The 122,959-nt window shown below is 43.3% G+C and overlaps 5 protein-coding genes across 6 annotated transcripts; 4 read left to right on the forward strand and 1 right to left on the reverse strand.

Annotated features, from left to right (window-relative positions):
• Positions 1-21,253: 21,253 nt before the first annotated feature.
• HILPDA (hypoxia inducible lipid droplet associated) lies at positions 21,254-23,353 on the forward strand. The gene is given in 3 exon segments (XM_079931473.1): positions 21,254-21,391; positions 22,467-22,682; positions 22,685-23,353. Coding segments are annotated over 2 exon segments (189 nt in total). The 5' UTR covers positions 21,254-21,391; positions 22,467-22,534; the 3' UTR covers positions 22,726-23,353.
• GARIN1A (golgi associated RAB2 interactor 1A) lies at positions 21,273-42,044 on the forward strand. Its single transcript, XM_079931472.1, is given in 6 exon segments — positions 21,273-21,391; positions 33,412-33,596; positions 34,550-34,796; positions 36,359-36,406; positions 36,408-36,481; positions 41,180-42,044. Coding segments are annotated over 5 exon segments (732 nt in total). The 5' UTR covers positions 21,273-21,391; positions 33,412-33,432; the 3' UTR covers positions 41,379-42,044.
• Positions 42,045-60,042: 17,998 nt separating this feature from the next.
• Positions 60,043-80,525, forward strand: GARIN1B (golgi associated RAB2 interactor 1B; the record flags this gene model as incomplete). The annotated part of the gene is given in 9 exon segments (XM_079931951.1): positions 60,043-60,977; positions 62,082-62,266; positions 63,230-63,482; positions 73,506-73,627; positions 79,160-79,224; positions 79,227-79,294; positions 79,296-79,329; positions 79,332-79,355; positions 80,419-80,525. Coding segments are annotated over 9 exon segments (1,107 nt in total). The 5' UTR covers positions 60,043-60,728.
• A 7,099-nt stretch (positions 80,526-87,624) lies between these two features.
• Positions 87,625-114,765, forward strand: CALU (calumenin). Of its 2 annotated transcripts, none has more exons than XM_079932019.1 (7): positions 87,625-87,703; positions 97,042-97,273; positions 101,843-102,036; positions 105,961-106,127; positions 106,792-106,852; positions 111,715-111,914; positions 113,592-114,765. In XM_079932019.1, the coding sequence occupies exons 2-7, from the start codon at positions 97,053-97,055 to the stop codon at positions 113,694-113,696; spliced, it is 948 nt and encodes a 315-aa protein (XP_079788145.1). In that variant the 5' UTR covers positions 87,625-87,703; positions 97,042-97,052; the 3' UTR covers positions 113,697-114,765. The 2 variants fall into 2 exon arrangements, with proteins under 2 accessions (XP_079788145.1, XP_079788146.1); XM_079932020.1 differs by lacking the exon at positions 101,843-102,036 and adding an exon at positions 102,110-102,303.
• Positions 114,766-117,519: 2,754 nt separating this feature from the next.
• Positions 117,520-120,709, reverse strand: OPN1SW (opsin 1, short wave sensitive; the record flags this gene model as incomplete). The annotated part of the gene is given in 7 exon segments (XM_079931782.1): positions 117,520-117,773; positions 118,766-119,005; positions 119,416-119,566; positions 119,874-120,042; positions 120,343-120,409; positions 120,411-120,688; positions 120,691-120,709. Coding segments are annotated over 7 exon segments (1,077 nt in total). The 3' UTR covers positions 117,520-117,620.
• Positions 120,710-122,959: the final 2,250 nt, after the last annotated feature.

The raw sequence follows: 122,959 nt of genomic DNA on the forward strand, positions 1-122,959 counted from the left end.
AATGTGCCTTTTATTGGACAGCACTTCATCCCAAAGAGTGGGGATTTCACACAAAAGGAAAATATATTTGAGCAGGTGGGTTTTGTATGGCCGCCCAAATCACAGAGTAGACGACAGCATGTTTCCCACCAGCCACTTCAGTTTCCCTCCTGGATAAAATGTAAGTGAGCAGGACCCTATGGGGCCTTCCCAGAACAGGACTCCCCCTCTTTCCCCCCACGTCCTCTGCCTGCCTTTCGTCTGTAGAAAAACTAGTCAAAGAATAAATTTAATCAGATAGGTGAGAAAATGCAGAAAGAAAGAAAAACTGTCAAGCAAGACAAAGAAAGTCAAGGACCTTTAGTTCCTGCTCAAGGGCAATAGGTAATATTCTGAGCCAGGTCCTTTGAGCTGTTTTGCAGATACTGAAACTTCTTTGTGGAAGAAGTTAACTGTATGCCACCCACAAGAACATAGACCCCAGACCGGCTGGAACCAGAAGGTTGAAGATATCCACTCCCACCAACCCATCAGAGGACTGTCCATGAGCTGATCACACACACCACAATCCTCCTCCCTCACACTGTCTTTAAAAACCTTTCCCTGAAAACCTTCGGGGACTTCAGGTCTTTTAAGCACTAGCGAGCGGCCCTGGATTCCTTGCTTGGTGCCCTGCAATAAACGCTGCACTTTCCTACACCACCAACCAGGGTCAGTAGATTGGCTTTACTGCACGTGGGCAAGCGAACCTAAGTATGGTTCGGTTACAAAAACAGTCCTAATTAAAGGCATCTAGGAACTAGGAAGCTAGAGTGCTTCCTAAAACTCCTAAAACGACCAATCCTCCCATCTGCCACTCCCCACCCCTACCCACCCCCCCCCCCCCCCGTCCTCCGCCCCACACAAGGTCTCAGCCCAGTCCCCCAGAGCCACAAGCCAAGAGGCAACGTAGATGTCTCCATGTTGGCTTCCTACAATCAGTCTATTATTTGTTGTATTTTGCTTGCGGGATCTGAGTTCCCCAGCCAGGGACTGAAGCCGGGCCAGGGCAGTGAAAGCCTGGAATCCTAACCACTAGGCCAACAGAGAACTTGATATTTGGTTTTTTAATCATAGAGTATAGATTCTTCCCCTCCCATTTGTCCTTGTAACTTACCATTGTCTAATCTAGAGTTGCTTTCTGGAGGCACGAAAAATCTCAGCTGAGTCTGAAAAGATAAATAAGAGTTCATCAGATAAAGGAAGAATAGGTCATTTCAAGTATTGAGACGAGCACAGGCAAGGCTCAGAGGCTTCCCAGGACATGTTCTGTGGAATAATATGTGGCTCTGTGTAAAGGAATCTAGGTCCCGGCTGAGGCACTATGGCATAAGAGCGTAGCACATGAACTCATGGGCTATACCGCCTGGATTTGCATTCCAGCTCTATTACTTATTAGCAAGTTACTTAAGTTCTTTGTGCCTCATCTATAAAATAGAATCATAGTAATAATACCCAGCTCCTGTTGTTGTTGGGATGATTAAATAAGTTGATATATGGAGAGAACTTAGAACAGTGATGGTGCATAGTAGGTGCTTCATAAATGTTAGATGTTACTATTCCCAATTCATATGTAAGCTTTGGAGCAGCCCATCTTTTTCTTTCACCATTCAACCCAAGTACACCCTATACAAGAAACTCTTTGATTAATCTGAAATGCCTATCTGTTGCATACTACCCAAATGCACTTCATTTCTGGATATCAACATTTTAACAAACTCATTCTCTAACACTATCCTGGGGAATTGGTCACATCAATAGAGAAGGAAGTTTACTACAGGAAATCAAGGAGCTGTCTTGTGACACAATGACTCAGTTATACATTCAACATTCTGACAGCAAGTACTTATTGAGCACTTATTATGTGCCAGGCATCATGTTTCACATGCCTTCCCCTAGAGCCCCACACAGGAGAATTAGGTGGAGGGTGATTGATTTAAGAGTCTCAGAAAGATCAACCTTTGTCTCCAATCTTTCTCCTCCTAACTGCTTGAAAGATTTAGACTGATTTCACTTCTTCAAACCCTTCTTAAGGTGATGCATTCTGGTGGGTCAAAGTTCTAGGCTACCTAGAGAGGTCATACATTAGATATTTAATAGCAGTGAGAAGACCACTATCTGAATAACTCATTTTCTGGAGCAAATGGATCCATAAAGGGCTTTGGTGGGGCTGTGAACACTGGAAATCACGTGTTTGTCAATTTGTGCATTTTTCCCTAGGAGTTCTATGTCAGAAAACATAAGAATTAGATAATAGGACAATCTTCCCAATACAAAACACCTAAAACATAGCAAAGATTCTTTTACATGCATAGCAGAGCTTGAAGAAAAAAAAAGGGGGGGAATCTATAGGGGCAAAAGACAAACAAACATACAAAGCAAAGAACAAAACATGTGCTGTTGTAGGTGTTGTCAGTGAAGCTGTGGCTGTCCTGAGCGTGCTGACCAATCCTGATAACCGAAACCTGGAGTACAGCAGGGCCCTCAAGGCTATGCTTTCCAGGAAGGGTGGGCCAGGAGAAATCTGGCCACCAGCAAAGGGAGGGGTCAGTGATAGGTGTTTGTCTCTACCTGCATTCTTGACTTGAATAAACAGTTTCCAGTGAGACTTTGCGCTTCCGGTGAATTTGAGAGTAAAATGTATACTACACGTGGTCTGGGAAGACACAAGAGGGAACATTAACAAAAATTGGAAATGGATTGGTGGTTCTTTGAAGGAGCTTTGTATAAAGCTTCTCTGGAGGAGTTCCCCCTCACCCCAGGCTACATAGGATTCCCACACAAAAAGTTTGGACAAGTAGAGCTCAAATTAAAAAAAAAAAAAAAAAAGCTAGGGAATTCCCTGGAGGCCCAATGGTTAGGACTACGAGCTCAGGGTTCAATCCCTGGTTGGGGAACTAAGATCCTGCACAAGCTGCAAGGCGTGGCCAAAGAAAAACAAAAAAAATCTAAAAAAACATAGAAAAAATCTCTATGAACAAATGTCAGCAGACCCAATAAATAGCTGCATAAGAGGCTTTCCAGCTCTGATAATAGAATTATTAGGTACAGAGTAAAAAAAAAACAAAACTTTTTTTTAATGTTTAAGAAAACTAAGAAGAAACTGAAAACATGAGAAAAGGACCATATGCTACCAAAAAAAGATGGAGGTTTGAAAAACAAATCAAATTGAACATCTAAAAATGAAAGCCATAATAGTCACAATTAAAAACTAAATGGGCAAGTTAAACAGAAGATTTAGATAGAATGGAAGACAAAATTGGTGAACTAAAAAAAAAAAAAAATCTAAAAAATTACACAGAATGTAGTAGAGAGAGACAGAAATATGGAAAATAAGGAAAAATTAAGGGACATGATGATCAGAATGAGTAGGACTAATATTCATCGAATTGGCATTCTATAAGGAGAAAATGGAATAAAAAGAGGCCAAGAGGGCTTCCCTGGTGGCGCAGTGGTTGAGAGTCCGCCTGCCGATGCAGGGGACACGGGTTCGTGCCCCGGTCCGGGAAGATCCCACATGCCGCGGAGCGGCTGGGCCCGTGAGCCATGGCTGCTGAGCCTGCGCGTCCGGAGCCTGTGCTCCACAACGGGAGAGGCCACAACAGTGAGAGGCCCACGTACCACAAAAAAAAAAAAAAAAAAAAGTGTTGACAAGAATATGGAGAAACCCTTATACATTGCTAGTGGGGTTGTAAAATGATGCAGCCACTTTGGAAAACAGTTTGGCAGTTCCAGGAAATAGTAAATATAGAGTTACCACTCCTAGTTATACACTCAAGAGAATTGAAAACATATGTCCATATAAAAACCTGTACATAATATTCCTATCAGCATCATTCATAACAGCCAAAGAGTGGAAATAACCCAAATGTCTATCAACTGATGAATGAATGAGCAAAATGTTGTATATCCATAAAATCGAATATTATTTGGACATTAAAAGAAATGAAATTCTAATTTTTAAAAATTGTGAATCACTATATTGTACACCTGTAACTTATATAATATTGTACATCAACTATACTTCAGTTAAAAAAAGATATGAAATTCTGATACATGCTATAGCATGGATGAACCTTGAAGACATTATGCTAAATAAAAGAAGCCAGACACAAAAGATAACCAACTGCAGGATTCATTCTTATGAAATATCCAGAATAATATTCCTTTGAATAGAATTTTTAAATTACACCTTTGCAAATCTATGTACCTATACATCTATATCTATAGATATCTATATATCCATAGATATCTAGGTTTTGGGGGAAGGTTGCACAAGAGACTGTTGAAAGTGGTTGCCTTTGGAGATGGGAGATTCATGGATAGAGCATAGAGATGGGTTGGAAACCTTGTTTTTATTATTGAGGTACAACAACATACAATTAAATTCACCCTTTTAAAGTATACATTTGCTGGGTCATATAGTAACTCTTTTTTTTAAATTTTTATTTTGTATTGGAGTATAGTTAAAAATGTTGTCTTAGTTTCAGATGTACAGCAACTGTGTTTAATTTCTTGAGGAACTAGCAAACTTTTTTCCAAAGAAGCAACATCACTTACATTCCCACCAGCAGTTTATGAAGGTTCCTATTTCTCCAAATCCTTGTCAACACTTGCTATCCTCTTTTTTATTTTGTTTTGTTTTGTTTTGTTTTGTTATTGCCTGTGGGTCTGAAGGTCTATGAGAAGTGGCATAAATCTTGCTTTTATTTTATTTGTATTATAGGGTCTGTGATCTTTGTGTAGGGGTCACAAGGTTAGAAAAAAATTTGCTCTCTGTTCACCCTTTAGAATTAGGAAATCAGCCTTATCCACACTAAAAATTTCCCCAGGGCTATTTTTAATATTTCAAAAACCCTGATATAGGACTTCCCTGGTGGTACAGTGGTTAAGAATCCGTCTGCCAATGCAGGTGACACATGTTTGATCCCTGGTCCGGGAAGATCCCACATGCCATGGAGCAACTAAGCCTATGTGCCACAACTACTGAGCCTGCGTGCCACAACTACTGAGCCTGTGTGCCACAACTACTGAAGCCCACACGCCTAGAGCCCGTGCTCTGCAACAAGAGAAGCCACCACAATGAGAAGCCCACACACCGCAACGAAGAGTAGCCCCCGCTGGCCGCAACTAGAGAAAGCCCGCGGGCAGCAACAAAGACCCAAAGCAGCCAAAAATAAATAAATAAAATAAATAAAAATTTTTTTTAATTTAAAAAAAAGAGAAAAGAAAGTGCTTTGACAACTAACAGTCCTCTGCATATGTAAGGGATGATTACAATTCATTAATTTTCCAAACATGTATTGTTGTGCTCTTCAGTGGAACAAGTAATTTAAATTTCTGCCCTCAAAGAACTTATAATTCAAGATTTTACTTGATTTAAAGTTACTTTTCTCAACAAGACAGTGCAGGAAGGGATACGAGGCCACGTGTATAATTGAGGCTATCTGAGTTTAGTGTGGAAAACTCAAATCTCATTTGATCAAGTGTGGCAGTGGGAGTTGAATCAGGGTATTAGATCCCTGGGGGTAGAATGGGGCAGGCACCCTGTCTTGTTCATTGCTGCATCCCCAGCATCCAGTACAGTCTCAGGCACATAACATAAAGATAATAATAACAAAATATAACTAACATCAGTTGAGCACATCAGTGCCAAACACTGTACCAAATGCTTTGTCTGCATAAATTTCATTTATTCTTCAAAATGTGGGACTTCCCTGGCGGTCCAGTGCTTAAGACTCCGTACTCCCAACACAGGGGGCACAGGTTCAATCCCTGGTTGGGGAACTAAGTTCCCACATGCCACGTGGTGCAGCCTAAAAAAAAAGAAAAACAAAAAAAAACAGTCTTATTGGAGTAGGCAGCATTAATCCCACTGAGAGAAAACGGAGCCTCAGAAAGATTAAGGAGCTTGTCCAACGTCACCTAGTCACTGAGTAGTGGAGCTGAGTTTCAACTCACGTCCAGTTTTCCTGGAGGCCACTGCTCTTAACCCTGAAACACCCACATGAGAAATCCAGTCCTGTTGTATCTCTTCGTGGAGGCACAGTGAGGACAGCAGGCTGGTGGAGCTTGGCGGTACTCACCTCCGAGATGCCCCACCAGCTCCCCCAGCTCTGATTCTACTGCCCCGAGCTACCATCTGTCACGTTTTGGATCCCCAAATGGACTTCCATACAGAGCAAAGAAAGCACTCCTCACTGTGATTTAATAAATGGAAATCAATCAATAAGTATTTTTATGTCAATTTCATGTGAGTTTTACTAATATTGAGTTATAATAACTAACTTTATATTTTAAGTTAATGTTCTAAAATTTTATTAATGATATAAGTGAGCTATATATAAATTTAAGTGATAAACCTTAAAGAAAATCAGAGCTTTATCAACTAAAAGTATGCCTATACTATTAAACTTCTAGATCTATAAGTTGAATAACTGGGGTAGGAGGGAGGTAGAGTCCTAAAGGCAAGTAGTTTAGTCTCCAAAATGCTTCACCCAATGCTTATTCGTAGTGACATTTAATAAATTGTTGTTGAATAAATGTGTGTAAAAAGGAGGAAATAATCATAAACAAAATTAAAAGCAAATAGATGGGGAAATATTTTCATAAATACAATAAGAAAGGGCTCAATATATGAAGAAGGGCTCAAATATATCAAGAACTTGGAAAACTGATACAAAAAATATGAAATCTTTAATAGAAAAATGAAAACACCAAATAAATGAAGAATGAACGAATGGTTGGCTTGGAGCTACCGGAGAGATGCCTCTCCTGGAAGTCAGCACCTTAATTTTGCAAGAGAGCGTTGGGGACCATATGACGACAAGCAGACTTCAGGAATGTGAGAAGAGGGAAGTAATCAGAAAATGCATGGAGTTTAGCAGGGGAGCTGGGTTAGACCTCTTTCAGACAAGCCAGAGAGAGCAGGAGAGGGGTTGCTCTGGGGACTGACTGGGTGATCAGATGTCCCAAGTTGGAGAAAGCAGCCAGAAAAATCAGAGATATTTGGAAGCAGGAATGTGGCTTTACTGGGAAGGGGTTGGAGGGTGAGCTCACCCTCTGGGGACGAAATTCAACTCTAGCAGGTGGACAGCAGTCTTTGGGAGAGTGCTTGGGGAGGGGCAGGGCCAGCTCTGTCCTGCCCTGACAGGTCACAGGAGCCCAGCCTTGGGAGCAGGGTGAGTCGGAACCTGGGCTCTGATGATAGTAGCAACATGTCTGGCATGTGAAAATGTCTTTTCCTTGTGAGAAACCGGGTGAAGTGATGTGACTCAGGGGCTTAGCAAGTGCAGGACTGGTTACCGGGCTTGCTTCCAGGCCCTAGTCTTGTCCCCAGATCCTGGAATGACTTTGACTTCATGCCCTTCCCATTAGGGGTCTCATAACTGAGAACTCATCCCCAGGAGATGAGGGTGACTTTCACAGTGCACACCCTTTGTGGGAAAGGGGCTGTTCAGGTGTGCTGGCCTCTGGAGCTTGGGGGACTTCCCTCCTTTCCTGGCTTGGAAGAAGTAAGGGAGCTTCAGGCAGCCCATGTCCACTATTTATCAGGTGATTCACTAATCCAACTAAAGAACCTCAACTTCCTGCAGTGATGAGCCCAGCACATAGTTTCAGGTACACATATCACCAATAGTCACATGTCCCTTGACTAAGTGACCTGCACAAGGAGGCTGTGACAGCTACATGCCCAGGCACTCCGGGCATCAGGAGTCACACCGACAATGAGAACATCCACAGGCTTGGAGCCACTGACAGTGCAGAGGTTCCTAGTGTGCACACGCTTGCCCTGAAGCACACACACCCATCTTGGTGTACACACTCAGAGCCCCCTGAGCTCTACATCTCCCTACACACCAAGCTCATTCTTTTGGGTAGCCCCCATTTTGAGGAAGTCCCAAAGCTGCTTGGTTCTTTTGCTGTGAAAGGAGATTCTCCACAACCCTCTACTCTTCTTTCTTCTTGACTTCTCCCTGTTTAGCAGAGAGAGAAGAGGCAGGGGACAGCTATGAATTCATTCCAGAAGGCTGAGAATGGGAGGCTGCCAGGACCTCATAAAAGCACTGAGTTATAGAATCTAATCAGCTGGAAGGAACATTACAGAGCTCGGTCCATTTGTTTTACTGGTGAGGACCCTGAGGCTGAAAGGAGAAAGAGACTGGCCCATTGCTCTGGGCTGGGAAGGGCTGAGCCTGAGTTTGGTGACGTGCGTGCGTGGGACGGGCAGAGAGGGTACAGGTTCAGTCTAGCTAAAGGGTTTGGTGAGCTCAGGGGGCTTACTGATCTTCAGTGCTTGCACGTGATAGGAGACTGATCAACTGATAACCACTGAGCATCTGGTTTGCACAAGGTGTAGACTAAGGAGATAATACATCTTTAAGTCTTAAAATAACTCTTCCTCTCAAAGTGATTACAATCTAACAGTGGAGAGAAGTGAATAAGCAAAATGTTTGTGATAATTTTTAGGAACAGTACAAGAGGTTCTCTAGACAGAACATGCTTATCAATTGAGAGGCATAAACAGTGAATGCTACGACATCAGGAAGCAATACTTGAATATGCAAAAGAACCACTGGTGGTGGTCTGGGGAGGTTTCCAGGGCCAAAGAAGAGAGCTGGGAGCCTAAGATACTGAGTAGTTTTAGTTGCCTTTCCGGATCCGTCAGGCCAGTCGGTTGGTGGGGGCAGGCTCAGGAGGGACCGGGCCATCCTGGTTGAGGGGAATGGAGGGGCAGATTCTGGCTGGACAGTGTTTCCCCACGGCAGCTTCTGCCCTTCTTGGCTGGGATAAGAGGCGGCAGGGCAGCCTGCATCTTCACTAGCCGACTTGGAACAGAGCCAAGGAGTTAGTCAGCTGGCAGCAGAAATGGCTGGGCATCTGTGTCTGGGGGAAAGGTGCCAGCCAGCCAGGAAGAGGAAGAATGCGCCCATGTGTGCACATATATGTCAATACAGGGCATGTGTGTGTAGCCACACCCAGAAGAGGGGGAAGTGTTATTGTAACTGAATGAAAACAGCACAGAAATCAGGAGAACCCCATTGCCTCCCAAGTTCTCTATCCCAACGGCCAGCTCCCTGATAAGATGGAAGGACACCTGCCACCCCCTGTGGCTCCCGCTGCCACTTGCCAGGTGGCATGAAGCTCACTCCATGCCTGGCTTGGTCACAGCTGGCCTGGGCTCCCCTGCTCTCAGAGAGCCCACCTTGATCACAAGACAAGAGGACAGGAGGGGGAAAGACTTCGTCTTAACGCTTAATAATTTTATGATTCCATGAAGGAAGGAGAGAGCAGAGTGTCAACACACAGATTTATCCCAAACTCTTGGATGGACATAATTTGGTAGATAGCACAGAAAGAGAAAACACTTTTAAATACATGTTTTGAGTGAGTTTCCCCTTTGATGCTTACTACCTACAGAAGAGAAGACTAGACCGTCCACAAGCTTTTACTGAGATGAGGAAACAGGGTTTCTTCACCCCAAATCCTTCCTAAGCTTTTTCATTAACATTTTTTCAAAACATTCATTGATTTTTTTCTTATTATTATACAATATATGCTTATAGTAGAAAATTGGAAACTATAGGAAACTATGAAATGAATCCATAATCTACCATCCACCCACTTTAAGAACTTCCACAGGCCCTCAACATGCCTATCATATGATGCCCCCATCACATTAAAATACACCCACATCCCACATTGATGGTTATCGAGATGAGTTGAAATTGTCTAGTTGAGATAATGTCATATTTTGGAGACTTTTGATTAAATGTTTTTTCATTTTAATTTTGCCTTTACTTAATTTTTTTTTTTTTTTTTTTTTCCGGTACGTGGGCCTCTCACCGCTGTGGCCTCTCCCATTGTGGAGCACAGGCTCCGGACGCGTAGGCCCAGCGGCCATGGCTCACGGGCCCAGCCGCTCCGCGGCACGTGGGATCTTCCCGGACTGGGGCATGAACCCGCGTCCCCTGCATCGGCAGGCAGACTCCCAACCACTGCGCCACCAGGGAAGCCCCTCTGGAGAGTTTTTATCATAAATGGGTGTTGAATTTTGTCAAAGGCTTTTTCTGCATCTATTGAGATGATCATATGGTTTTTATTCTTCATTTTGTTAATATGGTGTATCACATTGATTGATTTGCGTATATTGAAGAATTCTTGCATCCCTGGGATAAATCCCACTTGATCATGGTGTATGATCCTTTTAATGTGCTGTTGGATTCTGTTTGCTAGTATTTTGTTGAGGATTTTTGCATCTATGTTCATCAGTGATATTGGTCTGTAATTTTCTTTTTTTGTAGTATCTTTGTCTGGTTTTGGTATCAGGGTGATGGTGGCCTCGTAGAATGAGTTTGGGAGTGTTCTCTCCTCTGCAATTTTTTGGAAGAGTTTAAGAAGGATGGGTGTTAGCTCTTCTCTAAATGTTTGATAGAATTCACCTGTGAAGCCATATGGTCCTGCACTTTTGTTTGTTGGAAGATTTTTAATCACAGTTTCAATTTCATTACTTGTGATTGGTCTGTTCATATTTTCTATTTCTTCCTGGTTCAGTCTTGGAAGGTTATACCTTTCTAAGAATTTGTCCATTTCTTCCAAGTTGTCCATTTTATTGGCATAGAGTTGCTTGTAGTAGTCTTTTATGATGCTTTGTATTTCTGCAGTGTCCATTGTACCTTCTCCGTTTTCATTTCTAATTTTGTTGATTTGAGTCCTCTCCCTCTTTTCAGTTATTTATTTATTTATTTATTGGCTACATTGGATCTTCGTTGCTGTGTGCGGGCTTTCTTTAGTTGTGGCGAGCGTGGGCTACTCCTTGTTGCGGTGTGCAGGCTTCTCATTACGGTGGCTTCTCTTTGCTGTGGAGCACAGGCTCTAGGCACACAGGCTGCAGTAGTTGTGGCTCGCGGGCTCTAGAGCACAGGCTCAGTAGTTGTGGTGCACAGGCTTAGCTGCTCTGTGGCATGTGGGATCTTCCTGGACCAGGGATCGAACCCATGTCCCCTGCATCGGCAGGCGGATTCTTAAACACTGCGCCACCAGGGAAGTCCCTAAAGTCTATTTTACCTGATATGAATATTGCTACTCCAGTTTTCCTTTGATTTTCATTTGCATGGAATAACTTTTTCCATCCCCTCACTTTCAGTGTGTATGTGTCCCTAGGTATGAAGTGGGTCTCTTGTAGACAGTATATATATTGGTCTTGTTTTTGTATTCATTCAGCAAGCCTGTGTCTTTTGGTTGGAGCATTTAATCCATTCACATTTAAGGTAATTATTGATATGTATGTTCCTATTACCATTTTCTTAATTGTTTTGGGTTTGTATTTTTAGGTCCTTTTCTTCTCTTGTGTTTCCCACTTAGAGAAGTTCCTTTAGCATTTGTTGTAGAGCTGGTTTGGTGGTGCTGAATTCTCTTAGCTTTCACTTATCTGTAAAGCTTTTGATTTCTCCATCAAATCTGAATGAGGGGCTTCCCTGTTGGCGCAGTGGTTGAGTCTGCCTGCCGATGCAGGGGACACGGGTTCATGCCCCAGTCCGGGAAGATCCCACATGCTGCAGAGCAGCTGGGCCTGTAAGCCATGGCTGCTGGGCCTGCGCATCTGGAGCCTGTGCTCCGCAACGGGAGAGGCCACAACAGTGAGAGGCCCGCGTACCGCAAAAAAAAAATCTGAATGAGATACTTGCCAGGTAGAGTAATCTTGGTTGTAGGTTCTTCCCTTTCATCACCTTAAATATATCGTGCCACTCCCTTCTGGCTTGAAGAGTTTCTGCTGAGAAATCAGCTGTTAAGCTTATGGGAGTTCCCTTGTATGTTATTTGTCGTTTTTCCCTTGTTGCTTTTAATAATTTTTCTTTGTCTTTAATTTTTGTCAACTTGATTACTATGTATCTCGGCATATTTCTCCTCAGTTTTATCCTGCCTGGGACTCTCGGCGCTTCCTGGACTTGAGTGGCTATTTCCCTTCCCATGTTAGGGAAGTTTTTGACTATAATCTCTTCAAATATTTTCTCAGGTCCTTTCCCTCTCTTCTGCTTCTGGGACCCCTATAATGCGAATGTTTTTGCGTTTAGTGTTGTCCTAGAGGTCTCTTAGGCTGTCTTCATTTCTTTCATTCTTTTTTCTTTATTCTGTTCCGCAGCAGTGAATTCCACCATTCTGTGTTCCAGGTCACTTATCCATTCTTCTGCCTCAGTTATTCTGCTGTTGATTCTTTCTAGTGTATTTTTCATTTCAGTTATTGTATTGTTCATCTCTGTTTGTTTGTTCTTTAATTCTTCTAGTTCTTTTTTAAACATTTCTTGCATCTTCTCGATCTTTGCCTCCATTCTTTTTCTGAGGTCCTGGATCATCTTCACTATCATTATTCTGAATTCTTTTTCTGGAAGGTTGCCTATCTCCACTTCATTTAGTTGTTTTTCTGGGGTTTTATCATGTTCCTTCATCTGGTAAATAGTTCTCTGCCTTTTCATTTTGTCTATCTTTCTGTGAATGTGGTTTTCGTTCCACAGGCTGCAGGACTGTAGTTCTTCTTGCTTCTGCTGTCTGCCCTCTGGTAGATGAGGCTATCTAAGAGCTTGTGCAAGCTTCCTTGCACAAGGAAGGGAGGGACTGGTGGTGGGTAGAGCTGGGTGTTGCTCTGGTGGGCAGAGTTCAGTAAAACTTTAATCTGCTTGTCTGCTGATGGGTGGGGCTGAGTTCCCTCCCTGTTGGTTGTTTGGCTTGAGGCGATCTGACACTGGAGGCTACAGACTCTTTGGTGGGGCTAATGGCAGACTCCAGGAGGGCTCACGCCAAGGAGTACTTCTGTGAGGTTCTGCTCCCAGTGTCCTTGCCCCACAGTGAGCCACAGCCACCCCCCAGCCTCTGCAGGAGGCCCTCCAACACTAGCTGGTAGGTCTGGTTCAGTCTCCAATGGGGTCACTGCTCCTTCCCCCGGGTCCCGATGCACACACCACTTTGTGTGTGCCCTCCAAGAATGGAGTCTCTGTTTCCCCTAGCCCTGTCAAAATCTTGCAATCAAATCCCACTAGCCTTCAAAGTCTGATTCTCTGGGAATTCCTCCTCCTGTTGCCGGACCCCCAGGTTGGGAAGCCTGATGTGGGGCTCAGAACCTTCACTCCAGTGTGTGGACTTCTGTGGTATAATTGTTCTCCAGTTTGTGAGTCACCCATCCAGTGGTTATGGCATTTGATTTTATTGTGATTGCACCCCTCCTACTGTCTCATCGTGGCTTCTCCTTTGTCTTTGGATGTGGGGTATCTTTTTTGGTGAGTTCCAGTGTCTTCCTGTCAATGATTGTTCAGCAGTTAGTTGTGATTCTGGTGCTCTCACAAGAGGGAGTGAGCTCATGTCCTTCTACTCCACCATCTTGAACCAATTTTCACATCTGAAATATTTTTGAGAGTTGTTGTAAAGTCTATAGGCCGCAGGCACTGTGCCTGTTGTGACTAATGGATACAAGGCCCTGCTTAGTGAAAAATACTGTTAGTGTTAATATTTAAGAGTATATCCTATCAGTCTCTCAATATATATAAATTTTTCACTGTTAACTTATATGGCCCATATAGTTTTACTTATTTGTTTGTTTATTTATTTATTTTTTGGGCAGTGTTGGGTCTTCATTGTTCTGTGCAGGCTTTCTCTAGTTGGGGCAAGCAGGGGCTACTCTACCTTGCAGTGTGCAGGCTTCTCACTGCAGTGGCTTCTCTTGTTGCGAAGCATGGGCTCTAGGTGCGCAGGCTTAAGTAGTTGTGGCACGTGGGCTCAGTAGTTGTGGCGCACAGGCTTAGCTGCTCCGCGGTATGTGCGATCTTGCCACACCAGGGATTGAACCAGCATCCCTGCATTGCCAGGTGGATTCTTAACCACTGCACCACCAGGGAAGTCCTATAGTTTTATTCATTTATTTATTTAATAAATTCTATTTATTATTTATTTATTTATTTTTGGCTGCATTGGGTCTTCATTGCTGTGCGCAGGCTTTCTCTAGTTGTGGCAAGTGGGGGCTACTCTTCGTTGTAGTGCGCAGGCTTCTCACTGTGGTGGCTTCTCTTGTTGCGGAGCACAGGCTCTAGGCATGCGGGCTTCAGTAGTTGTGGCTCACGGGCTCAGTAGTTGCAGCTCATGGGCTTCAGAGTGCAGGCTCAGTAGTTGTGCGCTTGGGCTTAGTTGCTCCGTGGCATGTGGGATCTTCCCAGACCAGGGCTTGAACTCGCATCCCCTGCATTGACAGGTGGATTCTTAACCGCTGCGCCACCAGGGAAGGCCTGTAGTCTCTCTCTCTCTCTCTCTGTCTCTCTCTGTCTCTCTGTCTCTCTCTCCCTCCCTCCCGCCCTCCCTCCCTCTCTCTCTCTCTCTCTCTCTCTCTCTCTCCCACATACACACACACTATGCAGGCTGCAGCCTCTGAGTGCAGGTTCTAGAACCACAAACCTGTGAGGCAGAAAGACGTAGAGATAGCTCATTTCCCTTAGTCCTGCATTTCACAGAAGAGGAAACTGAGGCCTGGTGAAGTGACTTGCCCCAGGTCAGTGGGTAGTTAGTGCCAGAAGCTGACTCCGAATTGAGATCCCTGGCCTAGATAGGGGTGAAGAAGCCACTGTTTGCCTCGGGTGCCCTCTGCCCATGCTTTAGGGCTGGCTCTCCCCTCCATGGGCACCCTGCTCTGGTGCTCTGCACTGCCATAGCCCTCCCATGTCCTCCCACTTCCCACAGCTCCCGGGGCTCTTGCCCTGATTTCCCCATCCAAACTCACTCGGCTGTTTTCCCCTCATTGCGTATGTGTCATTGTCACAATGCTGCATAAGCAATTAATTTACAAAATGTTAGTAAGTTAAAATTTTTCTTCTAATGGTGTAAATAACAGTTGCATATGGGAGAAAATTTGAGGAAAAAAAGAAATAAGAAGCCCGTAACCATATCACCCAGAAATGATCATTGTTAACATGTTGTTGCAAAATAAATACAAATAAATAGAACCAATCATTGAGCAGCCGTTCTTTTTTTTAAAATGTCAAATATCTGATATACAAAAATTATTATTCATTCATTCATTCAATATTTATTGAACACCTACTATATGCCAGACACTGCTCTGGGTTTAGGTATATATTAACTGACAAAATAGTCCAAGTCCTTGTCCTCAAGGAGCTACCTTCTAGTGAGGGAAGATAGACAATTAACTAGGAAATATAAAATAGGTTTGGTGGTGTTGAGTACTATGAAGAATAAATGAAGCAGAGTCAGGGAGATGGAGAGGGTGAGGAGTGTTGTTTTGTGTAGGATGATTAGGAAGCCCTCTCTGAGAAATGACATTTGACGGGGTCCAGAAGGGAGGGAGAGAGTGAGTCCATGCATTCAACAGATATACATCAAATGATGTTTTAGACACTGAGTATACAGCAGAAAATAAGACAGACTTTCCACCCTGGGCCATGGTCCTTCTCTTTACTGCAAGACACCTGCTCTATTCTACCCAATGGCTTGAAGACTGTATTGTTCAGGAAGGGAAGGTTGAAGAAAAGCCACGCTTAACATTTTAATACAGACTTCAAAGGTCTAAAATTAATCAGTATCTACCTTCCTCTTATAGAAGACATGCTCAACTTTCTCTGCTCACCAGTTCTATCTTAAACCTTTACCATTTTTTTTTTTGTTAGTTCATCTTGCTGGTTTTATTTTGCCAAAGTAATCATTATCATTGAAAATGGTTTTAGGGGGCTTCCCTGGTGGCACAGTGGTTGAGAGTCCACCTGCCGATGCAGGGGATGCGGGTTCGTGCCCCGGTCCGGGAGGATCCCACAAGCCGCGGAGCGTCTAGGCCCGTGAGCCATGGCCGCTGAGCCTGTGTGTCCAGAGCCTGTGCTCCGCAACGGGAGAGGGAGAGGCCACAACAGTGAGAGGCCCGTGTATTGCAAAAAAAAAAAAAAAAAAAAGGTTTTAAATAGTCATTATTTGTTTAGATTTATTCATATGTTTTCTAAATGACTACTCACATTTTCTTGCATCTATTTCCTTCTAATGTTCAGTTTTCTTCTTAGATACATGCTTCAAAAGTTTCCCTAATAAGGGTCTATAGCGAATTCCCTGGTGGTCCAGTGGTTAGGACTCTGCGTTTCCCTGTGAAGGCGCGAACTAAGATCCCACAAGATGTGTGGCGTGCCCAAAATAAATAAATAAATAAATACATAAAATTTAAAGGCTCTATAATGGTTAATTCTGTTTTTGTTTGGCATCTGAAGATATCTTTTTTTGGGGGGTATGCGGGCCTCTCACTGTTGTGTCCTCTCCCGTTGCGGAGCACAGGCTCCGGACGCGCAGGCTTAGCGGCCATGGCTCACGGGCCCAGCCACTTCGCGGCATGTGGGATCTTCCCGGACCGGGGCACGAACCCGTGTCCCCTGCATTGACAGGCGGACTCTCAACCACTGCGCCACCAGGGAAGCCCTGAAGATATCTTTTTAAATAATTTTATACAATTTAAAAGTTACTTTCTGAGAATAGATACATGCATATGTATGGCTGAGTCCCTTTGCTGTGCCCCTGAAACTATCACAACATTGTTAATAGGCTATACTCCAATATAAAATAAAAAGCTAAAAAAAAAGGTACTTTCCATTTACAGTTATTGCAAAATATTGACTATATTCCCCGTATTGTACAATACGTCCTTGAGCCTGTCTTACACCCAACAGTTTGTACCTCCCACTCCCCCACCCCTATACTGCACACACACCCCCACCACTGGTAACCACTAGTTTGTTCTCTGTATCTGAGTCTGTGAAGATGTCTTTAATTTGTCCTTCTTTTTAAAGAATAACACCTATTATTCAGATATAATTCACATGCCAAAATTCACCATTTTAAAGTGTGCAATTCAGTGGTTTACAGAGTTGTGCAACCATCACCATTGTCTAATTTTAGAACATTTTCATCATCCCCAAAAAGCTGTCACTCCCCATTCCCCTCTCCCTCCAGTCCCTGGCAACCACTAACCTACTTTCTGTTTCTATGGACTTGCCTATTCTGGACATTTCCTGTATATGGAATCATGCAATACGTGCCCTTTTGTGTCTGACTTCTTCACGTAGCATAACATTTTCAAGGTTCCTCCATATTGTAGCATGTATGAATACTTCATTTTTATGGCTAAGTAATATTCCATTGTATCCCATTTTATTTACCCATTCATCAGTTGATGTACATTTGGGTTGCTTCCATTTTTTAACTATTATGAATAATGCTGCTATGGACACTTGTGTACAGGTTTTTGTGTAAACCCATGTCTTCAATTCTCTTGGGTATATACTTAGCAGTGGAATTGATGGCTCATACAGTAACTCTATGTTTAACTTTTTGAGGATCCGTCAAATTGTTTTCAGCAGCAGCTGCACCATTTTACATTCCCAAGAGCAACGTATAAGCGTCCCATTTTCTCCACATCCTCATCAACACTTGTAATTTTATTTTCTGCCATCCTAGTGGGTAGGAGGTGGTATCTCATTTTGTACATCCTACCTTGTGAGTTTAACACAAACTGTAGCATATACACTTGCTTTATCCATTGAATTTTGTGGAAATCATTTTCATATGTGCAAAACTACTTATTCTTTTCTGCTGGCTTCATGGTAACCCATTGTATGAATATGCAATTCTGCTACTGGTCATAGACTTAACCAGTCCCCTACTGATAAGCTCGCTGTTCTATTTTTTCCCCCCAATCTTTTGTTATTACAGAAAGTTCTGCAATGGCTGCCTCATATTCTATTCTTCACATGCAGGAGTTGCCTGCAATGATCATTCCTAGAAGTGGAATTCTAGATTAAAGGGCATGTGCATTCTTTTATTTTTATAGGTATTGCCAAATTGATTTCCATAGAGAGTGTACCAATTTATACTCATCAGCAATGTGGACACATGTTCTTTAAATGGACCCAGGATCATAAGATCAAATTTCTGAGGCTAATGTATTCTTAGTATGTACTCCTGTGTTAGCCAACTATTGAATCACTTCTTTTGAGGGGCTTGGGGATAAGGATACACCTCACATGGAGCTTTCCTTGGTTAGCAGTTTCCAAGGAGGAGGTAGACCCTGAAGCGGGTTTGCCTTGGAGCTCTATCCACCCTTCTTTGGTGGAACAGTGGGGACTCCCTGAAGATGCTGGGCAAGATAATCATTTGTTCATTTATTCCTTTTATCAACAGATATTTATTGAAAGTCTCCAACATGGTGCTAGGTGCTAGGATGGAATGAAAACAAAATCAGACCAGATACTCCTTGCAGTGACTCAGGTTCTTGAAGGGTAGCAGACATTAACACAACTAAGAGTAAGGTAACAAACAGTGAGTGAAATGTGTATCTTGCTACTTGAGCCTGTAGCAAGGGTCTGAGGGTCAGCAAAGTGTTCCCAGAGGAAACATGTTTGAATTGAGATATGAAGGATGAATAAGAGACTAGCTAGAGGGAAGTCTCTTTTTCTTTTGGTGGAAAAAGCATGGTTAACACATAAAGAAAGGAGGTAATAATACCTACCTCATAGGGTTGTTATGAAAATTAACTTAAATAATTTATGTGCTGTATTTAGCAAAATGCTTAGCATGTCTGTTTCTAGGAGAATGCTTATTTTGTTTCCACTATTCCATTCAGTCATGAGGAATAGTAAAATTCCAGATCCCCAAGCAAAGCACTGCCACCCTAACTATGTTCTTACTTCATTTTTCTCAACCAGCCAGTTCTCTCTCTTCCTCCATTTTTGGGCTCCCAAGCACTGCAGTACATCTATAACAGTCCACCTTAGAAGCTAATGAGATTAATAACTACCACTTATCTTGCCCTAATCTACACTAAGTACTTTACATCCATTATTTAAGCTAATCTTCATAACAATCTTAGTAGGTAAGAACTATTACTACTCCCATTTTATAAATGAAGAAACCGAGGCAAGAAGAGCCCAAGGACAATACTTAGCAAGTTGCAGAGCAGGGTTCAAACTCAAGTCTGACTAATTTCTAACCACTACCCTACCATGACTTGGGTTGCTAGTTATCTTTCTTAGGTCTTGTTTACCCAACCAGGTGACAAGCGTATTTTAGGATAAGAACCCGCCTTTATACATTTTAGTAAAGAAAGAGCTAATATTTATTAATCATCTACTATGTGACACATACTTTACATGCATTATTTCAAATCCTCACAACAACTCTGTTTTATATATTATTTCCCCCATTTTACAGATTAGGAGACTAAGGCTCAAAGGGATTAATTAACTTGGCCAAGGTGGTGGAGACAGGACAAGAATCTTGATATAGGTACCTACCCAGAGATGATGGTCAGTAGCATTTGTAGTTGATAGATGGGAAAGCACTGGGCTATATTCATCCAAATTCTGGTTGTTTCCATCTGGCGTGATGTTTAGACCATGGCAGTGAATATGGGGTAGGGAATTGTTGGAGAGGTGCCCATCTCTTCCTTTGAGTTATGTGAAAATAAAATTTTAGAGCTCCCAATAAGTAGAGCCCAAAGGGTTACTGTGGAATTCCTGTTTTCACTCACTGAACATAGTCTACTGTGAGCAAAGTCCCTCACTGGGAGTTTTGCAGTAGAGGATACAGATAATTTTAACACATACACAATGTTTTCTATGTGCCACGCACCATTCTCAGTGCTTTATGTCGATTAATTCATTTAATTTCCAGGTGAGGACTGTTATTATCCCATATAACAACTGAAGAAACTAAACTACCTAAAGGTTAAAGGTTTCGCCCAAGGCCTCTAACTAGCAAGGGTGGGGGACACCGGGTAATGTGATTTCAGAGCTGGAGCCTCTCCTAAATAACAGTACAAGAGGAGAGCCACTGAGTCCAGCGAAAAAAGGAGACGAAACTCTAGTACAATGAAGTGCCAAAAATTCCTTTGGGCTGAGTAGAAAAGTTAATTTCAAAGTGCCTGCCTGCCTGCACGTCTCCATCTGCAACGTTCTCCCTTCCTGGCAGGCTTTCCAGCCCCTCCTCCTCTGACAGCGGACTGAGCCAGGAAAGTAGGTTAAAGGTCGCAGCTGGGATTTGGCTCTTCCTGACTCGTTTAGTCCCTTTTCCGCAGAGCACGCGGAGCCCGCAGAGACGAGGGAGCTCCTGGATTGTCACTCGTCCAGTCCAGGCACGCGGTACCGACAGTCCTAGCACTCAGTGGACCTGCTAGAGTCACCAGCCCCCGAGCTTTGGCCCTCTCCCCTCCTCCTCCCCAGGAGGAAGGCAATGAAACCACCGACAGCCTTCCGCGTGGACGTTCCTCCCCAGGGGCCTCCCCACTCCCAGCGTGTCCCCAGCACTCTATTTCCCGAGATCCGCCATTGGGTGCTCTCACGACAGAACATCGACATTTCTTGGGCTGGGAGGGTGGTGCTTAATATGACTTCCCAGCACCCAAATGGGCATAAAGTTGGACTGTGACCTCCTAGCTCTTTGGTTCAATCGCAAAGCATCCTCAAACTTCATTTAGTGGCCACATTTTAGACGAGGAAACTGAGACTCTGCGTGCAAAGGGACTCACTCAGCCACACGCAATTAAGCGCAGACACCAGGACCAGGTGAGTGTTTCACATTTTCTTAATGTGACAAACTCATAGAAAACGGAATTTATGTTGTAAAAAGTTCTCACCATTCCAGAGATATCAATGGCAAATTAAACCTCAGGACTTGGAGGCTGAGGGGGTGGCGTCTGGAATCCTGGTACCTCTAGGAAATGAAACAAAGTCAGCTTTTCAGTCCCTGGAATGGAGAAAACTGGGAGCAGAGGGTAGGGTGGGGGTCTGAGGCCCTCTGACAATCTGTACTTTGTTGAAATCTCTGAAGAACCCATCCCCCCGCCGCCCGGACTTCATCCCATGCAATATGCGGGCCCTTGGATTGGGGCGTCTCAGGTGTATTTTCCACCGACTTGGTATGAGGGAAAAATGAGCTTTCTGATTCCTTCAAAAGTTTCCTGCAGCACGAAAAGGCAGTCGAGGTTAACTCACACGCCTTGTCCCATTGCCCACCTCAATGACTCAGAGCCGCAGGACGTACGTTTCTCGAAACAGCCCAGACCACAAGCGCAAGGAACCGCCCCGGACCCCAGACCGCCCTCGCCGTGGGGCGGGGCGACGGTCTTGCGTGAGTCAGGGCTCCAGTGCGCGTGCGCGGGCTTTGGGCCGCACCGCGGCTATAAGTGCGTGGTGTGCATCCTGTTCCGCGCTTTGCTGCGGGCTGAGCTTTTGTCTTCGGAGAGGCTTTTGGGTTGTCATCTTGCGCTGCTGGTTGGCCGACTTTCCTTCCGACTCCGCACTACCAGATATTACAGCGAGCGGGCCACTCACGGCCCTTCCTCCTGGAGGTGAGCGGCCCTGTGGGCTTCCTGGCTGCCCGCCCCCATCCCCTAGGCTGCTTGCGCCGCGCGCCTGCTGGCAATCCCCGCCTGGGACTACGCTGCCGGGAGCGTCCCCCATCGCTTCGCCGCCACCCAGGGCCCCACTCAGCCGCCCAGCCCTGCTTTCTTGCTAGCGTTGGGTTAGGCCCCCATGCCGTGCCCTCCCAGAGCACCCTTAGCATCTCCTCACTGTCACAGCCCTTGGCGGGTTGTTGTAGTAACTGCCTGTTTTCTTGCCTGTCGCCCCTGGACTGTAAGGCGCGTGAGGGCCGGGTTCGTGTCTGCAGGGCCTCCTCCGGTGGCCTTAGTACCTTCCAAGGTGCCTCACACGTTGTGAGTATTCAAGGTGTACTTGTTAAGTAGGTGAACTTGATAGATCTGACTCCCTTAGAATTATTCTGACTTTCAAAAAGTTTATGGTTGGGCTTCCCTGGTGGCGCAGTGGTTGAGAGTCTGCCTGCTGATGCAGGGGACACGGGTTCGTGCCCCGGTCCGGGAGGATCCCACATAATGCCGAGCGGCTGGGCCTGTGAGCCATGGCCGCTGAGCCTGCGCGTCCGGAGCCTGTGCTCCGCAACGGGAGAAGCCACAACAGTGAGAGGCCCGCTACCGCAAAAAAAAAAAAAAAAAAGTTTATGGTTAACTCGAACCTGACTGAGGTGTGAGGGAGACTTCAAGGCAGGTTGCTTTTGCTTTCTCAAGGGCATCTTCTTATATTCCCACCTCCGCCCACCCTCACCAAAACCTTGCTTCAGGAAGGTTTCTGGTCCGTGGACTGTGGAACAGGGATTGTGCATACCCGACAGGAAAAGTAAAAGTTTTTTACTTTAAGGGAAGTAAAAGTCTTAAGGAATGCTCTTGAATTAGTCCAAGAGGCTAGACTAGTTACCCAGCCATGGAGTTTACAGTGTAAATATACTTGGAGATTCTGCTGTGGTCCTTGTCCCCCTGGCTGGCTGAGCTTCCTGCTTCGCTCCAGGGTCAAGGTCAGAGGCACGCATATCCCAAAAGGCTGGAGATTAACCTCGCTCTCTTTCCTCAGGATCCAGAGGCCTTCCAGAAGCAGAAGGCAGCTCTACTGCTCTACAGAGGAGTGGGATCCTTTGAGCCATGAAGCATATGTTGAACCTCTATCTCCTAGGTGTGGTGCTGACCCTGCTCTCCATCTTCGTTAGACTGATGGAGTCCCTGGGGGTCTTACTGGAGAGCCCATCTCCTGGGAGCTCCTGGACCACCAGAGGTCAACTAGCCAACACAGAGTCCCCAACAGCCTTCCAGACCATCCATCCAGAGGGGTGTGATAAGACCTCCCTCCACCAGCTGTAACCTTGGAACACTGGCCTAAATACGTCCAGCTGTACCAGTTCCTGGGTAGGCAAGCTCAGCATCAGTGCTATCAGGGAACTAACTCTTACCAGGCCCTTGAAGGGCCTCTCCACCTGCATACTCGTTGCTCTGGATAAAGCCTATTTAATACACAGATGTGAGTGGGTCGCCTGTGGCTGTGGAATGGAGTCATCTCACTCTTCTCCCCAGTCCGCCATATGCTTTGCTGTCCTTGGCAGCATGGCTCTGTCTTCTCTTCGATGGGGACTTGTGCTGCAACTTCAGCTGTTGGGAGATCGTGTTATTTTCAACCCTAGTTTCTAAGCATCTGCTAAGAGTTCCTTTGGGCTTGGGTGTCTTATGGTCAGTTTATTTGGTGTTCAGTTTCTCTTCCATGAGAGCTCCTCTCTGTGCAGATAACAGTTGAAGAGGTGTGTGGGTTGGCTATAGGAAGGGGGAAGGTGGAGTATTCTATGTCCCGTTCTCATTGTTTTACATTTTTAAGTCATTCCTCCAACATAGCGTGTACGTATGTGTGTATTGGTCTGAAGAGGGCAGTGGGATGACAGCGCCTGCTCAGGACGTGGGCATTTTGGCCACCGTGTGGCATAAATAAATTTTTCTAATGAAATAAAGTTGAATGTATATTTCTACAATTTGTCTTGTTGACTTCTGCCCTTGAAATTAGTGGTAGGGAAGGGTCTTAATTCGCAGATCTGAGGTTTCACATCTTAAAACTTTGGAACAGGAAAGTACATAAAACGCTTTGTTTAAAATATAAAGTAGGGATTTCCCTGGTTGTCCAGTGGTTAAGGCTCTGTGCTCCCAGTGCAGGGATCGTGGGTTCGATCCCTGGTCGGGGAACTAAGGTCCCACATGCCTCATGGTGTGGCCAAAAAAAACCAAAAAACCAAATCAAACCAAAAAAATACAAGGTAAATAAACCTCTGAACTTGGAGGCCGGCGTGCTTGGGTCTGCCCTGTATTAACCAGTTTTCTGAGCCTAGGCCAAGGCCATTATAGTTCTCTCTTGACTCTGTCCATATCTAAAGAAAAAGAAAAATGATCATTTCTTCCAGCCCCTCACCTTCAGTCTCTGGAGAAAAGAAGACTACCAGTCCAGCAGGCCATGGCTTTTTTGTCTACGTTCTTATCCACCAGACTGACTACTCAGTTCCGATTGTTCTCTAGGTCAGCTGGTAAAATGTGTGGACCTCACAGATGATTGTTGCTGCTCTCCCAGACCTAGCAACTTGGCCTTTCCATAAAAATAGAGGTCTTTTTTTTTTTTCCTTCAATTCACCCCTCCTCCATCCCCACCCCATGTTGAAGCACATTCCCTCCTCTGCCTGTGGTAATTTACACACTCGTGTTGGTGTACACATCATTTTGTTTACGGTGAGTTTGATTTACTTTTGCCAAAGGGTAAGAATGGTGCATGGTGTCCTCTGCTAAGTCAGTTTTACTTCCTGAGTGTTCTTAAGCTTAAGTGCCACTACCCTAGAAACCAGTGGTTTGGGCATCATTTATTGCACTATGGTAGTCATTAGAGCTGTTTACAAATATTTCCAGCTTCCCACATTCTGGGCACATGATAAGATTGTACTCCCTGGTCTTTTGTGGTTGGCTGGGCTTACGTGCCTTATGTTGTAACAGAGTACTCTCAAAAATATAGTTGGCTTTTTATCTCTGATTTCAGGCAGTGTCATGTGACAGTAGCTGCCCTTTTCTAGACATATTTCTTAAATTTGATGTCTTTTCTCATTCTCGTGCCTCCCCAATTACTTTGGGGCATTTTGATCTTTTCAGTTGGAGAGCTGCACCTGAAGTCTCTTCCCCAAGCAGTTTAGCTTAATTGAAATGGTTTACTGGGTGCCACAGCCTTAATGAGGTCTTGGCTCTAAAACAATTTAAACTGCTCAGAGGTTTTAAAAAAGATATGATGGCCATACCGTTGTTTTGATCTTTCTTATGAGTAGGGTAAGCAACTGTCCCTGTGCCTGGCAGGGTTGCAGTACTTTCAGTGTTAAAACTCGGACAGTTCTGGGCAAACCCGGACGGTTGGTCACCCTCCCTACAAAGCTGAGTTTGAATTGTCGCTAGAGTTTGAATTGTCATAGGAGGGACTTTTGTCACTCCAAACATTTCTCCATTTTATCTATTCCCACTTAGGGTTGAGAAGCAGTTGCTTCTGTGAACCAGTATGATTTCCGTAGTCTCTCTGGATCCCTATGGCTACTTGTAAGCTGGCCAGTTCTCTTCTGAACTCATCCTGCAGTGCTTTGTCAATGCAACCGATTGTATACAATTCCTGCTGCTAAAATTCTGTTATCTGATGCTTTCTCCTAGTTTATTAGGTAGATTATTAAAGTATGACTTCTAAGTTACTGCAGGCAACAGTTTTACCAAATACTTTGCTACTATATGACATGGGTTGCCATCCTTCCAGCCTCCAATAAGATTTCTCTGCTGCCCTCCACATGTTATTGTCATACATATTAGGGTTTTTGTTTTTGTTTTTTTTGTAGTATGCAACACCCCCCTCTAGATTCCAATCTCCGCATCAGTCAGGACAAATTAGGTTATGCTGCAACAACAACCCTGAAATCTTCGCAGCTTCAAACAGAACAATTGCCTAAGGATGCCCTACCTGGGGGCTAGTCAAGAAATATTCCCTTCCCTCAGGGTAAGGGGCTTTCATCACATCTGCAGAGTGGAACATCACAATCGCTAGGCTGCTGTGTCTCCCACTTGTCCCCTCTCTCCTTACTGCATTTATCCTGTCCCTGTTCCACCAATGTACATTAGATGTGTAGCACATGGCTTGCCTTTTTAGTTTATAGTTCTCTAGCTCACGCCACATCTGAAACTGGTATAGGAACTACTGTGCATCACTCAGATTCTTTAATTTGAACTTGACGTTGTGACTATAGGGAACTCTTGGGTTGTTTCCTTTGGTGGGGGGGAACATATAGTGAATATATTCCACCTGCCGAGGAATAGTGAGCTGGGAGATAATACTGACTAGCAGGGTCATTAGTAGTCCTCATTAATGTTCCCCCAATATTTCTACCCTTGTCTTCCAAGCACATGATAGAATCGTACTTCCTGACATCCTTGTGGTTGGATGGGGCTGTGTAATTAGTTCCAGCCAATGAGCTGTGAGTAGAAGTGACTTGTGTCATTTCTAGGTTGGAGCGTTTAAGCACAGGTTCTAAAACCTCCAAAGCCCTCTTTTTCCTTCTGCCACAGTGACCAGCAATGCTCCAAATGGAACTGTTCATTAGTGTAGGTCCTGGAGTGAGGATGCCACGGAGTAGAGCTCTCAACTGGTTCCTGATGACCATGTAGTGTACATGAGAAAAAAACCTTTGTTGTCTTAAGCTACTGTGACGTAGGGTTTTTTGCTAACTTTGCCTATCCTGACTGATACATTGCTTACAGCCCCTACTGGGTGCCAGGCATTGACTAAGATCTCATCACTACCTACCTCAGATAACATACACAAGATGAAAGGGGGGATGCATATAAACAAATAATATTTCATGGTTTTATTATAGAATAATGTGTATAGGACAGTGGCTATGTAAAGTTATTTACGGCAGGAGATGGATGTTAAGGAAAAGCTTCTTAGAGGATCTGAATTTTATTTTATTTAATTTTTAATCTTTTTATTTTGGCCAAACCATGTGGCTTGCAGGATTTTAATTCCCTGACCAGGGACTGAATCTGGCCCACGGCAGTGAAAGCGCCGAGTCCCAGCCACTGGACTGCCAGGGAATTCCCAGAGGATCTGAATTTTTAAAAATGAATCGGCTATCAAGTTAGGAAAAAGATTCCCAGTAGAGCAAACAGTGTGAGGAAGGGCATGGAGATGAAACTAAGCACAACATATTTAGAAAACTGCATGTATTTAAATATTTTAAAATATATATTAATTATTAGCTTGAAACCTTAACTCTAGTGCTATCTCGTGGAATGGAAGGAAAGGAAGGAAATACTTCAAGTGTATGCTGTGTGATGCTTTCTGGGTTTGAAGGGCTGCACTGCTAAAGCTTAAGGTAGGTATCAGAAGATTAAGGACTGGAAGATATGATCTAGTTTAGCACTGTCCAGTAAAGATATAACGCAAGCCACATATATTATTTAAAATTGTCTAGTGGTCGTCACATTGAAAAGAAAAATAGGAAAAGGTATTTTAAACAAATTTTAGTTAACCCAATATATTAAAAATATTTCAATATGTAATCAACATAAAAAGTTATTAATGAGATGTCTTACATTCTTTTATTTTTGTACTAAGTGTGTATTTGTACTGGTGAGTATTTTATACTTACAACACTTCTGCATTTCAATTAGCCACATTTCAAGTGCTCAGTAATCACATGTGGCTAGTGGCTAGTGTATTGGATGGCGTCTTTTCATTTTACTACAGAGGAAACGGAAGGAAACTAAATGACTTAGACAATATCACTGAATTAATTGGTGGTCCATATTTCCAGTATGCAGCTCTTTTGTCTACAGCACGATTTTTTTTTCTTTTTCAAGGATTCCTCAAAATTCAGTACAGCAAAATAGGTCAACAGTGAGCTTTTTCACCCCTGAGGTAATTCTTATGTGGGCACGTGTGAGATTTTGTTTCTAAGCAAACTTCCTGTAACAAAATTAAAATTATAAAATGGCTATAACTTACAATGTTTATTTTACATGCTGCTTTGCTCATAGAATATCAGTAATGCCAACAAACTTGATTTGCTTTACAGTGCAAACATGCCAACTTAACTCATAATTCATCACTTGAGTGCTGTCTTTATTACTGTTTCTTTATTTTTTTATTACCCTTTTCTCCTAGACCTTGTCCGTACACATCAGGCATATCTATACTGTAAAAGTATGAGGTCAATTTGGACTCCTTTTCCCCTTTTGCTTAATATGAAATGCAGAATTAAATAATTGATAAAAGCAGGTGGTTTTATGTAATCTGAGGAATTCCAAATTGGAGAACATTATATTCATAAGACTTATTAGAATTAGAATATTTATGTAAGAAGGGGTAGGAAAAGTTAAATGCACTATATTGGCATAAATATGTAGAAACATTGTCTAAAAGGATAAACGAGAGATGACAGCAATGGCTTCATTTTGGGAGAAAGATGGGAACTGAGCCAATGACAGGGGTGGGAAGGAGACTTTTTGTCTCCCTTTTGATACTTTTTGATGTTTGTATTGTGAATGTGTTACTTGTTCAAAATTTTATTTTTAAAAATGCCTATAATCAATCTTTTCCTTTTATAATGTCTATTTTAAAAAGCCTTCTGGACTTTTTTAAAATAAATTTATTTATTCCTTTTATTTTTGGCTGCGTTGGGTCTTCGTTGCTGCACGTGGGCTTTCTCTAGTTGCAGTGAGCGGGGGCTACTCTTCGTTGTGGTGCACGTGCTTCTCACTGCAGTGACTTCTCTTGTTGCGGAGCACAGGCTCTAGGCGCGTGGGCTTCAGTAGTTGTGGCACGCGGGCTCAGTAGTTGTGGCTTGTGGGCTCTAGAACGCAGGCTCAGTAGTCGTGGCACACGGGCTTAGTTGCTCTGCGGCATGTGGGATCTTCCCGGATGAGGGATCGAACCCCTGACCCCTGCATTGGCAGGCGGATTCTTAAGCACTGCGCCACCAGGGAAGTCCCGGCCTTCTGGAATTTCGATTGGGATTTTATTGAATCTACAGATCAATTTGGGGTGAATTGTCATCTTAATATTGAATCTTCCGGTTCATGAACATGATATATCTCTCCTTCTGTGGTGTTGATAAGGAATTTTGTGTCTATGTTCACAAGTAATGCTGGTCTGAGGTCTGTTGCTTTCTTTTCTTGCATTGTCTTTATCTGGTTTTGGTAATGCTGGATTCATAAAACAAGTTGAGAACTATTTCCTACTCTGTTTCCTGAGTTTGTATTACATTGACATTATTCCTTAAATGTTTGATAGGCTCCTCCAGTGAAGCTCTGTGGGCCTAGAGTTTTATTTGTGGTGCGATAACAAATTCAGTATCTTTGATGGATGCATATATTTGATTTTTCCTAAATCAGTTTTTTAAAAGTCAGTCAAAGGGGCTTCCCTGGTGGCGCAGTGGTTAAGAATCCACCCTGCCAATGCAGGAGACACGGGTTCGAGCCCTGGTCCGGGAAGATCCCACATGCCACGGAGCAACTAAGCCCGTGCTCCACAACTACTGAGCCTGCGCTCCAGAGCCCATGAATCACAGCTACTGAGCCCACGCACCACATCTACTGAAGCCCACGCACTCTGGAGCCCATGCTCCGCAACAAGAGAAGCCACCACAATGAGAAGCCTGTGCACTGCAATGAAGAGTAGCCCCTGCTAGCCGCAACTAGAGAAAGCCTGCGTGCAGCAACAAAGACCCAACACAGCCAAAAAATAATAAATAAAAATAAATTTAAAAAATATAATAAATAAATAAAAGTCAAAGTTTTTTCTAAGTCAGGTTTAGTAATTTCTATGTGATGCCATTTGTATAGCATATCTAAATTGCCAAATTTTTTTTTTTTTTTGCGGTACACAGGCCTTTCACTGTTGTGGCCTCTCCCGTTGCGGAACGCAGGCTCAGCAGCCATGGCTCACGGGCCCAGCCGCTCCGCTGCATGTGGGATCTTCCCGGACCGGGTCACGAACCCGTGACCCCTGCATCGGCAGGCGGACTCTCAACCACTGCGCCACCAGGGAAGCCCTATATTATTAAATTTTTAACAATGGCTGTGTTTAACAACTGGCTCGTTAAAATTCCTGAAGATTTAACAGTTGGTTCTCATGGTCTTTTTTGTGATGCTCCAGCATACACTGTATCACACTTCCTCATTTGCTCACAGTTTCCAAATAAATAAACCTCTTTGGTTTGTTAATAGCCTGGTGTTAAAAAAAAAAGAAAAAAAACAAAAAAGAAAATTATCCCATGAGATGGGGGAGGGAAGATTGGGCTGAACTGCGGGCCCCATCCTGAGCTCTCCTGGCCCAGTGAGGGCCTGACATCAGGCGAACAGGTCACATTTACAGAGAAAATTTTTGTGAGAGGCTTCGCCCTGAGTGGGGAGGATTGAAGGCTGTGGGTTTCCCGATAGCCTCCCTTGCTGCTGTGCAGCTCGCAGTCTGGCCATAATCTTGGGAGAATTGTTTTCCTTGTGTGTGGGGAGATTGACTGAAAATTGGAGCAGGCTGGACTTCCCTGGTGGCGCAGTGGTTGAGAGTCTGCCTGCCGATGCAGGGGATATGGGTTCGTGCCCTGGTCTGGGAAGACCCCACATGCCGTGGAGCAGCTAGGCCCGTGAACCATGGCCGCTGAGCCTGCGCGTCCGGAGCCTGTGCTTCGCAACGGGAGAGGCCACAACAGTGAGAGGCCCGTGTACCGCAAAAAAAAACAAAAACAAAATGGAGCAGGCTACATTATTGCTAGTTTGTAGTGAGTAGGAAAGGGGAGAAAAACACCCTGCTCACTCCCCAGTCCTTCCTTGCCTCTTCTTTTTTTTCCCCTTTCCTGTTGTTACCCGTCACATTCCCTGATGTCATTCCTGCCATTGTGAGCCGACAGGCCCTTGCCAGCCTGGGGGACAGCCAGTAAGTCAGGAGGGGAGGTGGAGATGTGGAGGTGGGGGAGTGGTGGTCACACCAACACCGTGGAGCTGGGCTGGGTCTGAGTGGAGCCCCAGGGATGTTCCCCAGCCCATCCTTCCCAAGAACCAATGAGTAAAATTAGGAGCCTCCCACCTGAGGTCATGGAACCAGGCCCTGGAGTGGAACTTGGGGTGGAAGACGGCCTTCTCTGTCAACTGATTCATTCTCCAGAATTCAACTTGTTCTCTGACTCGGTGGTGTTTGAAAGCAACTTTATCCAGGTACCCTTGTGCAGCTCAGGGCCAGCTCTCCTTGCCTTTCCAAACCTGTTCCCGGGGATTGGTCCAAAGATATCAAGGCCTTTGAAAGCCCTGGGGAGGAGGAAGAAGCCAGGAAAGCCAGAGAAACGAGAGGGTCTGGGTCCCAAGTTCACCTCAGTTTGTGCCCACAGCATCACGGGACTCCCTGCAGGTCAAATGCTTTCGGGAAATAGAGTTACACCTGCAGAAGGAGACAGCAGAACCCACTCTCCAGGCAGGTTCATAGGCACCCTCCCGGGGCCGCTAGTCCACGCTGGCTGATTAGAGGGGATGAAAGCAGCTGTAGGAATCCGTGCTCTGAAACCCAACCTTCTTTCTGGGATATTATTATACAAATACGCTTGCATGAGACCAAGGTCCCTGGATAAATTAGCCTTGCCCAGATTCCACCATCCCCCAGAAGAGTAGTAATATGACCTATGGAAGTGAGTGTTTGTGGCCTGGGAAGCATGGAGACACCAGGAGTGCAGGGCGGTCATTTCAATCCGTGTGACATCTCACCAAGGTGCTTACCCGCTTCCCTCCAGTGGTCTGGCTGGGGACCACCTGTGCTCCGTTGCAGGTATGGCATAACCAGTCAGCAAGCTGTGTGAGAGGCAAGAGATGCAAAGAGAGATCAGATAGTGTCCCTGGACAAGAAGCTTGTGAATTGGTAGGTTTAAAGGACATAGTATAAAATGGTAGCTGTTAAGAAAGCTCGGCGTCAGAGGGTTTGGACTAGCCGAACCCCAGAGCATGCGCAGAGCACTCCTTCAACCTGGGCAGTTGTGGAAGGCTTCCCAGAAGGCGGGGTCGTAAGCTGTGCTTTCAGGTCTTGCTGAGACTTCGGTAGAAGAGCAGGGAGAGGACCTTCCAGGCGAGAGGGACTTCAAGTTCCTGGGTGAAGGCAGGAGGCTGGAATGCACGGGAGGGTCTGCAGTCAGGAATCCATGCGGTGGAGTTGAATTCACAGAGCAGCGAGCTACTCTCTGACGAGGTCCCCCAAAGGTTCATGGCTCCAGGTGCCCTCTGGTCCCTGCACCGCCCCAGGGAGCTGCAGAGCTGGGCGATCAGCTGGCAGCATGGGGGGCGTGGGGGGGGGGGCGTGCTCATGCCTAACACACACTCAGAGGAGAGTTAGCAGTATCGTGGGAAATCCAGACTCAAGATATCAAATTCTAGTCATGTCCTTGGGTGTGAGATTATGGCGGCAGGTTTATTCTCCTAATATGTTCTCTTTGGCCTAGTATTAAAACTGTTTAGATTCTCTGGATGGACGCTAGGTGACTCAGGCAGCAAGAGACTCAGACTGTGCCAGGGAGGGGGAAAGACTGCCTGTGAAGCTGGCCCTCGGCAGAGCTAAAAGCGGCCTTGAACATATGCTGTTCCCTCCCTTCCCTCCCCTCAGCATCACCGTCACTGACGTCACCGCCAAGAAACCTCACCCGCAAACATTTACTTATTACTCTCAGTGTGTGTGGCCCTCTGTGTTTTGTAGCGCATATGAATTTCATTCCACAACATGGGCTCCAAGAAATGTTCCTTTTTTTTTTTTTCAAAAATCAAAATTCACTTTTCTTGGGGCACCATCTACTCAGGCTTGTGGGAACTAACATTTCAGTCATTCCTGGGGCTTTCGCCTGGTCCCCAGTTCCACCACGGGCTGTGAATGGCCCCGATGGTCTTACAAAGCCTAGGATATCGGGAGAAGGCCCTCTGGTCTTGGGAACGCAGGGGTCGCTCCTCAGGTGTTCCTTACCCTGGTCCCTGTGGTTCCTTAGATGCCACAGACCTGGTGCTTCTCTGCCCGCCCTGGAGAGTGAGGTAGGGGTGTCTTAGCTGAGACACTGTGCCCCAGTGCCAGGCATCCATCTCCCTGTCCTGCCACAGCCCCGAGTGCTGCAAGAGAACAGGTCCTTATCACACTCAAGACCCAGCAACAAGCCCGGCACTCCCTCGTCTTGGGAGAAGCTCCCCAAACCTCCCTCAAGGTGGGCTGCCTGGGTCTTCTCCGTTCAACAGCTCTTTCCTCACTCTCCTCCCCTTCTGGAACTTTCTTCTCACAATGTCCCTTCCAGACCATTAGAAACCTGTGCTGGAGCTTCCCTGGTGGCGCAGTGGATAGGAGTCTGCCTGCCAATGCAGGGAACACGGGTCCGATCCCTGCTCCGGAAAGATCCTCCATGCCGCGGAGCAACTGGGTCCATGCTCCACAACTGCCGAGCCTGTGCTCTGGAGCCCATACGCCACAACTCCTGAAGCCCGCGCGCCTAGAGCCCGTGCTCCGCAACAAGAGAAGCCACCGCAGTGAGAAGCCCGCACACCACAACGAAGAGTAGGCCCCACTCGCCTCGCCGCAACTAGACAAAGCCCGCATGCAGCAACGGGGACACAACACAGCCAATAAATGAATGAATGAAGAAAGAGAGAGAGAAAGGAAGGAAGGAAGGAAGGAAGGAACCTGTGCTGGCTTCTTACTAGTGCATCCTTTTAAAATTAGTAATGCAAAGGACTCTAAGAAGGGCAGCACAGCGTTCCTGTCGCCCATGAACTTAAGTCTCTCTGGGGAGACCCACAGGAAGGATAGATTCAGGTCATGACCCAGTCCAGTGTGCCACACACCTGCAAGAAGCACAGGTGCTCTAAGCCTGTCGCCAAGTTGAAGAGCCGTTTTCTAGCATCTGTAACCTTCCACCCCTGTCTTCTGCTTCTCTCTGACCCATGTGCCTGGGGCTGATTTCTAGGTCACTAAAGCCGGGAACTGGATGGATGTCTGTGACGGGTCTACCACTGTGATCCTCGGGGTGACCTCCTCGGTGCCCTCCTTGCCACTCCCCAACGTCCTCCTGATGGCCAATGTCACCTGGCCCCAGGGTCAGTTTTCCACCTGTAGCACACCTGATAGTGCCCCAGTCATCACCCTCAGCAGGTAAAGAAGGGCTTGAGGGAGGGGCCGGAAGGGGCAGGATGAATGACTGCGTTGTTTTGCAGCTGGACTTTACTTATTTATTTTTTTATTTTGTGGCCTTTGTGTTTGTTTGTTTTTTTTAGCAACATAATTTTCTTTTTTTAATTGGAGTAAAATTGCTTTACAATGTTGTGTTAGTTTTTGCTGGACTTTAGCTGAGAAGAAAGAACAGTGTTCTTTAGCTGATGAACTATATAGACTTCATTCATTCATTTGACAAGTATTTACTTAGTATCTATGTGTACCAAGCACTGTGTTTGGTGCTGTGGTAGAGCACCAATCCCTGTCTCGGCCTAGTTTTTGAGAATCTTAGCTTCCTTTTGCTTATTTTTTTTTTGTCAATATTGACTTAGAGGTTTTCAAAAAGAAAGGTGAGTGATATGATAGTCAAATAGGATTATGAGGTGTTGAGATTGAAAAAAAAATACTGGATGTATAGGAGACCTCTGTCCATTTTCTTAATCTTTCAGCACAGTTAATCAGGATCTAGGGAGGAGGAGATCTGAAAATAGAGCCAGAAAACCTTAGTTCCATTTCCTACTTAAGAAGATCTAAACTTGGGTAAATCACTTAGCTTCTCTGAGCCACAGTTTCAAATTCTGTAAAACGGAATTACTACTACTTATCTTTCCTTCATCAAAGGGTTGTTGTGAGGACTAAACGAGATATTATACATCGACTCTCAGCCATTGTTATTGGTGTGGGCAGATTCTTTAATAACTAAGGCCCTGGAAATCAGAGAAGGGTCGGTCTTAGTGATCATTCCCACTCTCAGACCATGAGCTTTCTCCCTTGGGTGTCCCCCAAGCGGAGGTCAGCACCTAGTGAGGTTGACCCAAGCTCTAGGAAGGCACCAGCTTGGTTGATTAAAATCACTGATGCCTCTGCCATGGGAATTTCCTGATTGTGTCCAGGATTCTCCCACTGAAGTACGTGGAGCTACGAATCTGCGACCGGCTCCAACGCATCCTGAGGGTTAGGACAGTGACTGAAAAGATCTTCTACCTGAGGCTCCACGAAAAACACCCAGAGGCTGTGTTTCAATTCTGGATCCGCTTGGTGAAAATTCTGCGGAGAGGTCTGTCTATCACCACAAAAGACCCGAGAATCCAATTCTCTCACTGCCTGGTGCCCAAGTTGCCCTGCAGCTCCACCGAAACAGTAAGTTTCACCAAGATCCCGCCAAGAGATCTGTAGGGTCAGCTGGGAATCGGAAACATATCACCTCCCGAGAATTGATGGGTATTACAGTCTAGTGTTGTGTGGGGATGAGCAGACTTCTTTTTCAAGGGTCAATGATACGCACACACCAAATTGAGGTCTACAGACATAAAAAGTAAATTAATTTTGTTTTCCAAAAAAAGAGCTATAAAGTACTTCATTCACTTAAAAATTATTTGCTGTTTTTTGCTGGGGTTTTTTTTTTTTTTTTCAGTGTTATAAAGGAATAATGCTCACTGAAGAAAATCAGAAAATTACAGAAAAATCACCCCTACTTCTTTTCAGCCCCAAGCAATCACTTGGAACATTTTGGCATATTTCCTTCTATTCTTTCATCTTAATTTTTAATTTATATATTTGAGGACATTAAATATATATACATTTCTGAATGTTGCTTTTTTTCCAATTTAGATTATATCATAAGCATTTTCCCATTTCTTTTAGAAGCCCTTTATATACATCATTTTGGTAATTTCATGCTATTCAGTTGTATGAATGGGTTAAAATTTACTTCACCATTCCCCTAATATCATTCATTCAGAGTTATTTCATTCAGAGTTGTTTAACATTCAGAGTTGTTTCTGACTTTTCATTATTGTAACTGATGCTACAACAAGCATTTATGTATCGTCCACATTTCTGATTGTTTTCTCAGAATTGATTTTTAGAAGCAGAATTCAAAGGGTACAGACATTTTTAAGGCTCTTGATACATACTGCCAGATTATTTCCAGAAAGTTCCTACCAAATTATACTCTCTCCAATAATAGGAGTGACTGTGTCACTGTATCCTTATCACAATTGAGAAGTATAAATTTTAATTTTCTAGTATGATAGGCTGAAAAAAAGTGAATTCTCTGATTTTTCAGTGAATCTGAACACTGACCTTTTTTTTTTGCATCGGCTCTTGTGTTCTTTGGCCATTTTTCTCTTGGCAACTTTGCATTTTTCTAAATTGATTTGTAAACCAGAGCTTTTTATATATCAGGATTTTTAAGCCTTTAATCTCAAGTTTTTGCAAATATTTCCCCTAAGGATTTGCTTTTCCCTTTTAGTTTATTTAAGGATTTCTTTTCTTTTCTTTTGACCCATAGAAGGCTTTCCCAGTACCTGCTTAGGGTAGAAGGTCAGGAAGGAAAAGTTTGATAGATTGGATAACCTTAAACCTTCAGATTTCAGGATGGAAACACTTTCCTCATCTCATGTAAGTGGCATACTTTAGGCACTCTATCATTGACTTTGAAAGTCAGCTCTGCTGCTCTGGTTCACAAGGTTCAGAGCCTGTGCTCTGGGCAGATAGCCACAGCAGCCCATCAGGGAGAGGAGGCGATCCTGCTAGGGCCCCATTTTTGGTCTCATGATTCGAGGGCTTGATGTTGAAGGAGCAGGTTTCCAGGACTAGGCTGGCAGACACAAGTGAGTTCCTTCAAGGTTATGGCCCGAGGAAGCCAAGGGCTATCAGGGAGCAGACCTGGCCATCTGACTGCACATTTCTCCATGCAGTCTGGAAGCGGCCTCCTGTCATCCTGCCAGTCCAGTGAAAGCTCCATGAAAGCTCTTGGCAGCCGAGCAGACCAGTGACTGTTTCTCGAATCTCTCAGGAAGGTCCCAGCTCACAGCATACAGGTGGGTCCTCTGTGCAGGCAACGCCGGCATCCCTTCCCGCAGCACAGAGCCATGGTGCGGGGAGGGGTGGGGGGCGGGGGGCGGGGGCAGGGCGGTGCTCAGTGACACCCTCTGCCCACCCATCTCAGTTCCTTCTCTTCACTTTAGACCTTTGCATGTGACGTGTCCCCTTAATTTTATTATAAGCCTGTCCTTGGGAACAGGGTCAGTGGCTGATTGATCTTAATAGTCCCTAGGTAAACCCTAGTGTTTTCATATGGAATGTGTTCAGTAAAAGGAGTGAGGGATGAATAAATTAATAAAGCAGGCTCATGGAGTTATATATTGACTATCTCCAGTCCCAACTCGCAAGGGTCCCTTGGGTAAGACAATCCCAAGGCCTCCTTGCCTCACTTGTCTATTCTGTAAAATGGACAGAATAGACGTTAACCCACATGGGAGACCACTGCTGGCTCCGAAGTTTTACTAATCTACTAAGTCATTGCGTTAGATTCTTTCTGTACCAAGAGATAGAAAACCAAAGCAAGATTGTTCAGTCGATACATTGAAGAAGCACAACTTGTAGGGTATCATCAAAATGCAAAATTTTTTCCTTTCCTTTATAATTTTTTCAGCGGGAGAAGTTGTCTTCTTGCCCCTGGATAGAAGCTGGTCTCTGAGCAGGTCCCATAGCATATATGGGCTCCCTCTTAGAATATAAAAGAGTTCTTTGGTCCCTTTAAACTGCAAAAGCAGCATCAGTTGTGAAATTAAAACATCCAGTGCAAAAAAAAAAAAAAAAAAAATCCAGTGCCTGAAAATTATCAAAACTCTAAAGTGATCACATCACCCCCTTCAGTCAGCTTGGCCTCATATTAAGATGGCCCTTCATGTGGGGACTGGACCTTCGCTCCTCTCCTTCTGTTTCCTGATTTTAAAGCTGGCTTTTTCTCTTAGGAGCTTTCTTGGGTTCCTTGAAGTCCTCACCCCAATGCAAGGCCCCCCGCTCAGGCCCTGGCTCTGCAGGCGTCCATGCACTCAGGCCCTAGCTGTCAGAGTCCCCTCACCTTTAAGGGAGTCCTTGCAGGTAGTGTCTACAGTGGCTCGAGGCGGGCTCTTTCTCTCCGGTACAGTTGACATCTTGTCCTCAGGAAATGTCCTCTCAGACTTTGACCAGCTACTGGAGGGAGGACTGTGCCTCCTAGACACAGAAGCAACTCCTCTTCACTCTGTCATCAAAGAAACCTGCTCTCCCGGTTCTGCCACCCTCCATTGTTTCCTGGGTGGGAGTTGTGCCCCGCCACCTACTGGGTCTCCCAGACCCCAGGGGCCACTGCTCAAGGTCTCTGGGTGTTCCCAGGAAGCCTCTGTGGTTCAGCTGGAGGGGAACGAAGGAGGAGCTCTGTACAAAGGACTCTCCACACCTCCTCTCTCTCAGTGCTTTCATAGCCTTGCTCTGGGGCAGGGTCCCAGCTGTGGTCATGCTGGGTCAGTTCTCCCAGGTCATGGTGCGCCTTTATATGTACTTTCCAGTCTTTTTTTTTTTTTTTTTTTTTTCAACCTCAAGATAGTATTCTTGAATTCTAATGTAAAATTTTCCTCTTTGGGTACTCCTACTATTTGTATGTTGGATCATCTTTGCGTATCTAATTACCTGCCACTTTCTCTTTTTTATTCTTGAAACTCTCCTGCTTCTTCCTTTCTGTTTCTCTTAAGGCATTATCTGCTTCGTTTGTTTTTGGGTTCTTTCTGGCTTTAGGCTTCATTTAGGAAGTAATTTTTATTTCTTTAGAAATGTCTTGGGCTTCCCTGGTGGCGCAGTGGTTGAGAGTTCGCCTACCGATGCCGGGGACGCGGGTTCGTGCCCCGGTCCGGGAAGATCCCACATGCCGCGGAACGGCTGGGCCCGTGAGCCATGGCCGCTGAGCCTGCGCGTCCGGAGCCTGTGCTCCGCAACGGGAGAGGCCACAACAGTGAGAGGCCCGCATACCGCCAAAAAAAAAAAAAAGAAATGTCTAATTCTTTTCTCAGTTTTATCACCACATTTGTAAATCTTTTATTTATATTTTGTATTTTTATTTTTTAGGCTGCACCACGCAGCTTGTGGGATCTTAGTTCCCCAACCAGGGATTGAAGCCGGCCCTCGACAGTGAGAGCACAGAGTCCTGAACACTGGCCCACCAGGGAATTCCTATAAATCTTTAAAATTCTGACTTAGTTGTTCTTTCATATGTTCTGTCCTTGTCTTAACTTCTTTTAGCTCATTTTGAAATGCTGGGTTGCACTTTTCATTTGTTTTGCAGGCACATCTTTTTAGTGGCATTCATTGTCTGTAAGGATTTATGATGCTTCATAGCCTCTTTTCTTTTTTTTTTTTTTAATTTTTGGCCACCTTGGGCAGCATGCAGGATCTTAGTTCCCAACCAGGGATCGAACCCGCATCCTGCTGCATTGGCAGGCAGAGTCTTAACCACTGGACCGCTGGGGAAGTCCCAACCTTTCTTCCTTATATAATTTTGTGTTGCCTTGGATTATGATCTCTGATGTAAACGTTTTTCCTGAACCTTTGCGGGAGAGGGGCTGGTCAAGGCAGCTTTCTGGTTTGGGCTCCCGAGCTCCCTCTTGTGTCATTTTTGTGAAGTGTTTATGGCCTTGTATTTTTTACGATTCCAGGGCTGTGTTCCTCTCTCCTATCTTTCCCTGGCCTTTCTCTTTTCTTTGCTTTTATTGTTCCTGTCCTACTCAATTTGGATTCCATTTCCAGTGGTTTTTCCTTGTTTGAGGACGCGTCCTGCAAGGGAGAGTGTTCTGGTGGTTTTGAGAGTTCTTAAGGCACATACTTCACCAGCCTCTTCAGACTGTACCATGGACCCCTTGCACTTACTTCCAGTTTCCTTCTTCTCAAATTGGCTGGCTGCACTTTCCACTGAGAAGCTGTGGGAGATATAGGAGCTCTCCTGTCTACAGGCACATCAGATGCCCTGTTGCTTCTCTCTGCTTCCTCTCACACAGATACTGACACCCTGTGGGCCCTGGAGCTGTCTGTAGCTATAATATTTTATCTGAGCTTTTCTCAAACAGGCCTTTTTCTGTGGGACTCATGTTGGCCTAAATTGGAGGGGCAAGGGTTAACCCCAAAGAGCCACTGTAAGTTTGATTCCATATCAGAGATATTACTGGCTCAGGAGAAAAAAAAAATTTTTTTTAACGTAAGTTTTATTTATTTATTTATTTTTGCCTGTATTGGGTCTTCGTTGCTGTGCACGGGTTTCTCTAGTTGTGGAGAGCAGGGGTTACTCTTCGCTGCAGTGCATGGGCTTCTCATTGCAGTGGCTTCTCTTGTTGCCGAGCACGGGGTCTAGGCATGCGGCCTTCAGTAGTTGTGGCACACGGGCTCGGTAGTTGTGGCTCGTGGGCTCTAGAGCACAGGCTCAGTAGTTGTGGCACACGGGCTTAGTTGCTCCGCGGCATGTGGGATCTTCCCAGACCAGCGCTCGAACCCGTGCCCCCTGCATCGTCAGGCGGACTCTCAACCACTGCGCCACCAGGGAAGCCCCAAAAGTTTTTATATTAGTTTCTCAGCTTGGAAGTTCTTGTACCATATATCATTTCAAACCTCAAACCAGTATTGGGACAGTCCCAAAGATAAGAATTTCCAGCAGAGACTTTTGTTTTGACCCAGAATCCAAGTTGATATAGATGAGCTTGTGGCACTGGATGGATTTCTTTCTGGTGTCCCAGATTTCTTTCTGGTGCCGAGAAGGTGGCTTTGAAAGTCCTGGACTTATGTAAATACCTCAGTTAATACCCTACCTAGCTCGGGCCCAAGACTTTATCTCCTGTGTCACGTGGCCATAAAAACCCAAGGCCTGGGTCACCAAGACTGGCCAGTCCCTCAGGCAGCCCCACTTTAGCTCATACTTCACTGATCTTTAATTTTGGTCCCTGGGATTTTTACTTTACTTTTTGTGAGTTTGACAATGCATTTAAAATTGTGTAGATTGTATTTTATCCAGCATTTCTAGGTGTTTTGTGGCAAAGACATTTTTAGATATTAGGCCATATTGCCAGTCTCTGGCTAAATAACCCTAAAATTAATTTCATTGGAAAAAACAAAACCTCACTGTACTTATTTCTGAATAGTAAGTGTGAGTGATTTTTATTTTCTTTTGGGTGCTTTTTTATAGGTTTTTTTTTCATTTAAAATAAGCATGTATTTCACTTAAAATCAAAATTTTAAAAAATTTTAGCCCAGTGTGTGTTTTTCTAGACACACAAGTGGTTGTGATTATTTTTTCAGTTGTTATTGTTTTGGAGAACTGTCTGAGGTTTTCTTTGCACTTATGCTGATAGCTGGCAGACTATAGTGGGCATCAGGCAGGTCCCAGTGGGTTCAGGTCTTGCCTTTGACTCATAACATGTTACATTCTCAACACATGAAAGCAAGGCTTAAGATTTGAAGGGGTATCTGTTCCACTTCAGCAGAGATGCCTTCTCTCCAGCCTCCCTCCCGCTTGGCTTTCTCTGCTCAAGTTGCTTGTAGGTACCTCATGCCATAAATACGTGTTGTCACTGCCCATCATTTCCATATTTAGATCTAGGTTCAAGGCACTCATGCTGGAAAAGACGTAATTTTAAAAGTTTCAAAATTAGATTCTTAACAATGGTTTCTTTTTCTTCTATTGCTTTCAATGACCCCAATATCCTGGGCTACTCCAGAAACACCGATACCACCACTGAAATAGACAATTTCAACTGCTCTGACAAGACACCCTCTCCAGTGGCATCCCCTGTCAATTCGAATATACCCATGAGAGCCACTTTGAACCACAGTCTCTGGGAGCAAGAGAATCCAGTGGAGCACTTCCTGCAGGCTCCTGTAGCCGGTTCCCTAGGAGAGAACTTCCTGGGACCCTAACACCTAACCAAGACAGGGTCATCTTCCCAGGCTTCATTCAGTCCACTTGCTACAACCTTCTATAATGCTCTTTTCCTATTGTGGCCCAGAAGACCATGGGAAAGGTAAGATGGTGTTTATAACAAGGTGCTTCGGTACTTCCACCAATAAACCTCCAAGTGAGTCCCTAATTGTTATAGGTTGTGCTATGGGGGGTGGAGGTGGGGAGGGGCTGGAGAAGGACTAATTAGGAGCAATAGCTCGCTCCTTGGGAAATAAATGGAAAAAACATTCTATTAGCTCAGTTGAAACTCCCAAATAGCCAAGCAAAGCCAAGAAAGCCAGTCCGGAGGAAAGGACCTGGGGAGCAATCCAACTTCCTCTTACAAAGGGATAGGGGGAAACAGAGACAGGGCTGCTACAAGCCCAAAGTGAAAGAGTCCTGAGAATGATGGCGATCAACTAGGAGATGTTTTTGTGTTGCCCCACTTACCTCAAACAAGAACGTGAGTCTTCCTGCCCCATTCCCTGTGTTAAGGTAAAGCTATGAAAGGTCATCCTGGCCATGCAAACTTTGGTTGCTAATGAAGATGGGGCTTCTGTCAAGGAAGATGGTGACCCCCCATCACTGGAAGTCCTAATTGATTGACTCTTCCTACCCAGGACCTAATGAAACCCAAGTGGAAGACACAGTGTCTGTGTATATCAGGGATAGAACAGGACCCTTGACCAACCTCTGGACAAATGGGGAATACTGACTTGAGGAATACTACCACAGCATTCAGTAGGCATTTATCCAGCTCCTGCTAGGTGCCAGACACTGCACCAGTTGCTGGGTATATTAGAGAGAACAAGACAGATGGATATGATACTTGCCTGTAGGGAGCATATGGGAGAGATACTGAGCCCTGTTTTGGAGACACAGGAAAGCCATTTAGGTTGACATGATGTTTGAGCCACCTGGTCTGCAAATCAAGGCTGGAGGACCTGCTTCCCTATAGTTCACACGTGGGTAATACAGTGATGGAAGGAGAAGGAACACGACTGCCCGCCCCTCGTGCACGCTCAGTTGGGCTGAGTGGTAAATCCTAGCTAGACTGGGTCAGAAAAGACTGAGCTGAGAGGATGCCTAGTGTTTGTTGATTTCTTCCTGCCTCCAATAAAAATTAAAACAACAAATTTCCTTTCAGCATGTTACAATCAAACAAGCTGAGCATTGTTGGTGCTGGTGAGGGACATCTAGAAGCAGAACTTAGAAAAGACTAATGTGAAGGGTGACCACCCTTCCCAATTTATGCCTGTTGTTCTAGTATCATTATTAATGTGTACGCATTCCACTCTCAAAAGTATCCCTAATATGATATGTTTACAAACATTCAGGTGATCTCCATCCTCATTTCTATTGCCTTGGTTTAAGCCTCCATCAACTCTCACCTAGATTATTGTGGTAACCCCAACTGATCTCCCAGATCTGTCATCATTGTAACAATAATAGCTAATTTCATTAGAAACTTACTATATGCCAAACACTATGCTAAGACTTTACAAAGAACACTTAAGCGACACACTCATTAGGATGTAGATAATCTATGATCACATTTTACAGATGATGAACCCGAGCCACAGAAAGGTTCAAGAACTTGCTTAAGGTCATATAGGGAGCGAGTAGCAGAACCGGGACCTGAACCCAGTCCGTCTAACTCTGAAGTTCATACTCTTATGAATTCGATTTTCTCCCAATCCATTTCCTATCTATACTTCTAAAAAGCCATCTTTCTGAAACATAAATCCATCACTTCACTCTTGATAAAAGCAAGGGTATCCCTTGCTTTTTGTATCCCTTTGATAAACAATGGCCAAGCCTCTCTCTCCAGCCTCTCCACTGGCCACTGCTGCCCTTGAACCTCATGCTTCTACCATGCCAGATTTCTTGTGATTTCTGTAATACACCATGTGTTTAGATAGTGCAAGGATGTGGCACATCCTTCACTCTATTCAAATACCTGTCCTTGCATTTTCTACCTGTTGCTCTCATGATACTTGTCCTTACTGAGGGAGTTGTTCTATGCTACCATTGTGCCCTGCGTGTATCCAGTTTACAGCATTTCTCACACTACTGTAGTTGCTTGCCTGTCTGTTTCCTTGGTGGGACTATGAGAAGAGATACCATTTTATATTAAAGTTTTCTGATTGCCAGTAAGAGCAGCTGACTCTAATTTAAAGCAAAAGGAATTTATTGGAAAAATATGAGTTGGCTCACGGCCTCAAAGGGACAGCTGAAAAGTCAGTCTTGGAATGCACTGACACCAGAACACCTCTGGGGATTCAGGTAAGGATGGCTAATTGAACATTTCATCAAATGCTGCAGCAGGCTGGGTGGTTTCCCCAAAGGAAATTGGGGGCTGTTAGAAAAGAACAATTAGGGGAATGGATGTCTCATGGCTGATAATAACAAATGTCTACCACAGTCTGACTTTGTGTTCAGAGAGGCACTCTGCCATGGCCTCAAGCATCTCTGTATATCCTTGCTGAGGAAGCCAGATTTCAAGGCCTAGCTGTCCTCTGACCTTGAGCCATTTGTGTAGCTAGTCACATAGGCAGTTAAATAGATCAAGGTGACTAACACATGACTACCTTACGATGACTTGCTCTTGGGGAAGGACACTGGTTTGGTTACTGTTGAGTTACTGTTTGCTGAGCCCTTAGACCTGGGTTCCTCAGCTGCGGTGTAATCCACTGCAGGCATAGCCCTCACCTGGGCCCATCATGTTGCCCTGTGGGGATCGGGGGCCTGGCACTGCCATGCTGATGCTCCTGCTGTTTGCTGTGCTGTTATAACAGACTGTCTTGCTTTGGTCCATTGACTCCTTTTTTTTTTTTTTGGCTGCATTGGGTCTTTGTTGCTGTGCATGGGCTTTCTCTAGTTGTGGCGAGCGGGGGCTACTCTTCGTTGCGGTGCACAGGCTTCTCATTGCGGTGGTTTCTCTTGTTGTGGAGCACGGGCTCTAGGTGAGCAGGCTTCAGTAGTTGCAGCACGCGGACTCGGTAATTGTGGCACGCGGGCCCTAGAGCCGCAGGCTTCAGAGTTGTGGCACGTGGGCTCAGTAATTGTGGCATACAGGCTTGGTTGCTGTGCAGCATGTGGGATCTTCCCGGACCAGGGATCGAACCCTTGTCCCGTGCATTAGAAGGGGATTCTTTTTTTTTTTTTTTTTTTTGCGGTACACTGGCCTCTCACTGTTGTGGCCTCTCCCGTTGCGGAGCACAGGCTCCGGAGGCGCAGGCTCAGCGGCCATGGCTCACGGGCCCAGCCGCTCCGCGGCATGTGGGATCTTTCCGGACCGGGGCACGAACCCGTGTCCCCTGCATTGGCAGGCGGACTCTCAACCACTGCGCCACCAGGGAAGCCCTAGAAGGGGATTCTTAACCACTTCGCCACCAGGGAGTCCCGATCTATTGACTCTTGCTGTCTACTTTGGGCAACTTTGAGCTTTTGGTAAGTCCATCTGATTGCTTCCTTAGTCGTTTTCTTTGGAGTCATTTCTTTGTTTCTCCTTGCCATCCTCTGTGAGACCTGGGTTCTTCTCTGATACTGTCAAAACCCCTCGTATACACTCTTATTCTATAATTATTTTCAGTATTAAAAATAATCTTCAACAAACATAATGCCTGTGTTTGGGGTCGGGCGGGGGAATCTCTCTTTATAGGGAAAACACAAAGCCTCCTCAATTACTGCATCCATTTCCAAATTTGGGTTCACTGGGCAATGTCTATTCTTCCCCTGGTTTGTTTCTATCTTGCCTTTATATGCCAAAAATTCTATATCAAATGGTAAATTGAAATGCTCCAAATACACCCTATGTATAATAATGAGAGAAGGAATAACATAAATTATATATTTCACCACAAAGAAAGAAATACAGGTGGAAGTTCTTGTTTCTGCATCTTGGTAACCAGGCAGTAGCTAGTATTTATGACCTTCCATTTCAGGTACATCTCGCTTTAACGAGCACCTCAGCCGGTCGGGATTCTTCTCTTAGTAGGGAGACCACAAAAACTTAATTCCTGAAAAACCTAAGCCCTCGTTGTCTTGCTGTGTAGGGTCACGTGCTCTTCTGTTAACTGAGCAGGTGCTGTAAAGAGGCATTTCAAGGAACATCTGGGTTCCACTCCTACTCCTTGCTGCCCGTATCGTGTAGAAGCAACACTTTTTGCCTTTGATAGTGAGTCAGTGCTCTCAAACAACTCCAGAACCCCCTTTTATACATAATCGCCATGTTCCCCTAATGGCAAGAGGAGCCCAAAATAGCAGCATCAGGCTCAGTTTTCAATCAGTGGAATGATTTTTGTGCCTCTGGTGCAATCATTTCCATCCTTAGGTATAAAAATCTCCAAACTTTGGACCTGCAACTTAACGAACATTTTCCATACAGCTCTTTCTTTGGAAACTTCCGCAGGATGCACTCCATTAAAATGCCTCAGAAGGAGGAAAACATGGACCCAGGAAAGGGTTGGGTTCAATGTAGGAGAGAAGTGAAGGAAATCCAAGATGTCGATGAAGGGAGAGCCTGGAATGACAGCAGAGCAGTTGGTTCTTATTGGAACTAAATGTGCCTAAGTGTGTCTCCACAGAGGTCACACTGGTGGAATACCTGATGTGCTTGAATGTAATGAGAGGAGGTTTACACATATGGCAGAGTTTAGGGGTATATTAAGAATAGTATATAAAACCAAGCAACCAAAACGATGCTATAATTATTAACTCCAAGAAGAAAAATTGTACTGAAAAGAAATATAATTCAAGTATATGCTTTGTCTGTGACTATTCATAATACTATGTACATTTAGATAGAATATAGATTTAATCAAAGATAGCAAGAGCTGTATTTGGAGGATGGGTGAAAGGCAATTGTGTGGAGGTTGGGGGGAAGGTGTGGGAGAGGAGGGAGGTGATAAAGAGGACATCTTCATCTTTTATAGTTGGAAATCAGTAGCTAATACCCCAAAACTGAAAAATCAAGAAGTAACAATGTAAGTGTGTTTTTGAGAGATCCGAGGATAACTATTCAAAGAAATATCTAAAAGAGTTTATTTATTTCTGAGAAATGAATGAGGCAATGGAGGGTATGTGGACAAGTGACTGCTTTTTTTTTTTTGGCTGTGTGACATGTGGGACCTTAGTTCCCCCACCAGGGTTCGAAACCACACCCCTGCAGTGGAAGCATGGAGTCTTAACCACTGGACTGCCAAGGAAGTCCTGTGACTGCTGTTTTTGATAACAGGCCTTGATTTGACTTTGTATACCATGTTCATGTAAAATGCTGATGAAAATAATTTTAAAATGAAGATCAAATAGAAATTATGCAGGAGAAACATGCATCTTGCTATGCAGTTTATGAACAGAAGTATTGGCTGTACAGCTGAGGCCCCTCTGTCACCCTCCTCAGTTCATCAGTTAGGTCCTCAGTTCCTTGAACCCCAGAGGTGAGAATTATTATCCTGAATTTGCTGCTTATAATTTACAATTTAAAAAACATTTATATATATATATATATATATATATATATATATATATATATATATATATATCTCCTTCTAGAAGCCTCCCTGCCCTTTTGTAATACCTCTAATCCTCCCTCCCCTTGAGCGTAGGCTGGATTTAGTGACTTGCTTCTAATGAATAGCAAGTCACTTTCAAGGTTGGATTATAAGTCTGTATGTCCATTTTGCTGGCATTCTCTCTCTGGCTGTTCGCATGTGCTTGCTCCAATAGGGAAGACCACCTGGCCAGGAAACAAGGGTGGCCTCCAACTAGCAGCCAGCAAGGAATTGAGGCCCTCAATTGAGGCCCTCAGGCCAACAGATGGTAAAAAATCGGATCCTGTCAACATCACGGGATGAGCTTGGGAGTGGATCTTGCTCTCCTTGAACTGTAGTGTGACGGTGATCCTGGCCAATACTTTGATTACAGTCTCATGAGAGACCCTGGGCCAACACCTCCATTGCAGCCTCATAAGAGATCCGGAAGCAGAGACCCCAACGAAGCCATGCCTGGATTCCTGTCCCATAGAAGCTGTGAGATAATAAATGTGTGTTTTGGGGATAAACATGAAGTTTTGGGAGTAACCTATTATGCAGCAATAGATAACAGATAGGTATGTATATCTCTATATATCATTAGGTATCTCTATATCTGTCTATATATTATATCTGTATATCTATCTACCTACCTACCTACTTACCTACCACCTACCTATCTCTGAGTGGTTTGTAGGTGGTTTTACCCACGTGCATGTTTCAGATAGGGATAAAATGTTTACACAGATGATGTTATATTCTGTATGTTCCTCTGAAACAGTTTTCTTACTCAACATTGAATCTGAGGCATTCCATTTTGACTGACAGACTACACAGTAGCCTTTTGGGTCCCCTCACTGGTGTTAACTCAGAGTCCCCATGGTCCCTGAATGTTCGTGCATTTCCCTTTTACGAGGGCACGTTATCCTTGTCAGTGGCCTAAAGTCTTTTTGGGGATGCCCAGGAGAAAGATTCCTAGTAGGTGCTCTATGGTGTTTATAACAGGGTCCTCGGTTCAGGGTTCCGGCCTTCCCTTCATTTGAGGAGCTCTGGGTCTGAGTATTGACTGAGGCTTGAGAAGTGGTAAGCAGCCGTGATTCTGTAACCCTATTCCTCAGAGCTAGCTATCATCATTCTTTTGACGATGCAAATGACCTTAGTCACTGCCTATCAATTTTATTCCTAGAGACCTTAAGTCAGCCCTGACGTTTTTAGTTGTCAACAACCAAGTCTCACTAGTTCAGGCATAAAATGAACATTGCACAGGCTATCCAATAGCTGACACACTCTCCAGAAAGGTAAGAGAGAAATGGCTTGAAGGCTTATGCAGCCAGGACAAAGAATGATGGCCCAACCACAGCAGGACTGTTCCAACAAAGACCCCACTCCCCACTATTGCACATACACTACAGCTCCCACCAGTGACCCTGGGCCAGGAGTCTTCTCAAATCAGACACTTCTACTGCCACCTGGCCCAGAAAACGAGACTCTGTGCAGTGCTGGCTTCCTTATAGTCTCACTCCCAAGCAAGTGAGTCTGCTTGGGAGAACCCAGGTTGCAGGATGTACCTGAGCTGAAACAGAGTCTGGCTAAGTAAGGTCTGGCTTCCTCCCAGGCGAAGTAAAACTCACAAAGTGTAAATCCCCAAATAGAAGTACCAGCAGCCAGAAGCCATGAAAAATGTCCCCAAAGCACCCTTAATTAATTAACTACAGACCCAGATCTCAAAAGGTCAAACCATTCTCAGCTCTGATTACCAAGCCTGACTATGCTTCTGCTCCTTGAGCGCTCCCCAGAATCCTCTTTTCCCCACTGAGCTCTCCACTGGAGCCCATTTACTGGCTTGCAGAGAGCCTATTAAACATTCTAATGCTTTCTCAAAACCTTGGAGATGTACAAGTATTCACGGTCTTCTCAAAGGACAGAGTTGGATGAGGACAGGTACATGATGGATGAGTCAGTATTCTTGCCTCCCAGAGCCTTTGAGTTCCTCTTTCTACATCGTATCAAGGAATTTCTGGCCTCTCACTGTTCTTTTTTTTTTTTTTATGGGGGATTTTTACACTGAAAGGACATTTGCCATCACTTGTATATTTTACACATTTTTTTAATTTTTGAATTTTATTTTATTTTCTTATACAGCAGGTTCTCACTAGTTATCTCTGATTGTTCTTTAATGTGAACTGGGTTGAATGCAAGCTCACTTTAACCAACACAGGAAACTATGAGAAACATACAGAGCTGTGAGAAATAGCACAATCAGTACATAATCTCTGGGAAGAGCACCCATATCAATAAAATCAGTCCTATCTAAAATCATGTTCTCCCTCTTTGATGGAGTGCCTTAAACTTTATTCTAATAGATATTCCCAGACTTTACAGATACAAATTGTCAAATTTCTACAATATGTTTTCCTGGGTAAATACTTTCTCTTCCCTACATTTATTTCTACACTTATCTACCCAACACCCACTGGACATCATGGAATCGAATTCCGGTTATCAGCCTCCTAACACTGAGGGGAATTTTTAGCGTCCTGCTGCAAGAAGGGAAAGGCTTCCTCTCACAAGGGATAGGCAGTGGGAAATTTCCAGAAGGATTTGAGGATTTGGGTCTTCCAAATCTTGTCAGCTATTCCTGTTCCAGTCGTTAGAGATTCACTCTGTTTCATTGTGCCTCTCTTTTACATAAAAGACTGGATTGAAGCTGTGACTTCGGCAGTCTTCAAAATTCAGCCCGAAGAACCAGATTCTGAGTTCTTTGAAGCTTTTTTCTCTTTCTTTGAGTTATTCAGTGTCATCAGAAGCACCCATTGTACCCCAGTGTCCTGGAAGTCTTCATACCCTTTATATTGTCCTAAGGCAGCAGCCACCTCGTTCTCCAGATGCCCTCAGCCAACAAATGGTCCTCATTATCAACAACTTATAATTTAATTAGCTGTGGGCCACTGACAGGTAACTTCCCCTCCCACAATATTGCTGGAATCTTGCTGCATTCTATTCCATCTTGTTAGGGTAATCAACTCCCTGGGGGCCTATAACCTGCAATCCACTCTCTAGTACCAATTTCGGTATCAGAGTCCTTTAGCTGCAAGCAATAGGAACTACTCTATCTTCGGCAGAAAAAGCTTGGGTTTTGTACCCCCCACCCCATGCCATTGGAGGCTGACTCACAGAATCAGAGACAGTTGGAGAAACAGGCTTAGAAAATGCAGACCCAGAGCAGCACCAAGGATGGAGGACTTGGATTTAATGTACACTTTGTTTGGGACACTGTCACTGGCTTTAATGGCTCCGCCATGTTTTCTGTCCTTGTGGTTTTCCATTTAACATTCAATGACCCAGGAACCTAGCTTTGGCCTTGTACCTACCTGTGCCAGTTACCTTCCCTTTTCTCTCCAAACCCACTCTCTCCCTTCTCCACCCTCTCCATGCCCCAGAACGCCTATGGTTCCTGCCTGTTGTACAAGTTGATCTGTATAGCCTACATCAAAGGGCCCATTGCCTGTGGTCTCGAGGTCCGTTTGGCCAGTGGGAAGTCCAGGTAGGAGATCAGAGGGAGAGGGGAGGATGGGGTCAAGACAATTATTCCCTCCCTTGTAGTAGCATAAGGCTGGCTGTGTGTCCCTCAACAGAAGGAAACTGCTCCTCTCATGGCAGCCTCTTCCAGTCAACTATCTCTTTCTGGTTCCAGTTATTATTCCCTCCCCTCACCCTTCAGGTCCATTATGGACTTAGCTAACTGGATGCTCCCTCCTGAATTTTATATCTTGAGCAAGGATGTCACTTATCCCCACAAACGAAGGTGTGGCAGTGGGGGCAGCATCCTGACCAGGTACTGCTGGCTATGTGACAGGGGCGGGGCATCCATCCAGCTTATTGCTCCTCTTTTGATTCCTGACAAGAACCCAAAATCCCCCGAGTCTGGTTCCCTTAACTTTCAGCTGTTGTCAAGGCCTCCCAATAGTCTTCCAAACAATTCTCTTTGGCTTAGGTTGGCCTGTCATTTCCTGTGTCTACAACCATGAAGTCTAATTGATGTGCCGCTATCCCCAGAAAAGTGGATGCTATGTAAACATGGCAACCACAGGTGTCTTATTCATTTGTGTTTCCTCCAGTGCCTGGTTCCTGCCTGGTACCCAGTTAAAGGTTGTTAAGTAAATCCATTTCTGCCACAGGCAGCTCTGGCTGCCCCATGTTGTTCCTCCCCGCAAACGAGGGAAGAAACTACAGCCTTTGCTGAATGAACTTAGTGAAATTGACTTCCCAGAGACTATTTCTTAGATGAAAATAACACAACATAAGGGATTGGCAAAGCTTTTAATGGCCAATAAACACATGATTTAAAAGGGAAAAGGGATAAAACATTGTTATCCAGAGTCATTTAGAGCCTACCAGGACACGACATTTGCAAAAAACAATCCCCCAAACAATGTAAGAATGCATCTTAAAGTTTCTGAAATGGAATTCAGAGAAAAGAGGAAATGTCCTCAAGGAATAATACCAAGATGGACCCACTTAAAATGTGTGATGGAAGTGAGATGAAATCTTCACAAATGCCGTCGTAAGTCTCAAGAGAAATAATCAACAGCGGGTCTATTAAGACTCTAGTGGTATTGATGAGACAGCAGGTAGGGGAAGCAGAGAACCTGGGGACAGTGAATATGTAGAAATGAGAGGTCCTGACCTGCATCCTGGGGCCACCAAGGGATCCACTAATGAACTCTCAGAACCACAGGCTATTGATTTAGAAAACAAAACATGTCTCATCTTCAGCAAGAATCCTGTCGGTCAGTTTAGCCAGAATCCTCCTTACCCCTGATGCTTCCTCTTAGTAATTTTCCGTCCACTTCTCCTCACCCTGCTCCTTGGCTATAAATTGCCACCTATCCATCTTGCATTCAGAGTTGAGCCCGATCTCTCTCCCCAGCTGCAAAATTCCATTGCGGTGGTCCCTCCACCTGTTGTGTTAGTCCCCCCACCCCTCTTGTCCCAAATAAAGTCTTCCTTATCTTGCTTAAAAAAAAAAAAAAGCCCACAAGGGGTCAATCTTGAGAAATCCAAGACTATGGCTTCAAAAGAAAAACAACCACTGAGAATGGTGAAGCTTCATAAAATGAGCATTTTAAATGAAAATCTAGGGGCTTCCCTGGTGGCGCAGTGGTTAAGAAATCCGCCTGCCAGTGCAGGGGACATGGGTTCAATCCCTGCTCTGGGAAGATCCCACATGCTGCGGAGCACCTACGCCACAACTACTGAGCCTGTGCTCTAGAGCCGGTGAGCCACAACTACTGAGCCCGCGTGCCACAACTACTGGAGCTTGCGTGCCTAGAGCCCACGCTCTGCAACAGGAGAAGCCACTGTAATGAGAAGCCCTCGCACCACAATGAAGAGTAGCCCCTGCTCGCCACTAGAGAAAGTCCGCGCGAAGCAACGAAGACCCAATGTAGCCAAAAGTAAATAAATAAATGAACTTATATATTTAAAAAGTTACCAATGGCAATTTAAAAAAATAATAAATGAAAACCTAGAATTATTAAATCTAGAATTATTATCTAGCTCACTTTCAGGAGCTATAACTTGAATGGAAACAACCAGAAATACAACAATCTAGAAATACAACAATCTAGAAATACAACAATCTAGAAATACACCGAGAGAGGATTGTTCAGGTTTTTGAATCTGTCTCTGATTCCTGCCTGACTTAGGATAAATCAACTCATTTCCCCATTGGAGAGATACGTTTTTTTATTATGCCCCCAAGCAAAACCCTGTTTTTGAATGTTAATAGTTGCAACAATAATCGGGAACACACCATGTGTCCATGACAAACAAAGAAGTAGTCATAATTTATTCTAAGTTGGTCTTATAGCCCCCTAAAGTCTCCACGCTGCCTTGCACAAAGAACGAAAGGAATTTCTGTCATATCTATCCCTCCCCTCACCACCATTCAAGGGCCATGCCTAGTTGCAAGAAGAATGTGGCAACTAGTGGTATCGGATCATCACACACGCGCACTCGGGACATTCCATTTGTAAACGCTTTGAATTTTTCAAATTGTCTCCACTTCTACAATCTAATGTAATTTTCCCAATTGTGTGAGATAGCTGTTATTTTGAACTATACCTTACAGGTGAGAAAAGTAAAGCCCAGAACAGCTTGGCAGGAACTTTGGGCAGCTTGTGAGTCTCAAAGTCCAGAGGGCAGTAGGGCCAATGGCCTCTGGGCCTCTTCTCATAAGTGTCAGTCCCTCTTGCGCCCATTTCTGTCAGCCGTCATCACTGAGACCTTTGGTTGCAGGCTCAGCCCAGCCTAGTTGCTAAACCAGGGGCCCAGCCCAACCCCAAGACCCGGATTCTTAACGATGTAGCAGAGCGAATGACTGGCGCCAGGTGGCGCCACACTACAGGCGGGACCCCAGTGGATTGGATCTGCACCTCCCAGCCCCCTGGCTGAGTAGGCTAACCCCAGGTACTTTATTAACTTCAGAATAACGCCACAGCACCTGATCGACCATTTGGGACCTCACTTGTCAAACTATAGTGGGCTTTTACTGTTTTTCAGAAGCCAGTTCAATACACCTTCAAGGGTATTTTTTTTTTGTAACTACTGCGTTCTGAGTACAGGTCTCTGATTAGCTTTCATTCTGACTTCTAAGAGTCATACACAAGCATTTACATATTAGAATATATATTTTTATTATAGTTTTTCCTTTTATATGACAGTTGAGCTAGCACATCGATTTTGAAAACCTATATGTGTATATATTTATATTTATATATGGTATAATCACTGTATTTTATTTCAGAACAGCAGAAGAGGTGTTACAAAATATTTGCCATGAAAAGGGGACTTGGGTCGGACAAGGTTGAGGACCATCATATGGGAGTATTGACCTTCTCCTGGATATTTCCTGGTTGACTTGATGATACTTGAACAGACAACTTTAAGCCTACTTTGCTGTCTCCACTTTCTCCTGCTCTCACCTCACCCTGGGGCTGCTCCTTTGCTCTGCTGGTCCCACACCTCCGTAGCTCTCAGGGAAGCAAGTCCCTGACAGCATCACTCGTGCCCTGGTGCAATCCCATGAGTGCCATTGCTCCCTCCTAGGCTCTCTCCTGCCCTTTCCCACCCCCTCAGCTACATCCTGCCTGTTCTGCCCTCACTCCAACTCACTTCTCATCTCCAATCTCTTCTGGACTGTCCCTCCAGGTGAGATCTTGGGCTTGCTATCTCTCCTGATGGCCCTTTAAATGTCCTTTTCTCTAGTTGGAGATGCATCCTGTTCTCATGGAATAATCTTTGTCAATTCAGCCTGGAGATCTGAAAAACGGTGAGCCCAGCTGAGCTTTTCTGCCTCTGCAGAGGCAGTGCTCTGATCAATAAGGGCTTCTACTCTTGAAGATTTTTCTTACTGTTGTTTTCCCTGAGCTGATTACTCATCCCTCTGGCTGCCTGTCTCCTTTTGGGGGTGGTGGGTAATTTGTGAGAACACACACAATTATATTAACTTGCTTTCTTTATTATCAGGCCATACCTGGGTTTTCTGTTTTCCCTATCCTTTGGCCACCACGTAACCTCTTTCCTGGTTAGAGTGTCACTAGTTAAAATTTTGCTGTTAAAAAAAAATATGTATTTACTGTGGATGTCAGAGGGAGTAATTCTGTGACATGCTTCTTTGCAGAGTCTGCTGATAATCCACCAATATCCTTCATCCTTAAATAATAAATAATAGAACTCTACAGTTCTACATGGGCTCATGGCCACCCAGCTAAAAGCTACATTTCCCAGCTTCCCTTGTATCTGGGTGTGGCCATGTGACAGAATTCCAACCAATGGGATGTGAGCAAAAGTGATTATGCCATTTCCAGGCCATGCCCTTAAAAGGAAAGAGTGTACACTCCCCTTCCCCTTTCCCCTTCTCACTGGCCAGGATGCAAACATAATGGCAGGAGCCAGAGCAACCACCTTGGAACCCACCTGTTGAAAATAGCAGAGATACTCTTACCAGCTATGGACTGCTTACCTTTGGACCACTATGTAAGAGAGAATCCAAATTCTGTTTTGTTTAACTCACTGTATTTTGGGGGCTTTTGACTACCTAGATTATACTCTAAGTAATACAGCTTCATGTTACTACCTTTACCCAGGAGCCTGTACTTCCTTATTACTTGTACTTATTTGTGTTTTCTTATTTCAAATTTTATGTTTTATGTATTCCTTTTTTTAAAAAATTTATTTATTTATTTATTATCTTCAGCTGCGTTGGGTCTTTGCTGCGCATGGGGTTTCTCTAGTTGTGGTGAGTGGGGGCTACTCTTCGTTGCGGTGCACGGCTTCTCATTGTGGTGGCTTCTCTTGTTGTGGAGCACGGGCTCTAGGTGCATGGGCTTCATTAGTTGCGGCATGTGGGCTCAGTAGTTGTGGCGCACGGGCTTAGTTGCTCCGCGGCATGTGGGATCTTCCTGGACCAGGGCTCAAACCCATGTCCCCTGCATTGGCAGGCGGATGCTTAACCACTGTGCCACCAGGGAAGCCCTATGTCTTCCTTTTTAAAACTTAAGGTGTTAGCTAGTGGTTCGTCTAATTTTTCTTTTTCAAAGAACCAGCTTATGGCTTTATTTATTCTAGTGAACTTAGAGTTTTAAGATTATTTTTGCTACCTTGACACTTGAATTAATTTCTAGCCATTTATGGAATTGTTGGGTCACATCCTTTCCTCCTCAACACTCTTTCTACATTGTTCCATTGTCTTATGCCATCTAAAATTGCTGAAAAGAAATCTGAGGTCAGTCTCATTTTGTTCTTCTTGGTAGATTGTCTGCTTCTTCCGTCTCGATGTTTGTAGTAGGAGGCTTTTATCTCTGACATTTAGGAACTTCAGAAGAGCTATTCTGAGCTCAGTGGTTTCTTTACTCGATTTACCTGGAATATAGGAAATCCTGTTCATTTGCCAAATTGAGTCTTTTTGTTTCAGAAATGGCTTTTCTTTTATGCTTTTGACTATTTTTTCAATTCCATTTGTTCCCTCTTCATCAGGACTCTAGCTGTATGTTGGGTCAATATAAACATCTCAAATAGCTGTCATTTTCTTTCTAATCATTTCATCTCTTCACCTTTCTTTATTGTGTTCTGTGTGATATTCTCAAACCTGTTATCCATGGCATTCTGACTCAGTTTTCTGCCATATCAACTCTACTTCTTGTGGCTTCTATTGTGACTTTCAGATATTTACTGGGTTTTTCTTCTGTTTTTTCCCTTACCTTTTCAAGTCTTCTTTTCATCTAATTTTGGTATCTCTGAATTTTTGTTCCATAGGGTCCCATATTGTATTCAGTTTCCTTTAGAGTGCAGAGAAGATACTTTTCAAAGAATTTATTCTATTTTCTGAAATCATTTTTCTTCTGTTATGTATTCTTTATATGTATTTCTACTGACATTCTTTAGGAGAGGATAGTAATATCTTACATAGATCCCATGGTAGCTCTTTACTAAGAAATAGTGACTACTACCTGAATCCATCTGCCCTTGAAATATAACTTCTTTTTATTTTTTTTTATTTTTTTTTATAACTTCTTTTTAAAAATTAATTAATTAGTTTATTTTTTTGGCTGTGTTGGGTGTTAGTTGTGGCATGCGGGCTCTTCATTGCGGTACGCAGGCTGCTCTCTAGTCGCTGTGGCATGCGGGCTTAGTTGCCCTGCACCATGTGGAATCTTAGTTCCCCGACCAGGGATCGAACCAGCGTCCCCTGCATTGCAAGATGGATTCTTAACCACTGGACCACCAGGGAAGTCCCGAGATATAACTTCTATTTCATAGGAAATATAGTAGCTAGAGAAGCAAGCTAAACCAGAGAAATCCAGAAGGTAAGACATTCTGTAGGACAACTGACTTAATTGTTTCCTCTAGTAAGTGTTCTAAAAAAGGGACTGGATGAGATTAAAATAAACTTAAGGGGCATTGTGGTCCTGGATTGGATACTGATTTGGATAAACCAGCTATAAGAATAATTGGAATTAATTGAATAAATTTTAATATAGCCTGGAAATTAACTGAGATGAGATAAAATACCAGAACACAAAGGTAGAGAGTGTTGACTAAATAAAATAGGTGATGAAAAAGTTATAAAACGATTTTTATGGTATGATCTTATTTTAGTACACACACGTGTAGCTGTTACAGTGACATTTTCTGGGAGGTAAGAATATGCTATTTGTTTTTAAACTTGTCTGTATTTTCTATTATTCTACAAGCACATGTACTCCTTATGTAATACAATTTAAAAATTTTTTTAATTTAATTTAATTTTTTTATTTTTGACTGCATTGGGTTTTCTTTACTGCACGCGGGTTTTCTCTAGTTGCAGTGAGCGGGGGCTACTCTTCATTGCGGTGCAAGGGCTTCTCCTTGCAGTGGCTTCTCTTGTTGCGGAGCACGGGCTCTAGGCGCTCGGGCTTCAGTAGTTACAGCACGTGGGCTCAGTAGTTGTGGTATGCAGGCTCTAGGGCACGTGGGCTTCAGTAGTTGTGGCTCGCAGGCTCTAGAGCACAGGTTCAGTAGTTGCAGCGCATGGACTTAGTTGCTCCACGGCATGTGGGATCTTCCCCGACCAGGGATCGAACCCATGTCCCCTGCATTGGCAGGCGGATTCTTAACCACTGCGCCACCAGAGAAGTCCCAGTTTTTTTAAAAAATAGTGACACGTATTTAAATGGAACATATTTACCATGAAGATAATAAAGCTTAAGCTTCAGGGTTCCTTAATCACAGGGGCTATTCCAAGATCCTAGGAGGACTTCCAGCAATTTTGTATTATACTTTTGTAGGATTTTAAAATTTCATTTTTTATGCTCCAGCATTTTTTTTAATTGTGGTAAAAGACACACAATGTAAAATTTACTATTTTAACCATTTTTAGGTTTACAGTTCAGTGGCAGTACATACATTCACATTGTTGTGCAAACAACACCACTACTAATCTCTGAGGCCTGGTCATCTTTCCAAACTGAAATTCTGTACCCATTAAACAATAACTCCTGACTCACCCCTCCTTCCAGTCTTTTTTATTTTTAAGAGTCTCCAAAATTGTATAAGCTTTAAACCCCACAAAACCTGGGCCCAGCCTCAACTGACAACCAGATATCCTGATCATTCTTTTTTTTTTTTAAGATTTTTTTGATGTGGATATTTTCAAAGTCTTTATTGAATTTGTTACAATATTGCTTCTGTTTTATGTTTTGGTTTTTTGGCCCTGAGGCATGTGGGATCTTAGCTCCCTGACCAGGGATTGAACCCGCACCTCTTGCATTGGAAGGTGAAGTCTTAACCACGGGACCACCAGGGAAGTCCTTCCTGGTCATTCTTGAGAAAGCTTTTGAAATGATACCCAACCCTGCCCAAGTGACTTTAGCCTCAAACCAAAGGACAGTCAACATAGTCGAGGAGACTCTCACCAAAGTGCTCATCAGTAAATGTGCAAAAGTCAACAATTGTGACAGCATCAACATCAATGTATACACAGAAAAACAAAACCAATAAGTTACTCATATTACTGGAATATATATTTATACAACTTTTTCCAGAAATTATGTTTGTCATTCTTAAGGTCCAACTTGATTGTAAATTAACCCTATTTTCTTCATTGCTTAGAATTATTGGTAAATAGTACCATAATTTCCTGTAAAATTTGCCCAGAAGAGTAGATAGTCATTTTATATAGTTCTATCAGCTTGTTTTAAGTCTGGCTCAAAGTCACAGAAAACCTTTATTTCTTTCATACTTAAAAGAAGTCTGGAGGTACAGAGTTCAGGACTATATGATAATTTTATGATTCGCAATGAATTGGAGCCCTTTTATCTTGCTATGCTACCATCCTTGGCATGCCACTTCATGGCCCAAAAGGGCTGCTCCAGCTCCATCCATCAAGTCTGTATTCCAGTCAGAAGGGAAAAACAAGGAGTGGAAAAGAGCATATCCCCTTCCCATAATGATTCCTCATAGAAATTTCACCCAACACTTGAGTTTACCTCTTTTTTTTTTTTTTTTTTTTTGTCCTATGGCTTACCTAGCTATAAGGGAGGCCAGGAAATGACATATTTATTCCAGAAACTTGTGTCCAACTAAAAACCAACCATTCTACTACTAAAGGAATGGAGAGAATGGATATTGGGACAGACAACTAAGTATCTGTCAAATGTTTTTTTAAAGATTCAGTGTGCTAGTTTTTGAGGTTTGATGGGGGCGGGTAGGAAGGAATAGGAACTTAAGGCACCATTTTATCATTGTTTAGCATTTTGTTTAGAGCTGAAAACTTGCTTCCTCACAATTAGCTATTTAGACTGGGTGCTAAAAAGCCACCCTCTACACACCACAAAAATGGGCTCAACAGGCTTGTAAAGAGAAAAAGTCATCTTCCATATTGAAGGGAATTTTTGAATGTCTCAATGGCCAAATATATCCAAACCATGTATCTAAGCCAATAAGATTTACTGTTGCAGGTAAGCTTTAACTGTGAAAAGCATCATATCCGCGTATGACTGCCATCTCTTTTGTACTGTATGTTGTTTCCAGGGAAATGCAAACCACAGGATGCAGTCTCTGACCCCATCCTTAGAGAATGTTACCATAGAGGACATTTCTCCCACATGGTAAACAAAAGAAAACAAGGAACGTGAGTGCAGAAGTTGCTTTAGCCATGAGGGAGCCGATAGAGCAGGGGCGTAATGGAAACGACTCAGAGAGGGAGCTGAATGAATCAGATAAGGGAAGCCTCGTGACCTTTCAGCCTTCTCCCTGACTTGTTAATGAAACACAAAAATAAACCTCCATGCTTGTACTTTGCATATGTTGGTTGTCAGATTGCTTTTCTAAATTGACTGTATTTAACCTTGATGGTGAATGTTCCTTGATGATTAATAGATTCTGGAATTTTGTCCAAACTAGAATGTGATTTCTCGCTGAAATAGACTTGAATAGCAGTCAGTCTGCTTGGTTCTCTGCCTCTGATCTAGCCACCCCAAGATCTGGGCTCTTTCTTCCTCTGGCTCAAGGATGAGGAAGTAGGGCTTGTTGATCCAGCAGAGCTACTTGTTGGGATTCTGTTCCTCTCAGCTGGTACCCTCACCAAGCCAGCCTCTGGGTAAGAAACTACTTGTTTCTACGGTTCTTCAGTGTGACTTCCTCAGGGAAATAAGGCCCGCAGAAGTAGCCAGCCAGCTGTAGGAGAACGCAGAGCAGGCACCTACAGCCCCTCAACTCCTTCCAGAAACAGCAAAGGCTACTGCAGATAAACCAGGGTATGTGGGGCCCACATGGTACAAAGCTCAGGAAGGCTGGGTTTTAAATTGACAACAGCCTTTAAAACTCTTTGGGGAAAAAAAAAAAAATAAATAAATAAGAAAACTCTTTGGGGGTAGTCGCATTCAGAGTGAGGGAGGGTTGAAAGGCAGGGAGGGTATTTTCCTTTTAGAAGCAGAAGGAGATTCCTAACAGCCTTCCTTCTTTGCTTTGTGCCTGGTTCAGTACTTTCTTAGCAAGTTCTGGGGGAGCTCAGGTCCTGAGAAGGGCTGGGGCCTGTCAGGGCACTAAACAAGCTGTGAAAGCACCCTGGAGGAAAAGGGAGGCTCCTCTGCATTTCCCTTTCCTGCAGGCCTGCCCTGGTTTTTCATGATGTCATCCATTCATCATTGTGATCTGATTGGTGGTCCCAGGCCTTGGCCAGCTGCCCAAGGCCAGAAGGGAAGAGAGAGATCCCAGGACAAATGCGCAACAGGCCCCTGAGCATGTGCGGAAATGCTGTCATCAGTTCCACATAGAAAGACTTGGAACAAATCGAAGAAGGCAGCCAAAGTCACAAGATCCTATCCAACCTTCCCTTCCCTGAATGCCTGGGAAGAATTCAGGGGCCTCTTTTCTGTGGATAGGGAACCAAATCCTGGAGTGGGCCTGGGTGTGGAGGAGGCACTGCTCTGCCAGAGGGTTCATTCTCCAGAATTCAACCTGTTTCCTGAATCAGTGGTGTTTGAAAGCAACTTTGTCCAGGTACTCTTGGGCCGCTCAGAATGGCACTCCTTGATTCCTCTAAATCTGTTCCCACAATGTGACGGAGAGTCTGTCCCTGGAACTGGAGTGGAGTAACAACTGAGGCAAAGAGAGGAACCTGAGGCAAGGCTACCCCATCTGACCCTGACTTTGCAGAGCTCCAGATAGGTTTTCTCCTGCAGTCACTCTGGGGAGAGAGGTCAAGTGTTGTCTGCTCTGAGTGGAGGATTTGGTAGCTTCCTCCCTCGATTTACTTCCTCTTCCAGGCTGTCAGCTCAAAGCAGATGAACAAAGAGGCAGTAAAATGAGCTGCCCTTTGAGGGTTCAGAACAGAAATGTTGGTGGGTGAAAGAATAGGAGCTGGACGCCCAGAGAGATCTAGGCTCAGAGTCCGGTCCACTGCTTTCTTATCAGGAGGTGTCATCAGGAAGGTGACCTGCACACCCTGAATCCCAGTTTCCTCTATTGTAATAAGGGTGGGACTGACCTGGCTGTTCCGTGAAACACAGGAGGCAAAGGCTTTAGTGCAATGGCACTCAGTGCATTTTTGTTTCCTTGTCTGGGCTCCCCTCAGGCCAGATGGAACCCAGAATAAACAGAACTTGGAAGTTACAGGGACCTGACAGTGCAGAAAAGGTGCAGGAGATAATAGGGCCCCTCAAGAAAGTGCCAAAGGACAGGTTCTTCAAAGAAAATCCAGGAAACAGTCTGGGGAGGATTCACAGAAGTGTGACACACGTCAAGGAACTCTTGTGGGCAATTGCTAATAGTAGGTAAAGTAAATACTGGTACAGTTGTTTAACCAATATAGGTTAAACTGTGGTTCCCAACAAGCGATGATTTTGCCCCTGCCACCAGGGGGCATTTGGCAATGTCCGAAGACATTTGGGGTTATCGCAATTTGTATGGGGGGAGGGTGGAGATTGCTCCTGGCATCTATTGGGCAGAGGCCATGGACGCTGCTAAATATCTTACCGTGCACAGGACAGCTCCTCCCCCAAGCAAAGAATTATCCAGCCCAAAATGTGAATGGTGCCTCTCGCCTAAAGCATACTGCTGCTTCTGCCAGTGCTCAGACTGTGCCCTGGGGGTGCTGCTTTGCAGGTCAAAAAGAGCAGGAACTGGATAGGCATCTACAAAGCCTCCAACACCATGGCCCTTGGGGTGACCTCCTCTGTGCCCCGCCTGCCTCTTCCCAACATCCTCTTCATGGCCAACGTCAAATGGCACCATGGGCAGAGCCAGACATGGAACCAACCAACTACAGCCCCCAAGATCATCCTGAAGAGGTCAGCATCCTGAAGGGGGGCAAAGGGGGGCCATAAAGTGGACAGGAGTGAGGGCCAGTCTACACGCCCTCTTTCCTTCTCGCTGCATTCACTGCACTGAATTCTTAGGAAATCTCTCCACTTGGGGCCAAGGGGCAAGGAAGCCAGGCAGTCTGGCAGATGAAGCACTGGCTGGGAGATGCAGGTTCTAGTCCTTATGCAACTAACTAGACTCAAATAATTTTTGAGTCACAGGTTACTTGCTGCATTGCAGTCTTCCTACTGGTAAAGTGAGTGGAGCGAAGTCTCACTTGGAGCTGTAACATTATGCTTGTCGGGGATGAAACGGCCCTTTTAGATGTTTGAGCCTCTTCTGTAGGATATCTCAGGAATCTCTAGATATTCCCAGAAGCCCAAGTAAACCCTTCATTGCTCCATGTTGCTTCAGTGATAGACCTCTCCATTATGTTCTAGGTACACCTATGGCAAGTACAGCCCAGACCCAGCTGACTAATACTAGATCCAAAGCCAGCTCCTTGAATCTTAGCTCCTTTGGGAGGAGTAATGGAGGCATTGAGGTCAATGAATGGACAAGCTGGACAGTGGGACCCAGCTCCTGTTGTGCTCTCAAGAAGGAAATTGAAAAGCCCTATGATCCCAGCTACCTTACTCCCGGGCTGTCCCTCTCAAGCAGGATCCAGGGAACACCAGCATGAGAATCATGGCAGGATGGGTAGAGGTTAGAATGCAGATTCCAGGGGCTCACCCCAGACCTACTGAATCTGAATCTTTGGGGTTATCTTGAGGCGTCTGCATTTTAAACAAGCTCCCCAGGTGAATCTGATCTCCCCAAAGTTTGAGCACCACTGTGCTAAGCATTCTCTCTCCTACCCACCAAAGCCTCAGTTCTGAAGGAGACACTCCTCATTTTAATGAAGACAGGGTTGGATCAGAAGCAATGTGTGTCTTCCCTCACGCCTTCAGGATTCTCCCTTTGAAGTTTGTGGAGCTCCAGGTCTGTGACCGCTTTCAACGTGTCCTGCGGTTGAGGACAGTCACGGAGAAGATCTACTACCTAAGGCTCCACCCTGACCATCCTCAGACTGTCTTCCACTTCTGGATCCGACTGGTTCAAATTCTGCAGAAGGGCCTGTCCATCACCACCAAAGACCCTAGGATTCTCGTCACTCACTGCCTGGTACCCAAGAACAGCTGCAGTCCCTCAGGAGACTCACAGGTAAGTGGGCACCATTGGCTCCTCCAGCCAAGGTCAGAGCTGAGCTGTAGAGCTTCAGTGAGCTGATACGGGGGCACCCTGGGAAGCCTTGCCTTGGGCCTTTTCTAACCAGCTTTACTGATTAAAATTCACCTGAGTGTACAGTTCAGATTTTTCAGTAAATGTATAGAGTTGTGCAACCATCACCACAATCCAGTTTTAGAACATTTCTATCACCCTAAAAAATTCCCTCATGCCCATTTGCAGCCATTCCCTGTTCCTACTTTCTGCCCTAGGCAGCCATTGATCTGTCTTCAATCTCTACTCATATTTCTGAAACATTTCATATAAATGGAATCCTATAATATATAGGCTTTCATGTCTGGCTTCTTTCACTTAGCATAAGGTTTTTCAAGTTCATCCATATCATAGCATGGGGCCAACTCTAGGGTAGAGTCACAGACTATCAATAATTTATTCCTTTCAATTGCTGAATAGTATTCCATTGTATAGACATTCCATGTTTTATCTGTTCACCAGTTGATGGACATTTGGATTGTTTCCAGTCTGGGGCTATTATGAATAATGCTGCTGTGGACATTTGTGTACAAGTTTTTGTATAGATGTATGTTAGGGTATGTTTTCATTTGTCATGGGTAGATTCCAAGGAATTGGAATTGCTGGGTCATATGGTAAGTTTATGTTTAAACCGGCAAACTGTTTTCCAAGGTGACAGTACCATTTTACATTCCCTCCAGTAATGCATGAGGGTTTTAGTTTCTCCGCATCTTCACCAGCAATGGTATTGTTGGGAATTCCCTGGCGGTTCAGTGGTTAGGACTCTGTTCACTGCTGAGGGCCTGGGTTCAATCCCTGGTCAGGGAACTAAAATCCCACAAGCCACATGGCCAAAAAAAACAAAAACAAAACAATGGTATTATCTTTTTGTTTGTTTGTTTGTTTGTTTGCTGTATGCAGGCCTCTCACTGTTGTGGCCTCTCCCTTGGCGGAGCACAGGCTCCAGACGCAGGCTCAGCGGCCATGGCTCACGGGCCCAGCCGCTCCGCGGCATGTGGGATTTTCCAGGACCGGGGCATGAACCCGTGTCCCCTGCATCGGCAGGTGGACTCTCAACTACTGCGCCACCAGGGAAGCCCAGTATTATCTTTTTAATTAAAGTCATTTTAGTGGATGTGTTATGTTTTTAATTAGGGTTTCCTGTCGAGCAACTTTACATGGGCTTATTAGTCATTTATATATCTTCTTGGTGAAATTTCTATTCAAATCTTTCTTGAAACTTAAAAATATATATATCTATTTAATTTATTTATTTGGTTGTGCCAGGTCTTAGTTGAGGCAGGCCGGCTTCTTAGTTGCAGCTCACCTGCTCCTTAGTTGTGGCATGCAAACTCTTAGTTGTGGCATGCAAACTCTTAGTTGTAGCATGCATGTGGGATCTAGTTCCCTGACCAGGGATCAAACCCAGGCCCCCTGCAGTGGAAGCGCAGAGTCTTAACCACTGGACCACCAGGGAAGTCCCTTGCCTATTTTTAAATTGATTTTTTTCTTCTTATTGAGTTGTAAGAGTTCTTTGCATATTCTGGATACAAGTCCTTTATCAGATGTATGATTTGTAAATATTTTCTCCCAGTCCGTGAGTTGTCTTTTCATTTTCTTAATGATGTCTTTTGAGGAGCAAAAGTTTAAAATTTTTATTTTATTTATTTATTTTATTTATTTTCATTTTTGGCTGCGTTGGGTCTTTGTTGCTGCACGCAGGCTTTCTCTAGTTGCGGCGAACAGGGACCACTCTTCATTGCAGTGCACGGGCTTCTTATTGCGGTGGCTTCTCTTGTTGCAGAGCACGGGCTCTAGGCGCGCAGGCTTTAGTAGTTGCAGCGCGCGGGCTTAGTTGCTCCGCAGCGTGTGGGATCCTCCTGGACCAGGGCTTGAACCCGTGTCCCCTGCATTGGCAGGTGGATTCTTAACCGCTGCACCACCAGGGAAGCCCAGAAGTTTAAAATTTTGATGAAATGCAGTTTATCAATTTTTTCTTTTATGGATCAGGCTTTTGGTGTTGTATCTAAAAACTCTTTGCTCAACCCAAAGTCACTAAGATGTTATCCTATATTTTCTTCTAGAAGTCTAGAAGACTTAGCTCTTACATTTAGGTCTCTGATCCATTTTGAATTAATATTTGTGAATGATGTGAGGTAAGGGTACTTTTTTAAGTACTTTTTTTTTTTTTTAGCCTGTGGATATACAACTGTCCTAGTACCATTTGTTGAAAAGCCTATCCTTTCCACATTGAATTGTCTTGGCATCTTTGCCAAAAATCAATTGACCATAAATGTAAGGATCTATTTCTGGCTTCTCAATTCTGTTCCATTGATTCGTTTGCCTGTTCTTGTGCCAATCCCACAATGTCTTGATTAATGTAGCTTTATAGTAAGTTTTGAAATTGGGTGTTGTAAATCTTCCAATTTTGCTCTTTTTCAAATTGTTTTGGCTATTCCAGATCCTTTGCATTTCCATGTAAATTTTAGGATCAACTTGTCGATTTCTACAAAAAAAAAAAACTCCTGCTGGAATTTTGATAAGGACGTGGAATTTATATATCAATTTAGGGGAAATTGCCATCTTGACAATATTGAGTCTTTTAATACATGTATATCGAATGTCTTTCCATTTATGTCAATCTAATTTCCCTTAGCAATGTTTTGTAGCTTTCAGTTTACAAGTTCTACACTTCTTTTGTTCAATATATTCCTAAGTATTTGATTGCTGTTGATATTATTGTGAATGGAATTGTTTTCTTAATAATTTTTGCATCAGTCATTGAAAATGTACAGGAATACAACTGGTTTTTGTGTATTAATCTTGTTTATTAGTTGTAGTAGTTTTTGTGGATTCCTTGGGATTTTCTACATATGTGCATACATTCATGTCACCTGCGAATAAAGACAGCTTAACTTCATTTCCAGTTTAGATCCATTTATTTGTTTATTGCCTTATTGCATTAGTTAGAACCTTCAGTACAATGTTTAATAGAAGTAGCAAAAGTAGATATCCTTGCCTTGTTCCTGGTATTAGGGGAAAAACATTGAATCTTTTTTTTTTTTTTTTTTTTTTTAACATCTTTATTGGAGTATAATTGCTTTACAATGGTATGTTAGTTTCAGCTTCACAACAAAATGAATCAGTTATATATATACATATATTCCCATATCTCTTCCCGCTTGCGTCTCCCTCCCTCCCACCCTCCCTATCCCACCCCTCCAGGCGGTCACAAAGCACCGAGCTGATCTCCCTGTGCTATGCGGCTGCTTCCCACTAGCTATCTACCTTACGTTTGGTAGTGTATATATGTCCATGCCTCTTTATCGCTTTGTCACCATTTACACTTCCCCCTCCCCATAGCCTCAAGTCCATTCTCTAGTAAGTCTGTGTCTTTATTCCTGTTTCACCCCTAGGTTTTTCATGACATTTTTTTTTTTTAATTCCATATATATGTGTTAGCATACGGTATTTGTCTCTCTCTTTCTGACTTACTTCACTCTGTATGACAGACTCTAGGTCTATCCACCTCATTACAAATAGCTCAATTTCGTCTCTTTTTATGGCTGAGTAATATTCCATTGTATATATGTGCCACATCTTCTTTATCCATTCATCCGATGATGGACACTTAGGTTGTTTCCATCTCTGGGCTATTGTAAATAGAGCTGCAATGAACATTTTGGTACATGACTCTTTTTGAATTATGGTTTTCTCAGGGTATATGCCCAGTAGTGGGATTGCTGGGTCATATGGTAGTTCTATTTGTAGCTTTTTAAGGAACCTCCATACTGTTCTCCACAGTGGCTGTATCAATTTACATTCCCACCAACAGTGTAAGAGGGTTCCCTTTTCTCCACACCCTCTCCAGCATTTATTGTTTCTAGATTTTTTGATGATAGCCATTCTGACTGGTGTGAGATGATATCTCATTGTAGTTTTGATTTGCATTTCTCTCATGATTAGTGATGTTGAGCATTCTTTCATGTGTTTGTTGGCACTCTGTATATCTTCTGTGGAGAAATGTCTATTTAGGTCTTCTGCCCATTTTTGGATTGGGTTGTTTGTTTTTTTGTTATTAAGCTGCATGAGCTGCTTATAAATTTTGGAGATCAATCCTTTGTCAGTTGCTTCATTTGCAAATATTTTCTCCCATTCTGAGGGTTGTCTTTTGGTCTTCTTTATGGTTTCCTTTGCTGCGCAAAAGCTTTTAAGTTTCATTAGGTCCCATTTGTTTACTCTTGTTTTTATTTCCATTACTCTAGGAGGTGGGTCAGAAAGAATCTTGCTGTGATTTATGTCATAGAGTGTTCTGCCTATGTTTTCCTGTAAGAGTTTGATAGTTTCTGGCCTTACATTTAGGTCTTTAATCCATTTTGAGCTTATTTTTGTGTATGGTGTTAGGGAGTGATCTAACTTCATACTTTTACATGTAGCTGTCCAGTTTTCCCAGCACCACTTATTGAATAGGCTGTCTTTTCTCCACAGTACATTTCTGCCTCCTTTGTCAAAGATAAGGTGACCATATGTGCGTGGGTTTATCTCTGGGCTTTCTATCCTGTTCCATTGATCTATCTTTCTGTTTTTGTGCCAGTACCATACCGTTTTGATAACTGTAGCTTTGTAGTATAGTCTGAAGTCTGGGAGCCTGATTCCTCCAGTTCCTTCTTTCGTTCTCAAGATTGCTTTGGCTATTCGGGGTCTTTTGTGTTTCCATACAAATTGCAAAATTTTTTGTTCTAGTTCTGTGAAAAATGCCAGTGGTAGTTTGATAGGGATTGCATTGAATCTATAGATTGCTTTCGGTAGTAGAGTCATTTTCACAATGTTGATTCTTCCAATCCAAGAACATGGTATATCTCTCCATGTATTTGTATCATCTTTAATTTCTTTCAGCAGTGTCTTATAATTTTCTGCATACAGATCTTTTGTCTCCTTAGGTAGGTTTATTCCTAGATATTTTATTCTTTTTGTTGCAATGGTAAATGGGAGTGTTTTCTTGATTTCACTTTCAGATTTTTCATCATTAGTATATAGGAATGCCAGAGATTTCTGTGCATTAATTTTGTATCCTGCCACTTTACCAAATTCATTGATTAGCTCTAGTAGTTTTCTGGTAGCATCTTTAGGGTTCTCTATGTATAGGATCATGTCATCTGCAAACAGTGACAGCTTTACTTCTTCTTTTCCGATTTGGATTCCTTTTATTTCCTTTTCTTCTCTGATTGCTGTGGCTAAAACTTCCAAAACTATGTTGAATAAGAGTGGTGAGAGTGGGCAACCTTGTCTTGTTCCTGATCTTAGTGGAAATGCTTTCAGTTTTTCACCATTGAGGATGATGTTTGCTGTGGGCTTGTCATATATGGCCTTTATTATGTTGAGGAAAGTTCCCTCTATGCCTACTTTCTGCAGGGTTTTTATCATAAATGGGTGTTGAATTTTGTCAAAAGCTTTCTCTGCATCTATTGAGATGACCATATGGTTTTTCTCCTTCAGTTTGTTAATATGGTTTATCACATTGATAGATTTGCGTATATTGAAGAATCCTTGCATTCCTGGAATAAACCCCACTTGATCATGGTGTATGATCCTTTTAATGTGCTGTTGGATTCTATTTGCTAGTATTTTGTTGAGGATTTTTGCATCTATGTTCATCAGTGATATTGGCCTGTAGTTTTCTTTCTTTGTGACATCCTTGTCTGGTTTTGGTATCAAGGTGATGGTGGCCTCGTAGAAGGAGTTTGGGAGTGTTCCTCCCTCTGCTATATTTTGGAAGAGTTTGAGAAGGATAGGTGTTAGCTCTTCTCTAAATGTTTGATAGAATTCGCCTGTGAAGCCATCTGGTCCTGGGCTTTTGTTTGTTGGAAGATTTTTAATCACAGTTTCAATTTCAGTGCTTGTGATTGGTCTGTTCATATTTTCTATTTCTTCCTGATTCAGTCTTGGCAGGTTGTGCATTTCTAAGAATTTGTCCATTTCTTCCAGATTGTCCATTTTATTGGCATAGAGTTGCTTGTAGTAATCTCTCATGATCTCTTTTATTTCTGCAGTGTCAGTTGTTACCTCTCCTTTTTCATTTCTAATTCTATTGATTTGAGTCTTCTCCCTTTTTTTCTTAATGAGTCTGGCTAGTGGTTTATCTATTTTGTTTATCTTCTCAAAGAACCAGCTTTTAGTTTTATTGATCTTTGCTATTGTTTCCTTCATTTCTTTTTCATTTATTTCTGATCTGATTTTTATGATTTCTTTCCTTCTGCTAGCTTTGGGGTTTTTTTGTTCTTCTTTCTCTAATTGCTTGAGGTGCAAGGTTAGGTTGTTTATTCGAGATGTTTCCTGCTTCTTAAGGTGGGCTTGTATTGCTATAAACTTCCCCCTTAGAACTGCTTTTGCTGCATCCCACAGGTTTTGGGTCGTTGTGTCTCCATTGTCATTTGTTTCTAGGTATTTTTTGATTTCCTCTTTGATTTCTTCAGTGATCACTTCATTATTAAGTAGTGTATTGTTTAGCCTCCATGTGTTTGTATTTTTTACAGATCTTTTCCTGTAATTGATATCTAGTCTCATGGCGTTGTGGTCAGAAAAGATACTTGATACAATTTCAATTTTCTTAAATTTACCAAGGCTTGATTTGTGACCCAAGATATGATCTATCCTGGAGAATGTTCCATGAGCACTTGAGAAAAATGTGTATTCTGTTGTTTTTGGATGGAATGTCCTATAAATATCAATTAACTCCATCTCGTTTAATGTATCATTTAAAGCTTGTGTTTCCTTATTTATTTTCATTTTGGATGATCTGTCCATTGGTGAAAGTGGGGTGTTAAAGTCCCCTACTATGAATGTGTTACTGTCGATTTCCCCTTTTATGGTTGTCAGTATTTGCCTTATGTATTGAGGTGCACCTATGTTGGGTGCATAAATATTTACAATTGTTATATCTTCCTCTTGGATCGATCCCTTGATCATTATGTAGTGTCCTTCTTTGTCTCTTCTAATAGTCTTTGTTTTAAAGTCTATTTTGTCTGATATGAGAATTGCTACTCCAGCTTTCTTTTGGTTTCCATTTGCATGAAATACCTTTTTCCATCCCCTTACTTTCAGTCTGTATGTGTCTCTAGGTCTGAAGTGGGTCTCTTGTAGACAGCAAATATATGCATCTTGTTTTTGTATCCATTCAGCCAATCTGTGTCTTTTGGTGGGAGCATTTAGTCCATTTACATTTAAGGTAATTATCGATATGTGTGTTCCTATTCCCATTTTCTTAATTGTTTTGGGTTCGTTATTGTAGGTCCTTTCCTTCTTTTGTGTTTCTTGCCTAGAGAAGTTCCTTTAGCAGTTGTTGTAGAGCTGGTTTGGTGGTGCTGAACTCTCTCAGCTTTTGCTTGTCTGTAAAGGTTTTAATTTCTCCATCAAATCTGAATGAGATCCTTGCTGGGTAGAGTAATCTTGGTTGCAGGTTTTTCTCCTTCAACACTTTCAATATGTCCTGCCACTCCCTTCTGGCTTGCAGAGTTTCTGCTGAAAGATCAGCTGTTAACCTTATGGGGATTCCCTTGTGAGTTATTTGTTGTTTTTCCCTTGCTGCTTTTAATATGTTTTCTTTGTATTTAATTTTTGACAATTTGATTAATATGTGTCTTGGCGTATTTCTCCTTGGATTTATCCTGTATGGGACTCTCTGTGCTTCCTGGACTTGATTAACGATTTCTTTTCCCATATTAGGGAAGTTTTCAACTATAATCTCTTCAAATATTTTCTCAGTCCCTTTCTTTTTCTCTTCTTCTTCTGGAACCCCTATAATTCGAATGTTGGTGCGTTTAATGTTGTCCCAGAGGTCTCTGAGACTGTCCTCAGTTCTTTTCATTCTTTTTTCTTTATTCTGCTCTGCAGTAGTTATTTCCACTATTTTATCTTCCAGGTCACTTATCCGTTCTTCTGCCTCAGTTATTCTGCTATTGATCCCATCTAGAGTACTTTTAATTTCATTTATTGTGTTGTTCATCGTTGCTTGCTTCATCTTTAGTTCTTCTAGGTCCTTGTTAACTGATTCTTGCAATTTGTCCATTCTATCGTCCATTCTATCTCCAAGATTTCGGATCAACCTTACTATCATTATTCTGAATTCTTTTTCAGGTAGACTGCCTATTTCCTCTTCATTTGTTAGGTCTGGTGGGTTTTTATCTTGCTCCTTCATCTGCTGTGTGTTTTTCTGTCTTTTCATTTTGCTTATCTTACTGTGTTTGGGGTCTCCTTTTTTGCAGGCTGAAGGTTCGTAGTTCCTGTTGTTTTTTGTGTCTGTCCCCGGTGGCTAAGGTTGGTTCAGTGGGTTGTGTAGGCTTCCTGGTGGAGGGTACTAGTGCCTGTGTTCTGGTGTATGAGGCTGGATCTTGTCTTTCTGGTGGGCAGGTCCACGTCTGGTGGTGTGTTTTGGGGTGTCTGTAGACTTACTATGATTTTGGGCAGCCTCTCTGCTAATGGGTGGGGTTGTGTTCCTGTCTTGCTAGTTGTTTGGCATAGGATGTCCAGCACTGTAGCTTGCTGGTCGTTGAGTGAAGCTGGGTGCTGGCGTTGAGATGGAGATCTCTCGGAGATTTTTGCTGTTTGATATTATGTGCAGCTGGGAGGCCTCTTGTGGACCAGTGTCCTGAAGTTGGCTCTCCCACCTCAGAGGCACAGCACTGAGTCCTGGCTGCAGCACCAAGAGCCTTTCATCCACAGGGCTCCTTAATTTGGGATGATTCGTTGTCTATTCAGGTATTCCACAGATGCAGGGTATATCAAGTTGATTGTGGAGCTTTAATCCGCTGCTTCTGAGGCTGCTGGGAGAAAACATTGAATCTTTTATTAAACATGATGTTAACCATGGGATTTTTGTAGATGCCCTTTATAAGGTTCAGGAAATTCCCTTCTATTCCTTGTTTATTGAGAATTTTTATCATGAGTGGGTATTAAATTTTGTCAGATGCTTTTTCTCCATCTGCTGAGATGATCACATATTTTGTCCTCTATTCTATTAATATAGTATATTACATTAATTCACTTTTAGATGTTAAACCAGCCTTATGTTCCTGCAATAAATTCCATTTGGTTACGGTGTGTATGATCCTTTTTATATATTACTGGATCTGGTTCCCTAGCATTTTGTTAAGGAGTTTTGCATCTATGTTCATTAGAGATATTGGTCTGTAGTTTTCTTGTGATAGCCTGGCTTTGGTATCAGGGTAATACTCACCTTACTGAGTAATTTGGGAAGTGTTCCCTCCTCTATTTCTGAGTTTGTGACGATTGGTGTTACTACTTCTTTAAATATTTGATAGAATTCAGGGAAGCTACCTGGGCCTTTTTGCCCCAGGCCTTGTAGTATAATGAACAGAAGCCTGACTTGAGTTACAACACAAAATCCATGAAGGCCGAGATTTTTATCTGTTTTCATCACTTCGATTCCCCAGTGCCTGGCACGTAGTTGATATTCAATAAATATTGAATGGCTATGAGCAGTGTGCACAACTGGGGCATCTCTGGGGTATCACAGGCAACAGGAAAAAAGGCAGTTTTACTCTGGCATAAAAAGTAGCTCAACGTAGGATATTTCTTAGAGAAATGAATTTGAAAAACATTAAATTCCTACAATAAACATTTAATCCCCTTCCATTTAAATATAAAACCAAGTAGCATAAGCTTTATTAAAGTTTATATTAATAGGCTATTCAATAACATATTAAGGTATGTTAATAAGAATAGCTTATCTACTAAATTATGTTTAAAGTTTTCAGGGACAATGTTATTCTTGGGACACCAAAGGATATTTATAACAGTATGGAGGTATAAACAAACAGATATGGCCTCAGAATTGCCTCTCTGTGCAGTTGGCATGGCTCTGTCTGATAGGACAGCTGAGTTCTAACCTTTAGGGTCTGTACCATGATATTAGGAAAATGCAGAGATGCTGAGAACTTACACCTGGTTTTGCTTTTTTCCTCCATCTAGTTAGTGCAGAAGAAACTCCAAGCCTCCCAGCCCAGCGAGAGCCTCACGCAGCTGATGGCCAAGGGGGAGAGTGAGGCCTTCTCTCAGATTTTTGCCGACTTGCACCAGCACAACCAGTTCAGGTACATGACTCAAATCCAGCCAGCATGACGTCCCCAGATGGTCTGCGCTGGGAGATCCAGAAACCAAGTTATCTTGGTTAATGGGCACAGGGAGGTGCACGAAGTATTGCCCCTCAGTATCCAGTCTGTATTCTTGACTCAGGGCAACCTTTTCCTGGTCTCTTTGCCTAATTCTCCTTCTCCACAAGCATCGTGGGCTTGACCCCAGAGGAGGAATTTTATAAAAAATGGAAAGTAGCTTCTTCAATATTAAGAATAAATTAGTAACACAGGTGGAAAAGTAAAACCTAATTTCTAAACTCGTTTCTAGTCCTACAGAAAAGTAATCAAAATGCTGTTTAAAATGTCATCATCTGTCCCTGGGTTCCGTTACCTACTTACCTGGCCTCTGCTTGAACTTTATGGAGCTTCTATATTACTTTTTTTTTTCTTTTTAACGTTTTCTGGAAAGCTCCCTCCTGCAGGCCTGTCTTCTCCATGCCTGAGGAAATGTCCTTACATGTACAGATGACTAAGGGTTGCGTCTTAAGACTGGTTGGTATGAGAGAGACAGAGGTCGAGAGCACTTAGACCACAGGGCACCACGGCCAGAGAGCAAAGATAAAATGGGAACCGGGGTCCTAGTGAACTTGATTTGTGGTGTCAAAGAAAAGGAAGAACAGAAAAAAATCAGTAAAGGTCACCAGAAGAGAAAAACGAGGTGTCAGAGAGAAGGAGATTTTTGTCGTAACAGGGACCAGCAACTCAGAGACAGAATTTAAAAAAAGAAAGTTTTGTTTGTGAATGCCAGTGATAAACTGAAAACCAGGAGAGCTCAGAGGATGCAATCTCTCATAATGGGTAAGAGCTCACACAACCCTGGGCCCAAGTCACCACTCTGACTATGAGCCCTTGGGGGCATATTGCTTAACTCTGCTGGGCCTCGGTTTTTACACCTATAAAGTAGAAATTGCAGTACTGCCAACCTCAAGCAGATCGTGTCAGGATTCAATGAGCTCACGTGCATCAAGTGCTCGGCCCATCCTCAGCAAATTTACAGGAGGATGTAATAAACGCTCAATTAATATTAACTTGTAGGGAATTCCCTGGCGGTCCTGTGGTTAGGACTCTGCGCTCTCACTGCCGAGGGCCGGGGTTCAGTCCCTGGTCGGGGAACTGAGATCCCGCAAGCTGCGAGGCGCGGCCAAAAAGAAAAAAATTAGCTTGTATTTTTAATTCTAACTTGAGCTGGAAGTAGAAAAACTATTAACACAAGAAAAAGACTTGTTAGTTGCCCGCTGTTAAAGAATTTATACTGTGGTTGTCACTCTGTATATCATACAGAGATCTGTAATGAAGGAAGATGTAAGATGGTAAGATGTCACATTGCTGAGCTGGAGAGCCCTGGACTCTAATGGAGAAAGATATTTGATATCTAATAGCAAGATATTTTGACTGTCTTAGAATGTTAACTTACAGATTTTCTTTATTACTCTGGGAAGGACGGCTTCTGTTTATTCCTCACTGGTCACAATTCAGTCACATGGCCACATCCAGCTGCAAAGGAGGCTGGGAAATGCAGCCTCCATTCCACATAGCCATGGGCCCAACACAAAATTAGATGTTCTGCCCCGGAGGGTGAAGGGAAAAGGGCATGCTCGGGACCTACTAGCAATCTCTGGCACAGACAGCTTTTAATATCTCCAGGAGGTCAGAAGAGTCAAAGACCTGAAGGAGAAACATGCACAAGCCAGTTAAAGGGTGGAGAAAGCTGTGCAGGGTAAGGCGACAAATGAGGCTTCGCCCTGAGGAAGAAGCTTGGTGAGTGCAGAGAAAGGGAAGGAAGGCCAGTAGGGAAGTGGGGATGGTGGTAGGACGACATACGTAGAAGTGGGCAGGGACCAAGCCAGGCAGGGGCTGGGAAGCCATGCGAATGGATTTAGGCTTTAAGTGTAATGGGAGCCTTAGCAGCATTTTAAACAGGGAAGTGGTGTGATCCCATGTACATTTTAAAAAGGTCATGCTGGCTGTAGCAGTGACAGTGATTTGAAGAGAGGGAGGCTAGGTGTGGAGGGACCAGCCAGGGAGCTATGGCAACTGAGTCTGGGCTGTCATGTACAAGACGGATCAGAGGGATGTGAGAAACAGGGAACATTGAATTTTTGCTTCCTTGTCTCAATAATTGCTTTGTACAGACATTTAGTTTCTTCTCTTTAATTTTTCAGCATGAAGCCCCGAGTGATGATTTTTCTCCTCATTTAGGCAGGTTCTAGTCTGGTTGCGGTTATAGCAGTTTTGGCACGTTGGCAGCAACATGCAATGTACAGCAAATAAAATAAATGGCCAAGACGCCGGACCAAACAGATGGAGTCACACCCACTCCACCTCAGCAAAATCAGCAGCCTGGGTTCTGCTGCCCAAACTCCACCCCATCCCGCCTCCCCCTTCCCTATTTTTTCTTCTGCTACTTTAATATGCGTCACACCCACCCAATATAGTCACAGCTGGCCTTTTTCACATTTATATCTGCCTCTAAAGCTTTTGTTGCATCAGGAAAAATATAACTGGAAACAAGATTTAAAATGAGAGTTTCATGCTCTATTCTTTTCCTTTTGATTTCCATTTTCTTGATCCTGAAATGGCTGGAGTTCCAGGAGCAGCAGAAAGACAGAGAAAAAAAAGGACAGTCCAGGTAACGGAGGGCACGGGGCACCCTTGTCTCGGGGAATGTTCTGCTCTGCAGATATAGGAGTAAGATTGCCTCTAGTACCCCACCCCAACTTTCTTGGTGCTGTCAGGGTTGCCGTCATCCTCCTGTACCTTAGGTTGAGTTCCTCCGGGATCTTTGGCCACCATAGTCAATTTGGCATCAAATCCTATTAATTCCTTTCTTTCAAATGTTTCTTATATTCTTTACTTCATTTCTACTCCCACAGATCCCACCCTAGTCCACTTTATCATCTCTTGCCTGGACCACGGCAGCGATCTTCTGCTAGTTCGTTCATTCATTTATTCATTCAAAAGCATGCACTGAGCACTTGGTAAGTGCCTAACACTGTTGAAGGCTTTGGAATCACAGTGAAGAAAGACACAGCACCCCCTTCAAGGGGTTTATAATTTTTGGAGTCAGATGGGTAAGTCCCCAAATTACATAACCTCTCCTTCCAGGCAACATTCAAAGCTCAAGCCTGGGGTGCCACAGGAGCACAAAGACAGGCCTCCCTCCCTCCTCCCGGGAAGCTGTCCCAGAAGGCCTGGGGTCTGAGCTGAGTCAGAGAGGATAAGTACGAGTGGGCTGGCCAAGGCGGATGAGGCGGGGTTTCTAGGAAGAGACGCAGAGTCTGTGTGAGACAGCATGACCCATTCTGGAAACAGCAGCCCTGTTCCCGATTTATTTCTGGGTTCTAGTTTACCCCAGATCCACTCATTTTGGCATGGATGATCCTGCATGAACTTTCCCCTCGTACCCATCTCACCTGGTCACTGTCCCCTCCTCAAATGGGAGCCCTCTGACTCCTCCTGTTCTCCAGCCAAATCTTCTGCTCTGGTCAAACCTCAGCTACCCTTCCCCATGCCTTATTCATCCCCCTCTCCTCCCTTCCTCCTGATGCCACCCTAAATCCTACCTAACCTTTCAGGTCCACTCACGCCACCTTCCTGCCCAGACAAATCTCTCCTTGGTCATAACCTCTCTTATACAACATACTATCCCTGATTGTTTCATAGGCTTAAGTCTTGTTTCTTCAACCAATACTAAATTTTTCTGGTGCCTCTGAATTTCTACAGTGGCAAGCACAGGGCTGGGAACACAATAGGAGCTCAATAAATATTTGTGCACCACACCACTAAGAAATTATTCCTCCAAATTGGCTCAGGAGGCAGTCAGAATATTATGTTATATTTAGAGATTTAGAGGAATGTGTAGATCCCAGGGGAGCTGTGCCAACTTTTATCCAAACCAGGGGTTGCAGCTCAAACATCTGCAGGGGGTATAGAGGAGTAAAGAGTCTAAGTGTCATAGATATAAGAAATGGCTGGGTTTTCTCTCAACTCTATCATTGGTAAAACAACAGCTGGGCTGACACTTGGTTTCAGCATTGAGTGGTGGGGACAGTGGCATGAAAAAGTGAACGTTTCAATTAAAGCTTCAACTAATTGTTGCCACGCTGCAACACAAGCCTGGGGTTGCCAGATACTCTGATTTTTCAAGAAAAAACAAAAATCTGAATTTTTATATCACATACCCCCCCTCCCCACTTCATAAAATACTAAAGTACAGTACAGGCCAACACTTAGTGAGCAAACAAAAGGTATCCACAGACCAAAGTGAGCCCGGAGGCTGCCAGTTCACAACCCCTGTTCTATATGGTAAATAGAGCTGATTGCTGGCCCATGTTTTCTCCAAGTCTAGAAGTGCTTTCTCATATTATGTGACTGCTAATACAATGGTGATTCATTAATTAATGTTTTTCCACATACATTCAAACACAGACACACACACATACACACACATACACTCAAAACATACCGCATGAGATTAGAGTTGAAGAAGACAGAAATAGAGAATATTTCAAACTTATTTCTAGGATTTGAGAGAACAGCTAGAATTTCAGACTCACAGGCCATCTGTGTCGTGGGAACTGTTGTTCCCAAGATGCCCCTAGGCTGATTTCAATTAATCATCTTGGGGTGTCCTCAGGACCCTGCTCTTTCCTCGGAGCTGAAGGAACCCCTCTTTTCTCTTTGGGCGAGGTAGTGTACCCTTTCAGTTTGGAAGGACAGTCACACCCCAGCCTCTTGGAACTTCTGGATGACGAGAGAGAGAGAGAGAGAGAGAGAGAGAGAGAGAGAGAGAGAGAGAGAGCGCGAGCGCGGGCGCTACATTTGGAAAAGCCAGCGTCCCCAAGCTTACCTGTGTAGTTGAATCTTTCAACTCCCCATCAGTGGGCGGTGTGACCTATCACAGTGCTTCCCAAACTTTCATGTGCAAATGATCCCCTGAGGATCTTGTTAATATGCAGATTCTGATTCAGTGGGTCTGGGTGGACCTGAGACTGCATTTTTCACATGCTCTAGGTGATGCCGAGGCTGCTAGGTTGCAAGCCACCCTTTGAGTAGCTGAAGCCAAGTGGACCAGAAACAGGCTCTGGCTTCAGGCCATCTGGGTTCAAGGCCATTGCCAGTTCAGCTAGCTGAATCTCCTAGGGAAATTCACTTGGTTAACCTCTCCAAGCCACGTTGGTTGCCTCCTTTTACTGGTACTGCCTTGTTCACATGACGTAGTGGTAAAAACACGGGCTCTGTTGCCTGGTTATCTGGCCTTGAATTCTGGCCTTGCCGCGTCATTTTGTGACCACAGGTAAGTGACTTAAACTTGCTGGGCCTCAGAATCCTCATGCAGCAAACGGGGACTGTGGCAGCCTGACCTCTCGGGGGTGGTTGTGAGTATTAAAAGAGCATTGACGCCTGTAACTGTTTGGAACAGTGCCTGGCCCGTAATAAGCACCTCGCAAATGTTGGCTGGCCTCTGTGAGAGTGCTCTGTGAATTAAAGTACACAAATGCATGCCCTTTTTGACCTGGAAAAAAACTGTCCCAGCGAAGGCTCCATCCCTTGCACCGTGACCTCAGTTGGAGGGAGTCGTTCACGTATGGAGAGTGGGAAAGAGAGAACCCCACTGGGCTGCAGCCCCCCCTCACTCCTCAGCACTCTGGCAGCCTCCGCCGGCCCCAGCTGGTACCACTCATAGGTACGGTGATGGGATTAATCCAGCTACCTTCCTGGGACAGGCCTGGAATTCTACCTCAGGTCTGGGTTCAGGTCCTAGGGTCCTGGGGATAATTCCAGGAGGCTGTGGGGTGGGAGTGGGGGGCCTCTTTCTTTCTTTTTTTTTAAATTATTATTTTATTTTTTAATAAATAAATTTATTTATTTATATTTGGCTGTGTTGGGTCTTTGTTGCTGCGCGCGGGCTTTCTCTAGTTGCGGTGAGCGGGAGCTACGCTTCGTGGTGGTGCGCGGGCTTCTCATTGCGGTGGCTTCTCTCGTTGTGGACCACGGGCTCTAGGCGCTCAGGCTTCAGTAGTTGTGGCTCGCGGGCTCTAGAGTGTAGCCTCAGTAGTTGTGGCGCACGGGCTTAGTTGCTCCGCAGCATGTGGGATCTTCCCGGACCAGGGCTCGAACCCGTGTCCCCTGCCTTGGCAGGCGGATTCTTAACCACTGCGCCACCAGGGAAGCCCTCAGCCCTCTTTCTTCCTGCCCTGTTCTTCTTTACCTCCAACTGGCCTGAGTGAAACCCTAAGTATGGCACCTCCAGGGCCACCAGAGGCCCCTGGGAGTTCCTGCAAGTGGCTCTGAAGGGACAGAGACTAGCAGGACGCTGTCGTCACTAGAGCTGCCTTCTCCCTGCAGTGTGGGAAACATGAGGGTCTGCCTCTGCAGCAGGGAGGGGGGAGCTCCTTTTCCTTCCCTGAGCTCCTTGGGGGCCCCAACCTTCCACTGAGGAGAGTGGGAAGGAGCTAGGGGCCCTAGCTGGGGTCCAGCCCTTATCTTCCCAAACTCCAACCCTCATTCATCCATCCATGTATTCATTTAACAGTTATTCATTAAGTACTTCCTTTGTGCCTCTGTCTGACCAGAGAGACACCCTTAAAGAAGGTAGAAGTGGTTATATGTTTTCCAGAGTAAAGTATTATCAATAGACCACTAACTCTTACAAGTTACCTGTTATTAATAGTTGACAATTTTAAAAATTAACAGAAGTATCTAGGTGCCCACAGAAGAGCTTTTGAGGTGTTATATCTTATTGAAAGTTTTTCGCTCCTACTCCTACAGGAAGTTCTATTTGAGCCACACTTTCACACTGGAGAGAATCTATGCAGCCCTCGCCAACGCCACTCTGCAGCATTCAGCTTTCTGAGGGACTCTATCTGGATGGAAGGGAGGAGAAAGCTGTAACTAAGGAAAAACTAGAATAATCTCACGCTGACAACATAGCCTTTCCCTGGAGAACCACTTGGGAGCATGGCTCCTGGATGAGAAGCGTTATTCCAGCATCATTCCCGTCCATAACTTCATGTCCTCACCACTGCACATCACCACACCTCACCTCCGTTCCAGCACAAGAAGGCGTGCTCTCAGAAGGACCAGGACCAAGAGATGGAGAGAAGGAAGGAAAGAGAACCAGGACCAGAGGAGAGGTGGAAGAGAACAAAACGGGGGTGAAGAGGAATGTGGAGGGTGGAAACCAGAGAAGAAGGAAGATGCAGAAAAGTGGTGACAGAAAGAAACAGAAGAGAGGACAAGAGAAGTACACCTCTGAGAGAGGCCTCACCGAGCTTCTATTTATCTAATTTAAAACTTGAAAGTAAGGCCATATACCAAAAGTGATATGTGTTTTCTTCTCCGCTCAGATTCCTCTGGATAAGGATGAGGAAACAGAAATGAATTCCAGCCAAAGGCTTCTCCTTAAATGTCCCTTTTTGCCAGTTTCTCTTGTTAGTCCCTCTTTTCTGATTCAAGCTTTAGACCTTCTTCCTTAGTGCATTCCCTAACTTGAACTTGCTAGCCTGGCCCTGCCGTTCCAAATGGCGGTTTGGGTTTGAGGCTGCAGAAAGGTTCCTGCAGGAGGTTGTTAAGACAAGGTCTGTGAAATAGGCGGATTTTCTCTTTTGTGTTCAAACTTTCAAAGTTTACTATTGTCTCAGCCCTACAAACACTGGCTCACTTTCTTTTGCACATGACACCCCCTTGAAATGTTGACATATCTTGTTAGCGCTTATTAGAGATTTCAAGGAGAAGAGACACAGGCTCAAAGCACAGGTAAATCAGAGGTTCCAGGCTCGAAGTATAGGTAAAATCAGGGGTTCACAAATTATAGATTAAGAGAGTCACTAAGGAGGGTCAGTCAGACGGCCCATGGACTGACCTCTATTTAAAATGCACAATATTTCACATTCAATAAAAACCAGACTATGAGTATTTCAGAAAAGCTACCCAACCTTCTAATTGGAAAGCTTTTTTGGATGTCTTGCTTTGATTTAGGTTACCCTAGGAGGGTCTTTTTCTTCACTGAAGTGGTTTTTTTTTTGAGGGGGGTGGGCAGTGACAAAATAACTTTTTTTTAAAACTTTTTATTTTATATCGGAGTACAGTTGATTAACAATGTTGTGATAGTTTCAGGTGATTCAGTTATACTTATACATATATCTATTATTTTTCAAATTCTTTTCCCATTTAGGCTGTTACATACTATTGAGCAGAGTTCCCTGTGTTATACAGTAGGTCCTTGTTGGTTATCCATTTTAAATACAGCAGTCTGTACATATCAATCCCACACTCCCTAACTATCCCTTCCCCCCATTCACTGAAGTGGTTTTCAGACTGAAATGGTTGGAGGGCTAAAAAGTAAGTTCCTGGACCACCATCACTCTTGCCAAAGATGAGTTATGTCCTAATTCTTGGTGTTTTCAATATCCACATAGATGATCCTTCCCATACCCACGTCGCTGTTACTGTCCTTCACCCTCCTCAGCCACGGACCCCCCTGATTTTACCCTAGAGTTTGTCATTAATAACTGCACCCCACCCCATTATTCCTACTCTCCAACTATGCCATCTCCTATATTTCCCTGAGTTCAATAATCCTTCAACCCCACCAATCCTGCAATCTCTTGCTCCTTCTGGGTTTTCACTATCCCTCACTCTCCTCACATCCTCAGTCCCTTCCCCTCCAGCCTAGATTCCAGAATCCATCCTGAATATTATCACTCCCTCTCAAGTACCCTCAGCACCTTTGTGTCTCTTCCACTTTATTCTACTCACCGACCAAGTCCAACTCTCCACCAACTGCACCATGCCACTAAACTTGCCTGGAGAAAAACCACATGACATACTAACCATTTTCACCTTAAAGTCATCATCTCAGGCCTCAAGAGGGTCGTCGATGTTGCCTGGAGATCATACCATGTTCCCCTCATATGTTCTCTCTGTTGAACGGCTATTTCACATCTTCTCCCTCTTTAAACCCCCCACTGCCTCCTGATGACCCAGCTTCCCATTTCACTGACAACACAGAAGCAACTGAAAGAGAACTCCAAGTTCCCACCACGATGCCTACCACTTATCTGGAATCGGACCAGTAGATCGAGTTTCTCTCCGTATTAATATAGAAGAACTGTCTCACTCTAAGCAAAGTCCAACTTTTCCCCTTTTGTACTGGATCCCATCCCATCTCCCCTTCTCAAGGACATTGCTCCAGCAACTCTCCCCTCTCCCTACATCATCAGTTTGATTCTCTCTCCTAGGTCCTTCCCATCAGTAACAAATGTGCTGGTATTTCTCCGAAACATAACTGTTATTTCTTCCATTTGAAAACATAACAAAATAAAACAAAACCTCTCTTGGCCCCTCTGCCCACTCTGCTCCCCTTTATAGTAAACTCCCTGAAAGGGTTTCCAACATCGTGCTTCACATTCTCTCTCTAACCCCTCCACTACCCCACCAAACCTGATCTTCACATTGCTAAAGCCAATGGTCAATCTCTCCTCAGCTCACTCTTAGTGCGTAACATACGTGATTTCTCCTGGAAACACTTCCTTCACTTGGCCTCTAGAGCACTATGCTCTCCTCCTCCTTCACTGGCTTTTCTCCTCAGTTTCCTTTGCTACTTCATTCTCATCAACACCCCACCACCACCACCACCACCACCATCTCCAAACACTAGAAATTTCCAGGACTCAGTCTTGGGTATCTTCTAATCAAAACACATGGTTTTATACCACACATAAACCAGTTACTCCTAAATTTATACCTCTAGTCCAGACACTGTGAGCTCCAACTGCCTACTTGACATCTCCGTTTGAATATCTAATAGGCATCTCAATATGTCCAAAACTAATCTCTCAATAGTATCCCTCAAGACTTGCTCCCCACAAGGTCTTTTCTATCCTAGTAAATACAGCTCCATTTTTTTACTTGCTCAAAACCTTGCAGTCATCCTTGAGTCCTCTCTCTCCACCCCATTTCCAACCCATCAGGAAACCCTTTTACACTATTGATACTTTCAAGATATATGCACAGTCTGACCCTCCTCACTGTTTCTACTGTTACTACCTTGGACCAAGCCATCATCACCTGGATTGTTGCAAAAGCCTCCGAAGTGGGTGGCTTGTTTCTAATCTTAACCTCCTCAATCTAATGTGACCCTTTTAAAATCTTAGGTCATGTCACTTCTCTGCTCCAATGAGAAGTGGAAACCTTCCAGTGGCTTCCCATCTGTATTAGTTAAGGTAATGCTACCTCTCTAAGAGATAAACCCCGATATATCAGTGGCATAAAATAACCAACAGAAGTTCATTTCTCACACACAGAAAAGTCCAAAAAGGGTGTTCATGGAGTGGCTCTTTAACAGGACCCTGGGCTCCTTCTATCTTGTGACTTGCTATCTGCACTACACAGTTTCCAGGGTTGCCACAGAAAGAGAAAGAGCTTGGAGAATGGCATGTGGCAGGTTTGCATGGCCAGTACTGGAAGTAGTGGACATCATTTCTGCCTCTCTTCCCTTGGCCAGAGCTCAGTCACGTGGCCATGCTGTAAGGTGGCTGGGAAATGTCTAGCTGTGTCACAGGATGAAGAAGAAACAGTTTGGTAAATAATTAGCCAGTCTCTTCTACATCACTTCACTCATAGTAGCAGCTAAAGTCCTTACAATGGCCTAAAGGCCCTGCATGGTGTCCCTCTCCCCTTTACCGCCATCCCTGCTACTACCTCCCTGACCTCATGTCCTCCACTCTCCTCAGTTACTGTACCCAGCCACCCTGACTTCCTGCTGCTGCTCAAACACTCCAGCAGGCTTCAGCTCAGGGCCTTTGCCCTCGCTATTCCCTTTCCCCGGGATGTTCTTAACCACCTTCAGATGTTCACTCACATGTCATCCTCTCCATAAGCCGTCCCTGGCCACCGTCTCAAAGACTGCAATTCCACTGCTGACAGTCCTGACACCCACTTTTCTCCCTTCCTGCCTTATGTTATTCCGTGGTACCTATCACCACTTCTCATTCTATATATTTTGCTTTTTTATCTTGTTTATTGGCCGCATACCAGAATATGAGCACCATGAGAGAGTTTGTTCCATTGCGTTCACTGCTGTATCCCCAGTGCCTAGAAGAGTGTCTTGCATACAGGAAACAGTACATTCATTTGTGGAGTGAATGTTCAGCAGCACCACATGAGCAGAGTTGGGATGCTTGCAGAACACCATCAGCCTTTTGAGGCCGACATCACGATACCTGCCATAAACAGTCCTTCAGTGCTTCTCTCAGAGACAGAATCCACAGTTACATGGGCCTTTGATACAGCTATGGTGACACTTCTTATGTGTGTCAGCCCTCATGGCCTTTTCCTCCTCTGCTTTCCTTCTAACTCTTGGGCTCCCATGAGGCCTAATCTGTTTTGCTCTCCTCAGAAAGCTCATGTGTTCTCATGGCTCCACCAGCTGCTGCCTGGCCAGTGACCCTAAGTATCTCCTCCAACCTATTGGTTCTTTCTTTATCGATGTTCTGCCATCACCTTAACTCATCATGTTTTGAATTCAACGCAGTTCCCCCGTCTTCCACTCATCTAGCTCATTCTCCCAGTTTCCTATGATTACAGCTTTAATTTTTTTTTTTTTTTTTTTTTTTTTGCGGTACGCGGGCCTCTCACTGTCGGGGCCTCTCCCGTTGCGGAGCGCAGGCTCCGGACGCGCAGGCTCAGAGGCCATGGCTCACGGGCCCAGCCGCTCTGCGGCATGTGGGATCTTCCTGGACCGGGGCACGAACCCGTGTCCCCTGCATCAGCAGGCGGACTGTCAACCACTGCGCCACCAGGGAAGCCCTACAGCTTTAAATTTTTGAATGCACCTTCTTCATTTCCTTCTTCCAAGGCGTCACTGAGTCCAGGAAATTGTTGTTCCCACTTTTAAAAGTTCCCTTGTATAGAAGTGTTCATTTGCATTTCTCTTGCTTTGCCTAGGCCAAGCCCTCATCCACAGGGAATCAGGGCTGACAGGCCCCATCTCTGGCAGAGTCCCACTAGCTTATCCAGCTTCTTCTAGGACACTTCCAGGATGGTGGCTCTCCCACTAGGCTGCACGTCCTTGAGGGCAGGGACCGTGTCCTATTCTTTGTGGGTTCACCAGCACCTAGTGCAGTGCCTGACTTCAAGGAGGCATTTTCAAAACAGTTTTTTAAATATCTTCTGATGCAACCTATTCTATTATAGTTAATCCCTATTAGGAGATGCACCTCCCTGAAAGAACACTTTCAACCTCATTCCATCTGCCACAAAGGTACAAGCTTAGAAACCTTCAGAAGAAGACCCACAATTCCCACTGCCTTCAGCTCAGGCTCCTCAGAGCTCAGGCTCCCCCCTTCCCCTCCTTTTTTTTACATCCCTCATCCCCTACCTGACCTAAGAAGTTACCTCCTACTCTGTCCCCTGCTTGCCCTTGTTCCTCTTATTCCTTTTGCTGAATAGGGCATTCAGGAATTTCTTAGTCTAGCCTGAGGCACACCTTCTTAGGAAGCCCTCTCTGGTTGCCACCAAGGGTCAGGGCCACAACTGAATTCCCACTGGTTGTCAACCTCTCATATTTTTTTTTTTTTTTTTTTTGCGGTACGCGGGCCTCTCGCTGCCGCGGCCCCTCCCGCTGCGGAGCACAGGCTCCGGACGCGCAGGCCCAGCGGCCGTGGCCCACGGGCCCAGCTGCTCCGCAGCACGTGGGATCCTCCCGGACCGGGGCACGAACCCGCGTCCCCCGCATCGGCAGGCGGACTCCCAACCACTGCGACACCAGGGAAGCCCTCAACCTCTCATCTTGATGTTTAAAGTAAACTAAGTTGCTTTGTATTTAACTCTCTCATGAGCATACTACGTGTCTCAACTGGATTTTAAACTATAGAGGCTTTATGTGCTAAGAACACAGGTTTATAGTCCATTGACATTGCAAACATAGTAGCCCTTATTTAATTTAACTTTAATTTCATGACGTGAAAATGAATGAATAAGTTAATAATTTCCTGTGTTCCTCTTCAATCAGGGACATTCTATTGGTTCCACCCATTCAGTTCACTTAACATTAGGCATTTACTTTGAACTGGGCAGTAAGCTCAAAGTTGTAGGTACAAAGATGAATAAAGGCAGATCTCTCCCCTGGAGCTTAGTCTGGAGGAGGACAAATGGATAAGCAGCATTATATAGCAAAATTTGGCAAAGTGTACCAAAGATGCAAAGTGCTATGAAGGTAAATAAGGGAGGAATTACTATGCTTAGTGAGGTCAGGAAAGGCTTCTAGAGCTAACATCTAAACAGTGATTTCTGTGAACCGGGACTTCTATTGTCATTCACAAGGCAGAGAATCTGGAAAACGCCCTCACTCCTGGTTGATAATGAAAGACTGTGGAGATGTGAAAGGGCGGGCAGTTAGGAAACACCGAGATGGTGGTTGCCCGAGCGCGACACCCGAGAAGTGGTGGGAGATGAAGCCGGAGCCAGCGACTGAAGTTCTGTACGATACTCCATTTAGGCGTCAGAGCTGAAGGGAAAGGAAGGGATGGGATTATTCAATATATCAATAGTTGGCGACTGATTAATTCAGATTAATTAGTCGGATTAATTCGGCCCTGGGTTCTCGTGGGCATGAAGATAATTAGGATAATTTAAGAAGCCCTATGGAGGCCGAGTCAAGCGCTGCGAACCAGGACGTGGCGGTCGGACAGCCGCGCCCACACGCCCCCCGGAGTAAGGGGCTGTGGCCCGCCAACCCCACAAGTCCAGGGACGAGAATTGGGAGGGAATCCTGTCCACGTAACTCGGCGCGCTCGCGGGGACGTGGCGCTTTCCAGCCAATCCGGACCACGAGACCGTAGGGCCAATGGCTGTCCGGGGAAGCTGTGCGTCCGCGGCGGGCTTGTTGGTGATTGGTCCGGAGGCTGCCGGCGTGGAGGACAGCGGCGGGGCGCGGAACCGCTTCCGGTTGGGCGGTGCTTGCGCGCCAGAGCTGAGCCGGTGGGTGAGTTGCAGCCGCGGCATCCTGGGCAGTGGGCGCAACGGGGAGAGGTAAGTACCACCGTGCACGTCCCTTCGCCGCCGCCTCCCCCTTGTTCACTTTCTTTTTGTCCTCTGGGCCTCGCTCCCGGCGCGGCAGGGCCTCCTTGTCTCAGGGCCCCTGTTTCTGCCAGCTCGGGGTTCCGGGGCCTGAGGCTGCTAGCGACTGCCCGACCCTCGGTGCGCAGCCTGGGTCGGAGGCCGCCGCTCGCCTTCCCTTGCGCTTGGGGAAGGGGCCTGGGTCCCTGCGAACTCCGGCTCCCGGCTTTGCGTCCTGTGGGGTACAGTTTCGTGCCTGGCTTGCCACGTTCTCTGGCCCTGGGCCCCGCCAGTCACCAAGCCCCTCGTCCGAAAAGGTCACTCTTGTTTACCTCCTGAAGGTCGGAGTGCAGTCAGATAACGGTATTGTTACAGCTCCCTGCCACTTCCCACACTTGGGCCTGCTTGTGTCCGCCAGCTCCGCCCCAGGGCCACATCCCGAGAGGACATCTGCATCTGCCAAGAAGGTCGTGTTCGCTGACTTTGAGGGTGTAGAAACAAGGGGGAAGAAAGCATGAAGACACTATGTGATTTTTTTTTTAACTCTCTATAATTTTAAAGAAAAGACGGAATATTTCGAGCTTCCATGTTTGGCCTCACGCTTCGGTCAGCGAAGGAAAGTAGTTTTAAAAGCTTCATTAAAGGATTGTATCTTTACCTTGTTTCGTTGCTTCTAGCTCCACACCCTAGTTCTGATTTTTGGCATACTGTGTTCATCAATAAACTTAATTCCCTACAGCTGCCCTGATTAAGAGTCGAGTGATTTGCAGTTCCAAAAGCTGCTTTTGCATGAAGGCAAAAAGCTCCCTGGGTCTCCTACTAAAACTTCAGGGCCTTTGATCTGAATTCCTAAGTGTACAAAGTCCCAGAATAGTGTCTTTGAGAGTTGAATTACATTCACTTCCTGGCATGAACCATAAAGTCTACGTTAATGAGTCAGGAATAAGGTTGCTTCTAATTTGTTTTTGTAGCTTGGAGGTAGAGAACCGTGGAATTTTTGATAAATTATTCTTTGCCATAGAATGGCACTTGACACAAGACAAATGCATGTTTGACCTCATTCAGTAGATTTAGTTAACCGGGTTCCAAACGGTGGTCATCATTGAAGAATTTATGTATTGTACTACAAATGAGGGTCCAGAGGTAACCTGTAAATTGTATTTGTGTGGCGAGAGATCTGAGCTTACCTGGGCCTAATCTGAGATTTTCAGGGATTCAGCGGTCTCCAATAGGATTCTTTTGAGAATCACAACTAGGAGAAACATGAGCTAACAAAGATGAATTGAGTATGCCTGAGTGGATAGTAGTACTCAGACACAGCTTTGAAATCAACTCTTAATCATCACTGTTAATATAATCGTTTGCTTCCATTCATCCAGTGATGTGTCAAAAGATACGGCATTTTATGTACATTTCACCAGTACTGGAGATCAGTACACTGATTTTAACACACATTTTCTCTGTGTGTGGCACAGGCATGGTATAGCCAGGGATAGCCATTAGAGATGCTTGCTAGGCCTAGTTGTAGGTCCTAGTTGTAAGGTCCTAGTTCCCTGTCTTTATGAACTCTTAAATACGGATGTTGTTGATGCTGTGATTTATGTATTAGAGTTAAGACAGCTGAAATAACACTTTTCTTGTTGCTGGCTGATGGCCAGATCCGGTAAGGGGAATTGGGGGTTGGGGAGCACTGGCAGCTGGCAGGAACTTTGTTGCTCCCAAGTACAGTCCAACTAATCCAATAAAATGTTTTGGTGTACAGAAAGTGCAAGACACTGTGTTAAGGACTATAGAGGGGAATTAATTTATATTAATTTATATTAAGCTGAGATCCCTGCCTTCCAAAAATGTACATCTACAGAGGAGCTAAGGAGACAACTTAAGATAGCCTATGATCCTTATTGTGGAATGGTACGAACAAGTCTTATAAAAGTTGAGAGGAATGTGTGCAGATCACTTCCAGCTGGAGTGATCATAGTAGGTAGGTCTTTTCATCTAGGATTTTTAAATTATATTTATTTACATTTGGCACTAAAGCAAGGATTCCCAAGCATTTTATGCATGTTACACATGCACAGCAAATTACAACTAGAAACCAAAACTCTTGTCTCTACATTTTACATGGTATTCCTACAGTAATTAATTATGTATTGAAGTTTCATCTGCCAAAAGGAAACTTTGATTCTCCCAGAGTTTCTAAGAACTTATTTCTTAAAGGAAATTTTCTTTACTCTGTAGCAAGAAAAATTTTAAGTTTATACTGGGTTGCTTTGGTTATAGAACTAATGAAACCTGAGTAATAGTTTGTCATTTCAAAGCTTTTCTTCTACAGCCAAAGTTTGCACTTTTATATACTCAACTATCTTATAAACGTATGCCCTCAATTACACAAATAATTTAATTAGGATATATTAATGAACTAGAATTAATTAGAATATATTAATGTAAATTTGTTCCATCGATCGCTAGAGAAATGTTGAATAAATGGTTTGTCATTATCATAACTTTTATCAAATCATGAAGGGTGACATTATTACTTTTTTTTTTTTTTTTTTTTTTTTTGCGGTACGCGGGCCCCTCACTGTTGTGGCCTCTCCCGTTGCGGAGCACAGGCTCCGGACGCGCAGGCTCAGCGGCCATGGCTCAAGGGCCCAGCCGCTCCGCGGCATGTGGGATCTTCCCGGACCGGGGCACGAACCCACGTCCCCTGCATGGATCGACAGGCGGACTCTCAACCACTGCGCCACCAGGGAAGCCCGACATTATTACTTTAATATGATAGTCCATTGGTGGTACTTGTACTAAAGTCTGAAAGTGAAGAATGTCAGATAGATAACCAGATACCTTTAATTCCCAGACTTTATAACCTGAGCCTTAGTATAGTTAAATTGCTGTCAGGCTCTTGCCCTCAATCCCCAATTGAAGTAGACACTTAAGCATTGAGATTCTGCTTTTGCTGCACTATAAAGGAATGCCTTTTTTTCTCCCCCCCCTAAATATCCAACTCACAGAACTGGAATTTTACCACCACACCCATTTCTCCCACTATTAACATTGAGCAGTGGGTCTTTGTTCAACCAGAATAACTGTGGGGTCACCCGCTGTTAATGTTCTTGAGAAGTTGAATTTAATCTAGACATCTAAATTCCCCTGAAAAAACTTACTTTTAAGTGTTCTGTGACCAGTGGATTTTTATAAAAAATGATTGGGAAGGAGGGGAGAAATGGCATGAATTTAGAGCTGTCAAGCAAATTTTTGAATGGATAAAACTAATTCTTAAGGCTTATCATTGTTTTTGAAAGAAATTCAAGTCTATGCTGTTACCTTTTTTTCCTTATAAATTAACTGGAACAATTCATGAAAATAACTTTGCAGGAGACCATTATTGGTGACATGTTGCAAAAGTATGATAGTAACATGATACCTTTTCTGTTCTAGCCCTTTATTTGTGTCTCTAACATCGTGTGATGCAGTAGAAGTATAATACAAGCCATGTATGTAACTTTAGATTTACAGGTGAATATTTTAAACATGTGAAATTAATTTTAATAATTTAATCCAGTACACACAAAAATACCATTCTTTTGACATAAAGTGTAACACACCACTTGTGAATTCACACTAGCCACATTTCAACTGCTTGGTAGCCACCTGTAGCTAGTAGCTCTTGTCCTGGACAGTGCAGGTCTAGTTTTCTGTTTGTTCAAGAAAAAATATTAAATGTTACCCTTGGTGAGGGAGGGACAGAATTTGAGGAAGAGAAACTTATAGGTCATTTGAGAAATGGGAGATGGGGAGATGCATTTTTCACAGCCATTGATTTACCTTTAGATCACATGGTAAGTTCACAGGCCTTCCTCAAAAAAGAAATAAAATCTCAAATAACCTAACCCTACCACCTGAAAGAATTAGAAGAACAAACAAAACCTAAAGTCAGCAGAAAGAGGAAATAATAAAGATCAGAGAGGAAATAGAGATTTAAAAAACAATAGAAAAAGTCAGCAAAACCTAGAGCTGGTTCTTTGAAAGGGTAAACAAAATTGACAAACCTGTGGCCAGACTCACCTAGACCGTATGGTAAAAACTCATACAACCAAGTCCTTCATTTATGTATTATATTATGTTTTCCTAATGTTCTGTTATCCATTGATGAATAGCTGTCATGACGGAGAAAGAGAAGGATCTTAGCTTTCTATTATTTGGTTTCCATTTGGTTGAAAAGAGAAAGATGCTTCAGAAATAACTGCACTAATGTAGTTCTTCAGATGCCTTGTGTAAGAAGTTGTTTTATACTCCTTCTCACATTGTCCCACATTATATATCCTTTGTCTTGAGAGATATCCTTTGTTTCTATTTAGACATTTTTATGTGTATATGGATTTAGATAAATTTAGTAGTCTCTTTTTTTAGTGTCTGTATTCATAAAACAAGGGGCCTTTTGTTAGTTTCTAATAGCCAGGAGTTGATATATGTGGGCACAAAGTGCATAGTTTTTAAAACTTACTAAAGTGCAGATTTTTCATTGCCCACTGCAGAGAGAGAAAGGTAGGACCATTGCTTTGTCCAGCAGGTGGTCCTTGATGACCTTTTTAGGCAGTTTCATCAGTAGTGATAGAAACCTAGATTTCAGGGTGACAGTAGGTGGTGAGGAAGCGGAGACAGCAGTTTCTAGAGACGGTATGGGTGAAGGAAAGGGAAGAGCATGCTTGAAGGAATAACGGGGTCTGAGAAAGACTGATTTTGGATTATGAAGACCTGAGAAGTATTGATTGACAGAATGGAGGAACCTGTAGAGGGGCAGGATTGAAAGTTTAATTGAGAAGGGAAAGGATAGAGAGATGGATAAATGATAAAGCTGAATCACTTGGCTTTTATTCTGAAATTCTTCTTTTGTCACTGTATCAAGATGTTACACCTCAATCTTAAATGTGGTTTTCCCTCTAGAATCAGTGAGTCAATCTGTTACATTTCTTTATGTTACACAGTATCAAAACTTTACACAGTATCCTTCCCAGGCCCCGATAGTGTTAGTGGGCTTAAGCATTAATTCATATTAAAACATTTGGGGTTTGCAGAAGTTGTCAGGGTATTATGCAAGAGTTGTTAGAGTATTATTCTCGGGATGTAATTAGTCATTTATAAAATTTTCCTAAATGGGAAGCCCCCTTGTTAATAGACATAAGGAAAATCCTCTGTTGCAGTGACTCTTGATTTTACTTGATTCTGTAAGCCTCTAACATTATGGATATTATTTGGATATATCACAAAATAACAACATAAAACTCATTCCTTATCTCTGTAAAGGATTTTATTTGTCTAAAGAATTATTTGTAATTTGAAATGGAAGTTTCATTTTGTCCTAAAATAAAGGCATACTGTGATGTTTGAGAGAGCCACTGAATCTAATTTTCTCTTTACTGTTCCACTGATCTGATTGATTGGATTCAATTATTGGAGAGTGGGCTGGAGGGTTATTCTCCTAGGGCAGTGTTATTTTACTTTATAAAATAGGATTTGTGTCTTAAGAATAAATATGTGTTTTTCCTTCAGTCTCCTTTTCCAATCTGGAGAAATGGCTTGAAAATGTTTGCTTTGCTACCTAAAAATGCAAAGAATTTTTATGCTATTGTTTAGAAAGTAATACACATAAAAAGATAATACACGACTGTGTGCTCATTTACAAAAAATAAGACAACACAGCAGTACAGTAGTGAAGTTCACTCCCCACGAACCTTACCTCCCCACCCCATCTCTTCTCCCTTCAGCGTAGGGCTTATTGCTGTTTACAGATAGACGTTTATCCTTCCACACCATTTTCGTGCATATATGTTATATTTTATACAAATATAAACAAGCTGGGGAGATTGTTGGATTTTGCTTTTTATATAAATGAGGTCTTGACATTGTTTTACAACATGCTTTCTTATTGTTGTTGTTTTTGTTCACTGAACATATCTTGGTGCCTTGTCAGTTTCAGTGTGAATAGTTCCGCTTCATTCTTCTTAAACTGTGTTGTGTTCCACAATATAGATTTAATATGTATTTACCACTTCTTTTGTTTAGTTCATTTTCCTTTTTTTTTAAATCATTATAAACTGTTATCATTGAACATCTGAATTGAAGCGTCTTTGTATATAAATTTGGGTATTTTGATGGGATAGCACGAAACAGAACATTGATAAACTTTCAGAAGCATAGCCAAGTCCTAACATTGGTGAACAGCTTAAGAATAGTACCACCTTCTTCCCCTTTCTCTGTGGGTCTTAGGGCAGTGCTGCCACATTGTTTCCTCTGATGGGTTTTCATGAGTCTTAACAACTGTCCAGCAAAATTACCGTTTTTGTGTGTTTTTGAAATGGGCTCTTGGGGAAGTGACTGACTCCCATTATCTCCTTAGCTAACATTTCTGTTTGTCTTTTTGGCGTTGTCCTAGTTACTCTAGAACACTTTCTACTCTCTGTTGATATATCCTTCTCTGCCATTTCTGGACCTCCCCACTTAGCTGCTTTCCTATTGAACACAAATAGTGCCCTCTTATGCCCTTTTACAGCCTGAAAGTTACTCAAGGAGGCCTCAGGTTGTGCCTTTGTATAATCAGCTAAATTGTGTTAGCATTAAACATATTCCTCGATTTGCTTTCCTTCCACTTTTAAGGAATTTTTATATGACGTAACGTGCTCACCATTAGCTGCGCTAAGCATTTTTTAGTTTATTAAATCCAAAATGCTTTGTAAATCCAAGCAAATACAATGTAACTTCTTTTAGTTACTATTTGGGGGTTACAAGGAGATGGATACATTAAAATATGGCTAATTTATTGGCGTATTTGATTTCTTTATCCCTTGACACAATTCACTTCCTTCCTTCTAATTCCCAAAACTTTGAGGCAGGATCAGATACATGCAGTTTCTTCGTATTAAGTGTACTCTCAAGTCACATTTCTTAAGATATCATTATGGCCATTTGAGAATTTGGTTAGAATACTGGTTCTCAACCTGGCTGCCTTTTAAAAATATTTATGGTTAAGGGTGGGGTTCAATGGTCACTTATAAAAACTCCCCAGGTGATTTTAGGGTACAGTCTAGGTTGAGATCACTGAGTTACAAGCAATGCTGAAAGAATTTTTATAATTAAAAAAAAATTTATATATAAAATATGAGCCTTAGATTAGATAGTTCCACTGGTGACATCCTGGGGAAGGTGAAGCCTGTGGCTAGTTTAATCTGCAGATTAGGACAAGATAATGCATTTAACTTTCATGTGATGCTGTGTCCCTCTGTACTGTAGCCTTGTATTAGTTTCCTAGGGCTGCTGTAACAAATTACCATAAACTACGTTGCTTAAAAGGACAGAAGTTTATTCTCTTGCAGTTCTAGAGGCTAGAAATTAGAAATCAGAGTGTTAGTAGGGGCATGCTCTCTGAAGGCCCTAAGGAAGGATCCTTCCTTGCCTCTTCCTAGCTTCTGGTGGTTGCCAGCAATCATTGACATTCCTTGGCTTGTAGATGATCTCTAATCTTTGCCTCTTTCATAATGTGGCATTCTCTTCTCTGTGTCTGTATCCAAATTTCCCTCCTTTTATAAAGACACCAGCCATTGTATTAGAGCCCATCCTACTTGATTACATCTGCAAAGATCCTATTTCCAAATAAGGTCACATTCACAGGCACCAGGGATTAGGACTTCAGCATATCTTTTGGGGGGACACAGTTCAACCTACAACAGGCCTCATGCCCAGTAACCACCTACCCATCCAGTAAGGGAGTCACTGGTCATAAGAGGAAACGAGTGAGTGATAATAGGAAATTATAGAAGTTTATACTCACCACAAGGGGAGAAGCCTTCAGAATCTGTGTTCTGATAAAGGACTAGTTAAAATATGAAAGCCTGGGAAACTCTTTCCCCTTGATTTTTTTATTTTTTATTTTATTTTATTTTATTTTATTTTATTTTTTGGCCATACTGCACAGCATGCAGGATCTTAGTTCCCCACCAGGGATCGAACCCATGGCCCCTGCAAGTGGCAGCATGGAGTCTTAACCACTGGACCGCCAGGGAAGTCCCCCCTTGATTTGTTTTTTTGTGGTTTTTTTTGATTTATTTATTTATATTTGGCGGTGTTGCGTCTTCGTTACTGTGCACGGGCTTTCTCTAGTTGTGGCGAGCGGGGACTACTCTTCGTTGTGGTGCGCGGGCTTCTCATTGCGGTGGCTTCTCTTGTTGGGGAGCACGGGCTCTAGGAGCACAAGCTTCAGTAGTTGTGGCACGAGGGCTCAGTAGTTGTGGCGCATGGGCTTAGTTGCTCCATGGCATATGAGATCTTCCCGGAGCAGGGCTCGAACCCATGTCCCCTGCATTGATAGGCAGATTCTTAACCACTGTGCCACCAGGGAATTCTCCCCCGCCCCACCCCCCCACCTTGATTTTTAATTTTACAGTTTTCTCTAAAACGTTAAACTTTCTGGACAGTACTATAGGTTGTCTGTCAAGAGTTCTAAACAGTTTCTAGCCTGCAGCTTCTCTGCGATTTTTTGTCACTGTTTTCGATAAAGTGTTCCAGCCTTGTGCTTGTTCATCAGAATCACCTGTGACTGCAGAGATTCTGAACGTACAGTGTAGAGCTGGGGAATCTGTACTTTGAACAGTATTCCAGGTGGTCCTTATACCTGGGTAGGTTTGGGAAACACAAGTATACAGAATGATAAGGCAGTTATCCATCACTGTACCGTCTCAGTGGTTTGATCTTTGAAGGTGATCATTGGTTCTTATCTGACAACCATCAGAATCACCTGGGAACCATTTAAAACTACAAATGCTTGGGTTCAGCCTCAGAGATTCTAATTCAGTAGGGGAAACTTTTTTTTTTTTAATAAAGCTTCCTAGGTGATCCTAATAACCAGCCAGGTTTGAAGACCAGACCACTGATACAGTACAAAGGTAAAGTATTTGGAGTCAGTAGGTCTGGATTTAAATCTTGGTCCTTTCACTTTTAAATCTTAGGAACTTGGGCAAAAGGATTAAAGTTCTACTTTGGTGTTTTTGAAGTGAGACCACTTACAAGGTGGATGTTCCTAGTAATTCCTTGTTCCTGTAATTCCTTGTCAGCCTACAATCAGATGAAGAAAACTGGTGAATATTTCTCAGAGTAAAACTGGAAAGTCTGATATCCTACCACACTTTTTTTTATGGATTAAGTAATAATATTTGGGATAATATCAAATTAATATTGTAACTGGATGTGAGCTTTTAATTTCTTGTTTCATTATTAAGCATACTGCTTCCTGAATGAACTACCTTTCTTTTTTCTTTAAGATCTGATTATCATGGACCTGCGACAGTTTCTTACATGCCTGTCCCTGTGCACAGCCTTTGCCTTGAGCAAGCCCACGGAAAAGAAGGACCGTGTACACCATGAGCCTCAGCTCAGTGACAAAGTTCACAATGATGCTCAGAGTTTTGATTATGACCATGATGCCTTCTTGGGTGCTGAAGAAGCAAAAACCTTTGATCAGCTGACACCAGAAGAGAGCAAGGAAAGACTTGGGTAAGGTGCCAGCTCTCAGGGAGCTAGTTAGAATACTGACATTTCTTTATAAATCAACTCATTCTTTTTTTCTCTTTTGGCTCAGTCACTCAGTAAAGCTGTATTGAACTACATCTTCTGAAAACTAACCACAGAATTGCTACCACTAAAATTTAATTAAGCGCTTTCCTGCATTTCTCCATTGAATAATAGTTTTTACCTCGTTCTACAAAGCAAAGTCATTTATGCATAAAATTGCCAAATACTATAGGACTCAGCTTAAACTGCATCATCTTGACCCCAAAGGAACATTACATGGGGGTTTTCTCAAACCTGTTGCTTTTAATTTTTGAAAACTATCTGTGACCTATTTATTACTGACCATGCCAAGTCTTTGAGTGGATAATAAACTGCAAATTAGACTCCTGGACTGACTAATTTCTGTAGAGTTTATGGTTTCCAAGGATGTCCTTCACCCTCTTTGGTTTCATTGTCAGTTATTTGCTTAATCAAAAACAAAACCAAACCAACCTTGCCTTTTTTTTTTTTTAATGTGGACCATTTTTAAAGTCTTTATTGAATTTGTTAAAATAGTGCTTCTGGTTTATGTTTTGGTATTTTGGCCGTGAGGCACATGGGATCTTAGCTCCCTGACCAGGGATCGAACCCGCACCCCCTGCATTGGAAGGCAATGTCTTAACCACTGGACCGCCAGGGAAGTCCCTCAACCTTGCCTTTTAGAAGGTTGTAATAAGCAGTGGTCTTAATGTCAGAGTATGTGTTGCTATTTCAGTAACAGCTGGGCCATAGTCAGGTTCTGTGGCTCTCTCAGCAGGCATCTTTTTATTTAAAGAGTTGATTTGGTAGAATTCCAGTTGATTATTTCTGAGGATCTGAGAATGTCTTTTTTAGCTCTTTCAAAGCCTTGCTTTTTAAGGAAATGCAGGTTAATTCAGTGAACATTTTCTCCTCAATGAAAGGCTACCATTGGTGTAACTTTCTGAACTATATTCAAGAGATTTGTCTGAAAAGTTACACCACATAGGAATTTCCAAAAATATTTTGCCCATGGATAGTGCTGTGATTAGAAGACGTTATAGGATTTGCTTTGGGTGGTACTTCAAAATAATTATTCTTTCAACGGGTTTTCTGCTAACTGAAGGATATAATATTTTATTCTTAAACACTCACAGAAACAATAAAAAGATTTTGCTGTGTAGAATGAGAAACTCCTAAAACATTTGAAAGTAGATAGAGAAAACAGAAATTTATCAAAGAATTAGTCTTCTGTTAGGTTGTTTTTCTAACTTTGAGGGACCATGCTCACTTTTAATTTTAATCTTATAACTGTGCTAACATTCCAGGCTGAAAATAGGGATGCATGAGGGCGTTCTCAGTCTTCGTGTCTTGCATAACGTGCATGTCCAGCCTACATTTTGGTCTGCACATGTCTCTGTGCAGAATTACTGTTAAATAATGAAGGGCCCTTAGGTTTGGTGTTCTGGCTCTGTGTAGGTACTGGAATAGCTCTGCTAACAGTCTTCAGTAGAGAGAAAATGTTTCTTTTCGTCATCAGTAAATATCAAAAGTTCAACACATGAGCGACTCCATATTTGATTAGAATAAGATGGTTAAAATCATGTTTTTCATGGAATGTATGAATGAACCAAGTACTATTTTCTTCTCCCAAAATGGAGATAATGGCAAATATTTCCAGTTTATAAGGTGATGTACTGTTGCAAGCAAGAATTCCAGGTGAACTTTTTTTTTTCTTTTAACTTACTGTGGCATTTCTAAACATTATTTGGTACGTGACTGTACATCAGAGGTTGGGAACAACAGAGTCCCCCTTTTCCATCTATCTAGGAGGCCAGTAACTATTAGGAGATAAGATCATTGTCTATACCTCTAGTTGCAAAAATTCACTACTATTTTTAAATCCTTAGTTATAATACCTAAAAGACTTCAGGAAGCACTTAAAAACAATTTTAATATCCAGTTTTTAGTTCCTTTTTCTTACGAAGAATGTTGACAAATAGAAGATTTTTTCTTGTGTATGTATTCTCAACCCCACCCCCAAGAAGTCTAAATATACTTAATTTTCATTTATGTGTCCTTCAAATGATTATTTATTTTGAGGTGGTGGTCCTCAATAACGTTTTCACCCGTGATATATTTGCTGTAGAAATGAACTAGAGCAGTTCATCATCCTTTTTTGGGTCACAGGCCCAGTCCCTTTGGCAGTCTAGTGAAAGCTAAGGGCAAGCGCCTACATATGAATATATATAAAATTTTGCTGAAAATTTCTGGAATGTTGTGAACCCTCCTGGAGCCCATTTATTGACCCAGGTTCTTAAAAGTCAAAGGATTTGTTTGATGCCTTTTGAAATGTAGAGGCATATGTTACCTCTTAGAAATAATATAAGATCCACTAGGTACATTGTGTCTGTCGTGGAGTGAGTGCTTATTTAGTGGCATCATGGATCTGTAGGGTTCTCCAGTATCATAGAAATATAACACCATTAGCTTCATAAATTTACACCGGCTTTCAAAGATCCGAGTTTAGAGCTTCATGCCTAAAATAGGACATGCCCACTTCCAATGTACTTTCCCAACTGCCTGCAGGCTGGATAGCTAGCAAGATAGGGATGGCTTTTTTATTTTTAAATGGTTTTGTGGTTATTTTTGTTGTTGTTTTTAAAATATGTTACAGACCATATGTGGCCCACAAAGTGAAAATTTCTTCTTATCTGTCCTTTTTCAGAAAAAGTTTGCTAACCTCTGAATTAAACCATTTGGGATATTTCTGTTGGGATGAATAGAATGGCATTTAGCCAACTTCATTAGGAAAAGCCCATCTTAAACAGTCAGATGCCTTTTTTATCTGAGTGTTCCTTCTCTTTAGGCTGTTTATAATAGTTTAAAATTTTCTTTCGGGAATAAGTACCTTGCCCTTTTTTTCTTAATGGTACAGTGGCAATCTTGGTAGCCAATACCTTACGGACACAAACTGGATCCCAGTATAGATAATGCAGAAGTTTGGGGGCGCTTAAAACTTAACTTATTACTATTGTTAAGATTCTACAGGTTCAAGTTGCAAAAAATTTTTGTCCCGTGTCCATGTAGATAGAGGAGGATATTTGAGGTGACTTCTTACTGCTTTACCTTTTAACATTTTAGAGCAAAAGCTGTAAGATTCTCTGAAGGAAAGTGCTTGTTAATTACAAGATTTAAGTAATAGACAATCATGGCTGACAGCATGTCAATATCAAGATGAATTTGTGTTGCTTGTATTCTGTGATTCTAATCACTTTCCAGTGTTGTATTCATGAGATGAATACAAACTGGGGAAAAACATTATTTGCTACCAAACGACAGTCTTTTTCAGTCCTACAAGTAACAGAGCATAGGAGTATGCCAAGATATCAATTCCATTAGAAGTTGTTGGGGTTTTTTGTTTGTTTTGTTTTTTTGGCCACACTGTGCGGCATGCCGGATCTTAGTTCCCCACCAGGGATCGAACCTGTGCCCACTGCAGTGGAAGCACGGTGTCTTAACCACTGGACTGCCAGGGAAGTCCCCCATTGGAAGTTTTGATTTAAAGTTCTTGTGACTTTACATAGGCTGTCTTAGCTTCTATAAGTAAGTGACTGCATCTTTAAACAGAAGTTTTCATATCATGCACATATTTTGAAATCCTTAAATAAATCATTTAAAAAATGTCTGTCATTAACATAACAGATCTAGAAGAAAGAAACTCATGGAGGGCAAAGTATATTGATTCTTTAGCTTTGTAGTTTTGCTTTATCATCTGCACCCTAACCCTCTCAGCTTATTAACATTCTCATAATCAGGGATATACATTCTTACCACATTACTTCTTCAGAGCTCTCTGGTTTTGTGGTTATGTGTAAAAATCCAGTTCAAAATAGTGTATAATAAACTGCTAGCCATTTTTAAAAATAAGCATGCTTCTGTCTCTGTGTACCTGTTTTGGGGTTTTAAAAAAAGTAATCTTGACTTTAGGTATAAGTGATCCTGGAACTATATTTGATATCTTTGTATTTTTAACAGAAGTGTTTTGGTTTTTTTTTTTTTTTTTTTGAAAACACAGCTGAATTTTTTTAAAGTCTGGTTTAAATTTTTGAATTTTTAGAAAACCAAGTCAGTGGTTGTGATCGTTTACCCAGAAATTGAGATTCTCGTAAAAGCAATAAAGAAAAATACAAAGATTTGCGTGTTGTTTGATGCTAAGAGTGGAGAACCCAGATAGGAATGGATATTCATTCACTCCTGAATTCTGACCATCGGCTGAAACCTACCTCTAAAGGGATAGTCCGGATTCACTTTTGGATCCAAGTACACCAGCCATGGACTGTGCTTGCCTTGTCTGGATGGCTCATTTCAGACCAGCAACGGGCACTTAAGAGAAAAATTTTCAATGGCCTGTCTGGCAGTTTTGTTTTGGAAACAATTTTTATTTCCATGCTTTAGCTCTGGGCAACACCTGTGCCCACAGCACACACCTGGCTAAGTCCAGAGCCTAGTGTCCTTTTAACCTCTTGCTGGATTTCTCTGCATTTTCTACAGAAAGATTGTAAGTAAAATAGATGGCGACAAGGACGGGTTTGTCACTGTGGATGAGCTCAAAGACTGGATTAAATTTGCACAAAAGCGCTGGATTTACGAGGATGTAGAGCGACAGTGGAAGGGGCATGACCTCAATGAGGACGGCCTCGTTTCCTGGGAAGAGTATAAAAATGCCACCTACGGCTACGTTTTAGGTAGGTCCCTACTATCTGGGGGAAAAAGCTTTGTGGAGCCGGCACTTTGAAACGTAACTGTTTTGTCTTGTAGAGTGATTGTAGATAAAATAGACGCGGATAAAGATGGGTTTGTGACGGAGGGGGAGCTGAAATCCTGGATTAAGCACGCCCAGAAGAAATACATATATGACAATGTTGAAAACCAATGGCAGGAGTTTGATTTGAATCAAGACGGCTTAATCTCCTGGGATGAGTACAGAAACGTGACTTATGGCACTTACCTGGGTAAGGGGCAAGATGTCAGCCTGGCAGAGACCATGGTCTTGAGTCAAAGAAACAAATGGGTCACACAGTGAAGGAAAGGAAGAAATTATGCGTTTCTGAGATAGTTTGATGCTGAGCTAATTCTCCTTCCCTTTATTAATTTTGAAGTTGTATATTGTGTATTTTTTTAAATTTGTTTTATTTTGGTTTTCTAAGGTCTGACATCTTTTAACATTGTTAGCATTTCAGATATATTTCCCCATTTTTTCTTGCTGTCATCCCGCAGAGAGACCATTTTTGTAGTAGATCTTGTTTAAAAGGCTGCATTGTTCCAACAATGCAAAGCAAGAGGCTTTGAGATGTCTCAAAGCCTGACATGGTCACATTAAAGTGTTGGACCTGAAATTCAAACCAAATTAGATTTCTTTGTAACTGGTGAGAATAGAAGGAAAATTACTGTTTTTCCTTAATAAAATAAAGATCAAATATAATAGCTTTCCTTGATGAAATTTAACTATTTCAGTGTGTCTGCTTACTGAAGTTTAGAAATGAATTATTTCCCATTTGTTTTCTCTGGCACATGAGTTTATCAGCCTGCTTTGCAAATGCTTCAAGGCAAATAAATGTGACTTTGATTGCTTTCTGTTGATTTGGTAGCTTGTATGCTTGGGCCACCTGTTAGTCATTTTCTTTTACTTATTATACTTGCCTGCTGTTGAATGCTAGGTGGCGATCTTACTGAGTTGATGACTTAGGGTGTTTTTGTTAGTGAGATTCCTCTATTGCACATGGTTACAGTTTGAGGCAAGAATGTATAAATGTTACTTCTTGCATCTTTATTCTGGAAATTAAGTAAATTTCTGGGTTAAAGCAGGCATTCTCCATCACCAACTAACAAGCAGTGAGTGTATGATGGTCTGTTTCCCCCCGCTGGATAGCCAGCTGTCCGTGTTAATTACAGGACTGCATGCGTTTCTGTTGAACAGATTTTTATTTCTGTATCAGGCTTGTTCTCATTCCTAAGACTAGAGTGGCAGTCTCTCTCTACGCTTGACACTTACCCAAGAACCAAACATATCCTTCACCCAATTAAAAACACGTGTATTAAAAAGTCAGTGCAGATAGAGAGGCATGCATGCTTCTTGCTCTCTGACTGAGACCCAACACCCTCTGATTTATTTGGAATTAATTATAAATGTAAAGCAGTGGGCAGGCTATTGGTGATCTCAATAGAATGGTGTGTTAATAATCTCAGCTCAGACCTAGTCACTCACTTGCTGTCCAGAATGAATCTTAAACTCTTTGTATGATTATGTGTTGAGAGCTTTGTTGCCTCACAGGGCAAATGATTCAATGTAATGGGTATTTCTACTGACTGAGACTGCATAAGCTGAAGCTCTGGCTGGAGAAACAATGTCTTTATAAGGCATCTTTCCCTGGAGGCCTGTGGCTGGACAGTACTCGGGGTAATGAGGTGCCTTACAAAAGTGCTGAGGAGTTTTTGTGAAAGCGTGTTCTTGGTTCAGCTGAGTTCGGGTATAAATCACTTTAGCTTTTAGTCTGCTTTCCACAAAAGGAGCATTAACCCTGTCTCTGCCACAAGTAAAATGTGAGATACTACGATCCACCCTGCCTCCACCAGAACTAGACCAAGAGCCTACCCAGGCCAGATAGCCCAGTAAACTGGTGCTTAAGACAGACAATGGCACTCTGAGCAGTGATGATAGGCACGTGAGTTTAGTCATTAAAAATAAAGTTTAAAAAAATAAAAATAAAGTTTTAAAGCTTCCTTTTTCATCCTTATATATGTGCATGTTATCGGGCTACTTGATTCCAGTCACCATGGTTTAACTAAGGAGAGAAGGGCTCTTAGCTAAGAATCTACTCTTAATATATAAGTTGTCTTCTGTTATCTTTCTTATTTATGTTACATAGTTTGTACTGAAGCTTTATTTGTTTAGAAGAAATGACTTAGTATCTGAGAAAGATCGTACTTTCCTTAAATTCTTTGTCTCTAACCTGTTACGGCTTTGAGTATACACGTATACGGTCCACAAAGCCTCATGATTCAGTCAACTATCTGACTAAATTTTGACACTCAACAAAGAATGAAGCTTCAAGTTGCTCATCTCTCAAAATAGAGCAGTAGTTTATTGTTGTTGTTTTTAACTGTGCTTAAAGTATGGAAAGATTGAACTACGGTATCGAAAGTCAGCAGTGTAATGTTATTAAGGGACCCCGTGGGTCATTTTTATAAAACTAGTGCTGTATCTTTTTTAAAATTTGACCAATATGTTGTAGGAACAATCATTTCTTACCTTTAATATGGTGTCTTTTCCTTTCAAAATATCTTCACATGTTAACCTTATTAGGTCCATACAGCAACTCAGATTGAAAAGGGTTTTTTTTCCTTTTCTGCCATTAACTCCACATTTTTTCAACTTAAAGAAACAAAATTTCATTTTTCTAGATTCTTACGGAGAGACTAACTACTGCTTGTGCAGTTCAACATCCTAACAGATGGATAAATCCAAATTTAATTTGGTTGTAATTTAATATTTATCTTTTGTAACAGCTTTATTGAAGTATAACTGACATACGATACACTGCACGTATTTAAAATGCACAATTGATGAGTTTTGACAGATGTATGTATCGGTGAGCTCATCACTGCAATCGAAATAAATGAACATTTCCATCACCCCAAACAGTTTCCTTGTGTCCCTTTATAATCCTCAAGGCAACCACTGATCTGTTATCTGTAACTCGAATTTATTTGCGTTTTCTAGAATTTTACAAAAATTGGGGAGGAGGGGTAGTGAACAGTATTTGTATCTCATGGTATATTTCTGAGTTGGCTTAAGAAACTAAAGTGTGACCATTCAAAGTGGTGTTGTTCTGGTACTTGAATCCAGATGGCCTATAATGGGATAGAAGGCCTTTGATGTCTGGCTTCTTTTGGTGGGGGGCAGGGGGGTGCTGCATTGTGCGGCTTGTGGGATTTTAGTTCTGCTGACCAGGGACTGAACCCAGGCCCCTGGCAGTGAGAGCTCAGAGTCCTAACCTCTGGACTGCCGGGGAATTCCTGATATCTGGCTTTTTAATGAGACCCTAATGTTTAATCGACATAGCAGTGGCTAACATTCATTAAAAGCCAACTCTGTGCCAGGCACTGTTCTAGCACTTAACTTCTATTTATTTGCTTAGTTAGCCTCATAACAATCCTATGAGGCCAGCACTGTTATTATCTCCATTTTACAGATGAGTAAATTGAAGTACAGTTAAGTTACTTGCCCAAGGTCACATGGCTAAGAAGTGGTAGAGTTAGGATTCAAACTCAGTATGACTTTAGAACCACCGCTGCCCCTTGGATATATCTAGAAAACTCAAGCTCTGTGGTTGCCCCAAGAGCAGTGACAGTGAAGCATTACATAACGGATTACACAGTCCAGGAGCCAGGGTTCCATGTTGAATGGCAAGCATTTGCATTCAACTCAGACCTGATTTTGAGGTCTTTGATTACCAAAACTGAATGTCTTTATACTGCTGCAATTTTACCTGAGTAATCAAGAATTAATTCTTCAGTGCTTGGTTTATCTTTCTTGGAAATTGATTCCCCATACATTTTCATGTTTTCTGGAAGTCTTTTAAGATTTGACCTAAATTTTTCTTTTCTAGATGATCCAGACCCTGATGATGGATTTAACTATAAACAGATGATGGTTAGAGATGAGCGGAGGTTTAAAATGGCAGACAAGGATGGAGACCTCATTGCCACAAAGGAGGAATTCACAGCTTTCCTGCACCCTGAGGAGTATGACTACATGAAGGATATAGTAGTACAGGTGGGTGGGGTGAGAGCAAGGATTCTCAATGGAAACTTTCTCTTTTTGTTGCTTACACTTTCCTCTTTAGCCTTTCCTCTGTATTTAGAAGAATGACTTGCTATACAAGTGCTGGCCAGATTGAGTCCAAGCTCTGTCACTCTGTTTTTCTGTGATCTCGATGGTGCTTTAAGCTTTCTGTTTAGTATGACAATACGTACCATCAGATTGTGTATTTTGCCATTCATTGGTGGCTTTGTACTGTAAGCATGAGGGGAAATCCTATTTTTTAAACTATCAGGCACTGAGTAATGACAGTGATACTAAAGAATTTTCACAGAAGACAGTTACTGATAAAACATAGACTATAGCTGTAGATGTACTCACTGGTCACATCTCCTGTTAGAGTTAAGCATGACTAGGGCTACCAGATCATCATGGGCTTGATGGGGTAGTTCACTATTAAGTGTTCCTTCAAGAAGACTTAGTTATTTTAAGCTGAAGCATAAAAAATTGATAATATTTTACCATTCTTTCAGCTAGAAAAACCACAATTTCCTATGGATTAACCATACCCACACACATCTACATAAACGTGTGTGTGTGTGTGTGTTTTAATGAATGACAAATAATTGCCTAAACTAACTCATCCAGATACTAAGTCTAATTACTCTCTTCTGTTTAGGAAACAATGGAAGATATAGATAAGAATGCTGATGGTTTCATTGATCTGGAGGAGTATATTGGTAAGTCTGTTTCTAGTGTTTTTCTTAGAAGAAGCTGAGAAGCTTTGGAAGATATGTTCACCAACAGAAACAATTTACCCCATGGGTCAACTCTCAGCACATCGTTAAGTCAGACCGGTGTGAGGAATAGGGGGTCATGATAAAGTGTCTGTAGCAGCACTGGCAAATCAGAATGTAAATGTGAGCCACATATATAATTTTAACTTTTCTAATAGCCACATCAAAAACAATAAAAGGAAACAGATGAAATTTATTTCAATAGTGTATTTTATTTAGCCTAAGATTCCAAAATACTATAATTTCAACATTTTATCAATATAACTCATTGAGGGTTTTTTTTCCTACAAATCTTCAAAAGTTTATTTTACACTAAAGCACATTTCAGTTTGGACCAGTCACATTTCAAGTCCTCAGTAGCCCCATGTGGCCAGTGGCTACTGTAGTGGACAGCACTGAAATAGTACATCCCAGATGCCCTGTGGAATTGACAGTAAGGAGTTGCAGGGAGCCTAGACTGGCATTAGGAAACGGAAATAGGACAAAAGAGACAGTTGGATGACTAAGAGCTGTTGATTCCTCTTAGTCTTTCCTTTTCGCTGTATTCTATTCATGTTTTCTGTCTAGATTCTCTAATTTGTTTCCTTTCGTCTTTTTTTTAAAAATCACTCCTTTCTGCCATTTTTCCTTTTAGTTGTCTGGTTTTGTTTTCTTTTCTTTTCCTTTTTCTTTCTTTCTTTACTTTTTTGACCACACCTCGGCTTGTGGGATCTTAGTTCCCTGACCAAGAATCGAACCCTTGCTCTCAGCAATGAAAGCTCGGAGTCCTAACCACTGGCCTGCCAGGGAATTCCCAGTTGTCTGTTTATTTTAGATGCTACTATACCTTCAAATTGTCTGATTATTTTAGATGCTATACCTTTCTCTCAAGTAAAGCTTTTTTGGCCATGCCGTGCAGCATGTGGGATCTTCGTTCTCCAACCAGGGATCGAACCCGTGCCCCCTGCAGTGGAAGTGCAGAGTCTTAACCATTGGACTGCCAGGGAAGTCCCTAAAGCTGTTTTTATTATCCTCAAAATAATTTCAAGATTTTCCCATTGCTTTAAAAAAAGGAGCTGCCTCTTAGCAAGTAGTTGAGCAAATTGTTACACAATTAGTGTGATGGAAATTAGCATAAGTAAAGGAGAAGAGATGGAAGATACTACAGATGTCTTTGTTACAAATGTTATTCCATTTTAAAAGATATTAGATAATTTTATATTTCCAATTATTATTTTTACTCATAGTAACTTAATTCTAGTGCACCACTGGTTTTGTGTTTCATAAGACAATTTGTTTTTAGGCTTCTGATCTTTACCTGGAATGTTTATTTTAAGTGTGAAAGGGAGACTTAAGCCCTTACCTCTATCCCTGTATGTCACTTCAGTCCATTGAACAAGTCACTCCTTTACTCAAATTTTGTCTAATTATACCTGCTATTTATTTTCTAGAGTTATTCCAGTTGAATTACTCCTTGAATACTCTTTTCTTCTAAGACTCCATGATGTACTTTGAGAGGGATAAGCAGTGGGAAGATGGAATTTTTTTCCAAAATGATTTTTTTAGTGGAGTTCATCAGCACAGTGGAAATAAATGCCTGGGTGCATTTACTGAGCCCATTTCAAAGTCGACTGTTTCTTTTTTTTAATATTTTATCTTTTAATTCTTGGTTTTTGTCATTTTATCACCATTGCTAAAACGGAGGAACTCATTTTGAACCTCTTGAGAGGAATTAAGTTTTATAACAGTTAAGTACCATCATTTACCAAGCATTGGGGCCAAATAAAGAGATACTTCTATCTCCCTCCCATCGTATAGATCAATTGTTTCTTGAAACTACTGAAACTATCAACTGTGTGTGTATGACTTTGTTTTGCAAATCATCAACTAATGCAAACGCTTTTACATCTTGGGTGCCGGGCTTTGTAAAGCTAAAAAGTCTCCCAAACAGTATCTTCCAGTTTCTAGGGGTATGCTAGTTTCTGCCCTGTTGAGAGGAAAGATCAAAAAGAAACAAAGGGTCTTTGCCTCTTACATTTAGCATTAATAAGTCCCCAGAGTTATACTGTTGAGCCATTTAAATTTATTACACAGCATTGCAAGCATACACAAAATTAAATAGAATAGTATAATGAATCCCCTGTACTTACGCCCAGTCACAGCAGCCATCAACCCATGGCCAATCCTTTTAAATCCATAGCCACGTCTTACCTCCTTTATTATTTTGAAGTAAATCCTAATCAGCATCTCATTTCATCTGTAAACATTTGGTTATATCTCTCTTAAGATACATATGTATCTCTAAAAATTTTTAAATAAAAGCTCAAAAAATTAGTAATTCCTTAATATCATTATATAGGTTGAATTTTTTTTAATTGTATTTGTTTGTTTGTTTGTTTGTTTATGGCCATGTTGGGTCTTCGTTTCTGTGTGAGGACTTTCTCTAGTTGCAGCGAGCGGGGGCCACTCTTCATCACCGTGCGCGGACCTCTTGCTCTCACAACCTCTCTTGTTGCGGAGCACAAGCTTCAGACGCACAGGCTCAGTAGTTGTGGCTCATGGGCCTAGTTGCTCCGCGGCATGTGGGATCTTCCCAGACCAGGGCTTGAACCCATGTCCCCTGCATTGGCAGGCAGATTCTCAACAGCTGTGCCACCAGGGAAGCCCAGGTTGAATTTTTTAATAGAAAATTAAATAGTATTAATTCTTATCCTTACTTTTCTAGCTTTAAGATGCACTTACATTATGTTGTATATTCTAGCTTCTATTAAAAGCATGTCTTTCAGGAAATTCCCTGGTGGTCCAGTGGTTAGGACTTGGCACTTTCACTGCAGGGACCGGGTTTGACCCCTGGTTGGGGAACTAAGATCCCGAATGCCGTGTGGTGTGGCCAAATTAAAAAAAAAAGAAAGAAAGAAAAATACGTCTTTTAAACGCACGTTTTCCTAACGTGCGTTTCCTAATACACATGTATTCCCTATTTCAGAATTTCCCAATCTGTATACAGTGAAAGGTCTCCCTGACCCTCAGGACAGCTAGGGCAAGGTGCTGGCCAGTGGATCGTACAAATACTGTGTTTTCTGAATGTGCTGTAACATGAAAAAAGAATTGGCAAGACCTGCTCTGAGACTCCCAATTTGTGTTTAGGACAGAAAGGAGTAGTTCTACTCTTAACCCTCAAGTTCAGAAAAATGACAGTGCCAACTGCAAAATGCTGGAAATAGTAGAATTTAGTAACAAGTTTGATGTCCTTTATTCAAGGGAAAACAATCCATGGATCGGGGGGAGTAAAGTACCTCACAAGCAGTGGAGCATTCTTCCTAGGGGGTTTTGGGCAAGAGCAGGCTTTATAAAACATTAGAGGGGCAACTCAGATGCAGGACATGATTGGCTAGGAGGTCAGGGATTTCCTTATTAAGATAACAGGTCATCTTTTCTAAGGGTAAGGTAAGTTGACTGAAGCTGAGCTGGAGGGTTGTGATTGATATATGTTAGGTTTTCTTAGCAGTGTGGGCTGACTTAGGTTTAGATTTGTGGCATGGGCTGGGCCACTGGGGCAGCCTCCATTTTATGGGTCCCAACATACAGATTACTTTTATCACAGGTAAATAACTGTTTAGAAGTTACTTAGACTTATATTAGGTGTGTTCCCATACCTTACATGAAATGCATGTACACTTACTTTGATATAGTGTAATTTAGGAGTCTTCAGACTTTCACTCATGTAATTCCTAAAAGAATTTTGACAGTAGCTAAGCCTGTGTGCCACAACTACTGAGCCTGCACTCTAGAGCCCGGGAGCCACAACTACTAAGCCTGTTTGCTGCAGCTACTGAAGCCCGTGCACCTAGAGCCTGTGCTTTGCATCAAGAGAAGCCACTGCAATGAGAAGCCCGTGCACCACGACAAAGAGTGGCCCCCGCTCGCCGCATCTAGAGAAACCCCACGCGCAGCAACAAAGACCCAACGCGGCCAAAAAAAAAAAAAAAAATTTTTTTAAATACTTAAAAAAAAAGTATACTCTGTAATTGGTTGGTGGACAGTTTGACTTATAGACCTCTCAAGTTTTCTTTAGGATTTAAAACCACATCTTTCTAAAACTAGTGGTCAGGTTAATTAGTAGTGAAATGGAATGTAGGGAACAACTATCTTATGAAAGTTGGTCTTTACCTTTCTTTTTATTTATTTTTTTAAAAAGAAATTTATTTATTTATTTATTCTTGGCTGTGTTGGGTCTTCATTGCTGCGCCGGCTTTCTCTGGTTGCAACGAGCAGGGGCTACTCTTCGTTGTGGTGCACAGACTTCTCCTTGTGGTGGCTTCTCTCACTGCGGAGCACAGGCTCTAGGCACGTGGGCTTCAGTAGTTGTGGCACGCGGGCTCAGTAGTTGTGGCACACGGGCTCAGTAGTTGTGGCACACATGGGCTTAGTTGCTCCACAGCATGTGGGATCTTCCTGGACCAGGGATTGAACCCATGTCCCCTGCGTTGGCAGGCGGATTCTTAACTACTGCTCCACCGGGGAAGTCCTGGTCTTCACCTTTCTTGACGCTAGTCATCTCCCTTTGTTTCTGCATTTTTTTTAAAGGATTCTCTTTGCTCTCATATCATTCAAGACCAACAGCTGGAAATATTCCTGTTGCAAGATCAATAATCACACATCAGGAAAACTCCTTGCTTCTTAAGGTCTCTCTGACCTAAAATACCCTTATAACTGCTATTAGGTTCCAAACTGATGAATGAGGAAAAAGGGTCAGGTCAGATTTGCATGGGGCAGTCTTTGAGAAAAGACAAACTCATCTTCTGTATGGATGTGTATTCACACAGGTGACATGTACAGCCATGATGGAAATGCTGATGAGCCAGAATGGGTAAAGACTGAGAGAGAACAATTTGTTGAGTTTCGAGATAAGAACCGAGATGGGAAGATGGATAAGGAAGAGACCAAAGACTGGATCCTTCCCTCAGACTATGATCATGCAGAGGCAGAAGCCAGGCACCTAGTCTACGAATCCGACCAAAACAAGGTAAGTCTGTCCAGGCCCAAATAATCTATCAGTGATGAATTCTGTTTCTAGGGGACTGCCTAAAAAATTCCTGTTAAGGTACATAGAGCATTTAAGGTCTTAATTAGTTTGAGTCTGCTATGGATCTAAAGTTGGCGATTGAAAACTTACAGGGCAGCGCTAGCTCTCTGATCTCATTTTAGAAATCCCTTTGCCCAATGTTCCCAGCATTGGAGAAATTTAGGCCTCAGAAAGAGCCTCTGGATATAGCCTGTGCCCAGCATGCATCATCTGCTATCTTTGGAACCCCAGGAAATCTTCTTTGCTTTTTTGTTGTTATTTCCTTTGTTCTTTTATCTTTTACAGGCTCATTTTGCCTACTCAAAGCTGGTTGTTTCCTTCTTAAATCAAGTATGCTTTTTAAAATTAAATCATTTGTAGGAGCTTATAAATCAGCTTTTCTCTGAAACCTGTTAAAATTACCCTTGATCAATTATCTGAGAAGGCATTCAGTTCATTAAAAGAGTCGTGTTACTACTGAGCCCTGTCACCTTTTTCAGAGATTTGAGTGCTCTCCTTAGAGCAAACTGAAAATCAGTCTAAAGTTGGGGGATTCTAGAATTCTAAATGTTCTTTTATTTAGACTGATCTTCGGTTTTAATGTAGTTTCTTTTTTCTTTTTTTAAATTATTTTATTTATTTTTGGCTGCGTTGAGTCTTTGTTGCTGCGCGCGGGCTTTCTCTAGTTGTGGTGAGCGGGGGCTACTCTTCGTTGTCGTGCGCAGGCTTCTCATTTGGGTGGCTTCTCTCGTTGCGGAGCACAGGCTGTAGGCACAGGCTTCAGTAGTTGTGGCTCGCGCAGGCTCTAGAGTAAAGGCTCAGTAGTTGTGGCGCATGGGCTTAGTTGCTCCACGGCATGTGGGATCTTCCCGGACCAGGGCTCAAACCCGTGTCCCCTGCATTGGCAGGCGGATTCTTAACCACTGCGCCACCAGGGAGGCTCCTAATGCAGTTTCTTATTGAGCCTTTTTGAGGGTCAGTCTGTTTTGAGTTCTTGCTCAGTCACTTCAGTAGCCAGGTGCTGTGTCCTGAGACATGTGAGAAAAGGAAACTGATGTAGTCATCCCTTGGGAATCTAGCCTAGATAATTCTTGAGATGAGTATCTGAGCCTTCATTTGGGGTTCTGTCTGGAATATGATTGGTGACTAGGTCATTTTGGAGTTGAAGACCGTGCTTGATATTAGCATATTTCATTGTTCCTGTTAGACAAAGACTTGATTCACTTTGAAGTATTTTTCCTGCTATTCTTGACTATCTCTTACCCATATCTAGGAGATGTCCCACATTTTGCTCGAAAGGGAGCGTTTTCTTCTCAAAAAACAAACCCATATCCCTAGCATTGAGCTATTGAGCTATATTATTTCCATCCTTCCACTTAACTTCCTTGATAAGAAAAATGTATCAACTGCTGTTTACTCCCTCTTTGCGTGTGTGCGTGTGTGTGCGTGCGTGTGTGTGTGTGTGTGTGTGTGTGTGTGTGTGTGTGTTGGGGGTGGGCAGTGAGGATTGAGTTCACATTTAATTTAGTGGGAATTAGAATCGTAAATCTTGACTAACCCCTGTTGTATGTTAACAGTGTTCTAAATTTGAAATAAGAAATATATTTTGCATCAATTCACTGTTCTCTCTACTTTCAGGATGGCAAACTTACCAAGGAGGAGATTGTTGACAAGTATGATTTATTTGTGGGCAGCCAGGCCACAGATTTTGGTGAGGCCTTAGTACGACATGACGAGTTCTGAGCTGCAGACAGAGGAACCTACATTTCTTCAAAAGTAATTTATTTTTACAGCTTCTGGTTTCACATGAAATTGTTTGCGCTACTGAGACTGTTATTACAAACTTTTTAAGACATGAAAAGCTGTCTTAAAAATCCCGTCCCCATTCCTCCTCGTCTCTGAGGGACTGGAGGGAAACTGTGCTTCTGAGGAAAAACTCTAATTAGTACACTTGTGTTTGTAGATTTACACTTTGTATTATGTATAACATGTGTGTTTATTTTTGTATTTGTTCTCTGGTTGGGAGTATGATATGAAGGATCAAGATCCTCAGCTCACACTTTGTAGGCAAACGTTAGCCCTTCCCTCTGTCTCAACCCTTATCATATAATTTTTATAATTCTGAGTTAATTTTAAGCCTGAGATCAATAAGAAATGTTCAAGAGAGAGAAGAGGGAAGAAATAGTCCCCACAATTCATATTTAGAGAGATAACACTTAAACTTGCCTTTTGAAAAGTATCCTGCATAAGTTGGAGGGGCCGAATATTTCATTCAGCTGCTCCAGGTCCAGGTCCTGGCATTGTCTGGGCAAGGACCGATCCCTGTGCTGTAAGAAAGCTTGGCTCAACTTGATTTCATTCATTCTTTTTTTTTCCTTCCCTGTAAGACTAGCTGTTTGCTAATTTTGTCAGGCACAGCTGTGGTGGGAAGAGTTGGGGCCACTGTCTTGAAAATCAGTCAAGTACTGAGTGTGATCTCTTTACAGAGCTATACATAGAAACAGCTGGAAAACTAAAGGAAAAATACAAGTGTTTTTAGGGCACATGCTTTTTTCTGGGTATGCATCTATTGAAGTGCTCAAGACTGTCTTGCCTATTGAATCACTGTAAGTGCCCCTATTCAGCTCCTATTTCCCCAGGTGTTCCAAGGAATTAATCTGCACTGCAGTTAAAATGTACTCCTTTCCAATCATGTCATTGAAAGTGCCTTTAATGAGAGAAATAATCACTGAATGAGGATTCTCTTAAGAAACTCGAAGATAAAATAAAGAGAAGATTATTTGGACCACCTTAAATGAAAGCTTAGAACCTCCTAGTGTGGTGGGATTTTTTTCTTTCCTTTCTCCTTTGGACGGTGGTTAAATAGCAGTATTAGTTAGGGGCTTGGTTGCAGTGTTCTTATCTTGTGGGCTGGTTTCCAAAAACCACATGCTGCTGAATTTACCAGGGATCCTCGTACCTCAGAATGCTAACCACTTACTACCAGGCCTGTTTCTGTGTCAGCTGGAGAGCTTGAGCTAAGACTCAAAGATGAGAGGGCTCTTTGGTTTGAGGACCATCGCTCACCCTTCCTGCCTTCGACCCATCACTCCCTACGTTCCCATCTCCCCACTGCCAAAAAAAAGTTTATCATGAATCAACATGGCCAACCCTGATCAAAGAGAGGGACATTGTAGAAGGAGCTGAAGAAACCACCTCTGTTCCCAACTCACTTTACCTATATTTTACATAACAGGAAACTGTCCTTTTTGGTCCCTTTCATACAGATGGACCTCTTTTGAGAAGAATTATTATATTCCAAGTTTTTAGCCCTCAGGTTACTAAGACAAATATATATATATATATCCGTTATTATTTCATATATCTTTCTGGATAATACATTCAGGTGGTGCTGGGTGATTATTATAATCTGAACCTAGGTGTATCCTTTGGTCTTCCACAATCACGTTGAGGTGGGCTACTTGGCCTGGTAAAAAGCCGGATATCGTGTAACTCCACCCCAGCCTTTGCATTGAGCTCTTGAGAGTGGATACATTCTTTTAACCCCAGTATAAGGGAGTGGAAATTCTCTGCCTTCCAGATTCCCCATTTTTCTTGTTAAGAAGATCAGGGATAATTAATAATGCCCACCAACCCTGGCTTGGAGAGGGCACGTCATGAATTGTGTGGCAGGAGATCCTCATAGGTCACTAGGTACAGAGAACCCAGGCCTTATGTTAAAGTCACGCACCTAGAAAGCAAACCTCCATCTGCTAAGACAGCAACTTCTGGATGCTGGGTGCTCATCAGTAAGCATTGTACTCTAATCTCTAATGATCCCCCTGGATTTTTTTTTTTTTTTCTTTTGGTTTAAATCAAGCCTGAGGCTGGTGAACAGTAGCTGCACACCCACATAGTGTGTTCTGTGAATGCTAGCTCTCTTGAATTTGGATATTGGTTATTTTTTAAAGAGTGTAAACCCAGTTTTATATTCTATAATGCAAACAGGTACCTATCTGTTTCTAAATAAAACTGTTTACATTCACTGTGGGTTATGAATGTCCTTTATTTTCTTAAGAAATGGAACTCTTGCTTAGAATTATGGGTGTTATAAAATGGCACAGAAAAAGAGCTCTCCTGGAAGGTTTATCATACCCCCCACCCCAACCCAGAGAAGTTACTGCCTTCTCCCAAATTGGTTACTCTTTTCTTCCTATTCCTGAAATCTTCTAGCATCCTTCTACAGCTGTAACCCTTCTCTGCTTCCCTTAGGCCATATAACTGGAGAGGAGCCCAGCTGCTCATTACATAATTGCCTGATACCAAACACAAGCCATTTCTGAATGTACACACATTTATCTTGATTTTTATTTCAAAAAGTCTCTTCTTCAGGGGGTGGGGAGAGGGAGTATAAGGTAAAACAGTTTTTTGAACATTTTGTATAGTTTATAAATGGTATTAGATGTGCAAATTCATTTTGAGAACATGAAGGGAATTAAACTATTAACTTTAGTAAATACACAGCTTAAAACAGATATATAGGTTTAGCCAGATAGGAGGTGTGGGGGGAAAGGAAGCACCTGGAATATTCATGCTGGTACAGGGGTTTGTGGGCATGGCTGTCCCAGCCAAAGCGATAGCAATTACTGGCAGTGACAGCATAAGAAAGTTCTTTCAAACTCATTTGGGACTTACTAAAGGGTTTTTTTAAGGTTTTTGTTTTGTTTTGTTTTATTTTATTTATTTATTTTTGGCTGCATTAGGTCTTCGTTGCTCTGCTTGGGCTTTCTCTAGTTGCGGTGAGCGGGGGCTACTCTTTGTTGTGGTGCGTGGGCTTCTCACTGCGGTGGCTTCTCTTGTGGAGCACGGGCTCTAGGCTCGCATGCTCAGTAGTTGTGGCTCGCAGGCTCTAGAGCTCAGGCTCAGTAGTTGTGGCGCACGAACTTAGTTGCTCTGCGGCATGTGGGATCTTCCCGGACCAGGACTCGAACCCGTGTCCCCTGCATTGGCAGGCGGATTCTTAAACCACTGCGCCACCAGGGAAACTCTAAAGGTTCTTTTTTTAATGTCTCTCCCATTTCTAAAGTGTTTCCGTAAGTTTGTTTTAATTCAAAATGTATCATCTTTGAACAGATCCCCAGTAGGGAAAAAATGTTACTAGAAAGGAAAATAATTGTTGTGTACACACTGAAAAATCATCAGCCAGACTGCTTTACAGTTGCCGTGTATGTAGAAATCTGTTCTCCAAGTGCTGTAAATTCTGCCACTTAAGAGTAGAAACTGGGCTTCCCTGGTGCCGCAGTGGTTAGGAGTCTGCCTGCCAATGCAGGGGACATGGGTTCATGCCCCGGTCCGGGAAGATCCCACATGCCGCGGAGCGGCTGGGCCCGTGAGCCATGGCCGCTGAGCCTGCACGTCCAGAGCCTGTGCTCCGCAACGGGAGAGGCCACAACAGTGAGAGGCCCGTGTACCACAAAAAATAAAAAAAATTAAAAAAAGAGTAGAAACTGATGATTGTTGAAATGGCCTTTGGGGTGGTCTGAAGTAGACCCAGCTGGAACAGTAGCTTTGTGTAGGTAGGAAGGAAATAGTAGGAAAATGGAAAATTGACCTCAAATTGCTATCACTCCCCTTCCCGTTTTCTGTGTTGTAGTAGTTTGGTTTTTGACAGGCAAGGTAGAAATTTCCTTAAATGTAAAATCCTTGTTGCTGCAAACAGGCCAGTATGGGGCCAACTTGGCTAGAAGAGACGGTAGAAACTTCCATTTTCTGGGAGCTAGACATGTCAGACTCATCTGTCATGGGCCTTCCACACACCATCTCCATGATGCAAGCTTGGAACTGGAGGAAAGAGCAGAATTGGAGATAGTCCCCTTGGTAGAGCGGTACAGAGGAGATAACATCAGGAAGCATAGGGGAAAAAAGATCTCATTCTTTGTATCCTCAAAGCCTTGCACAATGCCTTATACACAGGATCTCCTCAGGTGGTTTTGATTATATCTTCCCAATACTGAGAGCTAGCTATATTCCAGGCTAAGACTACGCACTACTCCTGGGTCTACAGTGATAATCCCTACACATTCTGGCTAACTCTGAGAATGTGTAGAATTTCACTGTTGGGAGACCTCACAAACCACCCTGCCCCATAAGAGCACTGTCAAAAGTGACCCCAGAATAGCCCCGCCCACCCACCCCACCATTACTTGAAAGCGCTCCCAACTGGGGAAGGACTGCCAATTCCGTTTCTGTCCAGGAGGTTTCACATTCGTTTTGAATCCATCTCTGGAAGTGAGGAAACAAAATAACAGTTCTCAAAGCAGAGTGTTAGCTCTACACGGCAGGAACCCTCCTTGATTTGTCTGAGTTTGGGTTATTAGCTTAGATTCAGGATTTGGGATAGGAAGCCACCTGGTACCTTCAGATGATAAGCTGTTTTAGAAACGTACGCATGTGTTGTGATCTCTGTGTTTCACATAAATGGTCGTGCAGACTAGAAGTTGGAAAGGATTAAGAACTCGTGAAATGGAAATTTAGGGGCACTGCTGATCTATCAGTTTTTCAGTGAAACGGAAAGCCTTTTCACTTCTCATCCTGCCCTTTGGAGCAACTCGAATTTTATGGCTCAAGTTGTCTTCCCTGAGTTCTGTGATCTTGTCTGGATGACCACGCCTTCATCCCTGGGCTTACTTACCAAGTGCTTTCTAGCCTGCTAAGGGTTTCCATGCCTTCCCTGTTGACCCCTAGAAACCCTTTGAGTGGAGTCCCAGGTGCTTGGAGTTAAAAGTCATTGTTGAGAAGAACCAGGTCTTAGGAATATAAATAGAGAGCTTTACCTGCTTATTCATGAAGCAGTAGATGATGGGATTGTAGACGCAAGCACTCTTGGGGAAGAAGGCAGGAATGGTGACAAACCGTAAGTCCACCCCGTGGTTATGGTTGTTGACTATATACATGGCCAGGGCAGCGTAGGGCGTGTGACAGAGACAGAAGGATCCCACCATCATCACCACCTTGTGGCTCACCTCCCGCCCAGCCTTCTGGGTTGTAGCTGCCTCCTGCTGCTGAGCTGCAACCTGGAAAGAGCACAGAAAACATCACACCCTCTTATCCCTGGCCCTGAACTCCTAGATCTCTGGACTCTTCAACTAGGGGGCCATCTACTCTAATTGTCTCTCTGCTGTCCCAGCTTTTGGCCTAGTCCCTCTGTTTCCCCCTCCTTGAGGAAGGCAAGATGGAGGCAGCTCTCTGGTCTGTGACGATGGAAAAGATCACATGCGTCTCTTGATATACCTGAGCAGGAATGACTCCGCCTTATTCTTCATTTCATCATCTCCCTGTCCCCACTTCCTTCACTGCTTTTTGATACCCATCTACCTGACTGGACGTTTCTGAATGTTTTATGTTCTAGAGCACTTACCCGCTCTTCCCTCTCACCTAGAGCCTTGTGATCCCTTCCTCCCTGACCCTCACGAAAGGCACTCACAGCTCTGAAGACCCCCAGCAGCTGAGAGTAGGAGAAGCAGATGAGGGAGAGAGGCACAGTGTAGCAGAAAATGAAGAGAAACCAGGTATAGTACTCGCTGTAATATTTGGTGCCCACGGTGCAGGAACACTGAAGACCCTCGGGGACAAACCTGCAAGGGACCAAGCACTTACTCACTGTGAGGCTCAATTAGTAGAGAGGGAGATGAGATTCTTGGGTTGTGTTCTCCACTTAGAACCCAGAATGACTTCAGGCAGCGGGTATTTTCTGTCCTCACCAGCGAGCCTTTAGCAATTGCAACTGCAGGGTAAACTTTAGCACTTGTCTCCCACAGCCCTTTCCCTTATTTATTCCACCAGCTCTTTAAAAATTAGAGGTCAAAGACTATACCCAATTCCCTTCCCGCCCTCACAACCTGAGCTTCTAGCTACGTCAGCAAAGCGGCCCCGCACTCTCACCGGCTCCAGCCAAAGAAGGGTGGGATGGAGACACCAATACCAATGGTCCAGGTGGCCAGGACCACCATCAGTGCGTGCTTGGAGCTGAAGCGGAAGTTGCCGAAGGGCTTACAGATGATGATGTAGCGCTCAAAGACCAAGAAGGCCAGTGACCAGCCTGTCAGCAGACCTGTGATGAAATGTGAGGGTAAGAGGGTAAACAGCCCCACTCATCCTGGCAGGCAGAGTGGAATACAGATGGGGTGGAGAAAGCACAGGGAGGGAAGGTTGGAGTGGTTAGTGAAGTAGAGTTTGGGACTCGGTCAGACTTCTAGTCTGGGTGGCTTTATATCTCAGTATGCAAAAGAGCACCAAACTTCTATCCCCCAGACTCCTCTTTGGGGCCCACTCTCACCCAACAGCCTGGCCCCTGGTTCCAATCATGGAGCGGTGTCCTTTGCCTCCCCCCAGCCCCCTTCTCCTGCAATACCTGCTGTACGGCCCAGGAAGGCCCCCAGAGCACAAACATGGCGGCCGAAGACAAAGTATCCATGACAGACAAAGTATCCATGACAAAGTATCCATGGTGATGAAGACGACAAAGACAGAGAAGATGCAGTAGATGAAGCCCCCCAGGGATACGTTGACCAGAATGTAGTTGAGTGGCTGCCGCAACTTTCTGTAGCGCAGTGTGGCCACCAGCACTGTGGCATCGAGTGGCGTCCCTACAACGAAGACAAAGCCCGTGAAGGCTGCCTGGAGGTGGAAGGCCCAGACAGGGGCGAGGCGGTACTGAGGCCCATCCCACGGCCCCACCAAGATGTTCTTGAACAGAAAAACTCCTCCTCCTCCGACATCTTGCTCATGGGATGTCCACCACCCCCTCTGATTCCCCTTATAGATCATCCTCCCACCACCACTTCTCCCCGACCCTGCCAAAGAACCTCTCCTCCAAAGCCACTTTGGAGCTCCCTGAAAGATCAGTGCTGATCCTAAGCTTCCTAAGGACAAAGTTTGGGATTAAAGGCCCTAAGCCCCCACCTAAACCTTTTGTGACCCCAAAGCCGATTGTATGTTCTTCAGACGATAAGAGTGGGCTCAAAGGATCCTGACATGCAACGGTCAGGTGCTGTAATGAATAGGAGTGGGCTCATTAGGGCCTGGGAGACGCTGACCCATGTTTAATGAAGACCCTCCATCACTTTTTCTTCCCTTTGAGTGGACCTGTGGAAGGCACCCTTCTTCTTTGACTTCAGGCACTACTACATCCCTGTAGGTGTTTACACACCATCTGCCCCTTTGTGGAAGGTGCCCCCTAAGTGTCCCTCTCCAGGGATCTTGGGCTCACAGCCAGCCTGGGAAGCAGCCTCAGGCTGCAGGAAGGGGCAGGGAATGGAGAGTTCCCTGGAGCACCTTAGTAACAGCCTTCATGGGACAGTTCAGGGGCAGCTCGACAATGCCTAGAGGTCTAAGGCACCCCAGGCTGCCAGCTTCTTCATGGTGAGTCTACCCAGAGAGGGAACCTTTCCTACTCAGACCTCCCCCAGCCAGGTCGAGGTTAGTTTGCTCACTGTCCCTCTCATGCCATGTTCACACCTGCCCCTGCCCTTAGCTCAGCAGTGCCCAAGCTGCCAGTCATCCTGTCTGCTCATCCAAGACCTGCCCAATGAATTACGTAATTCACTGTCCAGAAAGTCAACACAAACCAACTGTTCTTCAGATTATGACAGGCAAGAATGGGGTTTCACAAAGGAGACATCGGTGTGATATAATAATGTCCTCAACAGCATTCCTGAGTAGCACAGCAACCAGTTTCACAGGATCGGGTCTCCTGCTGACTATTACCCTCAATATGGGCTCCACACAAAGCACGATTCAGAACTGGACATAAACCAGAACCATTCGGCTGGGGGCCAAATACCAGCTCTGCCAGGCTACTCTAATCCAGAGGACATTTCAACTCTCTAGAGGCTTGAAAGGCATTATTCCCTAACCTCTCTAATCATTGCTTCTCCCTGCTTAGTTTTTTATCAAGTGGATTTCTGTTTCAAGTGGATTGTATATGCCTGGGGCTCAAAATTCAAAAAGTACAAAAGAATATACAGTGAAAAATACATCTCTTTCCCACCCAGGCTCCCAGTTCCCCTCTCTAGAAGCAACCAGTGTTCACTTTTTGCTGTGTTTTTGATGCGTAGGTTGAAATGATGTGTTGAGCTTGAAATGTGTTGTGACAATGTTGTCTGTTAAATACTGACCAGTCAGACTCTCCAGGCAAGTGGTGAGATGAGAGAAAGTTCTACATGCTCTTGTGAAAATGAGGAATCGTCCAAGGATTTGCCTGAATGAAAGCCATCCTCACGCCTGGGAGGAAAGAGGAGAAACCACCCCCACCCACCCCGCCCCAAGGTAGAGCCATGACTCTTCCTAGAGAATTTCATCTGCTGGCTTTGAAATACAGAGACAAATGAACCACTGAGGGCCTAAACTCCTACAGCCTAGATCAAGGCCACAGTAATTTTAGCCTGGAAAACAATGCATGGTAGATGGCAATGGATTTCCACCAGGGCGGCACTCCTCTCCCCCACCCTGTTACCCTGGAGACATTTGGAGGTATGTGGGGTGGGAGGGGGGTGTTTTATGGCTGTTGGCAAAGAAGGAGATTACTGGTATTGAGTGGGCAGGACACTGCTCTGTACAGGCCACACTGAGAATGATCCTGCCTCATATTCCAATAGTACCCCCAGAGAAAAGCACTGGCTGGGACCCAGTCCCGGTCTCAGCCCTGAAACATTCTCAGCAAAGTCCCCCTGGCGCCCTTGCTTGGAGACACCTCACTCCTTGGCACACCCAGCGAGAGAAACAATTAGGAAATGTGTACTGAGGTAATGCAATGACGCGTTGAGTGGCTTTTATTTATAAGCCAGTTTAAAGCTGGGAAACAGCTACCCAAAAAAGTCCCTTTGGTTTGAGAATAGATGAGCTGTTGCTTTTCTCTCTGGCCATGATTGGTTAGTGGAGCCAGTCGTCTGGTCCAGACACTCTGGATGGGGATAATAAAACTTCATCCCCTGGGTACAAAGGAATGTTAGCCAATATGTTCTCTAAAG

This window comes from Stenella coeruleoalba, assembly GCF_951394435.1.
Source record: "Stenella coeruleoalba genome assembly, chromosome: 9".
In the NCBI taxonomy this organism is placed as follows: domain Eukaryota; kingdom Metazoa; phylum Chordata; class Mammalia; order Artiodactyla; family Delphinidae; genus Stenella; species Stenella coeruleoalba.

Excerpts from the sequence above, each read along its gene's own strand:
- CALU (XM_079932019.1), top strand. The coding sequence starts at position 97,053 with ATGGACCTGCGACAGTTTCTTACATGCCTGTCCCTGTGCACAGCCTTT. Across the intron at positions 97,274-101,842 it reads GAGAGCAAGGAAAGACTTGG|AAAGATTGTAAGTAAAATAG; the intron begins GTAAGGTGCCAG and ends CATTTTCTACAG. Across the intron at positions 106,853-111,714 it reads TGATCTGGAGGAGTATATTG|GTGACATGTACAGCCATGAT; the intron begins GTAAGTCTGTTT and ends GTATTCACACAG.